The sequence below is a fragment of the Helicoverpa armigera genome, chromosome 10 (assembly GCF_030705265.1).
Source record: "Helicoverpa armigera isolate CAAS_96S chromosome 10, ASM3070526v1, whole genome shotgun sequence".
NCBI lineage: Eukaryota > Metazoa > Arthropoda > Insecta > Lepidoptera > Noctuidae > Helicoverpa > Helicoverpa armigera.
This window is the reverse complement of record NC_087129.1, coordinates 10,178,336-10,300,231: the sequence shown is the minus strand read 5'-3', so window position 1 is coordinate 10,300,231 and position 121,896 is coordinate 10,178,336. Positions and strand designations below refer to the sequence as shown.

Genomic DNA, 121,896 nt, shown 5'->3' with positions numbered 1-121,896 from the left:
TCTTATTGTTAAGACACTTACATGAACGGTGATAATATTACAAGCGATTCATCATAATTTTGTCAAACCTAGAACTCGTGTATTACTTAAGATTAAGACTAATAAACTCATGAGACAGTGAAAATAAACTCTAGGGCAAAATAAATATAATTTCTTGAAAATTAGTTTGACTACATATTTACTACGACTGTAGCCTATAATTTTGGCCTAACCTTGCTATTGGGTAATCACAACCTTCAGGATAAAACTGAAAGTTATTTTTTGATAAAAGTTGTTTGTATTTCGTGTTGCCCTTGGGAACAACAGATACCTATTAAGCTGTCTCCAAGAGTAGTGAATGTTTGACCCTTACTGATTTGTGTGTCACCTCATTTTGGTGGCACTTTAGAACTAATTAAGTAATAACCTTCAACCTTACATTAAGACCTTTTATTAAAAATATATTCTAGTTATGGTGTCTAGGTTCATTCAGTTAGCTCTTCAGGCAGATGTGTTTGCAAAGCAAACAGATAACGCCTACTGAAAAAATGATAGCATTGCAACGCTTGATGATATGCGGGGCAAATGTGACTAGGCGCAAGCAAACACGGTTTTATTTGTTCGCTCTTTTATATTATCTGTATGACGATTGATTAACGTAGTAATTAGGATTGGTGATGTATTATGTAGATAAACTGTTTAACACATGTACGTATGAGTAAAAACATGTTTTTAGCCTACAAACGAATATTTTAATAAAGTTCCACAAAATGTTATTATTAACTGTCTGTTCAAAGTTAAGTTTCCTATGTTACGCAAAATTTCAGGTACCTATAGCAACAAAAAGCCAGGTCCTGAACAATAAAATTAATTATCAACGTTGTTCTAACTTCAAGAACAAGTTTAAGGACGGAACCAACTGTTCAAACAACATAATTTTTAATTGCTTTGTCATTAGGTAGGCGCGTCTTCTGCTGAAAAATAACGGTACTGTAGGTAAATAATGCCTAAATAAAGGTTTAGGCATGCTTTATAGCTTCGAGTGAGAGTTTTAATAGTAATAAATCATACTTTGCCTTTGATTAAATTATGACCACTCATAACGATGCAGACCATTGAATAAACTTTGATGTCGACTTAACATTTGATCTTTCGTTTTGATTTATAGATTAAATCCTATTGATCGTAAGTTAATGAGCATTCAACTCGATCCATAGCAACAATAAAGCTGATCTATCACAATACAGTCAATCTTATCGGCAACACCGCGCGGCCGGACAATTGCCTTTGCAACACTATTTTTACTCTGATCTTGGACGAACGCCATCAGCTGAGCTAACGCCAGTTCACTAGTACTAACCCCACAGATATACGTACCCGCTCCCACAAAATTCTTAAATATATTACTAACCCATAACCTCGACCGAGAACCATCAATGAGCACCCGTTTCAATGAGATTCGCTTTATTTCGTGCGTTACATATACACGCCAAGGTTCGTGAGCGCTTCAGTTCGGGAGTATGGCGACGTGATCGCGCACCGCGGCGGCCATGGCGCGCCAACGATGGACGCTAGCTCTAATTTTAATCTGCCTGCCTATCCTTGCCACAGTGATAACCGCATTCCGAGTACGCGATTTACCCAAAGCCGATAGTGTGAAACACGATATAAAAAAGCAAAAGTGTGAGGACTGTGATGTGAAGGTCGGTCATAAGTTGCATAGTGTTAAAATCGAAAGTGATAAACATGTGTTTGAGGATTTGAAGAAGGTGGGACGAGAGGAGCAACAACAAGTCCATCAGAAGGCTGATAGTAAACCTGCTCACAAATACGATTTCAGAAGTGACGAAGACGACGACGATGACGATGAAAAGGATATTTTGAAAATTAAATCTGGATTTAAACAGGAAATTCCCGTAAGTAAAGTGAAATCCCAGGCTAGTAGTAAAAAGTTATCAAAATTAGGGGACGATGACGATGATGAAGATATCAAACCCAGTGTGTTAAAAAAAAATAAAGTTGTTGACATCAAAAAAAGTGATCAGAAACCGAAACAGGATGTTAAGATCTCGAAAGTAAAAGAATCACTATCAAAAACTTTGAAACGTACCGATGACGATGACGACGATGATGATAATGATGATGACGACGTTAATGACGATGACGATGATGATGATGCAGATGATGACGATCATAACTACGGCGCCAAACCACATGTCTTATCAAAATCAAAACCATTTGAAATAAAAAAATCTGACAGCAAACCTAGGCGGCCCGAATTCAAACCTACTCCCCCTAAGTCAAAAGAAGTTTATGATGACGACGATGATGACGATGAAAAACCACGAGCAACAACCAAGAAATCGGAAGTTAAGAAAACTGCAAGCACTGATCATAAATTAAAACAAGATACTAAGAGCTCAGAAAGTAAAGAGTCAAAGTCGAAGGAAATTGAAGATGATGATGATGATGACGACGACGACGATGATGATGATGACGATGAAGATTTCTATAGTGGAACATTGTCAAGTATATTAGAAACATTCAATATGCTAGGTTTAAAAATTGATCCAAGCCTTGAAACGCAAGAAACAAAAGATGCTGAGCACAAGATCAAAGAGCATGAAAAGGATAGTAAGGATAAAGCTAAAGAAAAACAGAAGCTTGAAGCAGCAACTAAAACAACTAGTAAGAAAAGCGATGTTGATGCAGATTCACAAAAGAGCAAAGAGTCTTCATCTTTTTCCTTTTTCGCAAACATTTTTGGTGATGAAAAAAGTGCCGCTGATGGAGATGACGATGACGACGATGACGATGATGATGATGATGACGATGACGACGACGATGATGACGACGATGATGATGATGATGACGACGATGACGACGACGATATCACAAAAAGAAAGTCACCAAAAATAAATAAAATCGATACCAAATCCCTTCTTCAAGATCCTAAAAAAGAAGTCAAAGAGAAAATAGAAATTTTGAAAAAAGCATCCAAAGAGGTTATCAAAGAGAAACCTGAAGAAAAAAAACCTGAGCCGAAACCAAAACCTGAACCAAAAAAAGCAGAACCAGTAAAAAAAGAAACAAAAGAAGTCAAAAGTAAGGCAAAAGAAGACATTAAGGATGAAAAGCCTACCCCAAAAGAAAAATCTAAAGATTCCTCTGAAAAAGTAGCATCTAAGAAAGAAGATAAAAAAGAACCAAAACACACTGAAGATAAGCCTGATAAACCTAAGAAAGAAGCTCCAAAGAAAGATCATGAAAAAGATACCGTCAAAACTAAATCTAGTCATGGAAAAGATGATAAAGTTTCTAGTCATGAGGACCTCAAAGGTACAGAAAAGATAGTTCCAGAGCATAAGAAAAAGTATCCTATCAAAGACACTTATAATATGTACGATGCAAAAAAAGAAGCTAAATCTGAATCTGCGAAAAAATCTGATAAAACATCTAAAGAAAAGTTTGATGATATCCCAGAAATGTCTTCGTCGACCGAGAGTCATTTAAAACACGTTACGGACGCTTTGCACAGACGGAATTTGCTCAAAAGTGAATTTGAAGATTTCTATGCATTCTTTCCTACTTTTGCACCAAATTTTTCTCGAATCCATAACCCGGAATGCAGGCGTCACGGACAGATTGTGTTGAGGCAATTACGAGGAACGAAACTCTGGGCCCTGAATAGTAAGTATCTATAATTCGTAATATTTTATTCCAAGCACGACCTCACAATCAGAGCTTAGAAATTCAACACTCGTATTTTGAGATTTATGCCGGTAAACCAAAATAATTACAATACCTTACTACTATTTATATTGGCAATGTTTCAGAGTTTTTCTTAGCAGATGTTAGATAGAAAAAAAACTATAAATAAGTACTTATTGCAGTTCATTAATCAAGGGTTTTAATGCTTCTATAAGAAGGACGTTTTATTATACCAGTGAGTGGTGACGAGTTATCATAATATTTTTTTATGTAATGTGGACACAAAGTTGTGGCCTAGCACATAATACACAAAGGGATAATAAAGTGTAGTATACAAACATTGGTCTGCCCTTGACTTGTTTGCGTTGGCCTCAGGTGCTCCCAAAGGCTTTGCATAGTTGAACGATTCAGGAATGTTTCATTACAGTGCTCGACGCCACTGCGAAGATTCCCTCGGGTATCCTGCAAGGTAATGGCATCCAGCTTGGTGACTTCGACCAGTGTTTGGGGAGCCGTGCGAGAGTGCAGTTGGAAAGTGGAAGCGTGGTGAAGGTCCAGGGAAAGTACTGCTTGGCTCGGCTGGACGTGAAAGCGGAACATCCCGAACTGGAGTTACCGGTGCATCTGGCGCAAGCCAAGAACTTGATAAGGAGTCGGATCGATGATGTGAGTTTCAGTTATAAATAATTGTTTTGTGTTGCCGTCACGTATGTTGCCGTGAGTACGGAAACAAACAGGAATTACATTCAAAATATTTGTGTTCATATCTCGATTCAATATTTTCTATGTTCAAGTTCAAGAAGTGTACGTAAATTTTTGTGTTAGAAAATTTTAGACCCATTGAAGAGCTAGCTTCAAAGTTCAGAAGTAACAGGGCAAGTTTTCAGTACGCAACCGGGAAAGCGTTTCGAACGCTCAACAGTAAATACTTTCCGACACTTACTAGCTACGTGGCAAAAGAACTGAACTAAAATAAATCAAACACGAATTTCGCTTGGGAACAGTCGTAACCATCTCATGTTCGTAGGGATATCCATTTGGTTTATAGTTTAGTAGTAGCACCACAGATTATATAATAGTTACTACGTAGCACTTTCTTCCTATCTCTACCCATGATCTTTAGGTACCCAAAAACAAATCATGTACCTACTTTGTATTCTCAGTTTAATAAATAACAATTCATCGAAAGGTGACATGTATTACATACTGCTTAATGCCAGCGGTTTCACTTGCGTCTCCAAAAAATGTCTTTTATAATAATCGATGTATCAGTTTTTAAGTTTATTCATTACAAACAATACAAAACTACAAATCTTTCGTCTTAATAATATTAGTCCTAGCAAACACAAAAGTATAGTAAGTTCAACTCAGTCGTGCGCGCGGCCTTATGTGTGGGTAACCCTTGTACATATACAGTGACTTTGTGTGCGTGACAAGAGGTACAGTCGGGTATACGGCTGTTTAAAGCAAAACAGTTATTACGTAATTTAATGGTTATTTATTTTTTAATGATTCTGAATCGCTACTTGAAAAATCAAATGATGCATTTTCGGATTCGCTACTCTCCAAGGTGAATTATAAATTCTGACTCCATGTCAAAATGTCTATAGTATTCTTCTTTTTTCTTTTGTACATGTCGACAAGTATTACCACATATCATCAATTTCACTTAAAAGTTCATTTATGAGTTTCAGAAAAACTATATTTAATAATAAAAAGCTTTGAATGTTGTTTCATTTTTTGAAACGCTTTACCTGACTCCTTAATAATTTCTCCGTGAATAACTAGTATTTTCGTAAACGACTGTACCCATAACAAAAAACGATAAGAACACGTCATGCTCGGACGACGTCACTGTCACACGAATGAAAGTTGTATATTTACAAGCCTACGCACACATAGGATCGCGCGCAAATCTGAGTTGAACTATCTATAACTGTCTGTTTGTCGCGCTTAAAAGTACTGAACCGATTTCAATAAATGAGTATTCCCTTGGCGACAAGTTGCATCATTTGTCTGTCAAAGTACGCATCGAACATGCATGTGTGCCAACCGTTGTAGACGTTGAGTGACCGTTGTCCGTCTACTCCGAAATATGACGATAGGAATCGTGACCATAATTCCGAATACGGACAGACGGACGATCAATGCCATTGATGATTATTTGCATAAAGAGACCCAAATTGCACTTAGATGTACGTACTCGCAGGATTTCATAAAAATCTTAGAGATTATACAAGTAAAAAGTTTTTGTAAGATTGAAAAATGTTTGTAGATTCATAATAGGTAAGCTGTGAGATTGATGAATCCGATATAAACTGATTTTTTTATTATTAAACATTCATCACAGTAATCTAGACAGACAGAAAGAAAAAAAAGAAATAGAATTTATTTGCGTATAACTTTTAATAATTTATTATTTTTTTCGGTAGACTATCAGGGTGTTTCTATTATGTTCTAAATTGCTTTGCATTTAATTGATGAATGATATTGAGATGGATTTCCTCGGGGTTATTTTTGTCATCTTATAATAGCCACCATACTAATTAAGAGCATGACGAATCACTGTCACTTTCACTTTCGAAGCTTTATTAATAGCGTATTCTGCATATAATTCTTGTACGGCAACAATTTACCTATATTTTTGTACCCCCTTATAATAATAGGGTTGTTGTGTAAAATACGCACTATGTATGGTTGTAGGTATAAGCCTAGTGACGTTACTACGAAACATGATGTTACTAAACTACATAGAAACACATGAAGACATTTTGAAACAAACAGTTCAGAAAATATAAAACACCTCAATATTAATAAAGATACCGAAATTAAATACATACGCAGAACTCCAAACACTAAGCGTGCCCTAATTGTTTAGCCAGGTCACTTCGTGCCGCGATTTTCAACGTTGAGCTGGGGAGTTTGCGTGCCAGCGGCTTGCAACCCTGAGGATGTGGAGGTGGTCATCAAGGATGCAGTCAAGCACTACCAGCACACCAGCGGCGTGGTCGTGCGAGTCAAGGTGGATGCGGAAGACTGTCATGTGGAGGAAGGGGATTGGTGGGAAGATTGGACTGAACTGCCTACGCTCTTGACATTGTTAGTATTGTTGTTTAATTTTGTTTTAGTTACTTACTTCTGTCAGCCTTTTCACTGTGAGAATTATACAAAGTACCGTATAGTCTTCCTCAATAAGTGGGTTGCCTAACACTGAAATATGTTTTCAAATCGTATACGCAATGAAGATTATTTAGTTTCTTCAAAACATAATACCAAACATGACACTAAATAATACAAACCAAACTATAGTATTGAGTTAATTAGGTACGTCAGACACCTAGATAGAGGACATTTCACAGGTATTTTCGCTTCGAAATCAGGTTTTACTGAGAAATGTTACTTACGTATAAGCATAGAAGTAGATGAAAATATGAATGTAAAAAAATATTCGTTTGTCCAATAAATAGCGTAATAGGTACTAAGATTATGACGACGACAGTTTTTAATGAGCGATCCAGTTTCAGATAGCTAAAGAGTATAAAAATAGTTTGTTTTTAATTAAAGTCTTCTTCGCCGTTAATTACACTGGGTTAGGATTATGAAGATTTATGGTCTATTTTTATCTCGATACAGGAAGTCGAAAAAGAAAAGTATTTTCAATATGTTTGCCTTTTTATATGTGTTTATATTTTTTTTTATGAACTTTTTATCACCCACCAGAATCTGTAGATTTTTAATTCCTGTAGTATAGCTATCGGCACGAATCTTGAGCTCTGACCTTCATATGCGCAGAAGTGATTTATTAGCAAAGAACCAATCCCGAGTGACGGCTATGACGCGATGCACTGCGGGCCAATCACCGCTTTGGCCCGCCCCCGCACCTCACTCAATACCACAAAAGGAACCCAATAAATGACTTCTGCGCAGGTGAAGGTCAGAGCTCAAGATTCGTGCCGATAACTATACCTAAGTTTTTCATATGTATCATATTATTTACTTACACTGAAACTGGATACTAAGACCCTCAAGTTTTTCTGTTGTATTTTGAAGAATTTAATATGTTTTATAGATTCAAAATGTCGCATTTCCAGATCGTTCTATGGTGTCATCATTTTGCTGGTACTTGTGGCGACGATTCAAGACTTTATTGCTAGAAGACCAGAAGGCGAAGGTGATGAGAATGGTGAAAAGACGGAAGGTGATGAAGAGGCTAAGGATGAAGAAAAAGCAAGCGGCAGTAAGAAATCAGGTAAAATAAACTTAGTCGATTTGAATAATGGTAAGGTAAATGCAAAATCCCTGATTCTAAAAAGGTTAATAGACCGAAGATTCTGATAAATATTTAAACATGTAATTGATTTGCATCTGTTTCTATTTTCGTTCATTGTTGGATTATTGGTGATAATAACAAAAATAATATGAGGTGAGCATTCGTTGGACACGAATTTTGGGTACAATACACTGAACTGTTACTGGGTACTAAACTGTTGCTCTAAAAGTTTCCTGAGTTTGATTTGTCAAGCACAACTGTTCTTGTTACAAAATCGTTATCTGTAATTCTGTGCAGTGACATAATCAAGGTCAAGTCCATATATTTTTGAAAACACACGCATCCAAGTGCGCATGCAATTTTCATATTACTCATAGGTCCTTGAATTTTCATGACCTGACTTTAAATCCAGGTGCGCTAAAGTTATTCACATCGTAATAGTCTAAATAAAATGCGTAAATGAAAGAGACGTTGTATAAGTTCATTTTTACCTTACACAGGCACCAGACTTCCTATTAAGTTTTTTAATTTACCAAAAAAGATCAATTCAAGCGAATGATGGAATAAGGAAAATTGGTCTTCAATTGTTTTATGTTCAACTAAGCGTACCCGAATACTGCAAATAAAAAAATCGGTCAACAGTTGACCCGATGATTGAAAAAGAATATCAAGATCCCAAGTTTTCAATGATCTAATCTAACAGATACCGACTAAATACCTGTAGTACCTATGCATACTACCATTCATCTTCATGCTGATTTATGAGCTCAAACAAACTAACGGCCGATTAAAATTTTGCAGTGGGCTAGTACTCTTACTGATACGTTTTTCTGTTCTCTACAGGCGGTTTCCTAAGCTCCTTCTCCCTATACTACACCCTGAGCAAGCTGACGGCTCCCGGCACCGATGATGAGATCTCCTGCATCCATGGAGTCAGAGGCATCGCTACTATTGCTCTGCTGGTCGCCCATAAGTTCCTGCCAGTTGCTGTTATGCCGTATACTAATCGCTTGAGGATTACAGAGGTAAGAGTCGAAAGAGGTTATAAATACGCCATTCAAGGAAATATACCTACATAGTGTGTGATGTGCTGGTGTTTTAGAATCGTTTCTCCTATCAGCAATCTATATCTATAATATAAAAATGAATCGCAAAATGTGTTGGTAAGCGCATAACTCAACAACGCCTGGACCAATTTGGCTAATTCTTTTTTTGTTGTGTTTGTTATTGTCAGGAGAAGGTTCTTATGAAGGGTAAAGTAGAGAAGTCAGTTGACGGGAGCGAAGCCGCGGGCAAAAGCTAGTTTAAAATAAAAATACATTAGTTAGAATAAAAAGTAGTAAAAGGATTATGGACTAAATGGACAATTATACAATAAAGTTAACAAGCATATGTATGCTGGCCATGAAAGATGCATAGCTTCCATTTGTTTGGTAATAATAAGTTGTAGAAACAAAGACATAGTTTCGTATTAAATAACAACTAAATTTTACTACTTATTCATTTGTTATTAGTTTCTATTCTAGCAACAAATAATTGAACAAAGGTTAATAGGTAATCATTTATTTATCAGTTGAGCTTCAAAATCCAAATATTCGAGTATCTAATCATTTCCACGTTTGACGTGTTACGTGCGAATGCTTTCACAAGCCATACAGTATTCATAGTATGAAGCTTTGTTAAATTCATGTTGATTTATAAATAAACTGGAGTTATAACTCGATCTGCAAAATATACTTATAGGTATTGTTTCTTTAGTACGTTCTCTGAAAGTAAATAGAAGTAATTTGATGGTTGAAAGTGGACCTGTGATATAAACTTCTACCTATATCATGTTTCAGAAACGATATCTTTGGTGTCAATTCAGTTTAATTGTTTGAACGACGTGACGCCCATTTGGCATTTGGGGAATCCCAGTATATATACTATTTCAATCTTGAAGGCCTTCAATATTTCAGTTATATCATTAGTTAAAATGTCAAAAATCCCATTAGCTACTTCCGTGGGCCTAAATTTGTCAAATCGGCCTTCAGTGTCGGTGATCCACGGTAGGAGTGCGTGCAAATATTACGTACCTATGTGTGCGTAAGAGAAAAAACCGAGCAAGAAGATGACGACATGAAACAATTTGACAAATTTCCAAAAACACGCACGTCTATTAACCTAATATTCGTGCTAAACACACCATTGGCACAGATTGGGCAACATTACGATATTGTTCAAGCCGCCAAGGTGCTTAACCTTAGCCGTGGAATCTTATTCGGAGCATCTGCGTGAAAAGCATGCTGTAAAATAAATGGTTGTAGTGCTGGGAGGTGTCGATAGTTTGCTGTAAAATTATATCGATGTTAATTTGTCGATATTATATTGTGAGAACTCAGGACGTTACAGAACAGACGGTTTAATTGCTCCAGGGACTTCAGTAACAAATACTCGCCATGACTTTTTACCTACAAAAGTGGCGTACTTTTTGTCTGTTTATTGAATTAAATTATCTCTGTCTGTTTTAGTTTTAATGGCCTAATTTTAGGCGCTTCAAAAAGAAGCAACATATTTTTAGCTCTTGGGAATTTATGTACGAATACAATTTTATACTTTGAGACAACACAAGAAAAACAAAGAATTACAGCTTGTCTTGATTTAACAACTACAAAAATAAACAGTAAAAAAGTTAATCATTCACAAACATTCATCTAAACACCCAAACAAACTGTCTTTAACACAACAGTTTGTTATTAAATCAATCACAGAACAACCAAAATATCGACTCAACGTTTCCCAGCACTATTTTATGACGAAATTCTTATTAGTAAGGCAGAAGGGTGATATTCGCGTAACATTCGCTCGTTTGTTTCGTGTTATCATTGGCGAGGTGCCATGAACATTGCTGAGCTGTGTCCGGCCGACACAACTGAAATGTGCGATATACTGGGCAAAATGTAGCGAAATTACCAGGATTCCTAAAACTTTTTAGTAATTAGTGTAATTGCTGAAGCTTAAGGGCCAAGATTTTTTTTTGTAAAAGGCTCGTATTTCTATATTTAAAGAAAGACAGCAAAGCTTTGTCTCAGTTTAAATGGTATTGATGTATTTACATGCTGATTGAAAATTTCGTTATTCTATGGGAATCTCAAATCAAATCGAAAATCATATCTGTTTGTTTGCCAAGACTGTATATCAGATTAAAAAGTAAAGTCGAGCTTTTTATTTTTCCATGAATGAAGAATAGGTACAAAATTATGCTACTGATAATAAATTGATCTAAGTAATCATGTTTATACCGTAGCAGAAATAAAGTTTACTGTTCCTTCCCTACAGCAAGTTAAGCACTCTGATTCACTCAATTTCTTCAAAATATAAACAAATGACTCACTCCATATGTACTAATGAATTTAATTCGAGACATGTGCCTACATAATTCAGCTTAACGTCCTAACCTTGGGAACAACGGCTGTAATTCAAGAACTGAGATTAGGAAGATTTAGAAGTCTCTTGTAACGACTCATTTGCATTACTACGTAGGTACTTTATATTACAAATAGGTTTGTCTGGGTAAATTGTGAGACGGTCGTGAAGTATTGTGTTGTTAGTAATTACAAATCTGATGGAAATTAATGCTTTGCCTGATTCAATTATGGTATTTTACGACCATACCTTTAAGATGCTATAAAACGGATATGCAAAAAAAAAACTTATTTAAATTAACAACGAATGAATCGTTTACTATTTTTTATGCAGTAATTTAGCTTAAAATTACAGCAGTAATTAACTCAGAGCGTGTAGATAAATGTTATTTTACACCTCCTTGATTTAATAACAAGGACGCCAAAATAGGGAGTCCGTTTTTGTTGATGAGCCCACTGAAAAAGCTTACCGTAGTATATACCTCTATCATACAAAGTCAACACCTGCCTCTTCTTTTTCATCTCAGCCATAGGACGTCCACTGCTGAAATAGGCCTCCCCCTTAGATCTCCACAGATACCTGTTGGAGGCGACCTGCATCCAGCGTCTTCCGGCGACCTTCTTCTTTGTTATCAATCATAATTGTATCGTATCCAGACTTTATTTTTCTCCTCTTCATAAAAGTATTTCTTTATTTCCAGTTGGCCAGTTCCCCTCTCTGGTCTTGGTGCCGAGCTGGCTGGATGTTCACCGACTGTTTCCTACTCCTCAGTGGTGCGCTGACGGCTCATAGGATATCTGTTGACAACGATACCGGCGCTCCTAGGAGACTCTTCTCCAGATATATGAGGTATTTAAATGAACAAATCCAACAACAAGAAAAGGAGGTTCTCAGTTTGACCTTTATGTACGCATGTCAGACTTGGGAGAAGGTTTTAGGGAATATCATTAAAGTAAAACAAGTCTTCTTGTCAAGCTAAAAACTTATTTACGAATAATATGGATAGAAAAGTACGTTACCAGGTATAACTAGAAAGATATCTACCTACATTTAGGTACCTATATGTTTTTTTTACTAATTATGTATACATGTTGTTTTGTTTATTTAAATGGTTTGTGGTTACGTGGAAAGGCCAGAATTGGGCTTTACTGCGAAACAATAAGAGCCTGCAAGATAAAAGTCACCGAGTGAACACTCAGTAACTCATTGCTATTGTAAAACTGTAGGAACTTTTTTTTCATGTCCATTAACGATACCTATTTATTTTATTGTACAACGAATAAAAAACGATTACAATTATCATCTAGCATGAGTTTGTAAAATGCTACAAAATAAAATAAAGCCGACTTTATAAAACAAAGAAAGGGACAGAATTACACTTTTGTCAAGGCTCTAGAAACGTAAAGCCAGCAGCCCCGAATCCTACTCTCTACCAGTCGTTGTTACAATTCGACAGTTACAAGTCGTCAGGCAGTTTCGAAAAAAACCCTCAAAAATAATGATTAATCCCTCAAAAATAAAAGATCCCATTAGTAGTGAATTCTCATCACCTAAAATAAAATAAGCTCCAACACAAGGTTACGTTATAAATAGGCTAGTTTCCTAAAAAATAATAATTAGTCCGTCTTGTAGATTGTCCAAATTAAGCGATACGTATTTTTTCTTTTTTAAATTGGATCAGAACTTGTTAAGATATAGCGTGTTAAAGTTGAGTGTGACGTCACAAGTTGCTACAATTTTCAGGACACTGTGACGTAAAAGGCCCCCACTCCTAATTTTGAAGCGTATTATCTTTGTCATTTTATGTTTAATTAAAAAAAGAAAAAATACGTATCCAATATTTTTTGATTATCTAAAAAGCGGACTAAATATTATTTCATTATTTCGACCCTGGAAACTACCCTATTGTAAAGGAGTTCCCATAACTACTTATATCTGATCTTTGCTATGCACAATGGCAGTCAAACCTATCTATGTGGAAAGTCTTCGCCTACAGGAATAAAATAAGCCAAAACACGTGGTAGTTGCAACATACCGTTCAGGAGTTCCCTCGGCTCTCTGTAGTCTCCATAATCAAATCAGCTCCAAACCTTCACTGTTTACCAGAACCCTCAAATACACTCACATGTCTGGTTTTGACTCGATGCGTGCCTACAATATTCAAGAGCTGCCCTCGATTTCTCAGGGTTTCCAGATCCTCATCAGATCCAGGTCAACCGAATTGGCATCTTCCTTTTTATGAAAAGTCTTTAACAATAAAACCTAGCACTGCAACCTGTACAATCCTCTGAAACTGCTTGTATTTTATATTTTTCAAACGATCCTGGACATTTGTCTCTATGGAATTTTAATAAAATATTTATATTCAAAGAAACGTCATACCATTCTCCACGATTTAAAACTACTTTGATTCATGTCCGCCACTTTTTTACAAAACGGGTCAGATATGCCCAATGATCTTTAAGACATAATTAGTTATTTTCAATTAGATTTCTGAATGATGACAATAAAATGTTGTATATAAATAACTTTAATAAAATAACTTTTACCTACAAGGTACTGGCCTACTATTTTAGTAATATTGTAAAATAAAAAATAATAACTATTTTGACTCTCACGAAATTACCATAACTATGATTGTTCTAAACTGAACGGTTGGCGCGAGACTCACTTTTTATCTGTACAGGATTTGTACGGAACCCTCGGTGCGCGAGTCCGACTCGCACTTGGCCGGTTTATTTATTTGATGCTAACCTGGGTGAATCAATTGAGGTGTTTTATATTAAATGGCATCTCTAAGAAAATTAAAAACTACTTAGTATGGGAAAGTAGTATATTTTGGAGGCTAGAAAACCGAAAAGACGTCTAGCATTTTCATACTAGCCGTTTTAACCTTATGTCCTCTAAATTTTAGTATTATTAATTTTGAATAATTACCACTAATTAGTTAGAAAAATGTTTTTTTTTTATTTGGTAGGTATCTGTTTCAGGAATTACCATCTTTTGTGATCGTTAAGGTTCAGTTACTTTTCGTGGGAAAATTAATTAAAATTAATGTAGATACTAGTTAAGTCGGCTTAATTAATAATATTTTTTTTCTTATTCACAAAATAATAAAATATTAAATACACTTTGGACTTTAGAATTACTTGTATGTATATTTTTAATTTAAAGGCGAAAGAAAACATATTGAGGAAACCTGGACTATTTAGTCTGAAATCACCAACCCGCATTGAGCAAGCGTGGTGACGTTCAATCTTTCTCCGCGTGAGAGGAGGCCTGTGCCCAGCAGTGGGACGATAAAAGGCTGTAACAGTAACACAACAGTAACAGTATATTTTTAATAGGTTCGTAACCTACCTGTGTAGTAAGTAAAGTTTGAAAAAAAATGATGGTACACGAAAGTCCCATGCTTAAATGTTCTTCAGCACAAACAAATTAATTAATAGAAATACATATTAATCTTTAACGATATATAAATAAAATCTGTTATACATATGTCAAGTAGATGTTAGGTTTACATTATTATGTATATTGGTACAGTGGGCAAACATCTTGCATCTAGACTTCGGACTATTTACTATTGCAAATACATGCTACAAGATACTGAATAAATACATAACTTTATATGCCAACTTTTTCCCAACTATGTTAGGGTCATTTTCCAGTTTCAGCTGGGGGGTTTTAAATAGAGCAATTGCTTATCTGACCTCCTCAACCCTTTGCTATGAATGTTTGTCAGATTTTCTGTCTTCTCACTATCTTTACGACTGCAAAACGTGTTAAAATGAGAGCTGGGACCCACCAATTTACCGTGCCTTCCGCAACACAGAGGACCTCGTCATGCTAAGATAGTCACCCATCCACGAACCGACCGCGACAAGCGTTGCTTAACTTATGATTGGTCGAGCTACGAGCTCTTTTGAATAAATAAACAAATTATGCCTTATTTGAATTTGATACTTTCCGGATGTGTAAACGTGATGCGTAGGTAGATATTATTTTAAGAACTGGGTTGAGAAACCGCAAAAATTCCAACCCAAAAAATGTTTTGGTAGGTTACCGAAGTTTTTAAAATTAGAACCACAAAAAAAGCAAAGAAAACATGGCAGTTATAAAAAACCCAGGCCATAATTAGAGTTTATAAATAAAGCGGTCTCGAAAGGTTCTAAATTCAAACGCAGAAAAAAACAAAAAATAAAAGAAGTTGGTATTTGACGTTTGTTTATGTGAATCCCACGTGTGATCCTGAGGTGAATCGAATTTGCATTTTAGCGTATTTAAATATATTTCATACGGAACCCCATCCATGGAGACAATTTGTACCCTAAAGAATATCGCAGGTTTTCAAATTATTACCAAGTTAGTTACTAAGCAAAAAATGTAATTATGCAAATACAAAAGACATCAAACTGCCTAATTATTATTTTTAATGGGTATGTTAATTAAATAGTCACGTTTTCTTTACTTCTACTTAATACTAATCTTAGGGGGAAAACTTTGTTTGTTTGTAATGGATAAACTCAAAAACTACTGGACTGATTTAAAAAATTCTTTTACCATTGGAAAGTTACATTATCTGCGTCTGCGAGTAACATAGGCTATTAGTATTATATATATTTTATACCGGTATGGGCAGTAGTTCCCACGGGACGCAATAAACTAAACCAATACTCTTATGCTCTGCATATGTTAAATAAAACGGCAAACCGAAAAACAGTATTAATGGCGTATCATGGTTTAGTAGCGTCGACTTTGAGGTACGGAATTATGTTTTGGGGAAACGCAACGGGTAAAGAAATGGTGTTCAAGTGTCAAAAAAGGTGCATTAGAGCTATCTGCAATCTAAAATCTACCGACAGTTGCTACATGCATTTTAAGAATTTAAAAATATTAACAATGCCCTCATTATACATTTACGAAACAAGCATGTTTGTAAAAAATAATTTAAATAAATTTGACCAAGTAACCAGTCAACGTCGTTGTGATAAATTACATGTAATAAGATCTAAGACAACATTTTATAAAAACAGTATTTTTGCAATGGCTCCAAAAATTTATAACAAACTTCCAAAAAGTATAAGAACTGAACAGAATATTAGTATTTTTAAACGTAGATTAAGTACATTTCTAATAGATAAGGCATATTACTCAGTTGAAATATTTCTAAATGATAAAATAGAAACACTATGATTTTATATGTATAAACTCAATAGGATTAAAATTATTTGTACACCAATTCCTTGGTAGAACATAGAGCTCTAACATGTTTAATTTTAAGACCTTTCTGTATACCTATGCTCACAAATAAATACATTGATTTGATTTGATTTGATTTGACGCGAGTGAAATCGCGAGTAAACGGCTAGTATGCCATAAAATTATGATTTACAAAAAACGTAATTATTTTAATGGCGAAACAAAATTGCTAATGAAATGTCGTTAATTATTTAAGAAGATACATATATAACATTCAAATGATTACCCATATTAATTCTTGTTTTTCTTTCAAAACATCTTATATAGAGATTTCCGAAAGAGGCACATTACAAATTATGCAAATCAAACGAAAAATATTCCACCGGATTTTAATTTCCAAATCTCGGAAACTATAATTTGATTTCTTTAGTCATATTTATTTTTATCAATGTGAATTAAGGGTCAATTAAAAATTGTAGGATTTTGCACGATCAAATCTTGACGAAAGTCTTGAAAACTAGGTACTTGAGACAATCTTTACATTTTATCTATATAGTTTTTTTGTTTGTTTGTGGAAATGTTTTTCTAATCCACTGTTGGTACTCCGTAGCTCCAAAACTATCGAGCCTATTTGAAAAAGTATTTCGACTACACGACAATATCCAGAATTTAAATTTTATGTCTACAATTTTAACAAATCAATCCACTTCAATGAAATAGGTTACAGGCATAGTTAAACTGAAGAAAAAAACATAGGACAGCCTTCATTCATAGCACACATAACTTCTACAAAATGCAAGTGAAACACCGGAAAAACTATAGAAACAATGCTACTCTTTAGGAAACTTAGGACAGCTTTTTATGAGAACATAGACAATTCCTCTATAGAAACATCAAAAACCATATTAAAAACAATGGTATTCTATTGTATCCAGGTTAACACCAGCACTTCTGGCCGTGGTACTATTCTATGCCTACATATGGGACAACATATCGAGCGGGCCAATGTGGGGCACCTTCGTCACCAAGAACGCTGAAGTCTGCCAGGAAGGCTGGTGGTGGAACCTGCTGTATGTGCAGAATTACTTCGGCTTTGAGGATATGGTAAGGAGTTACTATTGAATGTTTTTGTGTTAATGGAAGGAGGATCCTTTTACTAAGGGACAATGCACAGACTTCTTGCATCTTTACTTATTAATTGTAGCAAAAGGATTAACAATTCGTTAAGAAGTCGTGGTATATATATTAACAAGTGGGCCAGACTTTGCAAGTGTAGTTATTCTAATTCTTAAAATTCGGGTTTTGTTATAATCTGGTATTTGTTAATTTTCTGAGGTTATGAGTGAGTATCTAAAGTCGATCCCAATCAATTACCACCTTTCATAAAACCTGAAATTTTGCTCTCTTCCAGTGTGCTCCCCAAACCCATCAGCTAGCTCTAGACATGCAGCTGACCATCCTGGGCTGCATCATAGTCTGGCTGATACAAGCGAAGACCGGGCTATACAAGATCCTCATACCAGGGCTGCATGTGTTCGCGGCGTACTCCAGATATACGACTGTGAGAGACCATCGGCTGACAATGCTGGCTTATCATGGAGTCAGGTATGTTTTAACACTTATTGAACCTTACATAAAGACTGATTTATTCATGTTTATGAGGAAGAGTATAGAATAAAAACATAATATGTTATGTATGACTACAGCCCGAAGTACAGCCGGCTATATAGCCATATGCTACAATAGGTGTAACCAGGCGTAGACGCATCCTTATGTTCTCCCTTAACGACTCCGTTATGTAATTTCCTATGTACTACCTCATTTACTCCTATACATACTCCTGTATGTTCTTCGTAATGTACTACCAAAGATTTTTAACTAAAGAGTCTGAAAATAAATAGATCAATTAGAATTCATTGTCAATTTACTTTTTGGTACACATGAAAAACGAGACTTAAAAGATGCTCCATATTCATTTTGCTACCTGGGTATAATCCACATTTGTCTAAACAAAGCATCCCAGCATAATCATTTGTTTCATCTATTCAATAATATGTAAATACAACCCTTTAGCGGTAATTATCCATGTTTGTAATAATTTGAATGACAACATTAGCAGTTTAGTGGCACTCAATTTTATTTGTTTGTACGTTTTGCGTGGGAGCCAACATTCATTTATGCATTTTACTTGTTAATATTTCACATGACATGCAAATTGAAATCGTTAGTGGACTATTTAGTTGTGCATTTGTTTTACAATGTATTGTTAACATATACGTGAACTTCTATTAGAAATTAGAATTCACTTGACCCATTACTAATATTATAAATGCGAAAGTAACAATATTTGTGTGTTTGTTGCGCTTTCACGACAAAAATACTGGACAATGTTTCGTAACAAATAGTATTGAGCCTGACAAAAGACATGCTTTTTATCCGGGTGCAGAAAATAGTTACATTGGACGCGGGTTATCGGTTGAAGTGCTCTTCATGAAATCTGAAAAAAAAAATCAAGATCAAGACAACGTATATTTTAATGTTACAATAAAATTTTTCCCGTTCCAATTGGTTCCTTAACTTAGCAAACTCAACCCATGTATCCGATCATATAAGTAAAACAAAACACCAACGCAGTTTCCATACAATCTCCTTTTAACTCAAGCCTGTTAAACTTTGCAACTTCTAAAACTTGTTTACAAAACCCCGATACTTTAAGATGAACACTTAACAAGTCTTAAGTAAGTTGTCAGTTGGGAATTTTAATTTGGTCGTGTTTGCAGTGTTAGTCAGCTGTATAGGACGGCGCGATTGAGCTACACTTCGGTGCTTCATCGTTCTACGCCTTATCTGGTTGGTCTAAGTTTGGGGTTGGCTTTGAAGAACCCTACTGAACATGGAAAGGTATTATTATTTTTACTTATATTTGAATAAAATTGTATGTGTTGAAAGTTAGTACATACGTAGATAAAATAATTTTCATAGTATGTTTTAGTGAAAACCGATGTAGCAACCTTCTTTAAAATAGGTAAAATGATGTATTATATTTCACGAATTGAATTTATGTGGTGCTGATTGCGTAACTGATGCTGCTGTAATACACAGTACACTGCAGTTAAGAAAACAATTAGTTACAACTATTAAATAATATCGTTAATAATGTTATGTAATTCTTATAAATTATTCCATATTGGAACATAAAAATTGATCATTATTTGTTATTATAAAAGGCCAAAGATCAGCTGTAAAGGAAATAGCCGTAAATACAGACGACATGTAGCTACCACATGATACTGTATATCAACATAACACTATGTTATTAAAAGTCCAGCAATTGCAGTATTAAATGCATAATTGTTCAGAAATATAGGGGTCATTAAAACAATTACAGTGGAGGAAAAATATTAAAAAAAACCACGAATTTAAATAAAACAAAAAAAAATATTATTTATGAATAATATTGGCTATGAGCGGACTGCGTGAGAGACGGCTAGAAAAAAATCATAGGTAAATGACTCATAGTAGACATATCAGAGTAAAACTCAGAGTATACCTGAATTTTGGTATTTATTTAAAATTCAAACTCAAACTCATTTATTCAAGCTCGGCTTATAAACAGCAAAATTTGCAAAGACAGCCCCCAAAACGAACACCCTTCACCACTCGTGTTTTTGATGGAAAGAAGAAGTGGCACAACAAACAGCCCACCAACGCATATCTGTTTGTAGATTAGAACGTATTACTTCTTACACCTACAACAAAAATCATTTAATTTATGCAGTTCATCCTGTCCATTGGCTGGTTATCCAGCATCGCTCTCTGGTGCCTCGTCTGGTGGGCTGGCATCGACGCCGGTTCTATCCAGTATCGGTACAGCTCCTCATTTGCCGCCCAGTACGCTGCGCTTGCGCCTATCGCGTCAGCTCTGGCTATAGCGTGGGTTATTTATGCTGTCCATAGCAGTAATGGTAAGAATTTGTTATATTGTAGTAAGTATACTGGTTCCTTGCAAAGGAATTACTATAAATAATACTTTTAGTTGACCCCGTTGATTTTAGTTTGATTAAGAATAAAGTATTTGCACTGTCTGAGGAATCGCAACAGGATTATCATAGAAATAGATAGCTTCGTGGTATCAGAAAGCCATAAGTTCCTTAGGACAGTGGTGATTCGAACACATCTCGTACCTACCTAAGATAAAGTTATTCTTAGACATCAACGATTCATCCTTCTTAAATATTAACAATCAGTGTGGTGATACGTCGTGCGAGACAGATTTACACAAATGCATAGCGATCATGGGTAATTTAGAAAAACATTATGATTGTGCATAAGTTTTAATGTTTGTGTTGTTCCACAGGTTTCCTGTCACGTTTCTTATGCTGCCGTCCTCTCGTCATGATCAGCAGACTGTCTTATGCTCTCTACCTCACCCAGTTCATTGTGTTCATCACTAATGTGGCTACTGTCAAGACTTCTAGGGAATTTACTTTAATATCTATGGTAAGGAGAGAAACAACATTATCAAAAGTCTTGTAATTAAAACAAAATGAAATAGTCTAAATGATTAATTGAATGTCATTTCAGATCGACGTCCAAGAGATTTCAGCTATAATACTGTCTTCGACCATCCTAACGTTAACCTTCGTTATACCGATGCAAAATCTACACAAAGTATTCTCATTCTCTTTCCCTTCTCTATCAAAATCTGAAAGTACAGATGAAACTAAAGAATCAGATGACGCTGCTGAAAATAAAGAAGAAGGTCAAAAAGAAGAAAAAGAGGAAGAAGAAGAAATCATAGAAGTACCACAAATAAGAAGCAGACAGCATTTGATAGCACACAGAGAAGTTCTTGAAGAAATTCCTGAGACAGAAGTTGAGTACGAAGCGCAGAGAGACAACGAAGGACTTGGAGAAATTTTAGAGGAGGAAGAAGAAGAAGAAGCTGGGGAAGAATCTATTGGAAATATGGACGACGATTTGGAAATAATTGAGGAAGAAGGTGGTGAAGATGAAGAAGATGAGTCGTGGTTGGAACGAGACCATTACGTACGAAGAAGGTCACAACCAAGGGATGATGATCAAGATCTTGACGAATGGGAATGGACTGCGAATGGAAATCGCAATGGAGCTCAATATTATCGATACTCAAGGTAGCGTTATTTGTCTGTTAAATTAAATTATCTTTTTGAGTTTTGTTTTCTTGTTTTATTTCATACATGCTCAAAGTAAAGATTTGCATTCAGTTCGATACGAAAGTGGTTACAAAAGATCTAAATTATAAAATAAAGTCGTGTTCGTTCAAGTAGCAAGTATCTGTCTGACCATATTGCCCATGTGAGAGAAATCAAGACTTTAATTATATTCGAAGATCCAGTTTTCAAATATTTTGAGGCTAGATCCGCGAACATAAAATACATAAAATTATTGACCTTGATTTGCATAATTTGTTTCTATACGCAGTATTTTACATATTTGAGTACATAAAAGTACAAAAATGCGGAATAAATATTTTTACGCAATCTCTTGAATGTTGAGCAATTATACTATCCTGTGATTGGCATTATTTTAGTGTTATCAAGCCATCATAATAAAATTAAATTAGGAACTTTGGAGACAGTTGCGCCAAATTGATTGAAATGGGCTCATTTTGCATTAAATTCTTTGACCACATTAGAGTGCACGCGTAATAAAAAAAGACTATCCTTCCTAATGAGAATATTTTTCTTGGCTTCGTGGGACAGCGGATGTCAGTGCAAAAGGATGTAAGTGGAGTCTGTGAGAATTATCAATATTGTATGGAAATAACATTGTTTACATATAGCTTATCATTTGTTTTATCAGTTTTATGAATTTCAATTCTAAACTAACAGTACGATGAAACAAAGAGTATCTAGTGGCTAAGTAACAGCCGCATGAATCGATCGATCATAAGGTTTAGCAACGGTTATAGGTAGTTAAAAGCTAAAAAGTCTGACCACCAGTCTTACCAATGAGTATCAGGTGGCTCGTTACACTGTGTTGAGGAGGTCAGATACACAGTCGCCCGATGTAAGACAAAGGACTCAACTGCCTCTGGTCAGACTGAAACCTGACCCCAACTTATTTGAGAAAATTATAGGCAATGAGACACAACTCAATTAATGTGAAAAGTACTAATTAATGTTAACACAAGACTAATCAGGGTAACTAGATATTCGCGTAATCAGGTTACATGTGTCACTGCCCAATTATCATTGCATAATACATCATTTATGAAGCCTCTGGGGACCTTGTTTTAGACAGGGATTGATATTACATGTAATAATTGTTGTTATTCTGTGATGGAGAAATCATGAACGGTATTGAAATCTTGTTCTAAATCAGATGATTTATGAAAAACACCAAAAACGATGAAGTATGTAAAATTGTACGTAATTATTATAAAGATTTTTGTCCCGGGTACATTATTGCGTGTAGATTTATGCACTGTTATTTTATTAATTTACCAAATCAACAAATTATTAGAGAAGATCAATTATTTTTGAATAACCATTTTTAAAACGAAAAAAAAGGTTTTACCAAGTTTTCCAAATGGCCTGGACCAAAAACCAAATTAATTATCACCATCAAATTACACATGACCCAAAACAAAACTCAAATCGAAACATCGAGAACCCCCAGATTAACAAGCATCGATCAAAAACAATGAACTTATTACAATATTAAAAAGGCGACACAGCCTAATAGCGAGGACTCACTTCAATGATCGTCCGAGGATCGAAGGCTCAGTACTGCTAGAGACGGCGCGCGCGCAGAACGTCATGCTTTCCGCGGCGATTTTCCTAATCGCGTGCTCGGCAACCGCCGCCTTCGACCCGAAAACTTTTAACACAACACTACTAAACCATGAAGTGCTACAAAGACTAACACCTATATTAAATTCAAATAGAACTCTAACTGACAAAGATTATGCGTTACTTAATAGGACTATTCAAAATTTGGGAGTGGACAAAGATTTAGTGGCAAAGTGGACTGACTTAGTTAGACGCAATGGTACGGTTCCAAAGGATGCTGTTACGAAAGTTGTTGATGATGTTAAATCTTCTACTTATGATGCTTATGGGGATGAGATAGGGAACAGAGATGGGTCAGTCAGGCACGTGGAAGAGTCTCCTGATTACGCTTCTTCAGTGGTGTTGGCCAGCGATCTGCTTTCTTTGACCAGTGCTGTTGCAAGTGTGAAAGAAACTGCATGCAGAGAACATGGTTACAAGTTTCTTGATGGACTGATCATGAACAAGAGATGGGCGTTGAAAAGTGAGTATCTAAGTTTTAATTTCATTTATTATCCTTTTCTTATCGTCATTAGAGTCTATTTTAAACTATGCAGTGATGCTCAATTTTTTTATTGGTTTCGATGATTCTATTAATCTACAAACGTGTCTGTTTTTTGTGAGTTTGTTAGTTTGTTTTTTTATTACTCACAGCATTACGCTACTATAATTTCATTGTTAAAATATAGACCTTCTATAGCAGACCTCATCTACACACGATCTTGGGAAAAACGACTTTTCCTTATTACAATTTTCCTCAAATACCAAAATTGCCTTGTAGACACTAAATAATCGATTCAAAGTCTTTCCTAGGTGCCTACTTGAGCGTATTAGATTAACATGTATATGAGACTTTTGCAGATTACTTAAGATTTTGTTTTGTAAGAAAAACACGTTTTACTACGATTGTGAGTTTATTGTTATATCACCGGTTTTATTGATTTTATTAACGCTCGGAGGCAAATGGATGGGATTCTTAACGATGACTTGTAGCCGTTAAATAATATTATTACTTTACGACAATTATTTGTAATAATTGTTATTTATTACGTCGAAACTCTCAGTCAACTTTTAAAATATATGTCTAAACCAACATTTTTCTAGCAACTTCTGGTTTTATAGGTACTTATGATTGATATCATATTACAAAAAAAAACTCCAAAAAATAGATGCGTGCGTTTATTTTACGTTTGGCTGAACCGATTTCGATGCGGTTTTCAGCATAGTATTCGCACTTAAAACCGACTTTAATAAACCTAAAACTATATAATCAAAGTCGGTTTTATTTTTGATCAGTTCAATAAGTAATTTTATAGAACAAAATATAATCTAGTTATTGTTGCATATTTAAATGCAAATCCATTGCTGTACCCCTGCACAGACGGTACAATGCATATTTTATTAGATTTACTGCAAACAGAAGACTAAAAAGTCGGCCGTCAGTTGACCTAATAGTCAGCAAAAAATATCCTTAAAGAAAATCTTGATACCAATCAAAGTCTGAACACAGTCTTATACCGGCTGTAGGTATACCTGATCTTTCATCATCTTCATACTGACGTGTAAACCCAAGCAAACTGTCGGCCGACTAAAAGTTTGCAGTGTGCTGCAAAGGTAGCATCTGTGATATTGATAAGTAATGCATCACGCATAGTCGTTTTGAAATACCAGACGCGGCAAATTGTGACGTTAAACTTAGCTATAAGTATGACGCAGTTCAGTAAATAAACATTATAGAAGTGTTTATTTTAAGTTTTGTACACTTTTATTAATTTTAAGTTAGATAACGCCACTAATATAGCTACCTACCTACCTACCTATAGTAGGAATACGCATATGTATTCATTATATCAGTTTTTGTAGTTCTCTTATGATCAGGCAGTTGAATTTTACATCCTATTTTTTTGGGTTTTAAAAAAGTCACTATCCCTGTGTATCATAATTGACTAGGGAAGAGACGTATATTTAAAAATATAAATATTTTTTGAGGGTCGGGAAAGCCCCACTCTCGTTTTTTACTGACTTGCAAAAGAGGACGGTCAATTCGTCGGGGGTTTTTTTCCAACACAAAAACATACGGTCTTCTAAAACTTATCTAATTTTCCCACTCAAATCGTATCTAAATATATCTAAGAACAGTTATTTTGTGACATATCCTTAAAGAGAAAGTTGCAGATCTACCGCGACAATCAATCATTTTGGCAAGTTAATTTTGTTCTGCAGATTAGATATTTAAAATTGGGAGTCTTGGGGACCGGTTTTTCCCGTGCCCTCTTGTGAATTTAATACGGCACACAACCAAAAGATAAGTCGTTATTTTTGGATAAAAAAGAACAGTTTTTATTTTGGTTCTTGCGTGGGTGGCTAAACTTAAGTCGTGAGTCTTATAAGGTTAATAACTTTAGAAGTAAATTTAGATATAGTTATTCTTTTTTTATAACGTAAGGTTCCTAAAATTAGAGCGAAAATATATTTTTAGAGAGGTAGCGTGAGAGCAATGGTTACATTTGTTTTGGTAACTAGTTCAATTTTTACTCTAAATTATTTTTTGCAGATACAGTTCATGCAAAGTGTCCTTATGGTGGAGTAGAAATTATTACACAAAATTGACTATGACTGATTTTTGAAATTTCAAAAACTAGGTATTGTTCACTTTTTTGGCAGCTATCCTTGTTTGTAAAATTGAATTCCACATTAAATATAGCTCACAGGTAGTTTCTACAACGTGCGCAATAGCTGCAGTTACCGTACAAGCAATACAGATGCATAACAATACCAGGTGGACCACTAAAATGATGCTTGTGTCACGTTAATGGGTCCACTCAGTTGTTAGCTACTAGATCCCTCGGCATGTATAATGTGGCATTTTAGTCACTCAATACATGTTTAAACTTTAGGTAATTTTGAACAAGTTCGATGTACTTTAGATAAATATTTGAGCTAATTTAAATAATTTAACTAGTTTCAAATTGATAATGATCTTAGGATTGCTTAGGACAGGCACATTTCAATATGTAAATGATAACTTGGGACAACTTTTCGATAAATTTATTATAGGCAATTTAGTTAGTTGTTAATGGTAATTATAATAGTCATAAACATAAAATGGCTATAAAAGTAGGCTTTTTAAAGGAAGATTTTTTTTTATCGACTGTCGACCAAAAATTTTTTTTTAATTTCCTAAGAAACCTGTAAAAGATGTTTTTTGGATTAACATAATGCTAATTCAAAATTCCACATAAAATAATAATAATTTACATAGGCACATTAAAAAAATTATGTATGTTGTTTTCACATTAATCGCAATTAATTTAATTCATTCACGTTTTATGAGAATGTGAATTCTGAATAATGTTAATTTACAGTATTTTTACATTTTAGTATACAATTAAGAATTGAAAAAAAAAAAATAAAAAATTTTTAAAGTTTGCGTACACTGCATGCATTACACCAACTTCCATTTAAATGAGCTGTTTTACAAACAAATGTTTGCATCATACATAAACTTTTTTTACTCACATTACAAAAACCAGGTCTGAACAGCGAAAATGCGTGCATCATCAACATTTAGTATTTATTTGTTGACTCACATCGCGACAATCGGCCGCTAACCGTACGTGACTATTAAACAAACAATGCTCCCTTATGTCAATATGTTTGCACATTTCGGTGTCAACTATTGATTTTCAATTAACATCGTCAATACGGTTAATTTATTGTAATTATGGCATTTATTTATGTATTTTTGAGTTATAGTTAGCGATACAATTTTTTTGAAAAATTGGGTTATTTCATGATTTTACCAGCGCTTTAATTTATGCCTCGGCGGTGGCATATTTTATATAACTCTTTTTTTAACTGTTAATGGGATAAAATATTTATTACAGTTTAACCATTTTACTGCGTGCATACGATAGAGTACATACTATGTACTCTATTAGGGCTTTCAATACCGGTATTACGGGATCCCGTAATACCGTGATCACGGATATATTTTGGTCTTTTGCCAATACCGGTATTGACGAGTCAATACCGTGATTACGGTATTACAATCTTTTTATAATTTTAATTATTCTGGTTTGTTGTAATAAGTAGCAGGAAGTTGTATTAAATAAGATTAATAACTATTTACTCGTAAGATGTCATCATCATCCTCCGAGCCTTTTTCCGCCAATCTACTTGGCAACGCTGCAGGGACTCCAGAACAGACCAGATTTCAACCGAGTCAAAGGCCTTCTCATAGTCCACAAATGCTAGACACAGGGGCTGATTATACTCTTCGGTCTTCTGTATAATCTGCCGCACTGTGTGGTCTATGGTGCCGTATCCGCTCCGAAACCCAGCCTGCTCCGGTGGTTGGAATTTGTCGATTCTTCACGCAAGTCGGTTCACTCTTGAGAACAGCTTATATACGTGGCTTAGGAGGGAAATGGGTCGATAGTTCTTCAGCAGGGTTTTGTCTCCCTTTTTGAAGAACAGGACGACAACACTCCTACTCCACGCCTCTGGAGTTCTCCCTTCAAACAGGACGGCGTTAAAAAGCTTCTGGATCTCCCCCAGTACGGGCTTATCTCCTGCTTTTAATAGCTCTGTTGTAATGCCATCCTCGCCAGGGGCTTTTCCATTTTTGAGCTGTCTCAGAGCGATCTCGATTTCGCCACTGCTGACATTCTGGCAGGTCTTCGGTGAAATGGCGTGTTAATGTGGCTCTAGAATCCTCATTTTCGGGATCAGGTCGAGATGCATGCGATGCGTATAACCGGCCATAGAAGTTTTCCACTTCCGAAAGGACTGCCGGCACCGAAGAAATGACTTCTCCACTTGGCCAGCTTCGTCAAGTGGCTTCTTTCAAGAGATTGTACGAACACCTTTGACCCCCGATTCAGCTCAATTGCTCTTTCAATGTCAAGAGGTCGCGTCGTACGTGCTTGTTGATCTCTTGGTTTAGAGCCGGCTTAGCTGACGAAGTGACAGGCGGGTTCTCACGTCGTTTCTTCATAATGTCTCTTCCGAAAGCTTTGATTTCTTGCCCTTACGCTGCATGTTACAGATTCTCGAACCTTCCTCCCTGAGGATCCGAAACATATATTTGTGGTTCTGGTTAACGTCTGTTGTGGTTTCCACGGCGGCAATAGGTTCTCCAAATTTGCCTGGAACGTTTCAGATCCTGAAATGGTTTGGAGCAGTGTCTTCGTCAGACGGAAACGTTCGGCCTTGAAGTTGATATTCAGAGAGCCTCGGACAAGTCGGTGATCGCTCCCGGTATTAAACCTATTGATCACGGAGACGTCTCTGACTATGAGCTTCTTGTTCGTCATGATGAAGTCAATCTCATTTTTAGTCATAGTGTCGGGGCTATGATTGGATGCTTTTTGAAACTAAAGGATTGTGTTTTAAAAGTTTTAATCGATCTAAAATTAAACTCCGATTTCGAATTAGACGAATTCGATTTGAAAATATTAAAAAATGTTTACAACAGCCTTTCTGTAGTCAAAGTAACTGTATTAAAAATTTGTAAACGGGATGCAATATACTAAAAGCGGATATTGCGCTAAAATTTATGTTGACGAAGTTAGATGGTCAAGCTAATGACTTAAGCCAAAATCTTGCAAAAACACTTCGAAGACGCATAAAGGAGCTATCTGGAGTATTGCAATATTTGCATGACCGAAAATACCGTGATCACGTGATCACGGTATTGAAATTTCTAATACCGGTATTGATACCGGAATTGAAAAAATCCGGTATTTGAAAGCCCTAGTACATACGTTCACTCTCATATTATTTGAATCTTCTAAGAAGAAGCTTATCAATGACTTTTAAAGTCCGCCAGTGTAAATTCTTTTAAATTCGATATAGCTGTGAAACTTAAAGCTGGTTTAAAATCTAGCAGACACATAGAATCAAATAAAATTAAACGATCTTGTCTGATACAGAACTAAAGTCTTTTGTTGGGGTTTAAAATCGCTGATATTGTCCCCGATAAAACGCATTTCAGAGAAATAAATTGTAAACGCAAAAGACGTTATCTCAACATTTTAAGATTTATTGCAGTTACAGTATTTAATGCCTTTTTACGTAAAAAGTCTTCATTCAAAATCCTTTTTAATTTATCAAAAGAGTTTTGCTTTCTTTTATGTAGGGCGAGGTCAGAGTGCACGTTAAGACGAGGTGATTTTTTATGGAGACACTTTTGAAGAAGTGATAAAGAAAGAGACAAACTGATGATCATTGTTAGGTACCTATATATGTACTGATGTACGAGCATAGAAATTGGCTATATTTCTACAGTAAGTTCTATAGAAAACTAATGGCAGTTCCCATTGATAGGAATTTGATATCACTTGTATGGGGTTAATGGCAAAATTGTATGTTTAGGAAGCACATCAATAGATAAATATTAGGAACGGCTGTAAGAAAAACGTTCATTATTTCTATCTGCTATACTATATCAAGTATCAATTAAATAAGGCACCCGGATACACATAAGCACTAATTTACGACGGACAAAAATATAGCAAACTGCATTATAGCTCATAAATTTAATAAAGGTGCCTCCATAAAAAGTGGTAGGCAAACAGAAAAACTTAATCGGTAAAAACTAATCGATTCATTACAAGGGCAAAACGTTGATATTCGATTATCGATTTCTTTGGTAACTTCTGTGTAATGAATGTCCCAAAAAACATTAAAGTTCAAGTTTCCCCGAAATTCCAAAAAAAGACAATAATTAAATTATGGTAAACGGTTGGGCAATATAATGACTGTAAAAACCACGGAGGAAAGAAAAATAGCGGAGATGCCATAAGGAAGGTAGATTATGTGCCTTCTGGTATAGGTCAAGCAGTATACCTAACGAGACGTTTGGGTTCCCTGTCAAATTAAAAACAATCGGTCAAATATTGATCTTGATTGATTGGTGATTTTATTTTGAAACTAATAGTCAGGTCAGGTAATAGTCGGTCAGGTCAGGTAATAGTCAATAGTCAGTCAAACTAAAAGGCAGAGCCAGTAACGTTTCTCGTCTCCCGAACACCCGCATTTTGGCGGGCTACTTTCTTAAGAGATTTAGCGTTATGATATCTCCGCTAGTCATATAGTTCTCCATGGTAATAAAATACTGTGATAAAAAAATGAAGATATTTTAAAGTTCGGACGTTCAACCGGTTAGACTGCTCACGAAAGGCCGTTGCCGAGCGAAATTTTAATAAGGCACAGATGTCATGTGGTTGCCACGTACCCGATGATCACAGGTCAATCGATCAAGGTTAGATTTTGCTTGCTACGGTCACTCATTGGATAGGTGACCATTTATTATGTGAGTGTAAGAAATATTTTATTAATCGTTTATGTCGAAAATATTATTAATTGATGTATGACCTATAACTATGAATCATGTTTTAATAGAATAACAGTTGTCATTTGTTATAGTAAATTCGTTTAATGCTAGTTGTGCTCTGCAATTTGACTCGTATTCCTGGAACTACTTTCCACATCTGGATAAAGAGTATCCTGTGTCCTTTCTCAGGCTGTTAACTATTATTGTACAAAATTTTATTTTTATTGGTTCAGTAGTTTTTGGCGTGAAAGCCGGACTGAGATGTATTATGAAATTCAAAACCTAGTAACTCCGCTATGGAGATTAGATTGACTGTTTGTGTAAAAAAGATAGATGCCGTCTACAACTCACTGTGAAAAACTATAGTTCTAGTGATTATCTTTGCATACAAATCAACTAATTTTATTATATTAGCATAAGTTTGGAAATATGATTGAATTAGAATTTTACTATATCGTGTTATGCATTCAAAATGCTCTTTCAATAAGACACGTTATTCAAGAAAATGTTAGTATAAAGTCTAAAATACTAAAAATAAATTCAATTATTATTCTAATCTAAGTCATTGATATTTAGATATCTTATTCAGATATTTTTACTACATTTTTTTACATTATTTTAGGTTTGGGAATTGATTGAATCAGAACAGATTATTTTTGAAACTGGAAATCTATCTATACATATAATAAAATGATAGAAAAGTCAAAACTGTACATTGAATATTTTTTTTAAAGAATACTTGGGGGGTGATCTATTATCGATTCTGAACCCAAATATATAGTTTTTAGAATTTTTGTCTGTTTGTCTGTTTGTCTGTTTGTCTGTATGTCTGTTTGTCTGTTTGTCTGTATGTTTGGTCTCACTGAACTCGAAAAGTACTGCATAGATTTAAATCAAATTTTGCATGAATATTACCTGGGGGCCGGTTCAACATATAGGATATATATTATCACACTATCACCTACAGGGGATGAGCAATGAACGATAATTTCTGTTGACGTTTCTGCAACAGCGGGTGCAATAATGACACATATTTGAATGCTGAACTTTGTAAGTTTATCGGCCTATTATCAGTCTTTACATAGAAAATAACGCTTTTATAAGTAACTTGAGCAAAAAACAGAATTTAAAGAAATAATATCTTAAAATTATAGATGAAGAAAATCATGCAGAAACAGATGTGCCATTAAACTGGTAGTAGGTAAAATATCAATGAAAACAGACTTCATTTTATCATGGTATGATTTTACTTTCAAGAAAAAATTATATGACGACGTGTGTATTTCGCTATCATAAAAACACTACAAGAAATATCAGCGCATCATCATCGACATTTTTTATAATTCTCTCACCATTAGAAAACTACATTATTTGCGAATAACATAAGGTATATTTTATCTCGGTGCGGGCAGTAGTTCCTATGGGAAGCGGCACTCATGTCCCGAAGAAATTATGAACTTCCCCACATTCTTAAAAACTCTACATATGTTGTTCTGACATATAAGCTATACCTCTCATAAACATGGATATCCATTCATTTCATCCAATAACAAACATGCATCACACTGAAAGTGCATTGCAAGTCTAAGATTTAATTATTATTAAAAAAAAAAACATTGTAATTAATATTCAAACATCCTTAAAAATAAGTTCCTGGTTTTAATATATTACATTATTTTGAATTCACTTGCATATAAATAGAAGGTCCTTATTAATATACTTTTTGAGTAATGAAGAATGTAGGCAAAATAAGAGCGAAAACATTGTGTCACTTCTAAAATTAACATCAATGGGAATGACTACCTGTCACAATACGTCAACAAGATGTCAACAGACGACATAAGAGTTATCTATCGTCTTTGTCAACAAATTTAAAACGATGCCATCTAAATAATTTTTTGAATATTAACGTCAAAATTGATGACATTAGCGGACTAATTAATTTATCGTTTAAAGTCATAGATGGAGTTGTGAGTTTTTCATAAACAAATTGAGCTGGGGTTTTATTTTAGCTAATCTTCCATTAATGTGGCGGCCTTAACGCAACTTACGTTGAATGAGTAGTATTAAGTAGACCTAAAATATTTTTTGTGTGGTGCAAAATATGTAACGCTTAATGATCCTAGAAGAAAGATCTGTCTCTCGCAAGCGCTACTAAGCGTGAGTTAAGGTAAGTTTCTGTAGCTTTAGAAACAAGCTCAGACACAAAGTGCAGATTAAAGAAATGAGAGGTTTCTCGATTTAATACAATAAGCACGTAAACTGCTTTATAGCCCCTGAAAACGTACAAATTACGCGTCGCAAGCCAGAGACATACTTGATTTCAACTTCTGATCACAAATACACACATACATGTGATCAGTTTTTTTAGACTCAGTCCGTGGGTCTGACTGTGACTGTTCGTGATTACGAACAGTTACGGACTGAGTCTAAAAAAACACCTTTTACATAACTACGTTCATATCATTGATAGCATTCAGTTACAAAGACAGAATTGCTATCAAACGTGTTTTCGTTAAATGTACTATTATTTTTTGCAAACCTACATTCCCAACTCTGATCTCATGGAGGTGGCGCCCGGGTGTCACCACTGTGCGGACTGTGCGACCTATCGCACCCGGCCCTGGTTTAAACCATGGTCTGGGGCGAGAAGAAATGGGATGACAAAGAATGAGGCGGCGAAGCGACTGAAAATTCCCGACTCTCATCCCAGCCACTGCGGTAAGACACCACGAAAGCCGGATGTCAAGAGACGACTCCCGGCCACCGTAGGCGTGAGCGATTAGTTTTGAGTGGGTCATCGACCTTCCTGCTTCTAGGAGACCCGTTATTTCACGCGCCCCTCAAGGAGATTCAGCAAACCCTTGTGAGGCCCACGCCTGACAGGGGTTTGGGGGGCCTGGGCCAAAGCCTGACACTCCCTCACGCTGTTCAAACTGATGGCTGAGAACTACGTAACTTTCCAGGATGCCTTGCAACGTGTTGCAAATGCCCAGGCCAGGTCGTGGGGACTTGGTCGTCTTCATCACATATTTACCAACTCTGAGTGTTCATCATGCACACCCGCTTCTCTAACTTTATTGAAGGATCACTAAGATTGTTTCTGTCGCTGTCGAACCTTTTTACATCAAATCTGTAGAAGTGTGAATATCGAATGTGTAATATATCGAATTTCCGTTTGTGCATTGCACAAAAACCAACGTTATGATTTTCGAGAAGTCAAAAGGGTCGGCCTGCTAAGAATTACATTCATCGTTGGTTAATTGAATAAATTTTCAGAAACCACAATAACAGTAGGAACGAAAGCGAATGATCGCTTACTCTGATTTTATCGAGGTGATCAAGTCAGTTCTGGTCTGTTCGCTCATCAGATCTTTGTAAGCGGTTCGGTGATAATATTACTGTTGTCCTGTTTACCTACGTGTTACACAAATTATGGTATTTAAACGTCCTCCGCAAGAGAGGGAACGTTTGTAAGTGCTATTTATAAAGGCGAAATTTTACCGGTGTGCAGTAGTGACGCACAGTATACACAGCACTTATGTTTCTTCTGATTAGCTGGCTCCACCAAGAAATTACAAATTGCGAGCTTACATTTTAAAAATCTTGGAAGAACTGCAGGCAACACAAGAATTGGACTCACACTCTCGGACGTACACTTTGTCTGATCGTGAACTTAGTAAGTTGCGTTTAGGCCGCCACATTAATGGAAGATTAGCTAAAGTAAAACCCCAGCTCAATTTGTTTATGAAAAAAATCACAACTCCATCTATGACTTTAAACGATAAATGCAAACATTTCGGTGGAATTCCAACAAACATAGTGAGTGAGTGCACAGAAAATCCCCGAAATACAAGTAGTGAAACTATGCGCTTGCCTGATGACTCAGTCATCATCCACTCAGCTATTCCCAAATTATGTGGGTGTTGGCTTCCAGTCAAACCGAATCTGTTTGAGTACCAATATTTACTTGGAATGCCTATCTGATCTCTTCAACCCAGTGAACTAGACACCACGTTATCCATGGTAAGTAAAACTGTTTGACAGACTTTCTGGCTCCTGATTTGTCGCAGGTGCTGCAGAAAATGTACAAGTGACAGCTTTGTCAGACCTTTGTTTCCTGTGAGAATTACGTAATAATTTTCCGAATCGGTTGACTAGATCCAGAGATTTCCACAACGTCACAAACTTTACTTCTTTTGTTTAGATAAATAGCCACACATCGTCGACACCACCTTGATTGATCAACCCGTGCGTTAAGTAGTAATCCTAATTATACTGTTATGTAAAAGAATATACCTACGGCATAAGTAGTATTTTGACAATTCCAAACCGCCCACGCAGACGAAGTCGCGGGCAACAGCTAGTTCATCCTTAATTCTTAAATAGATTAAGCGCTCACAAACTTTTAGTCCGCCGATAGTTTGCTTCCGGCTCATAAATCAGTTTGATAAATGGTAGTACGTACATTACAAAGATCAGGTATTTACTTAGCTGATGTCAAAAAGACTGCAAACTTTGATTGAAACCAAAATTTCGGGTAATTTGCCTTCGATTTGGCCAACTGCCTGCGGTGTGCGAGGTACTCTTAATCAGAATAGGTTATTAAAAAAAAACTGGAAATTAATCAATTTTTATTTCTTTTACATATTAAATTGGCAACAATAATCGTCAGCAGGTGTTCAGATATTTACATAAGTTTTTCCAGTTTTAGGCGGTTTAGAAATATTTACAAACTTGAATTATAAGACAAAAAAATACAAATATTTTGCGAAGGTGAGATAGCGTACACTCGACGTTATTTAAGCAAAAAATGTATTTTCTTAAAACATAGAGTTTTATGTTATTATAAAATTATTAATATAGTGAGTTTATAAGTACTTAAGAAACCGGCTATTTATAATTTTATAAATGTTTTTTTTGAAACTAAAACAGGATATATATTTCAACAAAATAACCCATCATCAATAAAAATGATTGACATATTTTTTGTTTTAATTTGTGATAGAAAATATTAAATTAACAATAAGTAATACTAGCTTTTCCCACGGTTCAATATCATAAAATTAAATACAAGATACTAATGGACACCAATAAACTGGTTATGTATAAGTTTGTACCATATTGATTTAAATAAGTATCATAAACTTATATAATATAAGAGTCGCACGATTTACATGGATATGTTAATAAATCAGCATTTCATCAATAATTGTGGAAACATAAAAACTTAATTACTATGACACTTGGGGCCAATTTTCAACTTTTATCTGAAGTTTTTTAGATTTTGTTAATTTTTGTACCTCTAGAAAATATACCGCTATATTTGTTCGTTAGATGGAACTTAACTGATGATTGAAACATCAGCCCTCAATCGTCAAATATAGAACTATTCTAAGGCTCTATATTCAAAGAAGAATTGTTATAATAGCAGATAAAACATATAAGTTTAATTACCGCCAAATATAAGGAACCTTCAAACAAAGTTGTTGTTTGGCAATCATTTTGTTGCTGTATTTAGACACGATTTATTGATTCCTGGTTATATTTCTATTGCGGAAGTTTCAAATAGCAAAAAGTCGTTATGAACTTTTTTGAACGGGTTTTCCCAATTCATATTGAAATGTTGTAAGCCATTAGTTTAATCAGACATTAGATAATTGTTGTATAATACTATTCCACTAGTACCGTGGATTTTTTATTTAATGTTTACTCCGGTGTACCTATAGCAATGGTGATATTATGTCATCGCCGTCAGTATATTGAGTGAGACCCTAGATCGTTTCAAGTTTTCTCACTTTTTGACGTTTATAACTTTTTCAGTTTTTAACCCCCGACGCAAAAACGACGGGGTGTTATAAGTTTGTATAATAATTAGAAAATAATATGTAGCTAATTTAACTTGAATAAAAATGATGGCGAAAAAAAAATTGGTTCCATATCTATCTGACCTACTAATGCGTTGGCGTAATTTTATCTTGTTAAAATCTTAATGTATTAGAACGGAATAAACATAACCATACAAAGAGAACCGGTAGTTGCATCTCATTTCCGCTCATAACTTTGTTTTACATAATTTTGGCAAAGGCCAAAGTCAATGTCATATAAGCTAAGTTTGCCTTTTACATACTTTATTACTATTGGTAAATAAGTAATTAAGTAGCCCTTGACTAATGAGCTCTATTGTTTGTCAATGTGTTAATTTTTTCTTTAAGCTATTAATTAGTTGTGAAAATGGGCTGTTTTAATGTATATCAGGAGTTGAGTTTGCTGAGATCAGGGTATGAGACTCGATAGAGTATTTTCTGAGAGATCGTGGTGTCGAAAGACATGAAGGAGTGCCAGGTATCTGAGAACGATGTCGTAGATAGAGCGAAGTGGAGAAGACAAATTAGGAAAGCTGACCCCACCAACATATGGGATAAATAGCTGGAAAGAGAGAGAGGGTATGAGACTCGATAGAATATTTTCTGAGAGAACATCAAACTTCAATTGTAGCGAGAGCAAAGGATGTGCTATTTCAATACTGTCCGTGAAAATGATAATAAGCGGCTACTTCTCATAATTACCTACTTCTTCCTGACCTTAACCCTCATTAACCTAGCCAGTAATTTCTCACAATGCCCATCGATGGATTTACCAGGAAATTACCCAGTCATCTTGTAAGACTGACAATGAAAGGGTTCAAAGTCATACCATATCTGATGCTCTTTTTACAAAACGATTAATTTATGTGGTAACTTCTTTTTGTATATTGCAGTCTCCGTAACATTGCATAAGAAGGAATGTCATTGTAGCCAGTTTTAATTTTTTCTATTTTTATTTGGAAGATATGTTGTAATGTATGATCATTATCATTATAAATAATACATAATTGCATAATATTAATATGCCGTAATTTTTCATTCCTACGATTTATTTTTGCTTAAGTAATAAATATTTATTTTGGGAATTTTTATTCGATTTTTGGTCTTCTTTTTGAGTCGATGGCAATCGATATTTTTTAGTCGGCAATTAGGTCTTTCGCTGTGCTGATGTCGGGGCAGACTTGGAAGAAGTAAAATCATACTTGTTATGTTATAAGTTTTCACTTCTAATTTCAAGTAAAGCCGTGGGCAGAGGCTAGTTGGTTCTATTTGGAATTGGTGCGGAAGTATGTATTTAGTCGTTTATGTATTTATTTGCTTCTACGACTAGGTGTATTGGTATATTATTGGCAAGGAGGTAATTCAGTGACCTCTAAATATTAATATTATTTTTGTTTGATTTGTTATCGGTGCAACGATTTATCAAATATTTTTGTTTATTTATTAAACATCGGTCGTGGTGACCGTAAAAATAAATATTTTCTTAAAGTCTACAAACAGTAGATAAGTAGGTAAGGAGGGGGAATTGAATGGAGAAAGGGAGGACCCTTTCTCCATGCAATAGGTAATATTGAATTTTTGGCCTAACGGCTCAGAATCTGTCGTGCACGAGTTTTTATCAGGTTCTAATAAAAATCTTACAAGTTCACCACACCTTGTTTGTTCGAGATAAACACTAAAAACCACTGAACTAATTGTCATGCGGTCACCAAATACATAAAGGTTTTGGTGTATAATTTTCGTGCGAAACCTGGGCAAATCTTTAGTTGATGATATTACTCCGGATTTAAGAAATCTTTTTAATAGATTTAATTCCATACTTAAGTTGCAATACGAAATCTTTAATCAACGTTTACTCACATAGTTGCGTCAACAAATTCTTGGCATCAAACCAGTGCGTTGAACTTAACCAGATTGTGCACAAAACCAGTGAAATATACTTGTGTAATCGAAAGTAGGCCGGTGACATGCCTATAGGTAACCTAGAATTGTAGCACAGATGTTAAATGTATCTTAAGTTATTAGGTTATTGTATATAAAAAAATATAGGATCCAATTTTTTTTGTTGGTTGAAATGAACTACTTTATTTATTAGTAACTAGTCGATTTCTCGCGATTCCATCCGCGTTCTGTGGGAACTACTGCCCGTAACGGCATAATAAATAGCCTATGTCATTCGGGAAGAGTGTAGCTTTCCAATAGTGAAAGAACTTTTTAAGTTGGTTCGGTAGTTTTGAAGCCTTTAGGGTTAAGCCAAAAAACACACAAATGTTTTTAAAATTATATTGCTATAGATTAAAGACAGCAAAATCTATGTGTTTTATAAGATCTCATAATAAATTATATGCTAACGGCAAGCTAGAACCGTCATCGGTTATTGAACGTGAACAAAATGTGAACGCCATTGAACCACAAGTACATAGTTTACGTAACTATGTACTTAACTTTGCTTCCGTATTTATCCATAAACAATGAATAATTTATACAAAATACCTTTATTGGTCTACATCACTATTCCATACTGGACATCACTATAAAACGTTCGGAAATCACGACACTGAATTTGCCAAAATTGAATTTGAAATCGGAACTTGTTTTTTTAAGTGTTTAAGCTCAAATTAGGAACACGTTCGTTTTATTTCTTTTCTGTCTGGAAATTCGAGTGGCCAGTTTGAAATGGTTTCTCCTGTAATAAAGAGGTCGATAATCTTTGGACTTTTATGCATAACTTGAACCCATAGTAAAGCACCTAATTCGATGAAGCCACGAAATATGTTTGTGAATATTATTTTATGGTCGGTTCTTATAAAGAAGAAATAATTTTGGTCTGTAGCTTTTTGGCCAAAGCCTCATAATAATAAATGTTCAAACCTATACCATCTGTCAGGATAAAGATACGTTTCTTGCTAAGTTTGAAACTGGCCTTAGAGTTACGTATTGAAACGTAGGATTTCATTGAAGATTTTATCTTGCTAATTTTTATTCAGAGTTATCAAGTAAAAAGGTAAATGGCTAATGACCTTTGCCATTACATATTCCTTGGATGTGATAATATGTATTTTTGAGACTTCGACTATCTACGATAGTACGGTATTATTTATTTATTTATTTGTATAGAATGTAGGTATAACAATAATGGTCTTAGCTTAATGGTATTATCTTCATGTTTCACTATTCCAATAGTCTTTGTTTGATTGGTATTGACATTCATTCAATGAATTTATGCAAAAATTGCGGATAAAGTGGTAATTTCCTTTAAGGGCGGACGAAACACGTTAGGAATAGATTACGATTTAATTAATTAATAGTAATGATTATTAATTACTTTGTCGGAATATTTATATGAAGTAGTGTCAAGAGCCGTTAGTCGGACTAGTTAAAAACCTGTTTATTATAGTCAAAGACTATAAAACCACTTGACTGCGCATACAGTGCCCCGACGCTCGCCAAAAGTTAGTGATTTTGCGCGTACTATAAGGCTACGATCAGTACGATCCTTTAGTAGTGACCTCGAACTGACCAATAGTAGCCGCGGATTATGTCGCGTCCCCCCGCCAGCAGCGGTGAGTCGTGTTCTTAGAAGAAATTGGCGAGTGCGCTCTCTAGTGGTTATTTACTTTATGATTATAGTAAAGATCACATGGAAGGATTAGAGTTTCATATAAAAATGTTTCTCTATCAGAATGCCGAAACTACATATTTATTTTGTGCTCCTTTATTTAACTATAGCTTTTATCACATCTTATGAGGAAATAATAAATCTTTATGCTTTTTAGTTAGACAGCTATTTTAGCAATTAATCATTAGTACCCATTGTTGAAACAATTATTGTTTGTCCCATACAAAGACTGTCAAAAAGGAAATTGAAAAATGCTCACTTGAATTATAAGAATGAGTATTTGGGTTGAATTTATTGCTTGACAAAGTAATTTTTGCGTTTGGAAGAAGTGTTTATGATTTAATTCTTTCAGTCACCAGTATTACCAGAAGTCAGTTACCCTTAAACTATACCCAAGTGCCGAAAACCCACACAAATTAAAAATCTTTTTTATTTGTTTTAAGTATTCATTTAAATATCTAATACCTAACGTTTACCTTTTGGTTTTTGAGATTCAAACAATTGGTGTTTCTTCAAGATTGTCCTTTGTCGGCTTAAAGTATTGTTATTAAACCAAATACTTGGACATCGATGTAATTTAAGAGTATTTTGTCTAAGCTGATGTTTATTCGTGTTCCCAAAGATTTGCGAGAAAAATATTTTGCGGTATTCCATTAAGAGTCCTTACACACTGCAAACTTTTAGTCGGCCGATAGTTTGTTTGGGCTCATAAATCAGTATGAAGATGAATGGTCGTACGCACATTACAAAGTTCAGGTATTTAGTCGGTATCAGACTGACTGCAAAGTCTGATTAGGTTAAAGATTCTCTTCGGCAGCGATGAGGAGTTTTTTGACGCTTTTAAGCTGTAATGTAAATATTTCTTAAACAATATCCTTTTTTGAAAAAACTTGTAAATAATTCTGTACACATTTTTTTTGTGAATAAATAAATTACAAATATTTTGCCAACCATCGGGTCAACTGTCGGCCGACTGTTTAGTGTTCAGTTTACTGTGGTACTCTAAAATGAGTAAACAACACGGAGGGTAAACAATATTTTTACGAAAGTAATTGAGGGTAGCAGACAAATTAAGCGTCCAACGTTTGGTTTTGATGTTGTTTTGCTTGATCGGGTAAATAAAAATCAACTAGAATTTTCAGTGTTTTGATTTTATTTAAATTAAGCACATATTTTTAATAGTTGTTTTATGTTATATCAAAATGGAAAGTAAATAGATTTTTAATTACAATTTCATCTTCGTAAAGTAAACAGGTACCTAATCAATCGAATACCTGTAGATACTGTAAAGATTTTTGTTCGCAAAATGAAATTTTAACTAACTTGATAAAACAGATTCTCAGTTTGACCTGTATGTATGTACAGTCAACTTCAGGTCAGTGGTAACAGTTTTATAGGAAAATCGTACTTATTACTATTGAGTTAAGGTGCATGACAGTTACCACTGATGTGCGGTCTACTGTACAATTGTACATATTGTATGTACGGGACTACCACACATTTAGCTGAACCAATTTTGGTGCGGTTTTCAACACATATAGTATTGTCAGACTAAGGAGTAGTCTTAATGTTCATAATTGAAGTCGGTTTAATTTTTTTGTAAAAAGTTTATGTTTGAAAATTAACTCAAACTTTATAAAGATGTTATTTCCTTAACATATGCATAATTTCACGAATTCCTGCTCAACGCACATTTCTCGTACCAGCCGACCGGACGTAAGGTAGTATAAAACACGAATACGAAATCGCCATACATTTTTATCAAATATACCGTCAGCATACAAAATATGTGACGAGGCATACAAAAAATGCAGGAAAACTCGTACAAAAAATAATACTATAAAATAATTACAATTAGTAAGATGCTCAATGAGTCATGAAATGTTATCAAGATGACGCAAGATCATTCTTGCCATTGTTTTGATGACTAAGACTTATATACTGTTGCGAAGAAAATTAATACAATAAAGTTTCTTACATAGGTAGGTACCCGTCAAGTAAGATTGCCGCTTCGAAATTTACTACCAATAAAGTCTTTTTAGGGGTACCAAAACGTTTTATGCAGTTGACATTTGTCAGTTTTAAAGTGAAAATATAATTGTGTCAGTTCGCGGTAAAAGGTACCTTATGGGTGTTGGCACTTACGACATTATGTTTTTTTAGTCTAAGCAAGATTGTAGAATTTGTATCTCCAAATGACTTAGCGCCAAAGTCCATAAGGTACCTTTTGTCATGAAATGACACAATTATTGTTTATATTGATTGACAGAAACTGACAACTGCATTAAAACGGTCGGGGTATACTATGCATGAGATCGACGATAAGTTGACTTCAGAGACCTAGAGTTTGACAAGAACGAATATAAAAAAAAAACATTCTGAGCACAAAATACAAATACCTAGAACAAATCATTATGTTTAGGTCACCAGTAACATCAAGCGAAAACACTATTTAAAGTGAGAAATAAGTACAACTAACTTAACAACCGAAAATTCATATTGTTTACACTCTTAACCTAACTTAAGCGGTTCAAAACTAATAGAATTTTAGTGGGTCGACTTTCCAAAAGTTATAAAACTCAACTTAGTATGACTTAATAGAGCTGTAGTTTGTTCGTTCAGAAAACTATCGCTTGTAGTTTATGCATTGGGATGAATTTACACACTTAAGGACAAATCTTTTCTTACTTGTAGGACACTTATTTTAAAAGCGAAAGTTATTTTGATCACTCTTATAGTAAAACGGCTATGCTTGTATCAGTAAAATTAGGTTTAGAGAGAGACAGAAATCGGCTTTGTATTGAAGCTATAAGTATAGATGGGAAAAGAGCGTATTTATAAATAAATACTGTATTTTTTCAATGGAATGCAAAAAATAAAATATTACAAAATTGTACAGCACTACGAAAAAAATGTTTCATTTTTGAACAAATTACATTTCAAAGTGAATGTTGGAACAATTCATTTGACTACATAGCTTATTAATTTAATTATATCTACCTATTTGAAATAGGTAATAAACCAAATTCTATTTTAATTTAGAGAACTAATCGAACCAATCATATTTTTACTGAAATATTATCTACACTTTATAATTATTTCCCATTTTTACTGATTTCCCATTTGTAACTGGAATTGTTCTAAATACTACTGGGAATTTGTAAAACAAAGGCACAGTTAGTTGATAGACTGGTTCCTAGACTTGTTGAATAGATCTTCTTTGTTATAAACATAGTTCTTGAATTACTAGCGGACGATTCTTAGTAATTGTAATATTGTCAAGAAAGGGGTTTTCTTATTTTGCAAGTAGCGGGAAACTGGGATATTAACGTAAGTAAAAAACGAAGAAAGAAACTAAAATAATAATATACTAAATGCGAATAGACTCTATGTGTATGTCTATCTATTGCGTTTTCTCGGCAAAATGTATTCATAACATAAGGACAAAATAAAATAATTCTTTTATAATTTGTAAAATATATTTTATTTGATGATAATGTAACAAGAACGCGATATTAATGAAATTATAATAAGTAATATTAAAAAGTGCAAAAACTTCGTTGTAGCATTTGCATAATTTATTTTACAACACAATTTGCTTTACAAATGAACTTATAAATTATTTTATGTCTGAATACTTACTGCCACACTCAGAGTCAGTTAATGGTTACTTAAGTGGCTCCTTAGTATAGATTTAAAAAAGCTCACTCTCAGAGACAATTAATGATACGTTAGCATCCCTTAATGACAATTAAAGTTAAGTAAAGCAAAACCTTTACTTAACTTTCTAATGATTGATTTTGACATTTATGTTTAAGGTTATAAAAGTAAATAAAATATTTTAAAAAGTCTCAGGAATAGGAATGTTTTAACAATAAAGTAAAGATGAGTGATTTGCTTGACTTTATTGATTTTGTAGACTATACCAGAAGGTTTAGAGTAGTGGGGCCAAATAAGAAGCCCAGGAGGAGTAACATTAGAAGTCTATAGGAATATAAAAGGGTATTTTTCTATCAATGTTCAAGCAGTCACTGGGACAAACTTGGAATGTTATGATCTAGTAGCCCGGTGGCCTGGCAGTACCCATGATAGTTTTATTTATAACAGCAGTGCAAGTAAACAAAGACTGAATACAGGTGTGTTAAAAGGGATAATTTTAGGGGACAGCGGGTATGCAGTTAGCAATGTGCTACTGACACCGTTTTTATCACCAAATTCAACTGCACAAGAAAACTACAACAGAAGCCAAATAAAATATAATGTGGAATACTGTGGAAAGATGCTTTGGCATTTGGAAAAGAAGGTTTCCTTGTCTGCAACTTGGCATGGGCATTAAGATGGATACAGTTGTGGCTGTTATAATATGTGCTTGTGCGACATTGCATAATATTTCTTTACAGGTTGATGATTTGGTTCCAAAGAACTGGGAATCTCCTCATATTGAGAATGATGATGTTGTTCTGAGTGAAAGGCGTGAAAGCACAACCAACAGCAATGGATTTTTGGTGCGACAATCTATAGTTGATAGATTTTTCTCATAATATAATTTTTAATAAATAAAAATCCATAAAATAAGAGGAATACTTTTTTAATTGTTGAACAAGAGGCCAATTATGTAGTACAAAGTTTATTTGACTTCCTCGTTGATCTAGTGGTCGCAAGCGCGGCTGCTGTGCTCGAGGTCTCGGCCGGTCGGAGGTCGGGCCGAAATCGCTTTTTGAGTTTTCTTAAACTTTCACAAAGCAGCCCGTAGTCTGGAAGTTGGTGATTGATTCCTGATTGAACTCCTGTGTTATACTATCTCATGCTGCTTGTTTCTTGGCGACTGACTTGCCATCTGTTATTTTAGATTCCACGATTGGTCTCTTTTTAACTAATTGTGCTAACAAAGCTTTTTCGTCCGCCGTGAAATTAGCCACACGTTTGCGTGGGGCTCTTGTTCCTGAAGACTCCTAAAATGAAACAAGAACAAGTTAAATTCTTCAAATACATATGTGCAGCTACTAATGTACATACAAACGAAACTTACCATGATAATATGTTAAGATAAAGCTATTTATTTCAGAGCTTATCACACTTTTCCACACACTTTTCTTTCCTGACGGTTAACGGAACAAGAATTTTAAACGTAACCTTGACACTGACAGTACAATATTGACAGTGATAACAGAAAAAAGTTTCCATGTACTTTATATAATTTACATGAAAATAGGTGTTTTTACACAATTTGACGATACTCTGCCCTACGGATACTTAAAGCTGTCATTAACTAATGAACCCTTAAATTTCGTCTCTGGGATGTATCGTTCATTAACAGATTTAATGATAATTAGTTAAGGACTCGTTAGGACTAATTTAAGTATCCATTCTGAGTGTGGCAGTGAGATGTATCGTTCATTAACAGATTTAATGATAATTTGTTAAGGACTCGTTAGGACTAATTTAAGTATCCATTCTGAGTGTGGCAGTTAGAGTACCAACACACTGCAAACTTTTAATCGGCCGATAGTTTGTTTGGGCTCATAAATAAGTATAAAAATGGGGTAGTACGCATATCACAAAGATCAGGTATTTAGCTGGTATCATACCTACTGAAAACTTTGATTGTATTCACGATTTAAAGTCGAAAAAAAAAACTCCAACCGTTTAGTCGGCACTGTGTCGGTACTCTAGTGTTTCTTTGAATTAATTATGTATATGAAATAATCAGCATAATATAAACAGGTCATAAACACGAAGTTTATGTAGCAATATTTTATACCTATCATTAAAAAACTCTAAACTTTCTTTAAAGGGGTCCATATGATTTATGAACTAGCCTTTCACAAATGACAGAGTCGACTACATTTACATTCAATCAATTTCGGTCAAGTTTTACAATAAACAAATAATGAATATTATCCGTAATACAAAAGTGCGTTTAATTTCCTGTATACTTATAAGTACCTAAGAGGTCAAACCAGATCTTGTTACATAACAACCGCATAATCGTCGCGTGCGCAGTAATTGCTTTACTGTATTGTATTGATATTAATTATTCAACTTGATTAAGATAAGTATCTTTTTTTGTTTTCTTTTGGCCAAAATGGCTTCATGTCCATGTTCAGTTAATATTTATGTCATTTTCATAATGTAAGTACCTATGTACTCAAATGTTTTCCGCGTTGTGAGTCTTGAAAGAAATACATGAAAAAGTATAAAAGTTACTATTACGTTTACAATAAATAGTATACACATAAAACCTAAAACCTTCTCCTAAGCCTGACACATACTATACTGAAAAACGCATCCAAATCGGTTCTGCCGAACGTGAGATAATCTCGCACAACATGCATGTTAACACGAGAGCCTCGTTTTTTGAAGTCGGTCAAACATAGCTTACCGAATTTTGAATTCCTATAAAAGAATTTTCAAACATAAGCTAGTTGTAAAAAAATATAAACTTGGATTAAAACTTGTATGGTTATTAACACAGGTGCAAAAGCATTTAAAATAATGTTAATGTTGTATTATTAATGACTACGGCAATTAAGTTTTTTCCAACGTGTTACAAAGATTTATGTTATTGCGAATGGAGTACCGTTTATAATAACACGTTGCTGCTTTGAAATTACAGTTTAATAGATGATGCACTAATCTATTTTAATGTTGGTGTTGTTATGGTGTTTAATAGTTTATTTAGTTTTGATTTTTTATTTATTTTAATAAGGTCGATATGTTGTTTTACTATTACATACTTGAAGAATTGGTTTATTTATTTATGTGTATGGTAGATTGGTAAATAAAACATTATCCCAATAGATTGAACCCAGAGGAAACTGTTTTTATCCTGCCCCAGGGAATCATTATTTAACTATCAAAATCTACTAAGCCATTTAAGAAAGTAATAAGAACTTTATTAATGAAGTTACAAATACATAGGCACCATTCCTTCTAATCTTGGACGTAAACCTAATGTATCAGAAACGATTTTGCTAACATCACTTTTGTACCATTCCAGTCGTCCTAATCTTGCTCAGTGATCACACCACCAAAAAAAAAATACGAATCCATAGACAGCTTACCAAAAAATTCAAACATGACTTTATACAGTAGGTATTATCATTAAATTAGTACTTTGAACGTCACAGAGTAAAATAGTCAGTGGAACAATGCTGTGACGACGGCGTGCGACCACAGAATAACAAATAGTTGCACATACCAAAAATATCTATCGCTAGTGCATGTCATTTGAAGGTTTGTGTTACGTAAAAGTAATAGGAATATGGTGATCTTTCTTCTTAGAGGATTTGATTAAATAGGTATTAATCTTATATTGGTTGGATATGTCCAAATTATGTTTGAGTTCTACATCCTGTTCAAAAACCCTATACAATATGCTTGTACACCATTAAGAAATCACCGATGTGACTATAAAATCATTTTTATTTAGGTTTATAGTAAGGTACCTATATAAAAATAAGGGTTCGAGAAACTGCTGCACTTCTATATACATATAATAAATCTGTAAAAAAAGTGTGTCTGTACATTGAATATATTAAAAAAAAAATAATTGGGTGGGGTTTAGAAACAGTAATGGAGCACAAATCCAAAAAAAAAATTTTGTCTGTATGTCTGTATGTCTGTATGTCTGTATGTCTGTTTGTTTGTACACGCTAATCTTCGGAACTACTGAACGGATTTCAATGATTTTTTCTTTGTTGTATCAGTATTAAGTCTGGTCAACATATAGGCTATAATTTATCTTCGAAACTTGAAGACCTGATGCAGAACACCAACAGACCAACAAAACTATAAGAGATACAAAAATGGTGCCATGGCAAAAATTGTTTCATGTGATGAGCATTTTCAGTTGAGATAATAAATTTGAAGATCTGGAACACCTTATGTAGAACCCCAAGAGCCCAGCTTCTCTGTACCATATACAGGTATGACGTTTTAGCAAAAGTTGTTCAATTTGATAAGCACTTTCTATTGCCTTATACAAATTGAAGATCTAAAACACCTGATGTGGAACTCCAGGGTCCCAGCTAGACTATAGCATATAGAGGTATGACGTTTCAGCAAAAGTTGTTCAATCTGATAAGCACTCTCTGTTGACTTATAAAAATTGAAGATGTAAAACACCTGATGTGGAACTTCAAGAGCAATACTACACTGTCTTAAAATGTATAGAAATGAATGTTATGAAATAGGAATGGTGAATTAAAAGTAATTAGTCCGTCTTTTAGATAACCCTAAAATAATGGACACGTATTTTTCTTTTCTTCTCTCACAAACAAATAATAACGAAGATATAACACGCTTGAATTTTGTGTTAAGTCACTGCTTAGTACAAATTTTACATACCCAGACGTGGCGTCACGAGCCCCCACTCTCCGAATTTGTTGCGTTATATGTTATTATTATTTTGTATGTCTCTTCCAGACCTCGGGACTACAGAGTTCCGAATTTTCGGCAGGAAAACGTGGGGCCGAAGCCAACACGCTGAAGCCCTTTTGAGACAACTTTAATGAAATGGTGACACAAAACCGACGATTATCCCTTTATACACTATAGAAATGTACTCAAGGACTGTCCCCGTTTCAGTGCTAAACTGTTGCTACCTATGGATGAAAACTACTTGGGCTATTGTGATTGAGATGCTAATGGACTAGGAATGGGGAAACTACGCGAACTATGGATACCTGCCGATGACAATGTATTAGATACATGTAAAAAATGGCAGGTGGAGACTTAGACTCAGACCCCCGGGAATCAGTAACTGAATAGCAACAAGAGGGCAACAGGGACATCATGAACGACTGAAGTGTGAGGATACCTCGGCGGATTTTAAACGCAGATTACGCGCTCCCTGTGGGTCACTTACCACGAGGCACCTATCCTCCGAGCAGGGCTACTAACCCTGCTCCAGCGACTCCACTCTGGACGGCCAAGCCAAGCCAGAGGCGTGAGACCTACTACCGTCATGGTTCACTCCGACCGGCCGGAGATTGGGGACAGTATACTCTCCTTGGAGGACTCAGTATATATAGCCCCGCGGGGTCGCTACTCTCCGTCTGATGACGTCAGATGTCCTGCGGTGCTTATATCTCATTATTATTGTCGTTATTATCTCAAGAGCCTTTATCCCAATTATGTTAGGGTCGACTTCCAGTCACGATGCAACTGAGTACCAGTGTTTTACAAGGAGCGACTGCCCATCTGACCTCCACAACCCGGTTACCCGCTCAACCCAACACCCCTTGGTAAAACTGGTCAGACTTACTGGCTTTTGACTACCCATAACGACTGCCAAGACTGTTCAATGACAGCCGGAACCTACAGTTTAACATCCCCTCTAAATAACGGTCATTGGTTCCAAAATATACGTAGAAAGAAAATACGAACTTAGAAAAGTTGCATTAGCAGGTATTTGCTAGATCTGGAATCAAAGACGCACGCTCATACTTGAGAGATTGGTTCTCTACCCACTAAACCACCAGGACTTCCACTAAGTCATCACGACTTTGTCATCTCAGTAACATTTAATGTTTTTTACATAATAATACGTGTAATATTTTTGCCACACACATCTTAAATGCGGACTAATTAGAATCACTACTCTTATCCCTATGGTCACGTCTATTGCTGTTCAGTTCTCAGCGTTTCGTTTAGGTAGTCTGCTGTGCTTTTGCCGTTGAAGTACAAAATTAAATTTATGGTACGTTTCTGTTGTAATGGCTATGCGTACCTATTCCGTTGTGTTCAAGTCAACGGGCCCTTAAAATTCAATATCAGACGATACAGATCTTTGATTTTGCTGACCCCGTAGTCGCTGGCATAGGGACAGGATCCGCGTACGAAGTCGCGGGCAGAAGCTATCATAAATAAGCTGGAAGTACCTCCAAGCGGTGAAGGCGGTAATAGTTTAGGATAGACTTTCAATGGTGATGGTATATCATCGTCAATTTTACCCTTTTACTACAAAACTTTATAGAATGAATGTTCGAGTTTTAATGCTATTTGAGTGTTGTATTATTTTCCATTTATCTTCGTGACAGGGTAGCTTGCTCAGTAAAGCGGGGGCGAGGGGGCAGTCAGCTAGATTTTAATTGATCAGGTATCTTCTTCACAATGAAACTATTACCATGGCTAGAAAGAGGTCGAACTAAGAAAATGCGGACTAATTAGAATCACTACTTTTATCCCTATGGTCACGCCTATTGCGCTTAAGTTCTTATCGTTGACGTACAAAAGTTAAATATGTGGAACGTTTCGAATGATTTTGCGTATTCCGTTTTCCCATCAACGGGCCCTTAAAATTCAACATCAGACGATTCAAATATCTTCGATTTTGCTGACCCCGTAGTCGCTGGCATAAGGGACAGGATCCGCGTACGAAGTCGCGGGCAGAAGCTAGTACAAAATAAACAAAATAAAATTAAAAATATTCGCCTTCAGAAAATATGACATTTTACAGGTTATTAAAATATTAACTGAATAAATAAAATTAAATCTACATTGACAGATTATATTCAAGTTATAATTAAATCATCTTTATCAAATACCAAGGCAAGTAATTTGTTCAGGTAACAAACGTTTCCTTATTTTAAAAACATGTTTATATTTTGGAGTGGAATTTTTGCCGCGCAATAAGATTCAGTTTATATAAAAATAGCTATTATGCAGTCAATATGACCACACCGTGATTCTAAAAATAAAAAATACCATTTATTTCGGTCGCAAAATCAACGTATTTTTCCTGCAACGCTATTAATTATAAATATTTAAAGATTTGGATATGAATACTTGATTGCAATCTACATTTGGAATTAGGTTTTGTGGTTAACCCGCAACTTGTTTTTTATTTCATCTTTATAAATAGCAATTTAGTGTTTTGTTTAACATGTTTTAATTATTATTCAATTTAATAAGACAAAAGTTTACTCAACAGAATTGTTGGTTATTAAAAAAAACTGTTTACTATGTATTTTCACGTTCAATTTTCGAAGTAAACAGTTGTTTTAAGAAAAAACGGATGTTTACGTTGTCGCTGAAAATGAACCTCAATCGGATTACTCTGGTTAAGGCAACGAACATATAATGGTTATTAAAGTCACTCAGTAAGTCATCAGAGAAAATCACTAAATTAATCCTTGTCTACAAAGTGCAAAATTGGAGCAATTCATATTTTGTAGCCATGTGATTCGTAGATAGCATCTAGCTATTCTAAGCCTTTACTTCTAAAAATATACACGTACTCCAAAAACCCAAAAGTATGCATCACCACACCGCCACCATTTTTGACCCCCAAGGTCCATTACACCGCGAAGCATGTGAATTTTACCAACCACCCAACCACTAGTGTTCAAACTTTGACGTAAAATTACACAATTTAGGTCAATATCACAGTGCAAGCGTTAGTTAGCACGCGACCTGCGTATGAGTCAGTCGGTCCCACGGAGTAAAGAAAGGTGAGTGGAGATGCCATATTGCAGTAGGTCAGACGCCTTCTTCTAGGTCAAATTCGTAAGAGATGAACAAAACGATCTGTTACGAATGCAGTAACAAGGCGTTGGGGTGCTTTGGGTCATGTGTCAACGATTTTTGGTATTACAAAAAATGCCCGGGTCCAAAGAAGGCGTATAATGGCGAAAACAGTAACATTCCTCGTCCACTTCTCACGCGGGTTTTGGCGCGTTACTTTCCGTTATGGCACCTCCGTTGGTCATTTAGTTCTCCATGGTCGATCCCAAACGTCTGCTTAGGCATTCGCGCCGAGAATCAAGGTCGCATGATACTTGACTGTTAATGTTACTTACTGCCACACTCAGAGTCATTTAATGGTTACTTAAGTGGCTCCTTAGTATAGATTTAAAAAAGCTCACTCTCAGAGACAATTAATGATCCGTTACCATCCCTTAATGACAATTAAAGTTAAGTACAGCAAAACCTTTACTTAACTTTCTAATGATTGATTTTGACATTTATGTTTAAGGTTATAAAAGTAAATAAAATATTTTAAAGTCTCAGGAATAGAAGTGTTTTAACAATAAAGTAAAGATGAGTGATTTGCATGACTTTATTGATTGTGTAGACTATACCAGAAGGTTTAGAGTAGTGGGGCCAAATAAGAAGCCCAGGAGGAGTAACATTAGAAGTCTATAGGAATATAAAAGGGTATTTTTCTATCAATGTTCAAGCAGTTACTGGGACAAACTTGGAATTTTATGATCTAGTAGCCCGGTGGCCTGGCAGTACCCATGATAGTTTTATTTATAACAGCAGTGCAAGTTAACAAAGACTGAATACTGGTGTGTTAAAAGGGATAATTTTAGGGGACAGCGGGTATGCAGTTAGCAATGTGCTACTGACACCGTTTTTAACACCAAATTCAACTGCACAAGAAAACTACAACAGAAGCCAAATAAAATATAATGTGGAATACTGTGGAAAGATGCTTTGGCATTTGGAAAAGAAGATTTCCTTGTCTCCAACTTGGCATGGGCATTAAGATGGATACAGTTGTGGCTGTTATATGTGCTTGTGCGACATTGCATAATATTTCTTTACAGGTTGATGATTTGGTTCCAAAGAACTGGGAATCTCCTCATATTGAGAATGATGATGTTGTCCTGAGTGAAAGGCGTGAAAGCACAACCAACAGCAATGGATTTTTGGTGCGACAATCTATAGTTGATAGATTTTTCTCATAATATAATTTTTAATAAATAAAAATCCATAAAATAAGAAGAATACTTTTTTAATTGTTGAACAAGAGGCCAATTATGTAATAAAAAGTTTATTTGACTTCCTCGTTGATCTAGTGGTCGCGCGCTGCTGTGGGTTTTCTTAAACTTTCACAAAGCAGCCCGTAGTCTGGAAGTTGGTGATTGATTCCTGATTGAACTCCTGTATTATACTATCCCATGCTGCTTGTTTCTGGGCGACTGACTTGCCATCTGTTATTTAAGATGCCACGATTGGTCTCTTTTTAACTAATTGTGCTAACAAAGCTTTTTCGTCCGCCGTGAAATTAGCCACACGTTTGCGTGGGGCTCTTGTTCCTGAAGACTCCTAAAATGAAACAAGCACACGTTAAATTCTTCAAATACATATGTGCAGCTACTAATGTACATAGAAACGAAACTTACCATGATAATATGTTAAGATAAAGCTATTTATTTCAGAGCTTATCACACTTTTCCACACACTTTTCTTTCCTGACGGTTAACGGTTCAAGAATTTTAAACGTAACCTTGACACTGACAGTACAATATTGACAGTGATACCAGAAAAAAGTTTCCATGTACTTTATATCATTTACATGAAAATAGGTGTTTTTAAGTAAAAACGATGCCGAAATTAACAGATTCTTATTTCTATTGTTGATATACAAGGTTTTAATGTATTTAAATAACAGTTTTTGCTACTTAATAATTTCACATTTTAAGGTGCGGCTACACCTTTCGTTTATCGATAAGCATTATCAAAGACTATTTGACGATACTCTGCCCTACGGATACTTAAAGCTGTCATTAACTAATGAAAACTTAAATTTCGTCTCTGGGATGTATCGTTCATTAACAGATTTAATGATAATTAGTTGAGGACTCGTTAGGACTAATTTAAGTATCCATTATGAGTGTGGCAGTTAGACTTTCGTTGGTAATAAATAATAATTTATTGTACCGGGAATTTTTGATTGGGAAGACCACATAGGGTTTCCGCGTAGTTTGTCAAGGTTGTGAGTATCGTTTGATAGAGTTACCGGGAAATGGTAAATTGAGGTGTAGGTAGGTTTTAGTTAAAGTCTGACATTTCCCCCAGTCTCCTCCACAACAGAGAAGGCATTTGATAGTGACGCATTTTTAAATGGAATCGTGAGTCGTCATAAGAGAAAAGGATATTTTGTCGTCCGATAGTGTAATCCGAAGTTCACTTAAGACACTAAAGAGAGATTTATCACATTACATTTAGAATTTTGGATTGCATACGCTGTTATCAATATTTCTCTGTAAAAATTGTTATGTTACGAATTTGTTGTTTGTTTTTTTGAGATGGGCACAAAATGCGAGCGTTGACTTATTTTTGTGCAATATACCTACTCAGGGAATTTGGGTGTGAATATTATTATTATAACTTTTCTGAGTATAGTTAAAAAGGAGAAGAGGAATTCAGATAGAAGCTAGGAATGAGAATGTTTTCCTTCAAATCGGGTTTTTAGTTTTATAATAAAACTTACTCACTAATTGACTAACTCTTAAAACTGAAGTAACGTTAAAGTTATCCAGTATAGGTATATTGTTAGATACGACTACAAATACATATATCACCATCAGACAGCACCATATAAATACCAAAATATTTCCTTAAACGTAAATGTACAAACCTATACTATACATAGCTGAAACGTATCAGACACCGGTTGCGTACATTCATTGAATATGAATGTCTCATTATAAGAGTAATAAAGGACTAATGCGGAGGCTTGACAAGAACGTCACAATACAATACCTACTAGTAAAATACATTGAATAAGAAGATTATATTTTTATTGATTCCATCTCTTAATAAATATCACCAACGTTGTGAATATTGACATAAATAACCCTAAATTAATTGTTGTAACCTTTGGCTTAAGAACCCAATTTGCTTATTTAGGGACAATATCTGGGGCATAGTAATTTTACCTAAGTTCCTCAAAAATAATATAGTTACCGCCACGGACATTGAGCTCTCGGCGGAAGAGTGGGATCGTTTTGCGCACTGTACACATAAGGCCGTAAACCAATAAATCGCTTCTGCGCAGGTGAAGGTCAGGGCTCAATATCCGTGCTGATAACTATACTATGGTACAGAAACTTAAAACAGGTGTAAAGCCATGTGAAATAATCAAGCCAATAAATTAACATAACGCGTATCATCGCGAAAATATTTAAATCCTTTAAATTATGTATCTATCTTTGACAGCCGTTTGAATTCTAAGCCAGTTTGATAACATGTTAGACCGGTAGTAACTATTTGTCTTCATGAGATACAGCCTGGTGATATATGGACGAACAGAGGAGTCTAAGTAATATGATCCTGTTTAAACTTTCACATAAGGATCCCTTTTTTATGGGTGAATGACCCCTCTCGCTGTGGGTTAGCAGCGGTGAGGGAGTGTCAGACTCTTACTGACTAAAACCCATCGTGTTCCTTCGTAGGCCTTTATGTACCAGGGCCGCGGTAACTCTTTCGACCAATCCCGTAGTCCCTTGAAAGGTAAGTAGATGACGCTACAGTTAAAATGCTCTGCAGATAAAAATGAAATTAAAACAAAGGTTAATAACAACATAAGAAGTAATATAAACATTAAATGCTTATTCAGCTCCAAGTTAATCTAATTCCAAGCGCATGTAATATTCAGCTAACGTGACGAACAAAGAAACATTTGTTTGTTTGTTTGTGTGTTCATTGTTGAGTAAACTCTTTATAATTACAGAACAGTTACTTTGTCAGCATATTAATGTAGCTCGCGCCACTATTTGTTCAAATGTTTGTCGTGACATTCTGACTTGTGTGAGTACAGTGGAGTGCATTAAATGTGGGTCACAAAAATGATGAGGTCTTTTTATTATTCATTACTATATTTGAATTTTGAATGTGGTTTTATTTGTACTACTTTAAAAAAAATACATTATATACTTTGATTGCTTTACGCTATTTTATTACTTTTTATTATTGTCTTTCCTCACTAAAATTAAATCATGCAAATTAGTTAACTTATTAGTAAAATGTCAGTGTCTCACAAATTATACTATTAATTACACATTGGATACATATTGGATTTTAAGGCAGTAAATTCTTTTATTATGACCCGAATTGAATGCCATCTACTGTATCACCAACATTTGGTCCAACAATTTTTATTGCAGTTTCTTTAATCGTGGTCAAATGTTAGCACGTTGGATATATATGATGTTCAATTATTTCCTTATATGTGAAGGTGGTAAAAAGGAACAATGATCAATTTACCTTAACTTTTGTGCCAAAGATAATGTCTAGAAGTGTAATGCGGATATATTATGTGGCTAATTAAGGTCATTGAACGCATTCCTACATATTAAAAGTATTTTAATTTTGTTTTATGGAAGCGGAATCGGTTAATTCGGAAATTATATTACTCAGTTTCTTAATCTTTATACGTTTATCTTTATTTAACCTCAAAAGATTTAAGATAAATATGAAACAAAAAAAAAACTTTTTTTGATATAAACATTTCTAAACTTATTTCTTGCTACTGGAAAAAAATCACGGAAGTAAGAACAATTTTTTATTGGAACAAGTATAAATAATTGTATCAACCTTCTTCATGAATCACCCTATCAACTGGTAAAAAACACAGCGAAAGTATTTTATGTTATGCAGCTATGCATATCCATGATTAAGAAGATATGGACTGGTATAGACAGATGTAACCGAAGATTGCTTTACAAATCGGTCAATTTCGTGTAACTTTTTCCGCATACGAGGACTGTTCGTATACTGCATTACGACTCAACAAAAAAGGCCTTTAGTAACCCATGGTCAAGTACCATTTACTATATCTACGTCATAACTATGACGTCACAATACAAAGTCAGTGAATGGACGCTTTGTTAGCTTATGCTTACAACCTGTGTACTTTGACGTCTAATATTGACATTATCATAGATTAAATGTTTAAAATAATGTTTAAACGATTTTTTTTTTTTAAATAATTCATTCATTAATGGAGATATGCGGTCGTTAAGTAAGGTAATGAATATATGTACTGAGATTTATAGTTTAAATAGTCTTATTTAAATACATAAAAAATACTCTAGTCGTAGGTAGTTATGTATTTCTATATAAGAGACAAAAATATATATATTGACTATTATTACACTATTATTCCGTAAATTATTTACTACGCGCTGTTCCTCTCGTTTCCACCCGCGTCCCTGAAGGAAGTACATAACATACTGGACAAAACGTAACCTATGTATTTCTTTCAGGCTCGTGACTAGACTATCTTTGCACCATCACATTTAAAACACTTGAGTAGGCTTGGCATGAAAGCGCGACATACAGATAACATCAGAGTTATTTTTGCATTTATAATATTAAAGTAAAGTGTCGTGGTGGCCTAGTGGGCAAAGAACCAACCTCTCGAGTATGAGGGCGCGGGTTCGATTCCAGGTCAGGCAAGTACCAATGCAACTTTTCTGAGTTTGTATGTACTTTCTAAGTATATCTTAGACACCAATGACTGTGTTTCGGATGGCACGTTAAACTGTAGGTCCCGGCTGTCATTGAACATCCTTGGCAGTCGTTACGGGTAGTCAGAAGCCAGTAAGTCTGACACCAGTCTAACCAAGGGGTATCGGGTTGCCCGGGTAACTGGGTTGAGGGGGTCAGATAGGGCAGTCGCTCCTTGTAAAGCACTGGTACTCAGCTACATCCGGTTAGACTGGAAGCCGACCCCAACATAGTTTGGGAAAAAGGCTCGGAGGAGGAATATTAAAGTAAAGATAATCTGTCTTATTTGGTTATACAGGCTGTAACACAGACATTAAAAAGTGTAGTTTTAATTTTCATTTCTGACATTTACAGCTCTATCAAAAAGGCCATCATTTTAATTCCTTTTTTCTCAACTTGTGGTAATTCGCCGACAAAAGGCGTTGACTCGGTGTCTTAGGTCAAGTAGTAATATTAATCAAGCCATTCATCTCGTTGAGACAATTGTTTCGGAGCTATCGCGATTTATTGCATGGATTGTCTTTAATTATTTAGGTATTGTATCTACAGGACTTGTAGAAGATACTGAACGACCAAGAGAATTATTTGAACTGTGCTGAATACTATCTTGAAGTAATAATTGTCAATTGACAATGTTCTTATTGACAGTCATAAGGGCTTTGGTGATAGACTTTTGTACAGTTTTCGTAAAGCCAATGACGTATGGCGGTCCTTAAGATTAGTCATGCATGTGGTCCATACCCCTCCTTTAACTCCGCCTGCAAATATCTAAAAACCATTTCTGTTCAGCGATTCGCGCAATGTTACTTGACGACAAAAAGATTCGCGGCTACTGCTATATGATAAGTACTTAACTATTAAATGCATTGAGACTTCGAACTTTGAACTGCAAACATTCTTATATTTAAAACTTATTGAAAAGCAAGACCAGTTTGCCAATCTATAATTACTGGATTTGAATATGAAATCTTATGAGATCGAAGTTCATAGGAAGTGTAGTTTACGTAAAATTCCACTGTTTCCTTTTAAGGAAAATGTATTGACTACATACATACATGACGTAATTCATGGCAAAATTATAATGTAGATTTCATTACATGTATGCTAATAGAAATACATTATGGTCATTGACAAAAAAAATTAAATCAGTACAACATATATGTTACTTGCGTGAGGGAGGGACATTCATCTGCCTAGCTTTTTCCCTACTATGTTGGGATCGGCTTCCAGTCTAATACATTAGACTGTGAAGACATTACGATGTCTATCAGCGTTTTATAAGGAGCGTCTGCCTAACTGACCTCCTCAACCCAGTTACCCGGGCAACCCAAAACCCCTTGGTAAGACTCGCTGTCAGACTTACTGGCTTCTGACTTCCCATAACAACTGCCAAAGATCTTCAAATGCCAGAAAGAGTGTTCATCATTAAACATCATAAGGTACAAATTGATTAAACAATCAAACATATTATACAAAGTGAATGAACAAAGGTCAATAACATTTTGTGACGCGTAAAATTACAATTAAGTAAATGACGTCATATTTATGGTTTTACATTATCTACCGTTTTTATTAGGGTTCCGTAGCCAAAATGGCAAAAACGGAACCCTTATAGTTTCGTCATGTCCGTCTGTCCGTCTGTCCGTCTGTCCGTCTGTCACAGCCGATTTACTCGGAAACTATAAGTACTACAGTGATGAAATTTGATGGGAATATGTGTTGTATGAACCGCTACAAAAATATGACACTAAATAGTAAAAAAAAGAATTGGGGGTGGGGCCCCCCATACATGTAACTGAGGGATGAAATTTTTTTTTTCGATGTACATACCCGTGTGGGGTATCAATGGAAAGGTCTTTTAAAATGATATAAAGTTTTCTAAAAAACATTTTTCTTAAAGTGAACGGTTTTTGAGATATCAGCTCTCAAAGTCGTAAAAAGTATGTCCCCCCCCCTCTATTTTTATAACTACGGGGTATAAAATTCTAAAAAAAATAGAGGTGATGCATGCTAATTAACTCTTTCAACGATTTTTGGTTTGATCAAAGTATCTCTTATAGTTTTTGAGATAGGTTGATTTAACTGTAATTTACGGAACCCTTCGTGCACGAGTCCGACTCGCACTTGGCCGGTTTTAAAAGATTTTTTTCCTGTTAGAAATCATCTACCATTATCTATCGTTTTTATGTCTTTTTCGTGTGTCAACCTAAACTTCTGAATTCTGCTAATACAGTACAAGCCAATCCATAATTAAAAGCTTGCTTATTTTAATATTTTCATGCTATGTATCATAGGTACACTAATTACTTAGAACAATAATTACTTTTAAGATGGAAAATTACAAAAGAAGAACAGATTTGCAAAACCACACTAGATTTTCGGTAACCAATAAAGCTATGTTTGAACACGGAACTGCTAATAATATAGAAGGCGAACAAACAGACTCGGATAAACACAATCTAAGTGGCGACCTACTGAGTGTGCTTGTGTCAATATACTAACACGATGAGGTGTTTTGTTGCTCTCGATTTGATGTTGAAGTAAAAGGCTGAAGAATAGGGGTTACACGTGTGAAAGTTGAAGACTATTTTTTTTTCATTTTTTGGGCAATATTTGTGAGGTTCCGTCGTATAGTTTTGTATTAAAATAGATCTATCAAATAAAGCGATATATTTACCTGAAGGTGAGAGTTCAATACAAAAGTGTCAAATAATCCACAAAAATATCACCTGAAGAAGAAAAATAATACTGTAAATCCATTGGTTTATCTCTAACCAATTTTATGTTAACTAGTCGTTATAACAAAGTGATAAAATAGAGGTACAGTCCAAACAGTAGGTATGTGACAATTACTATCTTAGGATCTGTGAAAAGCTTTGAAGTTAACATTATAGTTAGTTACAGCCTATTTATCGTCCCACTGCTGGGCACAGGCCTCCTCTCACACGGAGAAGGATTGAGCATTAATCACCACGCTTGCAAGTTAACATTATATACCAGCTTATATTTTAATTCACAGTAAACATCAGGATTTAGACACGCGATTTTTAGTACCTATCTTCTATTGCAAGTCATTTGTAAACAAAATCGACTATAACCTAATCTTCACAGTTACTAAGTGTATAAAGTGTCGTCACGATACGTCATCCAATGGCTGGTCTGGCTGGTCTTGCTAATGGAACTAAAAAAGCATTAGCCACTTCACATCGTATCCGTTTTTGGTGGCAAGTGCTCTACACCTTGCTGGATATAAATACAGAAGGTCATTTTCACTCTTAACAGTCTCTAAGTTACAGTTATCCAAGTCATCGTCATCTACCTGGATCTTAGGAAATCAGCGCAGCATATCTTCGAGTCCCTCGTTTAATCTTTTCACTCGAGCCAGATACCAAAAAAACGGTACGATTTAAATAAAAATGCATTTTGTATGACTATAAGTGAAAAGCTACAGTCGAATTCACAAATATTGTAGAATTGAATCCTCGTGTGACATACACAAATTAAATGAGAATAGGTGCGATATTTACTGACCAGTCAAATGGTAGTAAAAAGGTACAGATTAACACTTCATATTTGTTAACCTATAGTCTTTATAAAACTTCGCCTTCTGTCTTTACTCCCATCTCGGCCCACACTCGTGACGACCAAGTTTCCCAGCACATTTAATTAGGCTCCACCTGACGGAGCGACTGTCGCACAAATGTTTTTAATTTACCATGTTTGGCGCAGACTTTCCACACTATGAAATCTGTAGGGAAGTGTCTGTTAGAGATGATTGTTGTTAAAAGGTTCTTGTTGTATGAAAATGATTGAATATCGTTGACATACTATGAATTTCCAATGTTAGGAAGCTACTATGTTTTTAAAAATAAAAAACGTTGTATTTGAGTAAGAACACCTTAATAAAGTACCATCAGTTTTCCGTGATTTCACCAGCGTCTCGTGGAATATACTTTCTGTATTCGGATTAAATATGCCTATGTCGCTTGGGGATGTAAGTGTCTAACGGTGAAAGGAATTTTCGAATCAGCTCAGTAGTTTAGGAGCCTTTGCACAAAAACACAACCAATAGTATAGATTACAAACAAAAATTACTTGTTTCAGCGTTGTACCAAAATTTATTAGAGTCACTGAACTTCAAGAGCATTTAAAGTAAATATGTTTAAAACTATAGACATGTCATTAACATGAACTTAAGTAAATAAATATGCGAATGCCCATGCAAGTTTGTTGGACAGCTTAAAAAGTAGACTTAGGATTAAGTAGTTTAAATATTTTTAACTAAAAGATCATTGAATCTACAACTGGCTGGTAAATAAGTTCCATATTTATTTGAATTTGCAAAAACTTTGATCAATTATTGACCTACATTTTTATTTTTGATCAAACAATTTTTTTAGATGATTAATATTTTTTGCCACTCTGTTTTTTCGGATTAATTAGGTGTGTATTATAATATTTGGATTATTACTGTCGTGTAGTACTCATACAAAGCAAATACGTAAGACATACTTACGATGCGACGGAACTTGACGCAAGATAAGACGTAATGTCCAAAACTACCTATAGAGCAGAAAACTAGAAAATTATCTCACACTAGCTGTTGCCCGCGACTACGTCTGCGTGAGCAATATAGAATTCCCAATTTCGTTTATTTAATCATTCATTGCTCAACCCCCGTAAGTGATAGCGTGATAATATATAGCCTATGTGTTGAACCGGCCCCCAGGTAATAGTCATGCAAAATTTGATTTAAATCCATGCAGTACTTTTTGAGTTTATCCGGGACAAACATACAGACAAACAGACATAGAGACAAAAATTCTAAAAACTACATATTTGGGTTCAGAATGAATTATGGATCATCCCCCACGTATTCTTTAAAAAAAATATTCAATGTACAGTTTTGACTTTCCTATCATTTTATTATATGTATAGATAGATGACATAAACCATATTTTTAAACACCCTCACCAAAATTTTTTCTCAAGAAAAAAGGTGCGTTCCACCAATCAACAAAGATTGTAATCACATATTCGAACACAAATCGCAAGTCAACAAACCCCTTCCTTATTTTACACTTTCCAGCATTAAGTTAGCGTGTTTGCCATAAAATTGCACTTAGAGTGCGAAATTTTTCACTGCAGCTACCTTAATCTAGACGTTATCTGCATATTTATTGCACCCAGCCATTTCTAAAGAGAATGGATTAATTTTTATTTCATTTGTGACGCTAGAAGGAAATGTAAGACGTAAAGCATTCGTGGACTCGGTTTTTAATTTACACACTCAGCATAAAAAAGTCGTACGTAATAATGTGTATTAAATCTTGCTGGTGGAACAAGACTTTTCACTTTGTACTATTTTTGTGCCTTGTTATGGTACAATCAACAGGAATTTAGTGTGCACGAAAGAAATAAATATTTTTGCCATGCTTAACACGGAATACTAGACTTTTTAATGGTGACTAGCAAAACTTTGTTTATGAATCAGAATTTACACAATCGTGGGAGGTGGCAAAAACCTATAGTTACGTCAAAATACATAATCAGATCCTGGTCTATAGCAGTGAAAACCTATGACCAAGAATTTCTGACAAATATCAACCATGGTTTACAACCCACGGAAGCCCAAACAAGTGTGTAAATAATCCACTATAGGTACATTTTTTTGGTGGTGAATACCCGCAGAACAACGTCCGTTTTCAATATTATATCTATCTGCTGTTTTGTTTCATCCTCCGAGCCTTTCTACCAACTATGTTGGGGTCGGCTTCCAGTCTAACCAGATGTAGCTGAGTACCAGTGCTTTACAAGGAGCGACTGCCCTATCTGACCTCCTCAGCCCAGTTACCCGGGCAACCCAATACCCCGTGGTTAGACTGGTTTCAGACTTACTGGCTTCTGATTACCCGTAACGACTGCCAAGGATGTTCAATGACAGCCGGGACCTACAGTTTAACGGGCCATCCGAAACACAGTCATTAGTGTCTAAGATACACTTAGAAAGTACATACAAACTTAGAAAAGTTGCATTGGTACTTGCCTGACCTAGAATCCAACCCGCGCCCTCATATTTGAGCTGTTTTCCTTACGAGAGATAGGAATTTGACATTACTCGTACAAAATTATATCTGTAATGTGCAGATGGATTGAATATTGGAAGCGGCCGTAAGACTATTGCTTGTTTGTACAATTCATTAGCAGCTTGCCGGTAACAAAAGAGTAAAGTTCGAGTATTATTTGTTTTATTTATTCGTATTCTCACAGTTTGGACTCAGGTCATTTATAGACGTAGTTTCCCATTTATTAGTCATTTAAGGTTGTGAGAAATTTAGTTGTTCATCAAGGGCCTTTTTCATGTGATAATGAATTCACACTTACGATTTCAATTTGGTGAATTCAATGGCTTCACACGATATATCAAACAGGATGTAGTTTTTCGTTTGTGTTCCAAAAAAATCCAACAAAAATTTTGCTGTGCTTGCTTAATGAACCGAAAATAACTATGATCACAAATTACTATTAAGATGTTCAAGACCAAGTATAGTATACAGTACAATCCAGTTTTAAAGTGTAGATGTAAAAATTACAATTTACATCTTGACTTCGTCACACTGCGAACTTATAGTAGCCGATAGTTGGTTCAGTCTAATAAATTAGTATGGAGGTGGATTACAAGGATCAATTAATAGACGAGTATCAGACCGACTAAAAACTTTTATTGGATTCACGATTCTCTTTAAAAAAACTACCAACCATCGGGTAAATTTTTCGTCGACTGTTTACTAGTCTACAATGTGCGGGTACTCTAAGGATCGAAGATAGCAATCTAACTGCGATATTTGCCATATTGGAAATATTGCTTCCCTGCCAAAATTCCTGCATCCACATGTCTGCCAAAACCGTGACATCCTCATAATTACTATACATGTCATAGCCAATGTTACCGGGAAACCATTAGCGGTTCGTGAGGACGCTCGCAAGGACTCCGGTTTTCCGCAACTCAGTACTCCTTTGTTTTATAACAAAGAGAAAGATTGATGGCTCTATCTCGTACTAGTTGTAACTGTGGGTACTTTTTAGTTGGTATTCAATTGTTGGGATGAACCCCCTTGCTTCAATGCTTAAGGATTTTCCTCTGGGACTATTAGTTTGAAAGCTTGACACAGCTGAATTTGATATAAGTACTTTTACCTACCAAACTGCATATACTTTTAATATGCACATAAATCCACCTAATTTAGGAGTAGGAACTAAACGAAGGAAAAGCTATGGGATTTGAGGAAAAACTTCTTTTACTACTAGTGAAAATGAGTACATATTCTTGTAACGTTAACTAACTGTAAGTTAACAGTTACTCCATTAGTTACTTATCAAGGATATCTAACGCAAGATAAAATCCCACGACTATCAAGACCTCAGCACAAAAATGGACTAACCGCGAGTTAGAAGCATACTCGTTTCCAAGATAACCATCTTAACGACCCAATCTGAATTGGTACAGCAGTTACGACGTGTGTAGCATACAAACGTACAAACGATTGTCCATGAGTGCGATTACTATGAACTTCATACAGTCCGATGCTTTTGGAAAATTTCCATGTTTTGACAGTAAATTTATTATCGTGTGTATTACTTAAATAGATGTTTAGTACGAATTTAAATGGCGCGTGACGTCTAATTTTAGATTTGATTACGTCTTATGTGTATAAAGTGGACGAAGGTTTCTTTATAATGCGTAAACCTTGTTTAAACAATGAAATGTAATGCATACAATAAGCCAACCTACGTCACACAACCAACTAATCTTTCCTAAAATATTATAAAAGAAAGTTTGTAACTTCCGGTCTTTAGATTAATCACGCTGAACGAAATAAGCTGTAACTTGGCATACATATAGATTGCTGTGTAAAACTATCTGTTTTATAGTCTCTAAAATCCAATTTTTCCAATAAAAACATCTGAACATCATTTGTGTCTCGTTTCCACACCCAAGAAACTAATTATTCCTTTCTCACTTTCTAGTGTTCGATGCATCAGCAAAATCCCCACAAGGTCTACTCTTCGGGTCTTCATACCACTTGGGCAACTTCGACGAGTGCGTGGCGATTGAAGACCCAGGGTATAATGGAGTCACTATCGAGGGACAGTACTGCCTCGCTACTATCAAGTGGAGGCAAAAGCATGAGACTAATAAGGTACTATGGATTGGCTTTACCAGCGGTTTTAGCGGTAGTCAAAAACTGGTTGCCTTTCTTAGATAAATGGGCAATGTAACAACAACAACAATGTGAATTTTTCAAATTGCACCAGTATTTCCTGAGATAAGCGAATCCAGTTAAACTAACATACCTAGAAACAAACTCTTCAGATCTATAATATTAGGTAGTATATACCTCTAGATAAATAAGTTATGTGGATCCTATAAGTAACATAGATCATAATCAAAATATATTTTAAATAAGTTTGTTGAAATGTAGGATGGTGTATTTGCAGCACTATTTATTACTTTTTTTACACAAAAGCTACTATTGTATAGGTAATGCATCACATCACATAGTATAAACATACCGTTAGATCACCCGTATACGTATTCCCCAAATTCTCTAACAGACACTTGCAACTGCAGAACAGGAACTAGCAGTCTAAGTTCAGTGGCATTATGTTCGGAACTTAGTAATAAGGCCCTTTCGGTAATCCGACTAATTCTGCTTAGCGTAGTCATAGTGAAAGACAAGTCAGACTGACTTCAGACTCTGCGGTATTATTAGTTTAATTAGTTTCCTTAGTGTTCTTACCTGGGACTTATGGAGTATCGTCTGTCATTCTGGAAGTAAGAGGCAATTAAAATTGAAAAATAAAATTGAAGTTATAATACTTGTAGTTGATCAAAATATATGTAAGAATAAAAAAAAAACAAAGAAGCATATTTATGAAAAAAAATAGTTAACCACTCCACAACATGAGATACTGAGCGTTGAAGTATTAAGACGTATTACAATTGAGTAAAAGCTAAGAAGATAATGAGGAAAAACACAAATTCTATTTGACAAGTGACAAATGACGCACAGAAATTATAAAAATATTGGTTACTTGATTTCGCCTGCAATTTCATTCATACTCGATGGCACTAACACTCGTTCTTGGATTAAAAGTAGCTTATTTTCATGCAAATATTTTAATCAGCTTAGTCTTTTGAAACGTGAAAGCGTAACGTACAAACAAGCGTAATATTTATTTAAATATTAGGATAACTTCATCTAAACGCGTCATAATCGATATAAAAATAAGGAAAAATGTTCAGGTATCGAAACGTAACGAGCAAGCAATGACTAAATATTGACCATACTTCTTCAAAGTGTACTTAACCATGCAAATATAAAATGACTAGGTACTAAGTTTCACAAGTTGATAAGTCTATTGAAACACACTTCGTTCAAATATTCGTTTTAGCAGTTAAATCGTAACTATGATTACGTTACTGTTAATTTTAACACTTAAAATGTGGAAAGATCCCTTGAAATTGTGTAGTAAATGTCCCTCGACCTACCTACCTACTATGTCAAATAAGAAATTATTAACCGTATTATTTCATATCGCCATTTATCATTCCCAGTGAAAACAAATGAAAATTAAAATGCATTTTCAAAATTCAAGTAGAATTTCTATACCTATTTCAATTCCTGCATTCTTACTGCAGTCTACTTTCACCTGAATGATAGTTTAACCAGTAATTAGCCTGACGAGTTCCCTAGTTAACCGATCGTTAGCAAGTTACCACAGAACGTTGAATACTTAGCACTGCATGTAGTTAAACTTCAATGTTGGTTTAACACGTCTTTCATGGATAATGTTTGTCGATAGTAATATTATCGCAATGTCATCAATTTATTTGTCTATTTACTCATTTTTGCGTCATAGAACGTGTATTGAATTACAGTCAAAACATGTAAAATACGTACCTATAAAGTATTTTGCTTATTGTCAAATGATTAACTCGGCGTGAAGATACCCATCTTCAGATTCATGATTTAATTTATCAGTTTGGCTTGATGCATATTATGAGAGAAGCTACTTTCTTTGCTCTCAGAAAACACTATGCGACTCTTTCTTACCGACCGTGTATGGTGCTCAATGGGTGATGCAATATTTATAATAAATGCATTTTAAATATTATTAAAAAATACCTATGTATTTTAAATTTTTGAAAAAGGTCTCACAATTGTTTTTTACTTGATTACAGACTCGAACAGGACGCGGTGAAACTCTTCGCTGGGCCGTCTGCGTACCAAGCGCCTGCCACGCGAAGTCAGTGGCAAGTTTCGTGAGCAGCGTGCTAGCTCACACCGTCAGTAACACCACAGGCGTCGAGGTTACTGAGCGGGACTGTTACACTAGGAGACCTCTTGCTATTACTCCGTTGGATGTCGGTTATCTGTAAGTATTGTAGTACAATATAGGTACCAACAGTAATATGTGGAAGTGAGTTATTTCGCTGGGCATCAGTATTAGGCGCCTGCCACGCGAAGTTACTGTCATGCCAGGAAGAATCTTGCTATACGCTGGACGTTGGGCGTTGAGTTACAATGGTTACAAAGAAAAGGTAGCTTAGTTTACCTACATATGAATAAGACAATTATTTATTTGAAGATACCTTTACACCGATAAACAAAAATATAAAATGCAATACTCTTCAGCAAGAAAAGTCATTTCTTTTTTATTTCATAAAACCCATACGCTACCCAACAATGGGTTAGAAGAAAATCCTCAAAAGTCCACATTCCCACGCTAGGGCAGGCCACAGATAATAAATCACACAGGTTACTACCCGGCGTATATTTCTTCCATTTTCCCATGATTTAGTGCACGGTGGGATGATATTGGAGGACATAATCGAGGCGACTTTGTGGAAGGGTGGGGACACCAATTACGCTACCGTTTCCTTTTTAGGGTCTTTGGATAATAGGATCAGTTTGTCGTGCATCCGTAGGTACGATCATTTTTTGTACGGTGAAATAAATAGTAAATTTGTAGCCACTTGTAGCAGTCAGTTAGAAATGGCTCTTGTTGGTGAAAAAACCTATAATTATGGAGAATTAAAAAAAAACAAATTGCCGCTATTTAAAAATCCGTGAAAATTTTCGTTGCATTTTTTTGACTCATACAATGACGCATAGCCAATTCCCCTCTTCAGACACAATCAGATAAAGTAATTGTAGGTAGGTACACAAAAAAGCAGCAACTGAAAATAAATTCACGAGTCACAAGTAAAGCCGATAGCTGGTAATTTTACCCTATTCACAATTTCGCTTGACAACGTAAGGTATAATTAGGTTTCAGTCTAATAATTAACTCTTCTAGTGTCTAGATTATGATGAATGACGTTAATTATTGCCTAGCTTTAGTTAAAGTTTTAGAAATTAACAATTTTCGATACTAAGAAGCCAGATTTAAAATGTGATAAAACTTGAAAGTAAGGGTGAATAAGGCGCACTTGAAATGAGTAGCTATAAATTGGTTAGATTCATTGACACTGCCATTGAAGGGCACACAATTCTAGATATAATTTTGATCAGCAATGATGCATTGTAAAAGAAAAACTTTCTTGGTAAGACATTTTATTCTGTAGAAAGTATGCTCCGTTTTCGTCGTTTATTTTTTCATTCTCAAAGACCAGCAGGAAAGCAATCCGGATACCGATATTTAGGTGTTTTCCATGCATGTAAAGATACACATTTGTATGATTGAAGCAACATTCAAATGAAAACTTGTATAGTTTCATGACTAAGGCCCTTAATTAACTTGAAAGGTATCTTTTACAAAAACAAAGCAAGCTTTATTATAGTAAAAAACAGTTTCTTATAAAGGGGAAAAAGTGCGCAGACACTTTCTTAGAATATGTGTATAAATCGTGAAGTATTCTTTTGCTAGTACGGGCACGTGTCGCTAAAATAAAAACAAGATACAGTAAGTCACCTTGCTATTACATTAATGGCTGGCGTATTACTTAATTAGATATGCCTTTTAAGAATGTCACATACACTAAGAAGAGTATGACTAATAAATGTAATGAGTCTGTATTATAATAATTAACTAATCTACATATTTCAACCCTTCAAACGCATAAGAGATATCCATCGCTTCCAATTTCATTATCAGCATCGAAAACCAAACAAAATACAGCGGAACAACTAACAGTCATATTTACTTCGACAGAAAAATCACAGCAATTACTGTTTTTATTTGTTTTCTTTGTGTAAATATTACTTTGTTAGGAACACATATTTCCTCCGTGCCAACCGAACACGGCCGTAACTTCTGACATATTATGATTGATCACACACTGGAAGATAATATTACTTTCCTTTTTCATTAATACTTGATGGTATCGTTTCATCATAAAATGATGTTGCTCTATCGATGGGCTTTCTGGAAGTGTAAATTTTGTATGAGCAAAATTGGGGTTAGAGTTCTGGTTGATATTTATATGATTTTTTATGGTTGCCAATATTCATGGCGGTTTTGCTTCCTGCCTTTGAGTAATGCCTGATTGTAAGGGTGAAATACTGAATACTTTAAATATTGTTTCAAAACATGTTTTAGTCACAGTCCCGTAGGATTGTTGTTGCGAGACTTAAACTGCAGGGACTCTACGCTTGACACGCTTGATGACATGTTGTTTTAATTTCAGATCACTGATCCTGCTCTTCATCACAATCCTGTTCTTCGCCACACTCTACGAGACCTACACAATCTACTACGGTTCCAAGAAAGAGTCTATCATCTCCACCCTGATTATCTCCTTCTCCATGATCAACAATATGAAGAAGATCATCTCGACGAAGCAGCACAACTCCTTAGGTCTCGAGTGCATCTCTGGCATCAAGGCTTTGGCCATGATTTTCATTATAGCTGGTCATGCTTGCATGTTTATCGCTAGTGGACCTGTTATGGATGCCGATGCTTGGGATCGGGTAAATATCTTTACTTTTTTTATAATGAGTACATACGAAAGTCGGTAGACGGGTAAACCAAATTAGATGACGGCTGGTAGGTAACCTGGTAATGTCAATAGGCAGTAAAATTAAGCAAAAAGACTTGGCTGATTAAGTTATGTAAATAAATTAACACAAATAAATTAGAATAAATAGTATAGCCTATTTGACAACAAAGTGAAATTGTTAAGGCTTTTGAAGTCACTTAGTCTAGACTTAACTGAAGTCTAGGGGTAAAAATAAACAAGTTTTAATGACTTTATCTAGTAACAAGGCAGTCTTTCCGCGACTATGAGCTCTAAACTTAGAAAACGACAAAATTTAATTTCACCTTTAGACTGAATAATTTACTTTCACTTGAAGGAGAATTGAAGAACACTGTAACTTTTTTTTAAATCGAAGGTCTGTCAAACTGTGCTACATTACGATAAAATTGCTCAAGCGATTGAGATGATATTGTGGAAAGTTACAAGTTACAGCTATTAAATCAGCTCGTGAAGTACATACATACGAAACAGCAAGTCAAAATTTTAATAAATAAATAAATTACGCAAAAGTTTGCTATCTTCTCCAATTATGAAGGCCCAATAGGGTCAAGGCAAAGGTTTATTTGGATTTACATAGAGCTTATAATTATGCCAAACTGCCGCCTGGATACAGTAACGCATAAATTCGATTCATAATCAGGGGTCCGTTTAAGTTACGAAACTGAGTACCCCATTTTCAAGGTCAAAGTATAGTAATTGATCTTGATACTTTAGCAGAAAGTGATAGTTGACCCGGTGATTGTCAAACATTTTTTTAAAGAAAACCTTGATACTAAATCAAAGTTCAGTCGTCCTGATACCGGCTAAATACCTGATTTTTGATGTGCGTACAACTATTCATTTTATATACTGGTTTATGAGCCCAAATATATTGACTTTGTATTAATAATGAAAAATTAATAATGACATAGATGGGCTAATAATGTAATATGTACTTTGAACCACCTTTTTAAAACTATGTTTACAAATAAAGATTTCATTTTCAAACCAACTTTTGGCCAGCTAAAAGTTTGCAGTGTGTAAGAGAATCCCTTAATGTGTTGGTATTTAAAATTAATGTTCCTTTTACAGTTGGTGCGACAACCAGTAAATGCCTTCATGCTCAACAACACTTTGTTAGTCGACACGTTTCTGATGCTGAGCGCTTTTCTGTTCTCAAGACTGATGCTCGTTGAATTGGAGAAGAGACGAGGCAAGCTCAATGTAATTCCGATCTTGATCTTCCGGTACATCAGGTAAGATTTCAACGTTTACATATACCTAAGACCTTAAATGGATCGCAAATACCTATTGTAATCATACAATTATTACAATCAAATGGTAGTGTTTAAATACACTAAAAATATAGTGCTATCAAATCCTAGAAGTATGTACAATCAAACGTAGAGTGTATTTGTTACTTTTTGTGCATATATTGCTGAGCAGAAATAGATAAAAAATTTGCAATAAGCATATCACACTAAGAAAAAACAGGTACCCTTAGAAAGCGAATGAACCCGCTAGCCAAAGGTAGTTTAACAATAAAAATATTGCACTTAACCGCAAAATTTTACTAGAAAAATACATCACAAAAATCCTTTCCTCAAAGCTTTGCTACCAGGATTTCATCAAAACGTAACTAGTTCGTCTTTTTGCAAATAACAAGCTTTTACCCAATAAGCTGCCACACACAATGAAAGTCGTACCCTTTGTAGTGTGGAATAAGCCTTATTAATTTAACGCAGTTCTGTAGCATTATGAAGCTAGCTCATTTCTTAGCTTGTTTTTTCCTTGCTTTCAGTACTAACTTGTTTCTTTAGATCCTTTGAAGTTGCATTTTCATGTTGGTTTGCAAAAGTAGCCATTAAAATGTTTACGATAGAACTGTTTGAATGAACTGAAAAGTCTTTCCGGAATAAGAGGTGTATTAGTCATTTTAAATTATTCAAACAGAAAAGAACTTTAGTTGTTAGGAGTTTAAGATAGTCTGGTCCAAGTCTATCCTAATGTGAATATAAGTCCAATCAATAATAGCTTACGTGCCTAGAATTTATTATAAAGACCTAAAACTTTTAATTTTGATACTTCGTGCGTGACATACGATAAGAATGTCCGCTTTTCAGACTTTTAACCTGTGGGGTTTCAACAGAGATTTTCTAGAAGCACTTATATTGGTAGAAAATATGAATCCCCTTGTTAAACCTTATTTTGTATGTATGATGTATTTTTAGCAAACAATAACTTTATTTTCAGAGTAACTCCAGCATACCTGGTCGTGATTTTGTTCTACATGACCTGGTTACCTAAAATGGGAGAAGGTCCTCTATGGCAAGACAGACTGCTTTTGGAACAAGAAAGATGCATGTCTTCTTGGTGGACCAATATTCTGTACATCAACAATTACGTTAATGCTGATAAAATGGTGAGTTTGAAGTATTTGAATATCGGCCTTTTCGATTAAAGAAGTTGGTGTTTCTGACTAGGTTATGTATTTTAATAAATCATCCCTTAAATAATCTGATTTTAAATGCACAAGTTAACAATAATCATCCCTGATTGATTTTCACCCAATCAATGCTCCATGCCTTCTCCAGTATAAGAAGATGCTTCTATAGTCTGATGATACTAACGATGATGATGATGGTGATATCATTAAAGCAAATTGATATTAGTATTGGCTTTAAGAGCTTAATTTTAGTTAGCATTGTGCACTTGAGTGCAAAAAGGCTCATAAGGGTAAACTTTCGAGTTGTCAAACTAAAGTTTCTCCGAGATTCACGACACTAGTTTTATAATGTTCCCCGCTTTATTGTGAGCGTAATATCTTTTTATGCACTAGACACCCTCAGACAAGCGACGACAAAGACTTTGCCTGTTTAAAACTTGATGAAGTTAGCTGTTCGCGTACTTATCTTTTTTGCCCACTGTACACTGTATTATTAATACTTTTACTGTGAATTAATGCAGCAAAAAGTCCCGTTGCTTTGTCTTCTGTTACGTGTTTGTGTTCAGGTTCTTTATGTTGTTAATTAAGTGAAATTAAATTAGTTCGTTTACTCTTAAAATATTAATTTTCAGTTAATTATTTCGAAGAATTTGCTCAATGAGAATTTATGTGGTAAAGTCTATTAACATCTCTACTTTATGTATGGCGTATTTTTAACAGAAGAGCCTCAGGTTTCAGTTAATGAGATACATACAATGAATTTCTTACAATTACGTAATTTTTAAACATATTTATGTTTTCTTTGTTTCAGTGTATGTTCCAGTCTTGGTACCTCTCCGTGGACACTCAGTTGTTCTTCATAGCACCCATTTTCATCTACAGTCTTTGGAGGTGGAGGATATTTGGCCCTGTACTTCTCTCAGTTGCTATCCTCATCTCTTTGGTTGTTCCTGCATTCATCACCTACCAGGATAAACTGGATCCCACTCTTTTGTTTTATGCCAAGTAAGTGTCATTTCTGTATTCTTACGAACCTTGATTTAATTTTTCTCCAGTGTTTGTGATGGTTTTAAGATTACCCACTATATTAATTTTTTGTACTTGTTACAGAGAATTCACCGATATCATTTCCAACTTTTACTTCAACGAAGCTTATGTGAAGACACACATGAAGATGATCATTTATTTCATGGGAATTTTAACTGGATATGTCCTGCATCGGATACAGACTGAAAAGTAAGTTTCTCAGTACAATATTATAATTTTTTAAATCAATAACTTTGGCTGCTTTGAGTGAATGTACTTTAACACTTTCACTAATGACCTTACTTTTGTTATTTCAGCTACCAGTTCTCCTATGTTCTAAAAACCTTCGCGTGGATCATCAGTCTTGTTCTTGGGACCGTTACCACCTTCTCCGTGACCATTTTCTACCAGGAGTGGTACCAATACAGCGCTCTTGAGGCTGCAGCATACATTTCTTTGCACAAACTTGCCTGGGGTATTTGTAATGGATGGCTTATAATTGCCTGTGCTACTGGAAATGGAGGTAAGCAGACAAGCGAATTTGTGCCTTATCTCTTTGTATTAGAATGTAAAATATCTTTGATTAAATCTTCAATGGCCCAAGTAAAGTGCCTTGTGGAACAACTGTTTAATACTTAAAAGATTTGAAAAATAATATTGAAGAAAATGCAAATATTCTTTATCGACGCTTTAACGATTTAATTTTAAATGTGTTTAATAGTGTTAAGAGTTGTACTCATAAAAAAGTTATCAAGGCTATTAACTACAATGTAGATATTATTGCGAAATGAATAGGACTGATATTTAAATTGGTTTTATTACTCACTCAAAAATTATTGGCAATATTAAAATCAGTACCATTACTTCTTAATTTACTTTTGATTTTCCATACTTTGTATTATAATGTTCTTTTGTTTGTAGGTATTATTGGAAAATTACTAACGTGGAAGTTCTTGGCTCCGTTTTCGAGGTTAACCTTCTGCGCTTACTTGGTGAATGGCATCGTTGAGCTGTACTACGTTGGAGAGCTGAGGCATCCTCTACATATCACCTTCTTTACAGTTGTAAGTATTTTTTATCTTACTAATTCATTCCGAATCCTATTTCCTACACCTGCGTAAAAAGGATGGTCAGCTTCTTTAATGTTAGTTAGATTTGCTTTATGAAATAGTGCTGTTAATAGTGCTACCTTCGCTGACCAGATAAAATCGCGCCGTCCGGGTGATGATCCAATTTGAGATGGTATTGGTGAAGTGTTCTTTGAAGAAAACGTAGTTTTCCTAAGAATCTACATACTTCATGTGTTTCATAATATGTAGTAGGTATTAGAATGATTAAAGCCATAATTTGAATACAAAAATTAAGATAATATTATCGTTGTTTCTTCATCTAATTAAAGAGCATTTTCAATTACTGGAATGAATATTAATTCTTGTCAAACAGGAAAAGAAATATTAAACTTGGATAAAATTACTTTCCTTGTTAGGTTTCATGAAAATTCCTGGGGGTTTTCAAAGTGTAGGAAAGTGGGATCTTGGCAGTTAAATGGACACGAGGTTCAAGTTTACCGACAACTGACAAATGTTTAGTTTGGAAATTGAATGTATAAATTCATAGTAAATACAAAACAATTGTTTTAAGAAAACTGACGTTTATGTTGTCAGTGAACTTTTGCCTGAATGATTCAAGTATGGTTTTAAATTGATTACATGGGGGAAATTGGAGTGACGATTCCTGTTGCTATAAATATAATTATACTACGTAAAGGTTCTTTAATAATAAAATCTGTAAAGTTTTAAGGTCTCTGCACACAGCGGGCGCGGCGCGGCGGGACGGGACGGCGACGCGACACTGAATAGTTGTAATGTACTAGATATTACGGACAACGTCACACAGAGCCGTCCCGCTCGGCGCGACGGTAACTGTCGCGCCACGCCGCCGTCGCGCCGAGCGTGAATACAAGTCACGTATACAACACACACGAATACAGGAGGGACGGGACGTGATCGCGCCCGCAGTGTGACCGATGCCGCCGCGAGAGCGCCGCGTCGCCGCCCCGCCACGCCGCGCCCCGTCACGCCACGCCCGCTGTGTGCAGCGACCATTATAATTAACAAACCTTTTTTTTTCAGATGGCGAATGCGATATCTCACATAGTGCTGACATTCTTCCTTGCCCTATTTCTATGTTTGACCTTCGAGTCACCTCTTCATGGTATAGAGAAAATCCTCCTTAGGATGTTTGGTGAGTAAAAATAAATTAAAACTTTCACTAATTGAGTCCAGATAGTAGTCTTGATATACTGATATCACAATCACAGTAAATCATATTAATGACTTTATGATTTACTCGAATCGTTATCATTACAAATTCTATCTTTAAAAGTTATTTTTAATGCGTTCCAAAATGAATATTACAGAGTAAAATCTTCGCACATTACTCGAAGTTAGTATAAGTCATGTAGTTAAACCAATGATCACACTTTTAACTTTGTTATGAGAAAGTTAAAACTGCAATCAAAATACGATCGTGAAGTTATTGAACTGTAAAAATGTTTTAAATCAATTTTCTTCGCTTACCATTTAAGTGTTATAATAGCTGGCTTAGAGTGTACACACTGCATACTTTTAGTCGGCCGATCGTTTGTTTGTGCTCATAATTTGGCACGCAGATAAATGGTATATAGTGCACACATTAAAAATATCAGGTACCTATTTTGATTCATTAATTTTGATTGGAAAAAGTTTTTCATTCAAAAATTGCAATCGGACAACCATTGGGTCATCTGTCGGTCCACTGTTTAGTCTGCTGTGTGCCCCAGCAACTTTTTGAACAAACTTTAGCTCCTGTTGATCACATTTTTGAATGTTTACTTACTTTAAAATTTATTTTTATTCCCTTTCAACTGATTTGAATGCTATAAACTTGTGAACTTGTATACAACCTTGCATTCACCCGAGTATAAGTACATTTCTATAAACCCTTTCGTCTTGTATGCCTTTCTTTACATATAAAAATTTTCAAGAGGTTTCAGTTCATTCTGAGAATATTTGATTAGACTATGAGATTCGAGTATTTTACTCTGGGGCCGCATAAAGATTTTGTTGACCCTTGCCAGTTAAGATGAATTCAAGTTAGGACTTAGTTCTTATGAATGGATTTGAAGGTATTATGGTATTCATAGCCTCTTTTTCAAGTACAATAGTATTGCATAGAAAGACTTGATATATATGATAAAAAATGTAGCCAATAAATAAGTAAATAAAATGTTTGCTGGCCAAAAAACGTTAACAGTGCGTATATGTAATAATACATCTTTGGTAGTGGTTATGGGTAGTCAGAAGCCAGTAAGTCTGACAACCAGTCTTACCAAGGGTATTGGGTTGCCCGGGTTACTGTGTTGAGGAGGTCAGATAGGCAGTCGCTCCTTGTAAAACAGTGGTACTCACTTGCAGACGACCCAACAATGTTGGGAAAAGGCTAGGCAGATGATGAGTGGTTATACTAGTGAAAGCCTTTAATATTTTTTCTAAATCATTGATGTTTTTTTTTTGTTCACAGCTCGACCAGTCCTAAGTGACAATGCAAGAAAGGACATATCAGCAGAATCTTCGAGAAACACTAGTCAATCTAAACTAGATTCGTAGCTCAGTGTTAAATTCTTAGTACGATACTTTAATTGAGAATTACTATGTGATATTTACATAGGTAATTCTTTACTTAGGTAGATTGAGATTTGTATGATACCCCAAAAGGTGTTAACTGCTTGTATGTCGTTAGCTATAAAACAATAGAAAAACAATTGTGTCCTGCGTATACAACGGGTTAGTAAAAATATCGAAAACGATGTAAAACGAAAGAAGAATTTATGTAGTATTTGTATTTAAAAGTTTTCGTAATTAAATACCGTAAATAGTTATGTGTGCTTACAACAGAGCGAATTTTGATTGAAAAATCTTTTTTGTTTGGGAGAAGGTTTTAGAATTGGAGTTTTATAATTGGGGTATTGTACCAAGTACTACGAACAATAATAGGCTCAATTATTTTAAGGTCATAGGTAAATCTGTAAATATTTTTAGACATAAGTAGGTGTATTATTAGATTTATATCTTTTTTACGTTTTTATTTAGGAAAAGATAATATATTACCATTTACAATATTCCCGTTCTGCGATAAATATAAAAAATATGCCCTCAGTATCACTAACCAGTAAAAATATTGCAATAAAAAGTTAATAAAAATGTTTTATTTTTTCCCGAAAGTATCAGGAAATGGAGTGAATTTTTTATCACCAAAAATTGTGAGATCATGACTGTGAATTTTTGTAGCAATCCAACAAAATAATGTTTTCTTATTTTGAGCTTTAATTCCGATGTTACATAGTTCAAAATTCATTGCAGGTTTATTTAAATATAAGACTTACGAGAAATATTTCGACATAACCAAGTTATGAAATAATTTGGTGGAATTTAAGAGTTGTATCGAAGATGTGATCTTTGAAATGAAATAAAATGTATTTTAAGTAGGTACTATTAAATAAACTGTTTTGTTTATGGCTGATTTTGTACATAATATTTACGTCATAAAGACGCAATTTTTTACGACTCAATTTAAAATTAAGGTCTAATGAAATAATTTCATATCTTTATAATTGTTCAAGACTACCCTTTTCTTTCAAGAAAATGTGTAAAAGTTATCTTAAGGCTTATCAAGATTTTAATAGTAGTTTGTGAAGGGATTATTTCAACGTCTATTGCTCAAACCCGCATATAATTTACTATAAAACGTCATTTACCTCAATGTATACAAGATTATTTTATATATTTTCATATTAAAAGACATTATTTTAATTATTTACTGTTTTGATTTATTATTATCCATTCATTTTTATAAAAAATACTTAACAATAAAATCATCGCCTGTTTTACAGCCAATTTCTTAAAAGTAAAAGTAACGGTCAAATTCACTTTTTCTATTAGTTTTTCTGTCACTTGAAAAAACGAATTTGACCGTTACTTTTACTTTAGACATTACTTTAACTTTTATGTTTGATGAAGAAACTGGCCGTTAGTCAGTAAGAGTCTGACACTCCCTCACCGCTGCTAATCCACAGCGAGAGGGGTCATTTGATGATTTCCCATAAAAAAGTAGATTAATTACGTGCTTATAAAATTCGCATTATTCAATCAATGAACTCCCAAACACAATGAAGGAGTTAGCTCCAATATTTGTGTTACCAGCGAATGCACTCAAGTGTACGTCGGCAAGTCCGGTTAACTTGGACAGTTTTCAATTACTAGAAGTTGGGCAGTAGGTAAGTGCATAGACCGTCAACTATTTGCAACCTTGCATAATCTTCGCCGGATCATGGCATACATGGGGCAGAGTTGGTACGTATAAATTAAAGTTGGCTCTCTATGTTATGCTGCTATGTTTTCCGGGAATTTGGACCGACTTTATACATAAAGACTTTGTTAGTTCCCATGGCAACAAATAAACAACAGCGTTTTCGTACTGGCGGTCTTTTCGCGAGTAACAAAAGCGGGAAATCCGCTGGTGTTAAAAAGCTGTAACAGCGATTCTACATCAGCGGATTTTCCTGACCACAGTGAGTGGCGTCGTTCGGAAAAATCCAGTGGAAAAACAGCTTGTGCGAAAAAAATCTTCTTTTGTTATCATTTCATGAGAAAACATCCTCAAAACTCTGACCTAAATACCTTCATACAGCTGATAAACACACATCACTTCATGAGTCCAATTACCCAATCACTGGAAACGTAAATTAAAACTTGCCACATAAAATCATGACTCGTGTAGCGGAACATAACTCACCTAAGTTGGTTTTATCCGAGATTAAATGTCGCATGGTTTTAACGAGTGATTTGAGAATAATGAACCGGAGAGTGTTTAATATAGTGATGGCAGCTTTACGAGTAATGGGGCACTGTGATATAGTGAGGATAAAAGAGAATAGAAAAAGAGATAGAGAAAAGAGATACGGGATGAAATCTGAATCGTCGACTCGATGATTCAACTTGATTTTATCAATAAGTGATTTTAAATATTACACTGCTCGGGGTTTTAACAACTTCTCTGTTCAGTGAGTCATACGTGATACAGACTGGTTATTTAACTATTGTATCAACAGCGAAGTGGTTAAACAGTATACGCATATTATGTCTGTGAAATATAGTAATAATGGCCGTTTGGTCTTTGAAAATTGTAAGTATATTGTTTTTATAGTTTTCTATATCAATTAAATTAATTGCTGTAAAATTCTTGCTAAAATTGTATGCCTTATAGTCTGGCCATTATTATATTCCACGCTTAATCAAACGCTCCCCGCTTGCAGTACCGCCTGCCTCACCAAAGATAGGACAGAAAACTTATATTGGCTCGAGGAGAGAGCTGCGTAAAACGTTATCGCGGGAAACAACCAGCTTACAAGTTCCTTCCCTTATCTTTTATCTTTTGTCTAAACAACCGCCATGTTTATACGACGTTCAAGTTCTCGGAACTTGCCATTTGTTAAATTAAAATGTTGCTCCAGTTCCGATTCGATTTTCTTTGTGGTTCAGTGTGTTTTTTTGTTTCAGTTGCTCTGTATTTACTGTTGGATATTTTTAGATGGAATTTTCTACCTGTGATTTCTCCCGCTTGAAGGGAACTTCCAGTCCTTTCGCAGGCTGTTGGCTATCAATGAGTGACCCACATTTCATTTAAATTGGTTCAGGAGTTTAGGTGTGAAAGGGGTGGTAGATAGACAGAGATACTTCCTCATTTAAATGTTAGTTATAATTTGTTATATTATAATGTTGTTGCATTTTAATGAGAAAGTGTGAACCGATGCCTGTCTAACTTTTCTGCTTCTCGGGTTTCATTGAAAGCAGAAAGCAATTTCAACACATACTAAAGAAAAGTACGTTATTCATTCAATAATGTAGTTATAAAGCGATACAAATTATAAAGATATGAAACGACCATTTAACGTTGTATCTTTTTCTCAGAAAATAAAGAATTTTCATTGACCTGAATTCAGAGCCATTTTAGCAGGATTTAGTAGAACTCGCTTCTTTAATTCTAAAAAAGATTTCTATACAACCCGTGTTTTCTACAAAAGATAAGGTTTCTTTGCTCGCCAGATTTATGTTTCGGATAGTAAATTTTACGAAATAGCCTTTAGAGAAAACTACGCAACAAGAAATACCTTATTGTGTCAGAAAACTTTAAATTATGTTTTAGGAAACAACTGGTTATTACTTTCTTGTAGAACAATTAAATAATTTAATGAAACTAGGCTGTAAATCAGCAATTCCGTGAAATCTGATAAACAACCTCCAGAATGCCCCGCCCTTCAACACTTACTATGTGTTATTGCTGAGAAGAATACGATAGTTTACAATGCTAGTTAAAATTCATTACTTTTATTGAACCGTCAAAAACGGTTGCTATACAATATGTATGAAAATGCAAGCTATGACGTCACAGACTTTTCGCGTCAAACTGTATACTTAGCTTCCATTATTAATGAAAAATGAAATCAATATTATTCCATCGAGACGATAAATGAAAGTGACATTATTTTAAGATTCTTTAACAACGTTGAAATTAATTTTTGGCCTAGTCAATTACCCAATACGATATATTCTGTCTGTTTGGTTGTCTATGTATAGAATTGTGAATGTCTACAACTGTTAGCTGTCATACTATGACATGTAGTAGTACAGTGTGCACTACAAATACGGGATGGTGTTATTCGTCCGTTACAGCCAATGCTTTTGTAAAATAGTTTCTCTATGAATTGTTCGAGGTTTGAAAACATATTTTTCTGAAAATTATGAGTAAAATTTTTTATACCACTACTAAATGAAAAAAAATCTGTCTTGCAAGTTTAAATTACTGGCTAATTTGCGATAAAACATAGTAGGATTCGATCTGTAATAGTAATGATTATCTTAAAGGTAGTAGTACATATAGAGTTCGCAGCTAAGTAACAGCTCCAAGACGTGACAATTAATTATAAGTCAAGAAATAAACTAACTCATTTCCGCATTAATAAAACTAGCTAAGATGACCTCGGGCCTAATAAACCGTACCCAACTGTGAATTAATGAATGGCGTCCACAGCCAATTTCGGCCACGGCGGCTGTTCTCATTTAAGGAGATCAGCCAGCTGCGCAGGACATATTATAGTGCACGAGCATTTGCGCAGACACTGGTGCACTTCACTCTTATAACCCGATGGGACGGCAATCCGACACGACCGGAAAGAGATCAGGCGCAGGACCGACATTTACGCGTTCTCCGATGCACGGGTGAATCAATCACCAACTTCCAGACTACAGGCTGCTTTATGAAAGCTTAAGAAAACCCACAAAGCGATTTCGGTCCAACCCGGGAATCGAACCCGAGACCTTGAGCACAGCTGCCGCGTTTGCGACCCGAGGCAGTCAACCTAACCTAACTGTACTAACTATGCAGAGGCGTATACTTAATTTAGAAACTAATCTAAGCAAACTTAACATATCTCCTAGCGCAGTCTACGTACAAACTTCTAAACTCATAACCTACTGTTTACAACGTTAGCCAAAAAATTACAAAGTACAAACGTTGCCTAAATAACTTCACGACAGACGCTTGAATTAAAAGGGGCAACCGCGCGTATACTCAACTTTTTTACCCTTTCGAGTTTGCAGCACCTGCGTTGCCTAAATTATGTAAATACAATTTAATTCAAAGTCCTTTGTAATCTTTTACTTTCAAATTTTCGGGGAAATTGACTTATTTAAGCATACGAGTTTTTTGGAGTTTTTTTTTCTGTGATGAAAAAGGAGTATTGTGTTTTGTTTTGGGGTGTTAATCCCGGTAGCTCGGTGGCACGTATCCTTCTTTTCAAGATACCTACCTAAATAGACTTACAAATACTACCAATACCTATATCTTACCTTTTTTATCGACGTAAAATCATCAAATGACCCCTCCCGCTGTGGGTTAGCAGCGGTGAGGGAATGTCAGACTCTTACTGACTAAAATCGTCGTGTTCCGTCATAGGCCTTTTATGTACCAGGGCCGCGGTATCTCTTTCGAACAACCCGCAGCCCCGGCAGGCCTTGGCCCTGCTGGGCCCCGCTGGGGTTGCTGACATCTCTTTGAGGAGCGCGTGGAACAACGCGCGCCGTCGACACGGGTCTGTCGTCTAGAAAGACAGAGGGACGATGAGCCACCCGAACTCACCGCCCACAGACCCACGCCTACGGTGGCCGGGAGTCATCTCGCGACACCCGGCGCCCATGGTGTCTACCTGGTCCAGCGCGGCGGCCGGGATGAGAGGTGCGAACTCTCTGGCGTTCCGCCTCCTCCTTCTCGAGCATGACCGCTTCGCAGAAGGAGGCGACGGCATCCCATTCCCTCTCGCCCCGGACCATGGCCTGAACCAGGGCCGGACGCGAGAGGTCGCCGCCGCCCAAAGCCTCGACGAGGACCCGGCGGTGCCCTTCCCATGCGGGGCACACCTGGACTGTGTGGTCCACCGTGTCCTCGGGGCTGTCCGCACAATGGTGACACCCGGGCGCCTCCTCACGACCGATGCGGTGCAGGTACCTCCCGAAACAACCGTGTCCGGTGAGGACCTGCGTCATGCGGTACGTGAGGGCGCACCTATATCTTACCTTGGACTAAGTCTGATAGTGGTATGCCAGAGAAGATTTTTGTACCAACAAGGAGTCTAATAATACAGTAATAGATGTAGTGTATAAGAATCGGTAAAATAAACATGGCGTAAAGGAGTAATTTTTACTACAGTCATGATTTATACGCTGTTATGCTAAACCGATCAGATTATTGGCGATGACATTTAGTATGGAGAGAGGTAAATCAGAGAAAAGGATTCTGAAGATGCGCGTAGAAGCGTTTTACTCAGGTATAAAAATAAAACATTTGGTTTACATATAGGTAACCACATTATGTACTTCAGTAATAAAATATTTGGTAAATATTTTGGCTTCTCCCAATGTCGTCAATTCTAGACATCCAACCTCTTTACTGCAACCTTACACGTGTCTTTCAAAAAGACATTATGTAAATAATGTGTAACAACTAATTAAAGGCTCCAGCAGACCGGATGCGTATGCGTAACCACGCGCGTAGTCACGCGCGTAGTTACGGCGTAACCATGAGTTGTAATGTATGGAAATGTATGAGACAGGCCACACCGCTTGCGTAACGTAGACACGCGCGTCGTTACGCAATATATTTACTGTGTCTGGGACTAAGTAAATGTTTTCATTTAAAAAACTTTGCATAAGTGAAGGGAATGGCATTCAGTAGGTAATTTGCATTTTTCGGGTTCCAAATTGTAGTTGACGTAAAAACGATATAGATTTTTTTTCTTATAAATGGTTTTATGGTTTGTTTCTGTACCTCAGTTACTGGTACTGTGAACAATGATAGCCACAATTATCAGTATATTTTATTTTATTTACCCTTAAAAAAGTGATACTTAAAAATTACTCATCCATATACTGCATGGTATAAAATTGTATTAGGTATTGAAATACAGTGCATGAAAGTAACCACGCAATGCATTTTAATAAACGAACAATTTCAATATTACTATTCTTACACATGATTAAATTACAATATGCATACAAACATTGATATCATTGTGTCAATTCATTTTCAATTTCAATTTAAACAACATTATTCTATCATATCACCTGTATTAATAAACTTGACAGTACAAAAGCATCCGATATTTCCTTTCCATCAATATTCAACCAAATTTTGGACGAATCGAACCTGTTTTTGCCGTCCATATTTTCATAAAAAGGTATGTTATTATTTTACAATTATTTTGATTTATTTGACTGTTCAATGGAACTGTATTCGATATGAAAAACTAACAATATTTTGAGCGTAACTGAATTGTGAAATGTTGATCGAAATATGTTGAATATAAAATTATTTTATTGACTAATAAATGATATAAGTACTTCATGTTAATTTGTGTGAATTAACGCTCCAATGTCTACTTAAAATGAGGATACATAGTCCTATAAATAGTCTATGGTTGAACCATAACTTGCATGCAACTTGCTGTTTGATTAACTGTCAAAAGCTATTTTGATTTACGTATCATTGGCAGGAAATTATATATAGGAAATAGATAAATATAGGAAAATAGATAAAAATTACATGTTAGACAATAATAATCAAATATATAGAATTCACTAGCAGCCCAACTTGGCTGTGAATGGGTTTACGTTATTAAATCGTATAAAGGCAACTTTTTTTCATGAATCGGTATCTGTGTATTGGTGAAAACCACATGGAAATAATTACGATCACAAACAGACAAAAACACGATGGCACCTAGAGAAGATATAGATATGGTTTTTTTGCAGATGTATGTCAAGGTTGTTGGGGCACTAGTACTGCTGCTAGTACTATTCAGACTCTCTGTTGAAGCTACTCACAGTAAGTAGACAAAGGCGAATTATTAACTAGCTTCCCACGCGTGGTGTGTTGATAAAAAGTAGCCTATGTGTTAATAAATTCAGGGTATCCCATAACTACATACCGAATTTCAACCAAATCGGTCCAGCTGTTTTTGCGTGAAATAATAACTAACGTATATCCACACATTCTCACAAACTTTCACATTTATAATATTCATATTAAAAGGATTATTATAAAGGAAACTTTCATATTTCAATATATGTTTTACGATATATACTTTTTTAATTTAAAAATGTTCTTGTTTAAGACAAAGAGTTGGTGGATTTAAGTTGTTAACTGGAGAAACTTGGATCTTATTTATAGGGATATGAAAGGTGGAATTACTGAACAATTGTTCACACATATTCTGGTTCAATTTCCTGTGCCGATTGTCTGAAAACATGCCTAGTTCTAGCAAAGGAAATATAGGCTAATTATCTCAACTTAAATAAGCTTTCAAAACTAATTTAAAAGTTCTAAGTTTACGATTATTTTATTTACAGGTGGAATGAACTTAACCGAGTATATCAACCCCGATTCTTAATAAGCACGAGTATGTGAGTGCTAAGATATTTTTGATACAGGAATTATGTTTAACCAAATAAAGGAATTGTTACGATAAGTATTTATTTTGTTTTAACGTTAACCTTACTTCCTAAGGAAAGATTTTACTGGAGTGGAGCACTGTGACGCCCACGAATGTTTCTTCCGTTCTGACTCGCTTTAGCAAATTGCGTGCGAGCATTTTTAAAGTGTAAGCAAACCTGCAATCTTTATGTTAGAAGTAGATTCACGCCAATTCGAAAACTTCTGTTGTACAATTTAATGCCAGACGTTCAAAAAGTTATATTTTTCGACTCTTTGTTTACTACAATACTTTTTTAATTACCCAAGAAATCTAAGCCAATTGCTTGAGCAAAACCTTCATCCACAATCTTGGTTGGTTGGTACAATTTTTACATTTACTAAAAATACAGAATGCCCACATTGTTCTCCTCAAGTGCAATGGCGCAAAAGAACCAACATTGTTTAATTTTAAATTTTCTTTAGCAACCGTAAACTTCTTGAATTAATTTATTAATTTTACGCTCAAAGTTCTGCCACATCTGTATAAATAATTACTTTTGTTTAAATTCAATAAGACTTGAGAATGGTTGTCAATTGGCTGAATTGCAATTTGGTATGAAATTGGAGATTTTACAATGTTGTTAACAATTTGGGTCTAATAAGCCGTAAAACGTACAATTTTGTCAAATGACTTTTAATCTGTTCAACGCCAAAATAATTTGAACAGCATGACAGGTCAATCGGATAGAACTGTTTATTGAAACTATCTGGAACACTGAAACATTTATCTACTGTCACCTTAAGGGGAACACAGGAGAAACTTATAGGGCCACACACATCCAGGTTTAGTTTTCAATTTTTTACTGAGCATGTGGTGAACTCTAGGAAGTTCATAATATATGTGAAATCTGTTATATCTTGAAACATCGTCTATGGTCACCAAAAAGAATAGCGTAGGGGAAACTTATGGTTGCCACACATGTTCAGGTTTAGTTTTCTATGTTCACTAATAGTGTATGTCCATGAAGTCCATAGCTCATATGGTGGATCTGCCTGATAGGTGATATTCGAAAACCTAGGTCTGAAAATGTACGCCTTATTGCTCTTTTGAATAAATTGCCTCAGAAAAATATTTATGCACGTGTACAATTTTTTGTTACTGCTGAAACTAACTGATAAAATTGGGACAGCACGTGTAACAAATAATATTGAAACCGACATATTTTGGCACTACAAAATATTCAGGCACATTTTTTAAAACCTCGATGTATTAAAAAAAAGCTGAACCGACAACTACATAAAAGTGAATTTAGGAAATAAGCTATGAGGCTTGATATCTGTAGGTATAGGTATGTACAAGCTGGTCCTTTTGATCTCATACACGAGCCGAAGAAACTACTTCGAGAATCCGGATAAAAAATGACCTATAGTAAATATGTCCTTTATTAGGCTTCAGACTATCTATCTATGTACCAGTATCAAATCAGATAAGAAGTTTTGGTTTAAGGTTAAAAAGAGAGAAAGATATAGTACCTATTTGAATGATTTCTATACAAAATATGGCATGAACCAAAGCGAATCAAAAGATTTTACATTTTAGATTTCAACCAAAATAAAAAGCAGTTTTGGTACCCCGTAAAAATAGCCTATGGATTATAATAACGACATGAACAGCCTACACTATGGATTACAATATTATCATCCTCCTACACTATCCCTATAAAAATAAACAAACAACCCACATACATATAACCATTAACCTACTTCACCTACATAAAAATAAAATGCATAAACTAAAATGAAATAAAAAAATGTCGTGAGCTTTCCATATCGCACTGTGATGAAAATGCCTTCCGTACAAGTATTTCGAGTTTTCTGTTAATATCGTGGTTTGTATCTCGTGCCTGTTATAACATATACTGAATCGTGTTATTTTATTTGCTCAAGTGAATAGAGCGGAATGTAATATTTTTTGGTAGGTTTTCGGTTAAGCATCCTGTGTTTGCGATAGATTTTGTTTGCTATTAGGGAAATGCAATATAATTAATTTTTAATGTGGACTTGATGAACATGAGATCTTGATTGAATTCATCTTTCTCTGTGTGTATGACATTCGAATAAAAGATTTAAAAACAGCTTTAGAAACAGCGAGTGTTAAAACGTTTGTCGTGTTTTAAGTTTCTATTTATATTTGCAAATGATCATTAGATTACAAATAGTCTACTTAATGTTTTTGATATAGTGGTTTTATCCCTAATAAGCTGAACAATTTCTAACTTACTGCATGAACTGGAGAATGTTTTAAATAATTACAATTTCATGACACAGTTACCTACAACTACAACCAACACAGTCTTATCAAACACCCAATCAAACAAAAACAAAACACAAACGAACTTAGACCAGTGCACACTACAGAAACAAATTCTCTATTTTTCAGCGTGCCATCGCTATCCCTCGCGAATTAACTGGACAGTAAGCCCGAACTCCACTACACGCTACTCGTAAAATAGTTTCTATTCAAACGTAGATCGACTGACGTTTCGATGTTTCGCCTATACCGATCCGGATTTGAAAATTTGAATGAATAAAAAATCGTATCGGCGACGCGTACACTTTTTTTTATTCATTTTCAATTTTAAAAGTCCTTACCTTATTGTTTTCGATTCCTATTTCCAGTGCACCACTCGATATTGGTTTATTTGAATTGAACTGTACGTAGATTTTTTTATGAATGTTTTTGTCAGGTGTCTGGGTTTAAAAGGGTGTGTTATTTATGCTGTTTTGAATTTATGTTTAAGATTTTTATTAAAAGTGAGATTTTTGTTTATTGAGTATTTATATCAGAAGTACATGAAATAAGTCATAAACTGACCATAAAATATCATTAGCAGGATAAATGTAAAATCAACTGATCAATTCAGGAAAGTCACAAATGTTTCACATCAGAATTTCCCTCTAAAACAGTAGCTATTTAATGTTAATCAAACTAATTGTTCAGCATAAATTTTGAACGTTACACAAACTAAATTGAAAACCAGATTCAGTTTCGACAGTCCCCGTCGAGCACAGGTTGTACAAAATCAAATCAATCATTCATCATCCGTCAAAATTCACTAAAGAATGACCCTATAATATTGAGTCATGGAGAACAAAATTACTAGCGGAGGTGCCATAACGGAGCTGCGGGATTGTTCGAAAGAGTTACCGCGGCCCTGGTACATAAAAGGCCTACGAGACGGAACACGACGGTTTTTAGTCAGCAAGAGTCTGACACTCCCTCACCGCTGCTAACCCTCAGCGGGTCATTTGATGATTTTTGACGTCGTTAAAAAAGAAGTGCCATAACGGAAAATCGTTTGAGTAAGTAGCGCGCTAAAATGTGGGTGAGCAGGGGTTGAGTAACTTTACTGCTTTCGTCTCTATACGCCTTCTTTATACTGGACTATTATTTGTGATACCAAAAATCGTTGACAGTTGTCTCGTAAGAACCAGAAATCCTCGTTAGTTGACTCGTAACTGATCATTTTGTTCATGTCCTCCTTACGAGTTTGACCTACAAAGAGGGGCCTGGCCTACCTGCATTATGGCAACTCCGCTCAAGTGCCCTACTCCGTGAATTGAGTGAACGAATTTGAAAATGGAATGAGCCGATGAGGTCGAGAGTTCTCAATAATTCCACGATATTATTCGGGACATCTATCATTTACATCATTGATCGACAGAGAGCTCTTTTACAAGCTTTTATTTAGTTTCACCTGTCCCGTTGTCTGTAATCAAATCTTGCAACTTAAATTTGATCCACTTCCCGGTTTCCGATTGAGCCGAAATTTAGAATGCATGTATAAATCGGATGACAATGCAATGTTATTGTGACATAGAGCTGATCTGATGATGGAGCTGGAAGGTGGCCATAGGAACTCCGTAATTAAATGATGCAACCCTATCGAGTTTGAGCTCATTAGATTTGTCTTGACAAGTACTTTGATACTATATGGTAACCAGGGTCTGATGTTGGAGCCGGAAGGTGGCCATAGGAACTCCGTAATTAAACGACGCAACCCCATCGAGTTTGGGCTCATTGGATTAGTCTTGACGAGTACTTTGATACTATATGGTAACCAGGGTCTGATGATGGCGCCGGAAGGTGGCCATAGGAACTCCGTAATTAAACGACGCAATCCCATCGAGTTTGGGCTCATTGGATTAGTCTTGACGAGTACTTTGATACTATATGGTAACCAGGGTCTGATGTTGGAGCCGGAAGGTGGCCATAGGAACTCCGTAATTAAACGACGCAACCCCATCGAGTTTGGTCTCGTTTGATTCGTCTTGACGAGTCTCTTGCTTTCGTCCCATATTAATTATATATGATTGATTGGATGGATGACCTAATGCCAAGGTGAGCACGTGCCGAGGGCTGAATGGTATGAGGGTGTATAAACATGTCTTGCCGCTAACGTTGCGCCTCAGGGTACCAGGGTGAACCCTGTTGTATTGTAGCCCTTATCCCTCTACAACGGACCTCTGGGGGGCTGGACCGTTATTTGTCGTATACTCGTGAGAATAACATGAGAAAACAGAAACAACTACATAAAGAAAACGACTTAATTAGAAAATTAGTTCTTTTTAATGATTTTAAATAATAGCACAAGATCAATTAATTGATGAATCAAAAAAGAATGATCAGATTGATATTAATAAAATAATACACACGGACATTAACAAAACAGGAGGTCTTCCAAAAGAACTAGAATATTTGTTGGTGCTAAAGTTATGTTGAGGTCTAACGTTGACGTTGCTAAGGGACTTGTGAATGGAGCAATAGGTCACATCACTGAAATCATATGGCCGTATTACAGACGTGCTCAACTATACGATAGCGATGTACCATCGGTTCGCGTAGACTTTGGTAGCGATGGCATTCACATAATACACCCTAAATCAGTTCAATTTCCTGCTAAATTTAATCAAGGCACAGCTGAAAGAAGAATGCTCCCGATTGTCTTGTCTTGGGCTTCAACTTTGCATAAAATGCAGGGAACTACTGTAGATCATGCTGTTATTTATCTAGGCTCCAAATTGTTCGCTGCTGGTCAAGCTTATGTAGCTTTAAGCCGAGTAAGGTCTTTAGCAGGTCTTCAAATCGAAGAACTTGACTGCTCCAAGTTGACGTCGAAGAAACCTTGTAATGTTGATGCATTAAAAGAAATGGATAGAATGAGAAACGTTACAAATAACTAACAAGGGATTACATAATTTCAACATTATTGATATTTAAATCAGTACATATTATATATCATGTGAACGAACTACGCACTTCATAACGGAATAACGCTGCTACGCGCTGCGAACTACGTCGTAGTAAATCTCGAATTAAAAATAGAGCTACTAAAAAGTTAAAAATAAAATTAAAGAAAAAAAAACCTTTTTAAAAACAAGCTTTTATTTAAATGCTCTAAAAAGAAAAAAATAAACATTTTACACTAAAACTTTTACTGTTAACTTATAACGTCATTTCAAATTTAACACATTTGACACAATTTATATATTATAAAAGCTTGTCGCGAGATCTAAGTATTCGTATTCGTGTTCTCATCATTCAAACTTATTTTGTATCACATTCAGCAAACCCTTTTATTTCAGACCCATATCATAAGGGAGTATTTCAAATAGCTAATGCGCCATCTTGGATGTTCGCCATGTTGGATTTTGATTACGTGACTATCATATTGGTATTCTAGACAGCAAACCGTTCCATTTGATACCCATATCATGGGAGTGCATTTTAAATAGCCCGTCCGCCATCTTGGACGTCCGCCATATTGGATTTCAGTCACCTGACTATTTTTTTCGTATTCCTGGCAGCAAACCCTTTAATGCGACACCCATGTGATGGGGATTCATTTTGAATACTTAGATCTCGCGACAAGCTTTTATAATATATAAATTGTGTCAAATGTGTTAAATTTGAAATGACGTTATAAGTTAACAGTAAAAGTTTTAGTGTAAAATGTTTATTTTTTTCTTTTTAGAGCATTTAAATAAAAGCTTGTTTTTAAAAAGGTTTTTTTTTCTTTAATTTTTGACTACAGCTGTTGAAGTCAGAATGACTTTTACGCAATGCGGATATAGGTACTCGTTCCTGAAATGATGTGTGATGTTTTTGAGAGCTAGGATTGACGCAATTTTTTTTTTTTGATGTTGATGCTTTTTCGTGTGAAAGTTTGAGTGCGGTTCAGAGGTTTTAGAATTGGTGCTACAGGTTTTGTTGTTTATTTCGTCTATTCTACATAGATAGATTATTACACTTTCAATTTCGTAAAAATATTCAGAAATGGAGTAGTAGTTAAGATGAAGGATATGCATAACTAATTAATCAGTAAAGTTTATTCAAGAAATAATAATTTACATGCTATTATGTAAAAAAGTATTCTCCTTTAACCCTGACCTTATTGGTACCCTACATTTGTATATCGTACGACGGGGTGTGTGTCTACTGGAAATGTATGTGGTTCCTGTCTTCCGCGATAGATGGCATCAGTTGTGTTTTTATATTCTCTGTTGGTATCTGGACAGTTTTCTGATCAGTCTAAAAGAGATCGCAATGTGGTTTAATACCTACCTAGTAACTTAGTAATTCGAATTACTCATAAGAGGCTTATCTTAATTCTGTAAAACAGATGAAAATTGAGTATATGATTAGAATGGTTTGTACAATGCTTAAATAAATCGTTTACATATTATGTTTGGAATACATAGTGATTTAAATTAGAACCCAAATCATCCCCTTTAATTGAATGTCACTAGTATGTCACTTGAAGTGCAGTATTTCATTTAAATAAGCAAACTTAGGACCCTTTTTTCATCAACTCAAGTAATATAGGGGTTTTTTCGCATCTACTTTTTCATTAAACACAATCTTTAAGTTAATTCAATGACAAAAGAGACAAACCTTTTTCTCTTTTTCTCACATTTAATTTAGAAGTTACGATAAAATAAATAAATTAAAGTAAGACCAAAAATACAAAACACATACAAGATTAAATAACATCCTTTTGTTTAAAATAATTCTTGTACAAAGTAACATGTACCTATTTAGAGATCAAAGTGCTTCAAGAGCACATGTTGTATAACACAGTGGAAAGAAAATTTACACTATTTAAGAGCCCCGGGCTCTTAGAAGAGCTCCTTTAAAATTTATCATAACAACCTACGCTTAAGTACTTTATGTACAACCCACGTAAATTACGTAGTACAGATAAAACAGTAGTCTGGTTTTGGTAAAACTTTGAATGGATGCAAAGAGAGATTACAAAGATTTTTCTCAACATACCTAATTTGCGAATTCGATTCGGTCATAGATTTTTAGATGGCTCATTTTTTCCCATAGAAATAGTTATATCATCATCCTTACCTACTAATATCACTCACTCTATTTGTTGCGATTTTTATCTAGATTTAGACTTCTAGAGCCCGAGAAAATACATAGGCTACTTCTTACCTAGTTGCTGGACGTGGTAAAACCGCGGTAGACTGTTAGTATCATTATTCACATAATAAGATTAACCTTACAAATTTTTTCTATTTTTAATTACCCAACCCTAAAGTGGGAGGCCCTGTGAAATGTCAACATTTTTAGTGTCAACGCAAACCCCCAACATATTTTTAGCTGTAGGTGGTACCAATATTGCACCTTGCTATTTCTTTGACTTATTCCAAAATACTTCAGTATTGGTGTGTGTATAAAAATAAACTGCTGTGATCAATTCACTAATGCAATTGATACAATTATTGGTTTGCGATTGCAATAGTTTATTTTTAGTTTTATCATCATTCTTCGGCCGTTATACCAATTTATCTGTGGTCTGCACTTTTATGTTATTGCTTTTAAAAGAGTGATTGATTTCATACAAATAGTAAAAGGTCATTGACATAGACAAACCTCCACTCACGTATTTAACCTTCGAATTTGTTTAACTACGGCCTAACATAAACTTGACTTCGCTAAATAAAAACTTACCTGAACTATACTACTTCGCAGGTCAAGCCATTAACTTCTTACCTTACTTTATTTTAAACCATATTAACTTTTGAGTTGTTACCAATCTTTCACAAAAGAATCCTATAGAAATTCAATTCTTACTCTACCTATAGCAATGAATACAATATAATTTTAGCACACACCATCTATTTCAGGGCATCAATGTTCCAAAGAAATTTCCCGAACATTCGATACTTGCGTGGGAAGACCGGGAGAGCTTTGAGAGCTTTTACACTATCGAGTAACATTGTGCAATCACCAGTAATTGTTTCTCTGAATATTATAACATACACTCCTTGTATGAAACTTGAATTTAATTGGCTACGGGATTCTAGGAAGTGGAATACACATGGGTATGAATCTGTTTAATTGGGACTGGTTCATTGAAAAGTTTGTAATTTTGACAGCTCCTACTCCTACTAATATTGACATACTTAGTTTCATTGTACAATCCTATATATACTGGAATTATAAATGTGAAAGTAGGTTTGTCCGTCTTTTGCACGTTTACTGCAAATCTGATTAACCGATTTAAATGTTTGGTACACAGACTTTATTTAGAACGTATTAAAGGAAACAAATTAAATTGTATTCGGGGGCACGAACTCCAATATTTTTGTAATAAATACTTTTTATTTAATTCAGCAAATATTGCCTGTGACTTTCACATTTAGCGACTGTAGTTCAACCATCCTCTGAATATTTCCGACAGAAAGTTTTTTAGTTTAAAAAATCTATGCTTACAAGGAAATACCTCTATCATAAGAGCATATGGCATCTATTTTTAAAACTAACCTTTTTTTATAACTGTAAAAAGCTTTTATTTTAATCGAACCATAATCGACTACCCAAAAGTATCGTAAAAAGTTAGCCAAAGAATATTTTTCACGTCAGTTCATGGGTCGTTCGTTTGAGCTGTCGGGTTTATGCATTCGGCTAGAACGGTTGCCGGGCTTACATGGTTGGTACGCTTCAGGAAGAGTGTTAGACTGACGCCACTAATTTTATTGATACTGTTTTTGGACGTGAATAAATTAAATTGGAAAGTGTTGTGGGATATTCAATGGTGAAGTTTGTGAACTTTTTTTGGGACTGTGAAATATACGTTACTATATTTAGCACTTGTATACCTATGTAAACATCTGCTGATATATTTACTATATCAATCCTAAATCTAATCAAGTATGTTTTGGATTGTGATAATCTTGGTTGGTGTAGTTACTATTTAGTTTGTAAAAACAGGGCAAAACTCAATCGATTATTTGTTATTTTTTTCACACTACGACGAACTAACATTTAAGGTAGGTAAAGTCACGTATTACGCAGCAATATACCAATGTACAACTAGTTTTTTTATATAAAATATGTTTAATTTCCAAATACGCCGAGGATGTTATTCAACGTACTAATCTTTAGGAACAACACTACAATCACATTGATTCTTGATGCAGACGCCACCACCCTTAGGTCCGGTTCCATCTCCCGAGTTGTGGCAGAAACGTTGACAGCCGTAGAAGTCACATCCACCTCTGCGTGCTCTGATGTATAGAGTTGGGAAGCTGTCTTGATTTCCTGGAAACAAAGGCAAACAGAGGAGTAAAAAGAGCTTAAGGTTATGTAAGGATTGCGTCCATGTAAAGCTAACGTGCTACTTGAACGGTTGGTTAGTAACCACCTGTCCTGACTAACCACCTGATTTTCAGTATTTTTTATTCTTGTAACATTTTGTTGATGACAATCGTTTAGAGTACAAAATATCAATATTTTAATAAACTACTTATACATAAAATATGTATGAAGAGAGTTAGGTAGCCCATGTAAATATTGATACAATTGCAAGTGGCCACTCTGCACTCCGCGTGAAATCTTACATTAGCTTTTAGTAAGGCCAGTCGTGTATGAAGCCAGTTTGATTGGTACACAATATTTTTGCATGTTACAAAGTAGTAGCAATACAAGTACTCACCTCCAGTCAAAATTCCCGCATAAGCAACAGCTAACAAAGCCGCCAATACCGTAAACACATAAAAATACTTCATCTTGATGCCTTGTAACTCTTAGACCAATTAACTAGCATCTTTTGCGATGCATCATATTTATATACAGCGAGAATAATAGCGCGAATTAAAACAAAAATCAATTGATTGCTACGAAATCGATTGCTAAGGAAAAGGAACCTTTATGAATACTAAAATAAGGATTACTAGTTTTCCGAGTAAACTGAAATGACCAGATTTTATTATGCGTTTAGATTGCATTCATATTTACGTTTTTCTATCGTAAAGTTGGATTTTTGAGATAGAACTTTAACAAAATGACGTCATCAAAACTAATCAAAATAATTGAAGATTTTTGAGTCAGACCAAAGTCAATAAGGACATCCTAGATTTATAGACTTGTTAAACTTGATTTGTAAATAGAGGAAAACAATAATGTTTCTTTACCCATTTACTTAATAACAGGCATAAAACGATACAAAAGGCACTATAATTGTGTACAAAAACGTATCAGTTTCAGTCTATATCTTAAAAATCCTTGTTTCAAACTGCAGATGACGCCATTTTCTTACTCATAGATAAATCGGAATATGATAAGAACAAACAACTTGAGATTCTACAACCAGTTTCCAGACGTAATTCGAGGCACGCACTCAGTTTATATCAAGCTTGGCTAGTCCGCATAGAATTTCAATCCTTCGCGTACTTCACTTGAATTTAATTTTTACAAGAATGCTTGGACTGCAGATTAAACAGTCGGCCGACAGTTGATTCGGTAGTTGCAATTAAAAAAAAAAAATCGTGAAATCAATCAAAGTTTTTAGGCTCAAATTTACCCACAACATAAATGTCCGTTTTACGTAAAACAACATCAAAATAAAAAATCATGTATCAGGATGATATGAGACATCCCCAAAATGCCCACTCTTCACCACTTGCTGCGTGTTATTACTGGAAAGAAGTAGCTCAACGCATGTCTCTTTCTTACAAAAAAAATCTTAATCATTACAATTTACTGTTTACTTTGTTTTTTATTTCAGGATAGAATAGAATACAATTTTTATTTTACAAATATGGGTATACTTACAAAAGTTCTTATAATTATAAAGTTCAGCCATAATTTACCATTCGGCATATTATATTTCGGCATATTTTATGTTTTATACTTTGTTTGTATGTATAAATGTATAGTAAACACTTGTTTTAAGAAAACAGACGTCTACGTTGCCAGTGAGCTTGGGCCTTAGTCGATCTGCTACCGGTCAAATACCTGATCGTTGTTATGTGCGCACTCTCATACATCTCTAATTATCAAGCACCCGATCAAACTGTCGGCCGACTAAAAGTCTCCAGTGTGCAGCTACTCTAACAAGAATGCTTGGACTGCATGGGGTTGTTAATATTAAAATACATTGGCTGCATTTTGTAGGGGTGGTTTTATTAAGACATTGTTGAGACATAGTTTGAGTATATTACGAAATACATTAGTCTTCTTCTTATCGAGAGAGAGCTGTAGGTTTTCATCATCTAGCAAGTTTGTGGGCGTTTTCTCATATCCGTCTCTGATTTGGAATTTTAACATTGAATAGTAGTGCATAATAGTCGCTAACATGTGTGTAAAACCGCCAACTTTCAAATGACTTCGGGGTTTTTTTGAAAGTATCCCAAAAACCCTAAAAGCGATTCGTATCTGACCAAAGAATCGAACCAGGGACTCCGAGCACAACATTCCTCCCTCGATCTTTCAAGATACAATAACAATTCAACTACACCACCGAAAAAAAAAAACTTTCCACAGCAACCTTGAAGAAAAACCACAATTTCAATTTTAATTCTCATCTCTCCAAGTCCGATACCTCAATTTACTTCACCTCAAAAATAATGACTGCCCATTTTTAATAAAGACCCTTCGTCACAAACAATGGGGAAAGGAGCCTGGTATTACACTTGCGGTCCTACAAAATGACCACACGCTACGTACATCATACTTTCATCGGAATACTGAACATAATAGCACTGTGTTATGCTTGGGTTACCTGTTTAACTAATTTGCATGAAGCTGTTGCGAAGATTGGGTTGTGTGCTGGAAGAGATATTTTGTATTTTATGTCTTTCGAATACACGAATTCAAAATGGCTGTATATTTTGTGGGCTTATAGAAGATACCTCACCTACCTAGAAGATACTATTCCCTTTTGAAAAAATGATCATTACACGAAACTTTTTTTAAATTTTACTTTTACCGTAGTTCCCAGTTGTGTTATGCAGATCTAAATTCATCATAGTTTTGCACAGTACAAATCAAAATGTAGAACTGGCTCTTCCAGTAAAATCAAACATCTTGGTTCACCCGGACACTCTGTAAAGATAATAAATTCCCGCCCCACCTGCAAGGGTCCTCTTTTCTCTTAAGAAATAAAAGTTGCTGAAAAACGTACCTTTTGTATATTTTCTACCTTCAAATTTTTTATGGACATCCATCCGTCTTTGTCTGTGGGTAACCGGGTTATTATATCTTGTTTCTGTTATATAATGATGTTGATAATTCTGTCATTTTCACTGGGAAAGAATAAGTTGTGTTTTGTTCAGATTTTAAGAAATCTGAATAAAAGTGACAAAAGCTAGTGTAGGTGCATTCGTTGATAGTAGAAAGAAGGGTAACTGTTAGTATGTATATATCTATTTATTTATTTATTTAACCTTTTGTGTGCACATAAAAACACAAACAAGAATATATAATAGAAAAAACCAATGTACCTAAGTACCTACGTCTAAATTGGTGTTTACACGCATACATCTTGAACTTTAAACTTTCAATTCTTATTTTTTGGTAGTTCACCTGCTTATGTATTTTTCCCAGGAATACGCTGGTTTCATCCATCATCCTCCGAGCCTTTTCCCAATCACGTTGGGGTCTTCTTCCAGTCTAACCGGATTCAGCTGAGTATCAGTACTTTACAAGAAGCGACTGCCTATCTGACCTCCTCAACCCAGTAACCCGGGCAACCCGATACCCCTTGGTTAGACTGGTGTCAGACTTTCTGGCTTCTGACTACCCGTAACGACTGCCAAGGATGTTCCAGCCAGTGATGACCTACAGTTTAACGTGCCATCCGAAACACAGTCAATGGTGTCTAAGATATACTTAGAAAGTACATACAAACTTAGAAAAGTTGCATTGGTACTTGCCTGACCTGGGATCGACCCCGCGCCCTCATACTTGAGGTTGGTCCTTTACCCACTAGGCCACCACGACTTACGAAGGAATACGCTGGTTTAAACACTCCTTATTTTAAACATTACTGTTCAAGACTATTGTGCTGTGATAAAGATTCAACATTTTTATGACACATTTTGATTTAAGAGAGTAAAAATAGAGCAATTTTTTACTTATATGGATGAAAATTTAACACAAAATAAAATTAACGATTCAAAATTCTCCTTAATGTTCACTTCCTAAGCATGTACTATCTTCAGTTTTCCTGTTCCACTGTTGAAGGAAGTTCTTAACGGTCGTCACTCAATCCAGACTGAATCCATATTTGGATAAGCCGTCAAAAGGATGCGTCGTTTTCGTCAATACGGCTTACCATTCAAGGAAAATGGCAGGACTGGGTACTTTGAATGATAAATAAGTAATTTAAAATGTCTTGTTTACTGTGAAGGGGATAAATATAGAAGCATTATATATGAACGGCGGATTTTGAGCTGGTAATCTAATTCAAAGGCTCAAAACTGTACTGAGCCCAAGCACAATGCACATGCACAAGCAAATTAGCCGGTATAAGATCTGCTAAAAAAATATGTAGGTAGTAGGTTCTGGAACAATGTCTGGTATCACGTCATCTTGAATTTTTCTTTTAAACAGCCATCATACTACAAAAACTTTTAAACGTCTGTTGAACACTTGTCTGACAAATTGACAGATTATGACGTTGAAATAAGGTCCGCTTTGTAGCCACATTTTTTTACATGGTTATTTAATTGAGAACCTCTGCTTCTACAGAGGGTCTTTCTATGATACAAAAAATCATCCAATTTCAAACGAAAACCTAAAATTCCTCTGCCAAAAATAATTAACGAACCCCAAAACCCATCTGGCATTAGTTTGACTACGTCACTTGATCTACACACTGCAACTTCAACTTTGGACCGCATAATCCGAGGACAAAGTGTTCGTAATGAAAGCGTTTGAACCATTTCGCCAGGATTAAACTCTGTCACAATGTCTGGCGTTGAAATGCAATGCATAATGCACAGTATTAAAATATTAAAGAATCTCGTAATGGCCGTGGCGGGTGGGCGCCGCGCCAAAGCCGCTTTCACCACAGTTTGCCGTTTTAAACCCTGAGACATAGATTTGAATATTTATGGGAAGTGCTGCGAGGTTTTTGTGCCTTACAGTTTTGTGCATCTGTGAGATTTTGTTGCAGGGAGATACTTTTATCGACTGATCTAATACTTTTTGCATTCTACAGCGTGGTATCCAATTTAGATGTTTAAGATTCATGCAGTGTAAATTAGTGAAAAAACCCACGTCCCTTGAAGTCCTAGTTAAAAGTATGGCAGTAGGATACGGAATAGAACAGAAGCAAATAATGTAACCAGCACAGTTCCACAGCTGTAGAAATTCCCAACAACAGTTCTAAATATCGAAATACAAACAGAATAAACTACCTTTTTACCTATACAGTGTGGTTACGAACGAAACAAAATTCAAGCAACAGCTAAGCAACATAAATAAGGGGTAAGGCATGTTTATTTTCCAACTATTACCTCCCGGAACTCATTTGAACTTTCCAAAGTTAAACTATTCGATGGAGCTAAATAGGAACAGTGTCGTGGCACAAAACGTTTGAGGGATATTAAAATGTAAAATGATACAGACAGTTCGGGGAGAAACTTTTTGAACAATTAACAACTGGCTGGGAATATGAGTAATGTACTGTTTACGAAATGTTGTTGATTCAGTCTTAATTAAGTAGGAGTTGGGTGTGTGACGTCACTGTTGGAAGTTGGTAATGAAAATAAATAGGTACAATTGCTGTTTGTGGTGAGACGTCAGTTAAGTTACGAATTGAAAATTGTTCGTTGTTTTTTCTATCGTTTCTTTCACGCACAACGACTTTCAAATGAGTCTTGTGGTTTCATATGCTGCACCGACCCCAATAAAATTGGAACTAGGATTACAAGGGCCACCGAAGAGCTTAAGAAAATCATCCTTCGTAAACGCATACATTACATACGCAATACATTATAGACCGATTGATTTTCCTTCTAAGAAAATATATGATTCAAAGGACCAACCTTTCTGCTACAAAAATCACTTACTCTTTGTCCATCTCATATGTTTTTAATACACGTATATTATGAAAGATACCTAGCTCACATTAATTTAACTGAGTGCTTGACTTGTCTGGTCTCACAATGTGACGGCTGCTTCAAATTCGCCGTTTCATGATTAATTTTACAAATTCCACTGTATAGATAACTTTGTTGACGAAAATTATGTTCGAGATAAAACTGTGTCAGTATTTTCAGTTGGCTGGTTTATGATGTTACGTGTATGTATGTATGTGTGCATGTTAGACATGTTTTGTTTGTTTTGAAACCCGTTTTAGGTATAGGTAATTTTTAGGCTGAGTTTTGGGATCGTGGTAAATTATTTTTATTGAATTCTGGTTGTCGTGAGAGAATAAATACCTGTACTTCCTCGAGTTATATTAAATTCGGTTGGATTGCGAGAAATAGAATATTTTTTATGTTTCTTTGTAGTGTTGGATTGTAAAAGTAATTTGAGATTTCCATGAATTGATACCAAACCATACAAACGAAAATGAACAGTGGAATTTGAAAGAATTTCATCGGAATTCATTTGATTGGCATTTGTTTGGTTCACCGCAGATAGACGCATCAACACACAAAAGGTTTGAAGAAATAATTGAACCAAAGTTCAAAGTCATTAACCGAAAGAGCCTTACAATTAAACACACATTTTTAATTCTAAATACAGGGGCGAACGTCGATGTAAGCTTATTATCGAACAATATAACAGGCTGTTGTTAAATTGATACAAATTAGCAATACTCGTGGATTTCATTCCGCAATGCGGTACAATTTGTGTGGGCATTAATGTGAGCAATTTTCTCGTTGAATATTTTAAAACCGGTGTAATCTTTGCCAATTAGGACGTTTAAGTGTTAGTTTTAAAATATTCGCGTCTAATTTTTGGGGCGTTTTTATTTCGTGTTTATTTGTTCTGTTGGTAAAAAATGCTTACAAAAAATTCTAAAGATTTAACGAAGTTTTATTGCCTTCAATAAAAGGCTGTTATAATGTTTACTGCCTGAGATATTAAAAGTACTTGACCTTTTGAGGGTGACATTTAATTCAAAGAAACGGTCACAAGATATGGTCAAAAAGTTTCAAAAGCCGTAAAATTCCCAGTCATAAAATTCCCATCAATGTTGCGACAAAATCGCACGACTAAGTCGCACATATGCGCACAACAGAGAGCCCGTAAGCATGTGTTGTGTGCTCCCCGTAAATCAAGACTGCGGCTTCAAGTTAGAAGTCGGTGTCTAACTCAGTGGGCTCGAGGCAACTGTTGGAAGTTTGTTGTGTTTTTGTACTATAATCATATTTGTATCTTAGTGTGAAGCGATTGTTATTTTGTTTGAGTTTCGTGAAGAAAGTTTGAGGTATCGATTTATTGGTTATGTGTTTTAGATTTGTATCATTACTTGGATTGCAGTTTTGACATATATTTTTACTCTGGACCTACATACTATAACTTAGGTTATAAAAAAAGTATGTGAAGACATAATTGCGGATTTAATCATTTTGATCTGTAGCATAAATATTTACCTTTTGCATCTTGTTACTCACTTGATAAGTAATTTACTCATTCAAAGCATACTTTTTATACGTATTTGCAGAATTTTTATAAGTACGTGTCATAATGTGATTCCATAAAGACACACATATTACCAAACCTAACGAAACAACACAGTTACGAATATATCTAAGTTTCTAACACAAACACCATGACAAAAAAACTAAAAGAGTTTTATGGCCGGACACGGGTCGACGTTTACAGCACTTAAAGTTTTCCTATAAATATTGACATCACTTGTAGCTCCTCTATTCATAACGCGTGTAGTTCAGACCCCTTTTTGTGGACACTGGTTTAAAAAGTTGGTGAAGTTTAGGAAAATGTACTAATATCTATACAAGAGTGGAGCTTCTGTCTAAGTTACAGATGCAAGCTTCGAGAGATCTAGACACACGGCAGTGTGTCCGCCAAGTTCGAGCAAAAAAAGCGACACACCGGCCGTGGGTTATATTACACGAACCATTTCGGGCCAAATTCGACCCCCCTATAACTCAAAATCTATTTTATTTACGCATACCAAATTTCTAGTATCTGTTGAGACCCCCTAACTTATCTAAAATACAAAATTTCATTAATATACCTATTGTAGGTCTTGAGATATTGACGTCAGAAAATCACTATTTTTACTATACACTCACTGACTGACTGACTGACTGACTGACTGACTCACTCATCAAAAACCTAGACCACTTTCAGTGGTCGTATTGACTTGAAATTTGGCATGGAGGTAGGTCTTTATATCAAGGTAAAGGGAAAAATCTGAAAATGGCCAAGTGTGAGTCGGTTTCAAAATAATTAAGGTGTTTTATACCCGGTGTAAATTTATACCCCTAAGGAACTAAAACGAAATCAATTTATCTATATTTATATAATATATCTTCGAATGGTCGTACCGATCTGAAATTCGTTACAAAGGTTTGTATTAAGTCAAAGTAAAGTAAAAATCTGATCTGAAAACGACCAAGTGTGCGTCAGTTTCGAAAATAACGAATGTGTAACTTTGATCCACGAACATAATATATGATAACATGTCATGTCAGTCAGTTGGTAAATCTAGTCCATTTAGTTAATCTAGTTCATTTCTTTGTAAGAAGCATAAATCTGAAAGATGGTATAAATGAGACATTTCCTTAACTAATTTAATCATAAGAAAAAAATACAATAATCAACCTTACAAAAATAAATGAAATCCCACCCAAAACAATAATGTGAAAGACTGCCAAGTTCGATAATATGGAAATGCTTCGCCTATAAAATAAGTGAGATCTGAATAAGTACCAAGTTCCATAGTTACATATACCTCAGTTCAAAATAGTTACTTTTTAATGATGTTACTTGGCAAGTTTTAATAGAAAATTAAATACTTGATTCATTGCGTTTAGTAGATTTATAACAAGGTGTGTGAAAACTTGCCAAGTAGCATCATTAAAAAGTAACTATTTTGAACTGAGGTATATGTAACTATGGAACTTGGTACTTATTCAGATCTCACTTATTTTATAGGCGAAGCATTTCCATATTATCGAACTTGGCAGTCTTTCACATTATTGTTTTGGGTGGGATCAAGGATTAGGCAACGCTTGGCGTCATTGGTGGATGGGCGACTGTGATTTGGTAGGTAAGAAGTTAGGAATTCTGACAACCAGTCTTACCAGGGAGTGTTGGGTTGCCAGGGTAGCTGGGCTGAGGAGGTCAGATAGACAGTCGCCATGTAAATCATTGGTACTCAGCTGCACCCGGTTAGACTGGAAACCGACCTCAACATAGTTGGGAAAAGGCTAGGCAGGTGTCAATTTATGCAATCGATACCTAGGTGTAATTTTTATCGATGTCACAATTTTATTACATGAAAAAGAGTTTTATTTCTGACAAAACAAATGAATAAGACTATTAAAAGTGCTCAACTTTAATGACCTTAAAATAATTAAAACAATCTCGGAAGCTTAGGTTTTCTCCAACATTTAGATGCTCTTTATACCCGAGAGTAAGATTTTAAACTGAGTTCAAACTATTATAGTGGATTATTTACTGCGCTTAACCGTTTAAATTCCGTTGAAGTTTAAATTGTGGCGGAGATAAATATAATGTGAAAGTTTCTCCTTCATTTTGTTGCTATTTAATTGTTAGTAAAGTCGTCGTTTAGTATCTAATATCATATTCAATGAAATGCAATGTAGATCTTCTGTTAAGTATACAACACCTTGCCACTTGCACGATTTCAAAAGATTAAAAATTAAAGGTGGTCTTGAAATAATATGCCTAAGCCTACCTCGAAAAATGTGCTATCTAATACTGAAATATTTTTTCAAATATTTCCTATGATTTTCCCGATCAGCGTTTAAACAACTATAAAATCAGACTCTTCAGCTTTGTACCTAATACAGATTTTGTTCACCAAAACCTACCGAACGCCTAAAAGCACGTACCTAGTAAGTAGCACAAAACTTTGAATGAGATCAACCGATATTTTATTAACGCTATATGGCAAAGTTTCACGATTCAATGAAGTTTCAACTTCGATTAATGACGGAATAAGGAACTTTTGGCACGTGATTGACGGCACCCTAATTAGAGAATACATATTCAGTCATTTTGTGATAATAATATTGATTCAATAGAGTGAATTTTGCTGTTGAAGTGTTGTTAACCGTAAGAGATTTCGTTCGTATCTCGAGGAGATCCTTGAAAAAGTAGCCTATATTCCCACATTTTATGCTGATGATGATACCAAGTTAGCAAAATCTATTCAGTAGTTGTAGCGTAAAAAAGCAACAGACATACCCCAGCGGTACACAGTTTGGCATTTATTAGGTTAATAGGACTGCACATAAACCTATTTTCTCGAAGTAGATCTGATGATGATGCCAACTGTCATCAAAATCTATTCAGTAGTTTAAGCGTAAAAAGTAACAAATATACCGACATAAATACACACAAATGCATTAATTAAATGAGTCGGACTGTAGGGACATAAACCTATTTCTCCGACCTACATAGGCATAATATTACGTTATCTCTACAATTGATGCAAAAATACCATTAAAATTATCTATACACATTAAGTAAACGTCGTTTACTTACATTTTAACATTTACGAAAGCTCGTCCGACTTAGTTTATGGCTCGGCCGTAAACGGTTCGATTCTCGACGTCGAACAAAGCAATAAAAACGCGATAAACATTCTCTAGAAAAATCTATTTGGTGTTTATAGTTTGTGTTTACATAGAAAAGACTATAAATTGATGTTTAGTTTTGTTGTTCATCACTTTATGTGTGTTTAAGCAAACGTTGCGCATGAATCATTTTAAGACAAAGAAAAGAAATATAAATTCTGAAATGTTATACAAAGAGTGTAAACTCATTACTTTTTTGTTCACATTCACCAAAGTTATTCACACATATTTGTTCGCGAACATAAAGTGTGCAGGAACATTGAACAAATGTTCGCATGCAATTTGTTAACGTTTGCTACCGAGTAAACCAAAAGAAAAAATGTGTGCCGATTGAATCTTCAGTTCTCCTTTTAGAGATCGGTAAAATTGAATTCAACGAAAAGTCCAAAGAATAAAGAAAGTGGTACAAGCATACATTACTGCTGAAAAACTCATAAAATCATGAAAGAAATCAGATTTTACGACATACGCCATGAAAAGTTTTTCTCCCTCAAACATTAAAATATCGATTTTGAAGTAATTTGGATTGATGAAATAACTTTTTTAACGTTCAAATCTCTAACAAATATTATAAAATGGTCATGGTTGTTTGATTGTTTGTTTGCCCTTGTTTTACTGACCGCTGTGACATAGATAAGTAGCACGAACAAAAGTAGGCTTTTATTGGTATTTCGTGTTATTCTTGCGATATGAACAAAGCCGTTATTAAAAGCTATTTTTAATCAACTGTGAATAAGTTTGTTTTTGTGTGACCAGCAATCTTGCTAACGTCTAGTGAGCTTTAGAAATAAAGTGTCTAGTTCTATGAACGTTGTATCGAAAAGTTCTTATCTGTATTTATTGAGACAGATCCCACCCAAAACAAAAATGTGAAAGGCTGCCAAGTTCGATAATATGGGAATGCTTCGCCTATAAAAGAAGTGAGATCTGAATAAGTACCAAGTTCCATACACATACCTCAGTTAAAAATAGTTTCTTTTTGATGATGTTTCTTGGCAAGTTTTCACACACCTTGTTATAAACATACTAAACGCAATGAATCAAGTATTTAATTTTCTATTAAAACTTGCCAAGTAACATCATTAAAAAGTAACTATTTTTAACTGAGGTATGTGTATGGAACTTGGTACTTATTCAGATCTCACTTCTTTTATAGGCGAAGCATTCCCATATTATCGAACTTGGCAGCCTTTCACATTTTTGTTTTGGGTGGGATTTCATTTATTTTTGTAAGGTTATTTATTTAATTTTTTTCTTATCATTAAGTTACTTAAGGAAATGTCTCATTTATACTATCTTTCAGATTTTTGAATATGCACTATGCTTCTTACAAAGAAATTAACTAGATTAAGTAAATGGACTAGATTTACCAACTGACTGACATGACATGTTATCATATATTATGTTTGTGGATCAACATTCGTTATTTTCGAAAGTGACTCACACTTGGCCGTTTTCAGATTTTTACTTTACTTTGACCAAATACAAACCTTTGTAACGAATTTGAGATCGGTACGACCATTCGAAGATATATTATATAAACATAGATGAATTTAGTTCGTTTTAGTTCCTTAGGGGTATAAAACACCTTCATTATTTTGAAACCGACTCACACTTGGCCATTTTCAGATTTTTCCCTTTACTTTGACATAAAGACCTACCTCCATGCCAAATTTCAAGTCAATACGACCATTGGAAGTGGTCTAGGTTTTTGATGAGTGAGTCAGTCAGTGAGTGTATAGTAAAAATAGCGATTTTCTGACGTCAATATCTCAAGACCTACAATAGGTATATTAATTAAATTTTGTATTTTAGATAAGTGAGGGGGTCTCAACAGATACTAGAAATTTGATATGCGTAAATGAAATAGATTTTGAGTTATAGGGGGGTCGAATTTGGCCCGAAATGGTTCGTGTAATATAACCCACGGCTGGTGTGTCGCTTTTTTGCTCGAACTTGGCGGACACACTGCCGTGTGTCTAGATTTTAACTGATGATTGTTCAGTTAGTAAGGTCGTGTTCTGCATGGGCGAATCAATGTGAACGCGAAAGCGAAGCAGTCCTAAGCGTATTCAAGGATTTGCGGTGGATGTAAAGCGTCACATCGCTCGTTCGCGTTTGCATCCACAAAGAAAATATATAAGAAATAGGACGCACCATCATATGAAGGTACCCCTATATGGGCAATAGTTAATTACTTCACGTAAAACTCTGATATTCAGCCGCAACTGGTTCGACTGAAACCTTTTAATTTACTCACAAATCCCAAGTATGTTAGGAAAAAAGTAGGCAGTTGATGGTAGGACACCACCAGTGCTGTGTCGAAAATAGATGGAGTATTTAACACACCCTCCTAGTTATATATGTACATACATAAACGTACATAAACGAGCGTTTAATTAAATATGCTTTTGAATAAACACCGGTGGTTTTCTCGTGGTTCGCTCCAATTAATGAAAAACAAACAAACGTATTTCGATATTCTAATTTCCTTGTGGTATTACTTTAATTTTTCATAGCGACAGATGCCATTTATTAATAACGTGTACGTAATTGAATATGGATTTGTGGTTATTGAAAAAGTTGCTTCGAATATTCGTGTTATTTTTTGTTTGAAATTATTTTTTCAGACTTTTCGATAAAACCACCTCCATCCAAATCAATACAACTTTTTGAAGCTTTTACTTAAGCGTTAGGATTTTTTTTACATAAAAGCTATCATTGTGATTTTTTTAAACGAGTTTCTAATTGTTAGTACCAGGTTCGAGGCAGAAAATAATAGGAATATTTGATATTTATGAAATGTGAAATAATATACATACGATAATGCAAGAATTATTTTGAAGAAGTATTTTGGCAGTTCTATATCGCCGACAAAGACGAAGTCGCGGGCAACAGTTAGTAGAAAAATAAACCAGACAAACAAAGTCTCGTTTAATTATCTCAGTCTAAGTGGGTAAGCAATACCTAAAATAGTTTCATAAACATAACTATTTCCGTATCAATTAACTCCCTGTACTTCTCAGAAAATCCCAAAGCCCTCTGATTTCAAAGCGATTAAATTCTACCCTGGCTACTATTAATAAATAATTAATAGCATTGACATTTACCGGTCAAAGTTGATACAAAAATACCCGCTCTAAAGTGTGGAATTGTTTTAATGTAAATGGCAATTATGAAATTAATTATTCAGTAACAGATAAAGGTCAGGTTATTATCCCTGTGTTATTATAAAACAACAAGCTTTCGCCGGTTTCACTCGTATCCTGAGAGACTCGCCTACTTCTCACACGCGGATAAAAAAACAGCCCATATATTATTTTAGCTAGGTACATTGCCAATTACATTGATAAAGAACCAACCTCTCCAGTATGAGGGTGTGGGTTCGATTCCAGTTCAGGCAGTACCAATGCAACTTTTCTAAGTTTATAAGTATGTACTTTCTAAGTAATCTTGGAAAACATCTTGAGGAAACCTGGACTATATAGTCTGAAATCACCAACCTGCATTAAGCAAGCGTGGTGATTAATGCTCAATCCTTCTCCATGTGAAAGGAGGCCTGAGCCCAGCAGTGGGACGATAAAAAGGCTGTAACAGGAGTAACAAACACACACTCACAAACTTTAGCGTTTATAACATTAGCGTGATATCACATTAAAACCCAGTACACAAGGCAGGCAGAACTATTAATTGCCAGCAGCTGTAACTTTGGCCGGGCAATGCTGTAATTTACCTGTTAAGTCGCGACGAGGCGCAAGTGCCGATTATTAATAGCAGTTTAGGTTTATAGTTTGAAAGCTGTTAGATAGCTTCTGGTCTGGGAAGAAAGTTCTTTATTGGTCTAGTTTGTTAGTGAAAAGCCTGGAGTATACATATTGGTGAGACTAACTACTATTAAGGTTCTATAGGTATATGTTTTGCTCACCTGTGACCACTGCTTGGTGAAGGTTGATAATGACCGGTTAGGCCCACTGTCATTGAGTATTTTATGCTATCGGTAATTCATGAATTATTGCAATTAGGAATATAATATGTACCAGAGAACACTTCCCTCAGATAGAAACTATATAATGCGTTGTACCTACCTATCCTATAGGATGGTCTAATAGTTGGTAACAAACCACAAATCTACATCCGGATTCTACGATTGGGTTAATAGTTCTGAGTTCTGAGGTAATAATCTTGGATTTTCAAATTTTAGAGGCTGTGAGCAATTCACTATTATGTGTGCTCTATATGGACCTTCAATCTTTATATCCTTTAAAGCCATCATAGGTGTTCTGTCTAACCAAAATTAGTATTGTAATACCACAAATATACCTGTGTTACCTAAGAAGCTCGAGGAGCAGAGCAAGAAAAGGAGCCTTTTAGGTACAACATTTTGGAGCTAAAACTTAAATGTTCATAGTAGTAAACCTTTTTGTGTATGATTTTATGTTGAAAACTTTTCAAGCACTCATTTTGTTTCTTCATCTTAACAAGTAGGAACATCGTAAAACAAGCGGCTAGAAGTTTTCCGCAGGTATTAAGGTTTTGTTTGAAAATAAAAACCTTTTCGAAAGTTTTTATAGAAGGAAGAAGCAATGGCGAAAGACGTTGACGCTTTTGGTGAGTTTTTAAATGGAACAAGAAGTTTTCCGACAGCCCATTTATTATTTAAGTCATCGATTTACTTATGTTTTCAAGGTTTTTTTCACTGTAGCAATATTTGTACGTACCTATATATGTAAAAGTAGGACATAGGGTACATCAAAATTATCTTATTACCTGCCTGAAAATTGTTCTTTCATAGATGCCTATGGTCTTTCCAGAATAATAGGGGCTTAGATCACAAAAGTTACATAACATGATATAATTTCTCTACCAGCTGATTAAAAAAAAAGTATTTTTCAGACACATTTACTATTTACTTACTACCGATACCTGCCGAAAACGTTGTACGAAGTAGTATCAATAGATGGCGCAAGGTGTATTGCTAGAGGAGTTTACCAACAATATTGATTTAGTGTGGTAAACAGATAAACAACTACTTTACTAACTTCTAAATTTTTGGACAGCTTTAAACAAAACATATCTTGTGAAACATATTTTAGTGAGAAAACGGAATTTTGTGCGTACAGGCGTATTGTAACCAAATGCTTTAAGACGTTGAGCCATCGATTCAGTTTCCTGGGAAATTCAATACATTTCTCCTATGACCATTCAAGTTCAAAGCTTCATAGAAATGTTCATCAGAAAGCTATACAGCACATGTTCTGTATCTGATATTTGAACTTCGACAGAACTGGGTGTATTATCCTATCCTAAATGTCAGTTCCATTTAGCTCTCAGTTTAGCAAGTAGAATCGTTCAAGTTTCATACATCGGGCCGCGCAAAGTTGAACATGTACTAGTTGTAGTTTAAGCCCCGGCTTTCGCTTGGGGCGCGTTTATATGCCTTCAGTGTTTCTTAGTAAGAGGCCAGTAGGTTTTTTTGATGATGGTTTTCTTTGTCTGTTTGCTATAGTCTCAAAAACTGTTGCACGGAAATCCACGCGGTTTATAGTAGGAAGACTAAAAAAATTTGAAAATCACAAAATAATGAGATCCTGAAATAACCTAAATGCTTTTAATAAGCTTCATCTAAATCAACCAAACTAGGTAACACTTCATTGCTGTTATTCGGGGAAAGGACTGGCATCATACATTATCGCGTTTAAACTGTAAATGTTGCCAATTAAAAAACAATATAAACTCAAACTCACTCAAACTCAAAATTTTTTATTTCAAATAGGCCTATGAAAGCTCTTTCGAAACGTCAAAGTTAGGTGCACGGTTCCAAAGAGTTGGTCTCATGGAGAAGAACCGGCAAGAAACTCCATGGACACTCTTTTTAAAAGAAAATAAAAATAATTACAGACATACAGTTTTCTATCTAGTCCTGAGAATGTTATACAATCCAAATTGAGCTAAAAATGTATTAATAGATTATACAAAATAATTTTAGTGCAATCTTTACTGGAAAATAATTTATACAATTCAAAGAAAAAATATATTGGGTAACCAAGTTATTATACAATACAATTTGGGGTCTTGCTGGCTTGGCTGGTCTGGGCGGAGGCACTCCCGTGCCCGTGGTCGCCGGGGAAGCCACATGTGCAGAGAAAAAGAAAAAACAATATTAATTTAGCGCCAGGCATCACTGTCATTAATGTAATCCTGAATTTTATCATACGCCTTTTTAATCAAAATGTTTTTAACTACATTCTTAAATTTTTTATCCGTGAGATCAAGGATACATTTAGGTAGCTTGTTATAAAAACGTACACAATTCCCTAAGAACGACTTATTTGTTTTTGTTAGCCTAAACTTGGGAACCACTAATTTATGTTTGTTACGTGTATTTATCTGGTGAATGTCACTTTTAACTGTGAATTTATGGATGTTTTTGCGAACAAACATAATATTTTCAAAAATCAATTGCGTCTCGCGAGACATCTAGAAATATTCATAAACATGTTATGTTTTCTTAAACTTCCTCAGCTACCCTGGCAGCATGTGAACAAATCTTAAGTTCAGCCTTGGTAGGCCAACACTGACACCGGTGGAAGTTATTAACAGTGTTATTGAGACAAATTTGAAGTCTTCAAGTTTGAAGTTCGCCGGTTTCTGCGGGGTTTTTGGTAACTATTGTTGAAACGTGATTACAGTCAGCGGTGAGTCGTCCATTGGTTTAGTTAGCTCTTGTTAGATGCTGTTTGGGAAATAGTGTGAGAAGTTGACGGCTTGTTTTGTATCCTAATCTATACATCTGTATCTGTACTATCTAATCTTGTATACTTTAGTATATTTTAGTCTGTTTTTAAAGGCTCCGAAACTACTGGGCCGATTCAAAAAATCTTGTTAAGCTGGACTAGTGTAATGAAGCTATATTTTTTCCGGGATCGGGGAGGAGCTTCACGGAAACGTGGGTTAAAAAGCGGGATACGGCTAGTTTCAGTAATTTAGGCGGATATAAACTGTTTGCTAATTAAACTTAATATTTATTATTTTACTTATTTTCTTATTTTTTTCTGCAGATCCAGCGATCTACCAGCGAATCAAGACCAGGGTATCAAGATTCACAATCACATAAATCTTATAATAGACACCTATTCTTTTTGGCTTTAAAACTGAATTTCTTAATTATGTGTATGTGTGGTGGTGACTTAATAATTTCCATAATTTACGACTTTAATAAACATAAGAATATGTTTACACAACACGTTCCGGTCCAATCATAAAGGCTCCTGAGGGGCGCTATTATAAAGGTCATATTTCGTAATCACTCGCTTACATACCTGTGTCAAGTGATATTAAAATTATAAATTAGGTATTGAACTTTAAACTTTCTTAACTTAACTTCCCAAAAAGATATTACATTCACGCCATAAGGCATAAATTTAAAGGAGTTTTATTATTTAGTGTTACAATTATTATTACAATACAATTTGAATATAATGTCTTACAATCAAAAAATTATAATCGTCGCCTCTTTAAGGAGCAGTTGCCGTAGCATATTGTTATTATTAAGCTACACTTGAAGAACACCGCATGTCATTCTATAATTAAAAATAAATCATATCAGTGTGTGTAACACAAAATATCTCATTCGTCAAGTCACACGTTAACACATTATCGAATGCTACGACAATAGGACCCCAACTTTAAATACTCCTGTATTTTAAGTACGATACTCATAAACACAAAATTTATTCGGGACTTAATGAGTGCCTACGTTCCAATTACAACCCATTGCAAGGAACGAGCTTAATAAGTAATTTTATTAGGATTACCAACTGTAATTAAAAGTACTGAACCGTTTAAGGGTTAGATTTTGTACCTGTTTTACATACTACCTAATATATCCAGGTATACTTATAAAGCTTATGTCTTAATGCTGATGTGTGGAAAAGATGTTACTTAGGTACTTCATTTCTAAGTATATAAAGTGGACTATTCTTGTTTAAGGGTATCAAAACTTTTGCTAAAGTAACATGACTTGTACGTATCGAGCCTATTAGCTTGACTAGTGTGTCTGAAAAGTAAATATTGTTCTTCAAGCGAAGACTCACACTAATATTTTTTCCGGGACATGTCAAAATATAAGTTTGTACAAATCTGTATATTGTTTGTTTGTCACAAACTTTAAACCAACAAACCAAGAATTGTTTCTAAACACAATAATTCCTACAGAAATTCTCCTTCTTTAACGCAACATTTTAAGCGTTTAAAATCTGTTTCCATCACGAGTCGCTGCAGTCACAAAAACTGACGACCCATATAAAAAAGTTTTAGGTTCACCGCAAATGTAACTGAAGTTTTAACAAATTCGGCTCAGTTCAGTGAGCGCGAGAAAATAACGGATAGGCATAAACATTGAATTTTTTTGACGTATTGATTTTATGTCAAAGTTGGTCCTATGGTCGGTGAATAAAGTCAAATAATGGTTTTGTAGGTAGCTGAGTGCGTGGACAGAGACAGGAACTAGTTTAGGAAGGAGCTTAGAACCGTATGCTTTTGGCGTTTCTTAAGAACCTAACAGAAGTTTATTGTTTAAGTTGAGTATTTCTGAAATTGGGTTAAAAAGGAAACATAATGTCTTATGTCATAATTTTCTTATGTTATCCTACAAAGAATTGTAAAAAAATAGTTCAGGATTAATTCTCTCATATAGAATACCTGGTAATTAGTGGCCGATACTTGAACGCTAGCCACTAATACCAGTCATCCTATTTAAAGATTACCTAGCTATAAAACTTACCTATTATATACAAGTAGGCACATAATATAACATGATATGATGATGGAACAGTAGGTACACCACAAAATACGTAGGTAATTTCATCAATTTACATAATAATTGAACTAGAAATATTTAGTTATTATACCACAAATGGCGGTCGTGGTCCCATTAAACGTTATAAAATTACCAGCATTTTCATAGCAATGTGAATCAAATAACTGAAAAGTATTAATTACGGTATTAATTTTGCAATATGAAGCTCTGTTGTGGTGGCATGTTTGTTTTTGGTGGTATTTTGTATCAATCAATCGTTACATTTTCATTTAAAAATATTGTAATAATTTGGCCATTGTTGAAATGCCACTTGGATTCCGATGAATCCTAAGTGAATATTAGTTTATCATTGTTTAAAATGTTGTTAGTTAATTTAATCGTGTTAGAGAAATGTTTAATGATAGAAGAGCAAACGGAAGAAGCCAAGAAAGTCCCTCTTTTGCGTTCGAATTGAAACATCATGTGTTTGCATAGCTAAGCAGCATCACAAAATAATAAAGCACTTTCGATAAAACCTCGGATGTATTTTCAAACAATTTATCCTAACCCAAAAAAGTGGCAGTCACCCAAGAATTACGCAAATCCGGATTACAAGGAAAATCTATCAAATATTTAGTAAGGCGTGTATTAACCAGATTTAACCAGTTTATCATAGCAAGCAACGTCCCGATATTTTGTTGTTCCCCGGTTTTGACTGCATAATGGAACGAATTTCAATATTTTAATATTTATAAGCAATTCGTTTGTTATTGGGCTGGTTGTTCCTACAGAGTTATTTTTTTAAAGAGCCGCCCGTTTTTTCAGGGGGATTTTTTCAAGAAAAATCTGTGAATCTCACGCTATTATTTGCATTTGAATTATTTTGTTGGAAGGGATCATAAAAGAGGCATTATCCTGAAAGCAAACAATGACGGTGAGATGGTCCACCTCGACCTGCTTTCTGTGGAAAACCACCATTGGAACTTGTACTACAATTTAATTATCACTTTTTCTTTTGTAGTTTAATAAATCATTATACATATGATGTATCACCTAATATTACCTACCCTATACCAGTATATTATACAAATTTCAAATCAGAACAGTTAGAGTAAGTTTTTTTTATTTATAGCCAAATGTAAACAAATAAAACCACAGCTCTTCAAAACAAGGTAAATTTCCATTCAACCTCAATTCATAACCATTAAGCCATCAACAACATTTAAAACAACACACCCTTATATTGTAAACACGGACTCACACAAATCATCTTTAGACTTGCTCTCCAATGTGTAATAGGCTTAATTTACTCGCGTTGCGTAATTAATAGCCCTCCCCTTTACGTAATATCTCAGTTGATGACTGATGCCTCCCTTGCTAGGAAGAATATGGTAGCCTTACGTTGATATGCATGTGTTTTCAGAATTAAGATTTATTATGAAAAGGGTGTAAGATGAAGGCATTAAAATTGTAGTCTGTATAAGCTTTTCTCTCGTCAATAGCAACTTATCTATACATAGCATACATACTTATGCAGCACTTCAATGTGTTCCAATCTGTACAATTGACTAAATCAAAATTGGACCTCATAATAATCAAAATAGTGTGTTTGGCTTTTAGCAATAGGTACTAAATTCTAGCTATAACAATCATCTCTATTATAACTCCCAAACATACGCTTATATTACCAACACTGCTATATTAATAACCTTACCAAATATATCCCTTTAAAACCAGCCCTACATCAATGGTATAATGTAACCACGGAGGAAAGAAAGATAGAAGAGATGCCAAAAAGTAAGGTAGGTCAGGTGCCTTCTTGTAGGTCAAACAACGAAGGGTAGGTGTGATCAGTTACTAGAACTAACAAAATGTTCCTTGTCAAATCAAAGCCAACCTGTCATAGAAAGGTTTTGATTGATTGGTGAATTTATTTTGAAAATAATGGGCGTTTTCCATAGAAAGTGTGTAAGGGCGGAGTTAGGATGTTCCACGTTCCCCGAATATCGGAATTTTGCAATATGACATCTCTGCTAGTCATTTAGTTCTCCATGAACGTAACCTAAGTACATATAGACATAACGTACGCAAGCCATTCAACGAATAGTGCGTATGTAATTGAACGGAGCTCTTGTTTGAACGAATTTGTGTTAATTAAAGACCATCCTTGTTTATACAAACACTGAATGGTTACTTTGGTGTGTGATTAGTTGAGGTTTTGGGTTCCGATTCTATTTTGTCACTCTAGGGCTGGGTGGTGTACTTAATGGACTCGCTGTAGGTTAAGCAAATAAACTGTTTGGCTAGTTCGAAGAAATGCTAACATGGTCGAATTTAGGACTAACGTTTTCGTGTTTTTATTTGGCTGTTTGTATACGGATTTAATTGATTAGGAAAAATTGTGCTTAATGACGAGATTCCATCAAAATAATTGTCACTGTACCTTAGTGGACATTTGTTATTGTTTGCTGATCAGAAGAAAAACATGTTTACATCACAGTACCGCATAATGACAGCATATTGTCTTAAGAGAGTTCATCAAGGAAAAACAAAAAACGAACATAAAAATTCCTCAATATAACCAGCCAGCTTTTTGCTACAGAATAAAAGTAAACTTCTTCAAAAGCCGAAGCTACCAACTAAATAGTTATAGGAGATTAAAACCCCGACCAGAAGTGTTAGTTTAGTTTCAAAGAAACTTGGAACCCTTCGCAAGTACACAAACATTAGCTTTACAAGAAAAATAAGAGTATCCACTGACTGAAAACTAAGCAGTCGGCCGACAGTTGACCCCACGATTGGCAATTTTTTTAAAGAAAGTCTTGTGAAAATGTTTTCAAAAATAAGTAGGACATGGATACTATCAATATCTGACGAGTATGTTCATACAGCTGCTTTTTTTTTCATTTTTTTAAATTTATAGCCGCTCCCCCCACCGATGAAAGTGTGTGTGTCTATGTCATTTTTTTCTTCTTGTCATCTTAGCTTCGCAATAGGTCTCTTCGACACTCGAGTTAATAACGATTTAGCACCCTGCCCCCCCCTGCTACTGATTCCAATCAAATTTTTCGGTCGGTCTGATACCGGCTTAATACCTGATCTTTGTAATATGCGTGCTACCATCCCTCTTCATACATATAGCATGCCCGATTGAAATATCGGCCGACTAAAAGTTTGTAGTTTGCCGGTACGCTTAGGCGAAGGAAGTAAAAATGCGAAAAGTTTTCAAGTAAAAAACTACCGGACATTTATTTGTTGGGTATTTATTATGAGCGTTTATTTATATTTTAAGTTTCGGCAATAACTGTTGGGATGCTGTAGTTTCTTTCGCTGTTTAACTTTTTGAGAAGTTGCCGTTGAGTTTGGTTCCGAGTTTTATAAGCATCATATTGTATGCTACTAGTCAGGAGAGAGTTATTGAGAGTTATGTTATGTGCAATTTTCTTGCATGTTTTGTTAGGTTTCTTAATGAATAATTGGACGGTACCTAAATTGTTGACGATGCCGCTTTTGTATTTACTTATTCTTTTTTGTTCTGTTTATAATGCATGACGGGTAATTATTTACATAGTTTATCATCTAATTTTATGTCATAATTTTGTGATTATTTATAATATTAGTACTTTATAAAATTATCTTCATAAATAAGCAGTACTTTTGTACTTATTTCTTCTTTTTATGCATTTACTGTACATAATATAGTACATACCAAAATAGTTAAACAAAAAAGACAAGAAAACAAGTAGGTATACTCTAAACGAGGGCAAACGCCTAAATACCGCGTAGGATGACTGAAAGCTCATTCTCTAAACTACTCAGCCTATCCGACACAACCCGTAAACAATAATGAGTGCCAATTTAAATAATATATTCGACAGCAACCCTTTTCCGATATCCAAAGCAAGACAACCCTAAAACGCTGTCACGTTCAATATTACCATGGAGAACAAAATGACTAGCGGAGGTGCCATAACAAAAAATCCTTAGAAAATAGCGCGCCAAATGCGGGAGGCATGAAGAACGTTATTGTCTTTCCCCTTATATGCCTTCTTTGGACCCGCCCATTTTATGTACCTAACACTAAAAATCGTTGACAGATGTCTCAAAAAATGCCATGTTAGTTCACTTGTAACTAAACATTTGGGTCATGCATAAAGTACCTATTTGACCTACAAGAAGGCCCTGACCAACCAGCATTATAGCATCTCCGCTCATCTTTGCTTACTCCATGCACATTCCCCTTTCCAAAATAGAATGGGTAAACAGAAAAATATCCTGAAGGGAGCGATGACCTCTCGACATGTTTTATGAATATTTTTTCAAAGGCTATGTGCGGTGTTGGGTTCCGTAACAGAGACCCATGTTTTTGACAGTTGGCCTGTGCATCGTGTTTTTAGCTTAGTTTTTATGCTCGTTTAATTTTTGTTGTTTGGTTGGACACTGTTTGGATGGTTTCATAGGACTGTTTTGATGGGAGATGAAATGTCGCAGTGGTACAAATGTCACTGAATATTGTTAGCTATTTAATATTTGATGGCCAAAACCTTAAAACTTGAAGTTCACGTTAATATTGTTCTATGTTAGTTAGTGAAGTTGAGTATGTGAAAAGTCAACCATGCATTAGTGACTGTTTATAAAATTTTGTCCAAAAATACAAACTTAATATTTTCACCATACAAAATTAAATGAAAACTAACAAATTAACTGTAGAAAATAGACCACAACGTTCTTTACAAGCTATAGCAAATACTGAAGTAATTAAAGCGAAGATTCCCACTTTTTCTTACAAACTTTAAGTATCTTGAAGTTCATTAAAATGGCGAAGAAGTTTCACACGGACTCTTTTGTCGTTAAATAAAAACTAATAAGAGTTATATCCTTACGAAAGTCCTGTGTGTTTTTTTGTGCCAGTAGTGTATTTTGAGTTTTTGTATGTAGCACATAGACTAGAGGCTGTTATTTGTTTCTTTAAAAAGATAATGATATCAGAGTATACATTTTGATCTACCTCTAGATACCTACAACTCAGTTGAGTTAGTGAATCATTGGTTATCATGTGGCAAAGTCAGATTAAGGAAATCGAACCATCTCAATGTAGGGTCCGTCCCTTGGTGGTATAACCTACTACCCTTATTTACTTCCTAATATCAACTTGATTATCTTAATAAACTATACGCTGAACACAAAGTATAAAAAAATACTCAACGTGAAACTACAAATTACTTAGTAAAAGGTAATTAAAAATTATAAACAAACAAAGGGAGTCCTGCATTTCAATTACGACTACCCACTTTTCCAGCCGACTTAATTTTCCTTAGAAAGTTATTTGAAAGTTGTTTAAAGAGAGGTTTTCCTTTTGATCTCATCTTTAACCTCGTGTTTTGATAAGATAATTAGTATTAATTCGGATTAAGTGAAAATTGAGGTTGCTGGTTGATTAAAAATATTTTTGAACTACCTCTTACACGAGTGTGGAAGAACGTAGTAAGCCTTTGTTTGTTCTTATTCTAATTTGTTCTAGACTATTCCTTAATTAAAGTTTTTCGTAATCAGTTAGCTTAAGATCTAGTTATGGAAATCTCCAGAGAATTAATAATATGTTTGCCGACCTCGTTGGCGCAATGGTCACCATGCCGGAATGTCGAACTGGTGTGGTTCCGGGTTCGGTTCTGGGCATTATCACATTTGTGTGATAAGCATGCTTGTTGGCTGGGTGTTATAACATGAATTTATAGGTATAAATATGTAAAGCAATATAGTTCATCAGTTTTTTTAACACCCATAACACAAGGTAATATATAGTTTACCATCAGGCTAACCCATAGAACGTGAAGGTTAGGGTATTATTTATTTATTTATGTTTACCTAATTATCTTTGACCAAGAAATCTAAAAAATTTCGTAAAACCAATATGGAGAACTAGGTACATGATACATCCAAAACTATTTTTCAGTACCAATATTCCTCCTAAAAATAACCCAAGTGACATTATCTAAACACCTGTTACAACTATTAATAAACAACAATCGCAGTAATCCATTACCGCGCTTCCATTGTGGACGGCGTACAATGCGCTCAGTGCACTGTGACACGGCTCCGCGGCGCAGGCGACGGGTAATGTAGCGTGAATTAACGCGAAACCTCGAGAGGGACTGTTGATGTTGTTGATGTGTGTGTGTTGTATGTGTGGGTTGGTTTTTTTTGGTGTTTTATTTGTGTGTTTCGTGTTTTGCTCTTCAGCATATGAATGTGCCAATTTAATTTGACATACTCATCGATTTCTTGTTAGAGCGTCCTCTCTAAGGAGATCAGTCAGCTGCGCAGGACATATTATAGTGCATACAGAAGCACTCTCTGTTTCGTCACTCTCATACCCCAATGGGACAGTAGGTGCATTTCTTGTATTCTATTGTACCTATACGTAAAATTGATAAATCAATACCTTACGTTTTGTTGTAACTTAATGCTTCTTTGGGACTCAAAAGATTATTTTATCTTTTAAATTAAAGGCACTCTAACTAGGAGTTGTTTCACCCAAAATCTTAGTGCCTTCACTCACTGGTACACATTTCTAGGCTATGAAGGTAATTGCAAGGCAGACTAGTTCGTCAATAAAAACAGAACATCAGACGTCTGCTCATTATAACACAGCTGAAACAAACCTTTCAGACACACCTTAAAAACCCCAATTGACTCAAATAAAGGCGAGACAAACGCACGACTACGCGTCAAGCGCACTTCACTTTACACGTGTAAATGTCGTAGCCATATTATAGACTAGCTTTTGACTGCGGATTCATCCGAGGGAACTACTTACCGCACACAGATAAAAGTAGTCTATACGCGATTCCGATATGTAAATTATGTTACTGCCAAGTTTCATCAAAATACATTCTGTAGTTTATGGGTGAAAGAGGAACAAACATCCATACACACTTTGCGCGTATATAATATTAGTATAATTCTCTCACTTTCTCTCTC

At 35.1% G+C, this 121,896-nt stretch overlaps 2 protein-coding genes and 3 long non-coding RNA genes across 5 annotated transcripts; 3 read left to right on the top strand and 2 right to left on the bottom strand.

The window, feature by feature from the left end:
• The first annotated feature begins 1,294 nt into the window (after positions 1–1,294).
• Positions 1,295–21,762, top strand: LOC110370966 (uncharacterized). Its single transcript, XM_064036472.1, has 12 exons — positions 1,295–3,669; positions 4,118–4,356; positions 6,569–6,789; positions 7,782–7,939; positions 8,804–8,985; positions 12,066–12,214; positions 17,500–17,668; positions 17,976–18,169; positions 19,345–19,465; positions 20,343–20,529; positions 20,922–21,064; positions 21,149–21,762. Exons 1-12 carry the CDS (start codon positions 1,530–1,532, stop codon positions 21,719–21,721), a joined length of 4,476 nt encoding a protein of 1,491 aa, XP_063892542.1. The 5' UTR covers positions 1,295–1,529; the 3' UTR covers positions 21,722–21,762.
• A 1,528-nt stretch (positions 21,763–23,290) lies between these two features.
• LOC110371003 (nose resistant to fluoxetine protein 6) lies at positions 23,291–78,799 on the top strand. The gene is made up of 12 exons (XM_021327053.3): positions 23,291–23,863; positions 65,479–65,651; positions 67,697–67,890; positions 70,145–70,427; positions 71,567–71,730; positions 72,728–72,896; positions 73,732–73,925; positions 74,031–74,156; positions 74,264–74,469; positions 74,868–75,010; positions 76,079–76,190; positions 77,508–78,799. The coding sequence occupies exons 1-12, from the start codon at positions 23,368–23,370 to the stop codon at positions 77,591–77,593; spliced, it is 2,346 nt and encodes a 781-aa protein (XP_021182728.3). The 5' UTR covers positions 23,291–23,367; the 3' UTR covers positions 77,594–78,799.
• Positions 44,777–45,438, bottom strand: LOC135117366 (uncharacterized). Its single transcript, XR_010276851.1, has 2 exons — positions 45,234–45,438; positions 44,777–45,156 (listed from the first exon to the last, which is right to left on the bottom strand). It is a non-coding gene; the product is annotated as an uncharacterized LOC135117366 (long non-coding RNA).
• A 5,844-nt stretch (positions 78,800–84,643) lies between the features above and the next one.
• LOC110371000 (uncharacterized) lies at positions 84,644–86,067 on the top strand. The gene is made up of 3 exons (XR_002429266.3): positions 84,644–84,774; positions 85,349–85,421; positions 85,946–86,067. It is a non-coding gene; the product is annotated as an uncharacterized LOC110371000 (long non-coding RNA).
• A 9,325-nt stretch (positions 86,068–95,392) lies between these two features.
• On the bottom strand, positions 95,393–96,231 carry LOC135117449 (uncharacterized). The gene is made up of 2 exons (XR_010276918.1): positions 96,020–96,231; positions 95,393–95,625 (listed from the first exon to the last, which is right to left on the bottom strand). It is a non-coding gene; the product is annotated as an uncharacterized LOC135117449 (long non-coding RNA).
• Positions 96,232–121,896: the final 25,665 nt, after the last annotated feature.

Excerpts from the sequence above, each read along its gene's own strand:
- LOC110370966 (XM_064036472.1), top strand. The coding sequence starts at position 1,530 with ATGGCGCGCCAACGATGGACGCTAGCTCTAATTTTAATCTGCCTGCCT. Across the intron at positions 12,215-17,499 it reads CTCTTCTCCAGATATATGAG|GTTAACACCAGCACTTCTGG; the intron begins GTATTTAAATGA and ends TATTGTATCCAG. Across the intron at positions 21,065-21,148 it reads AATTTACTTTAATATCTATG|ATCGACGTCCAAGAGATTTC; the intron begins GTAAGGAGAGAA and ends ATGTCATTTCAG.
- LOC110371003 (XM_021327053.3), top strand. The coding sequence starts at position 23,368 with ATGCTTTCCGCGGCGATTTTCCTAATCGCGTGCTCGGCAACCGCCGCC. Across the intron at positions 23,864-65,478 it reads CAAGAGATGGGCGTTGAAAA|TGTTCGATGCATCAGCAAAA; the intron begins GTGAGTATCTAA and ends CTCACTTTCTAG. Across the intron at positions 71,731-72,727 it reads TTGATCTTCCGGTACATCAG|AGTAACTCCAGCATACCTGG; the intron begins GTAAGATTTCAA and ends CTTTATTTTCAG.